Source organism: Peromyscus eremicus, chromosome 4, assembly GCF_949786415.1.
Source record: "Peromyscus eremicus chromosome 4, PerEre_H2_v1, whole genome shotgun sequence".
Lineage (NCBI taxonomy): Eukaryota > Metazoa > Chordata > Mammalia > Rodentia > Cricetidae > Peromyscus > Peromyscus eremicus.
This window is the reverse complement of record NC_081419.1, coordinates 93,226,519-93,340,999: the sequence shown is the minus strand read 5'-3', so window position 1 is coordinate 93,340,999 and position 114,481 is coordinate 93,226,519. Positions and strand designations below refer to the sequence as shown.

At 42.8% G+C, this 114,481-nt stretch overlaps 2 protein-coding genes and 1 long non-coding RNA gene across 6 annotated transcripts; 1 reads left to right on the top strand and 2 right to left on the bottom strand.

The window, feature by feature from the left end:
- Positions 1-2,527: 2,527 nt before the first annotated feature.
- Positions 2,528-15,388, bottom strand: LOC131909506 (uncharacterized). The gene is made up of 3 exons (XR_009378868.1): positions 15,248-15,388; positions 13,029-13,112; positions 2,528-10,181 (listed from the first exon to the last, which is right to left on the bottom strand). It is a non-coding gene; the product is annotated as an uncharacterized LOC131909506 (long non-coding RNA).
- Positions 15,389-24,234: 8,846 nt separating this feature from the next.
- On the bottom strand, positions 24,235-58,340 carry Chp1 (calcineurin like EF-hand protein 1). The gene is made up of 7 exons (XM_059261164.1): positions 57,568-58,340; positions 47,074-47,146; positions 41,602-41,682; positions 35,915-36,042; positions 29,308-29,369; positions 24,856-24,978; positions 24,235-24,470 (listed from the first exon to the last, which is right to left on the bottom strand). Exons 1-7 carry the CDS (start codon positions 57,632-57,634, stop codon positions 24,417-24,419), a joined length of 588 nt encoding a protein of 195 aa, XP_059117147.1. The 5' UTR covers positions 57,635-58,340; the 3' UTR covers positions 24,235-24,416.
- On the top strand, positions 57,834-106,991 carry Exd1 (exonuclease 3'-5' domain containing 1). Of its 4 annotated transcripts, XM_059261159.1 has the most exons (12): positions 57,834-58,096; positions 64,270-64,455; positions 66,103-66,171; positions 66,407-66,464; positions 66,741-66,868; positions 68,388-68,446; positions 74,934-75,020; positions 91,788-91,892; positions 91,970-92,050; positions 98,520-98,663; positions 103,082-103,273; positions 105,532-106,991. In XM_059261159.1, the coding sequence occupies exons 2-12, from the start codon at positions 64,323-64,325 to the stop codon at positions 106,189-106,191; spliced, it is 1,716 nt and encodes a 571-aa protein (XP_059117142.1). In that variant the 5' UTR covers positions 57,834-58,096; positions 64,270-64,322; the 3' UTR covers positions 106,192-106,991. The 4 variants fall into 4 exon arrangements, with proteins under 4 accessions (XP_059117142.1, XP_059117143.1, XP_059117144.1 ...); XM_059261160.1 differs by lacking the exon at positions 66,103-66,171; XM_059261161.1 differs by lacking the exon at positions 57,834-58,096 and having other exon boundaries at positions 64,344-64,455; positions 66,086-66,171.
- The last annotated feature ends 7,490 nt before the right edge of the window (positions 106,992-114,481 follow it).

Here is a 114,481-nt window from a genome sequence, read left to right as displayed (position 1 = left end):
GAGGCAGAGGCAGGATCTCTGTTTGATCTACAAAGGGAGTTCCAGGACTACACAGAGAAACCCTGTCCTACCCCACCCCCCAAAGATTAAAAAATGAGTGCTTGGATACGTTTTTATAATTCCACTTGACTCTTTAAAGAAAGACCCACCCCGCCGGGCGGTGGTGGCGCACGCCTTTAGTCCCAGCACTCGGGAGGCAAAGGCAGGCAGATCTCTGTGAGTTCGAGGCCAGCCTGGTCTCCAAAGCGAGTTCCAGGAAAGGCACAAAGCTACACAGAGAAACCCTGTCTTGAAAAAAACCAAAAAAAAAAAAAAAAAAAAAAAAAGAAAGAAAGACCCACCCCTTCACACACACACCATTAATAGGCTGATGTTCTTACAAGGTTTGACGGAGGCCCATGTCATACAAAGCTGTGAAAACGCAATTATAGGAAATCAAAAATATAATAGCCTTATCAAGGTTTGAGGAAGGCCCATGTCACAGGTGTGGATGCCAATATCTGTAACATAGATATTGTGTGGAATTTACCAGTAAATGCTGCTCATCACAATGCTAAAAATTCTCGTCCTTGAGCAGTCAGGTAATAAAAGCCAGTAGCTTGCTTGTTTCTCTTTATTTGACAACAGCCTATCTTGAAGTTTGTAACATCTTCCTTTACTGTATTCCAGGCTGGCTTCAGACCAGTTCCATAGTAAGAATCTGAACTGATCCTTCTGCCTCTACCTCCCAAGTGCCAGCATTACAGACACACACCACTACATCCAGTTTGGAATCTGTTTTTACATTTGTTCTGTGTGCATGTCTGGAGACATGTTAACTTATGGGAGTCATTTCTTTCCTACAGCTAGGGTCCTGAATATCAAATGAAGGTCAGGCTTAGGAGCAAATGTCTCTATCTGCTGAGCTCTTACAGCCCAATAATCTTTCTTTAAAAAAAGCTAGTGTTGCCGGGCGGTGGTGGCGCACGCCTTTAATCCCAGCACTCGGGAGGCAGAGCCAGGCGGATCTCTGTGAGTTCGAGGCCAGCCTGGTCTCCAAAGCGAGTTCCAGGAAAGGCGCAAAGCTACACAGAGAAACCCTGTCTCGAAAAACCAAAAAAAAAAAAAAAAAAAAAGCTAGTGCTGGGCATTGGTGGCGCACACCTTTAATCCCAGCACTTGGGAAGCATAGGTGGGCGGGATCTCAGTGAGTTCATGGCCAGGCTGGTCTACAGAGCAAGTTCCAGGACAGCTGGAACCACAGAGAAACCCTGTCTCAAAAAAACCACACACACACACACCTTGTTAAATAACAAAATCAGTGCATCTTATAAATGACTTTCACTCTGGGCCTTAGCATCATCCTCCCTGTACAAATTCATGTAACAGGAACATGGAGTAAATGGAGAAGCAGCAAATGCACAGCCTGAGCAGAAAGAGGTATAAGCAAAGGAGCACCTGTAGGGCTGCAGGAGCAGAAATAAGGATGCTGGAGGACAGTGGTACAGTGAGTGCTTGGTATACTGCTGTCATTAATTTGTCTCAGGATCTGGAACTTTACCATCTGACAGCAAAGATCAACCCTAAGAGACAGTCTTACTTCAAACCACAGTCCCTGGTAGCCCTCTGCCCTATACCTGTGGAATCTTGGTCCGGCACTGTTCTTACAGCCAAGTTTAACGTGTAAGTTGCCTCTTTTGCTGTCTTAGCTGAAGAATAAAACCAACTTCAACATTTCTCATGGGAAGAACTTAGTGGAATGAATAGTTTTATCCTTCTGTTTAGAATCTTAACAGAAACTTAAGGATTATAACAGGTCTTTCTTTGGACCTCCAGTTCCTAAATAATGACACAGAGACTTATTAACTATGAAAACTTGGCCTTAGCTTAGGCTTGTTCCCAACTAACTCTTGTAACTTAACTTAACCCTTTTAATCTATTTCCTGCCACGTGCCTCAGTTACGTCTGACTTCTTCTAATTCTGGCTGGCGAATCTCGGCCTGGTTCTTCCCTGGAATTCCGTCCCCTCCCCACCCCGAAATCCTACCTATCCTGTCCTGCCTAGCTATTGGCCATTCAGATCTTTATTAAACCAATCAGAAGGTGCCTTGGCAGAGACACATCGTCACAGTGTACAAAAAGATTATCCCACAACAAAGGATTTATCGAGATGAAACATAAGGTGGTCCCTAAAAGGGAAATTTAAAATTAAAGTGTGATGGTCCTTCTCTTCAGATGGTTATGTTACCACTGGGCAACACAGACCAGAAACCACCACAACTAAGGTATTAAGAAACCCAGAAAAAAATAAAAATAAAAACTAAGGTGGTGATATACACCTTTAATCCTGCACTCAAAAAGGCAGAGGCAGAGATCTCTGAGTTCAAGGCCAGCCAAGGTGACCTTGTCTCAATCCTATCCCTTAAATGATAACAGAAAGACACCTAAAGCCCACTTCAACAAGGGCCCATGGAAAGGCCTCTTTTCCCATTGTAACTTACAACACTATCTGAAATTACCCATTTCAAAGTAAGAGCACACAATGAAATTTCAGTGCATTCTCAGCTCATGCTTTATTGCTAAAAACATACACATACAGGTGCAGTTTCAAACTCTCAAAACAGTTCCTTTTCCAAGGAGTCAAATGTCTTCAAAACTCCCAAAGATGCATAGATTAAGAAGCTGCCTTTTGTAGTGCTTCAAACATTCAGTGAAGCTCTTTTACATCACCTTGTATACATCAATGGCGCAATGGAAGATAACACGGAAGAGCAAGCAAACAGCAACACCTGTGCTTGAAGGGCAGACGTCACTCCACTGTCAGGGAGATTCCTTGAATGTTCGTAATCCTTTTCCTTACAAGAATGGGTGGGTTAAGGTTAATGCCCAGACTAGTAATGTTTAAAGACTGATAACATGCTGGCAGAAAGAATATCTGTTTGATCCTTGGGATGGGGTGTCAGTGCTGAGGACTGGCCCCAGGGCCTAAGTGTTCTCCAAGAGCTATATCCCAAGCCAAACAAACAAACAAACAAAAAAAAGCACATTTAAATTAAGGACATAGCACACCATTACCAAAGGTGTCAGAATGTTTAGAAAATATCAGTAATCGTAAGTATATTCTGACTTTGAAGGTGTTTATAAGTCTGAGCTCTACCAAATATACATTTAATTTTCCTGTGTGATCTGTTTTAATTGACTTTAGTGGACTATTAGGAAGCGAGTGTTAGAAGAAAGAACTCTGACCTTACATCTTTCTTGGTTAGCAGATATATCAGTAAGAGGCAAAGAACATTTTTATTTGGGATACATCACACACCTCCATTCCTGTATTTCAGTCAGAAGCAAACACCACACTGACAACTCTAATTCAGTTCTGAACGATGGAAGTACCATTCTAGGTGACGTCCATAGCAAAGCTCCACAGAAAAGGTTAAAATCAATCTCAAACTAGTTTTCCATCATGTAACAGGTAAATTGGATTAAACCCAGTGAAACAGTTTTATCTGAATTCTATTTAGGTCTTTCACACATTATAAATACTTTTCATTATTTGTCAAAACTATTTGTTGCTTGGATCATTTCCAAGTCAAGAAGTCTAAGCGGTTCTTAGCTTCCACCATGGGTTTTGGCAGTGCTGGCAACTGAACCCTTTTCTCAGCTAAACGCTCTGCCATTAGATGACACTTCTGCTCCTTTCACCATCTTTGTTCACCTAAATACACATCTTTTTTGGAAGAAGAGAAACTTTTCCTGTCCATCAGGAATCAAAAGTTTTAGGCAAGATCCACACTTTGACCATCTCATCTAGAGTGAAACTGTAGCTCAATGGCTGTAAATGCAGCAACAAGTGCAATCAAAACAGCAACGGCAGTACTTCCGTAACTCTGCAGAGACCCTCTGAGTGCTGGGTCCCTTACAGATGGTCCGTATCAGTACCTTCCAGATCAGATGCCTCATTACTGAAAAACCGAAGTATGTGCACACTGATGCTATACACCTCCAAGATACTAATTTGCCTCCTGCAAAGGAGTCTAGCTATGGCACTAAGGCTGGCTTCTGCCTATTCAGGGACCGCAGAGCATGCATCTGGCTTAATCTATAGTTTTAAGAAATCCCAAACTTAGTCTACATAAACCTAATCGAGCAAGTCCCATAGCTGGTTGTTTTGCAAACTGAACACTTATTTCTGAAGTAAGATGACCCTACTTAGTCTATGTCCCGACTCTTCTGGAACCCTGCACCATTCTGTTATAGCAGCTTATTCAACATGCTTAGTTTATCTTGTATTTGCAAACATGCTTGGGAATAAATATAGCTAGGAAACAGAGCAAGCATTGCTTGCTGTATTCCTAATAGTTTGAATGTCTTGTGGTTGCCCCTTATTTATCTTGTACTTCCCATTTTTCAATGGAAGCAAGACAATCTTTAATTAGAAAACAAAAATAATTCAAACAATAAAACCAAGCTATTGGTTCAAGTATCTATTGCTTCATTATTGATAAATGCATATAGAAAATTACTAGTAACTACCTAATAATGAAAATTCAACCATGCATTAAAATGTTAGCATTCTAGAATCAGTTATGGGCCTGCTACTATTGCTTACACTTTCAACCAGGCCTGGTTTTAATAAACATGCAAACCCTTTGATTCAGAACTGGGGGAAAAGCAATGATACATGCAAATTCAACTGAATATTGTCAGTCAAATTCTTTAGAGATGCAGTCAGGTACATTTATCTACTACAATGCTGCTTCAAAACAGAAATAAGTCATATACAAAAAGGCTAAACTGAAGACTTCTGTTTAGTTCTAAAAGGCTTAGCTAGAAATCCTGGCCCTTTGAGGATAAAGAATAAGTTGAAAGCCCTGGGAAAAAGGAACTGAGGTGACTGTCTTCAGGGAGCAGTAAGTTTTCTGGGCCACTTACTGAGAGCTGTAGGGGTGGTAGGATACTTAGGCAGAATGGTTTCTTTTCTGATTCACATTAATGAACAGCTCCCTGGGGAAAGGTAAGGAGCAGAGCTACAACAATGTAAACTCAAGCAGTAATGCCCTGAAATTTAGCATAGCCCTCTGCATTTTAAAACTCTTGGTCAAGGGGTTCTTCCAAAATGGTATAATTAATAGCCAAGCAATGTTCTAAATAAACTAGAGACAGTTTGCTTGCATCTACAGCACCATGAGAATGTAAACTCCTGAAGGCTAGGGGGTCTCTTCATATTTTGCATATCACAGGTACATAAAGAGTGAACAAGAGACTACAGAAAGACCGAATACTAATTACCTACATACTTTTGAGACCACAAAATCTTGTAGCATAGTTTTACACTTAGAACCATAAACATGGCTGTTAAGGGTAATTTCTGATGTAATTGAATTAGCCATGTCTCCATGATCATGCAGGTGTCTGAATATTGCTTGGTTGTCCCAAAACCTAACATGGACAGGACAGGACATTTAAAGAGAAACTATACTCAGTATAGCCTTTCCCCTCCCCTTAGGCTTGTAATAAAATAATTCAAGAGAGTCTGAGATCTACAAAACTACTCTTTAACTTTTTTCCCCTGGGAAAACCAAGGAACACAGACCCAGATCTTTTCACTGTTCAAGTAGCTACGATGGACATGAGGTAAAGGAAGTGAGGAATCACCCCAGTTCCACTCTTGTATCTTGATGTGAGCTGTGTGATTCCTCAGATCGAGAAGAGAATGAGTTTGCTGGGTTCTCCTTGTTAAAAACTATGCAGTCACACACAGGCCATAAGCTTCATTACATACATGTATCAGACATACAGACAACCCCCAGCCTGGGTACTGCCCAGTCATTTTGTTTACCTTTAACTCCTAACTTTCTTCATCCTAAGTACAAGGAAAAACCAGCAAGTTCTTGAGGCTCCCCCGCTTCCTCCAACACACCAATCACACAACCTTTTCCTTTTGGAAAAGTAGCCAGGAAGCCCATGAACAAAGGTTACAAAGCATACATCATTCTACACAGTAAATAACTATTAATAGAAACAATTTAAGCAAGATCCCTACATGTTGGCTTCACTGGGATTGTAGAAGTACATTTGTTTCCAGATTAAGCACTAGAAAGATTTCAACAGCTGTAAACTCTAGGGAAACAAAATAGGGTCTTTAACACATATATGAAAGTTGGTATTTTTCACGCAGATATATTCATATACATTCATAGTTTTAAATGCTTTTTAACTTAGGATGTATTTTCCTTTTGTGGACTCTGTGAGACTGCAGAGGTCCACAAATTCAAATAGTAAGTACTCAACCATACACCTCTGTGAACACAAATTACTATACATGAGAAACTGTTATTGCTACTAAATTCCACCTCCTCAACATTTTTAGTTCATTTATGGCTTTTATTTTTTGCAATAGGAAATATCCTTTCCTATATACTGTGCTACTTTATATGCATTACTTTTTCAAGTTTTTTTAATTTTTCCTTTGTTTCTTAAATTGAAATGCTTTTCAGAAGCAGATTCTCCCAGGCGCTGGCCACCTACTTGATATTCTACGGGGATCTATTCCTGGGTCCCTTACTAGACTCATACCTAGTCTGTGGGGGAAAAAAAAGTCACATTAAAAACAGTTTTACATTTTCTATCATACTAATGTAATGCATGTTAATAAGTCCTAGACTCTCTTTTCTTTTGGTTTTCTGAGACAGGATCTCATGTAGCTCAGGTTAACCTCCAATTCACTATACAGCAAAGGATAACCTTGAACCCCTGATCCTCCTGCCTCAGCTTCCCAAATGCTGGGACTGCAGGAATGCACCACCACATCTGGCAGGCTCTAATTCTAAAATTAGAACAAAACAAAACACAACAACCTACAACACTCCAGAAAACTGTTACTTCCAAGTTTCCTAGGCAGCTTTTAGAGGTAGGAATTCCATTTTACTGAAAACTTTCTTTTTTAAAACAAAGCAACTACTTTATTTCCATAAGGAAAGTAGAAAAAAGCCTAGAGTACAGGATACTCCAAACTGCTGACAAGGTTCTGCAATTAACACACATGCTGCAAACAGGAAAGGAAATGGCCACAGATTAAACATTCCAAAGCAATTAGCATAGCATCTCAGACATGCAAAATAGAAAATAATTCTCTGGACACAAATAGGGAAAATGAACCCAAGACATATAAAACAGACAATGTAAGAACAAGCTAGCTTCAAACTAAGAGAGCAAGACTTAACCATGAAATGAGGCCTTGCCTTGAGGACTGAAAAGCTGCAAAGGCAGTGCTACTTTGTGAAAGGCTAACATTTCCCTAAGCACAATGTTTCTCAATGTGAACCCACATTTCTGTTCAGACATTAGTTGTTTTGGCCTTTATCTCCTATCCCCAGGGAGAATATCACAGATTCATACACGAAAAAAGTAAAGGTCAAGGATTTTCCACTCTTTTTACACTACTAGTTATTATCAATATTTCATCCTGAAGTTTAAAATTATACTAAATTCATGCACTAACCCCTAACATGGCACTACAATATGCTACCAAGCACTACTGCTTACAAAACTATACACATCTCAAAATGGAAGACATTGGTGATTTTGTTGTTCTTAAACAACTTGTAACACTTGTCCACAAGTATTAAAATATACATATATATATATTTATATTGCACATATCCCGTTTTTGTTTAATAACTCCAAAAGAAAAACTGCCAGCTTACATGGAGAAGGGAGGAGGCCCGGCTACAGTTGGAAGCACAGCTCTAAAATGGTAGTTTTTGCTGCTAGTAAGAAAACCCAAGCAAGACTATGAAATGGAAATGTACCGCACACCAGGCAACCACAACTGGCATGTCCCCAGGTGTGAAATGCCATCTGGTGCTAACAATGCAGGGCACAGGAGCATCTTTGATAAAGCACACTCAACACCTGAAGGTTTAAGCTACAAACCCGAAGAATCTGGAGCAAAAGATGGCACCTCCTTGGTGTTGACAGCCCTGCCCAAGGGCCATATCCCACAAAGTTGCCCAAAGGCATCTATGAGATGCTGGGTCACCAGCTAGTTTCCATTGTCTTCTAAATGAAAATATAAGTGGCTGGGGTACTTAAAGAGAGAAAAATTGGGTTATATTTTTGTTTCATTTTGAGACAGGGTCTGTCATTCAGGCTGGCCTTGATCTTGTGGCCAATCATCCTGTCTCAGCCTCCAAACTGCTGTGGTTACAGGTGTGGGCTACCAAGCCTAGCAATTTAGGTTACCTTTCACTCTGTATTTCTCTAGTGTTTAATCATTATTTGCTCTCATTAAAAGGTTATTTATAATAAGTATTTTATAAAAAAAGCTTTTGTATAAATTCAAATTTGTTGCCCAATCTGAATAACCATTAGAATGTTCAACATTTCCTAATTTTGATCATTTCTATGACTCAAATTCACAGCACTGGGAAATGGTTCCAGAAATCAGCTCCAACAGCACCTGTTCCTAACTCTAGCAACCTTAAAATTCCTTCTCTATTGGCAACCATTGAAAACAACAGTTCACTCCCTTGTAAAAGCCTGGCATCCCATAAAATAGACTTCTGTTGATTTGGAAGCAAAGAGAGGTTTTCATGATGGTTCCTCATAACTGTTAAAGGAAAAATGAACACACATCATTTCTTATTGGAACTAGTTTTCTCAAGGTCTTCCCAACCCTGAACCTGAATTTCCTCTAAATCTACAGTCACTTGGAACAAGGTCCACACTTCTTATTTGACCCGCTTTTCTTATTTGAAGTTTTGTTCAGATCCTGAATTTCTTCCAAGAGTATAGTGAACCGACCACAGGACTGGGAACATTGCTTCTGAGATCCATTCTCTGGTAAGAAAGTTCAATTCAAACTGGGAAAATTTACCTGAGTCCCAGAATTTCAGCCTTACATTACATTATCACCTAGAAAAATAAATGTCCAAGTACCCATCTTGGGATGAAGGTTATTTATGCTTTTATAACAAATGCAACTACATAATGTAAAAATCTAAAAAGTCAGATGCTGCTACATTAGACATCGCGGCTTCTTTTTCTCAGAAGAGGATTTACACGCCCCCTTTGAGTTATTTTTTCCTTCACTCCTGTATATTCAAAGTGGAAGGCGAGTTATACCATAGGGTCCATCACATATCACACATGTCACTTTCCTTCAGCCACAGCCACATGGAAAACCGAAGTCTCATGTGCTACATGGGATTCCACAAAAAAAGAATATAATCTCGGAAAACAAAAGTGGTGTTACTGGGCTCATTTTTCTTTTCTTTTCTGCTGTTTTTGAGACAGTCTCACCATGTGGCCAAAGCTGGACCCGAACTTCTGATCTTCCTGCCTCAGCCTCCCAAGCACTGGCCGTATGAGGCAAGCATCACCCCAGCCTGTTCTCTTCCCACTCCCAACTAGCCACAGGCCTAGCTGGTCCTTCCTGAGAAGGATGAAAAAAACAAAGCAAAACAGACAAAGCTCAAACACTTAAGACCATCAAACTGTCTGAAGCCTTCTCATAAATGACAGCTTTCTTCTCCAAGAGAAAAATCCTGTTAGAAAATGTGGATTTATACACATAAAAATGTGACTCTGCACACACACACTGCAATGGTTTCACCCCCGTAAGAAAGCAACCTTGGTATCCTGCCTTTTGCTTTTATCATAACAGAGACTTGTTTTTGTCCAGGAAATTCTGTCAAAGGGTGAGCTAGGAGTTAGTTGATGTTTCTTTCACCTCCAATTATAATGAATATTTGGAATTTACCACTGCAGTCTCAACTGTGCTTATAATAGTGTTAAAACTGGCAGACTTAAAAACAAATCAAAATGAAACCTGAAGTCACCCACACTTGGCATTTGTTTAGTTTTGTTGTTTGGAGCTTTTAAAAGGAAGAATTCACGATGCACAACCTAAGCACCTGTTTCCAATTAAACACCTTCCTTCCACTTGCAAATGGTGTCTTTCTAATGAAGGAACTGCAGCAGAAGCCTCAGGCTAGTTGGTTTCTCCTGAACTCAGCAGGACAGCTGCATCCCAGACTCCTTTCTGCTGAGTGAGATGGCGTTAAGGAAAGGCAGGCAGGCGAGCAGTCTCTCCATTCCAAACCATGGAAGTGTGTGTAGAAAGACACCCACATTTCACCAAGGGAAGCAGCTGGATCAAAGAACCAGGACGCCCCACTGAGAAGACAACACAGACATTCCTGGAAAAAAACATCAAATTTCAAATAGGAAGATTAGGACAGGGACTCCTATGTAAACTTACGTTTAAAATCAGTATTTAAAACATACACACACATGCACACATGAATATTTTAGTTAGGTGTGCTGTGTTCACTTGTAGCTTGCAGTACTGAGGCTCAGGCACAGGGATTACAGAGTTCAAAGCCAGGCTGAGACATAGGTAATGAGACCGTGCCATAAACTAATGACATCTTTTCTATCCCTCAAAATGAAACCTCATGAGGCTGGAGATGGCTCAGCAGTTAAGAACACTTGTGCTTGCAGAGGACCCTAGTTCAGTTCCCAACATCCAGTGGTGGATTATAACAGGGCACACACATGTGGGGAAAACATTCATACACATAAGGTAAATCCAAAAAGAAAAAAATGTTTAATTAAAACAAACAAAAAAACTCTTGGGCAGCACAAGTCATAACTTAATGATAAAGTGTTTGGTTTTGTTGTTTTGTTTTTGGTTTTTCGAGACAGGGTTTCTCTGGGTAGCCTTGGCTGTCCTGGAACTAGCTCTGCAGACCAGGCTAGCCTCAAACTCACAGAGATCCACCTGTCTCTACCTCTTAAGTGCTAGGATTAAAGGTGTGCATCACCAGTACCAAACTGATAGAGTGCTTTTGTAGCATAAGGTAAGCCCTGGGTTCAAACCATAGGATAGTTTAAAATAATAATAAAAGTAAAAGTAAAATCCTGCGTCCATTAAACACCATTTCAGCAGATTATAGTGGCATAAGCCTATAATCCTAGCGCCTGAGAGGCAGAAGCAAGAGGATCACCACATATTTAAGTCAACTTGGTCTACATGGCAAATTCCTGGAGAGCCAGGGCTACAAAGAGAAAAACTGTCTTGAAAAAACCAAAAACCAAAACAAACAAACAAACAACAAAAACCACCGAAAAAACAAAAACCTAGGACCTTGCATCCTAAGCAAGCCATCAACTCCAGTCTTCAGTTCTCTGTTTATTTGATTAATAATATTTATTTATGTATGAGTGTTTTCCTGCATGTATTTACACTACATACATGCCTGATGCCCATCATGTCAGAAGAAGGTGTTGGGTGTCATTGGGTGCTAGGAGTAGAATCTGGAGGTCCCTGAAAGAACAGCCAATGCTTTTAACCATTGAGGCAACTCTCTAGGCCCTACAATGGTCTTTGTTGGCTAGCTGACTGGTTGTATTATGATAGGGTCTGTCTGTGTCAGCCAGCCTGGCCTTGAATTCCCAATTCTCCCGCTTCAGCCTTTTAATTACTGAATTTTTTTCCTTTTTTTGTTTTTTTTTTTTTTGAGACAGGGTTTCTCTGTGTAGTTTTGGTGCCTGTCCTGGATCTCACTCTGTAGACCAGGCTGACCTCGAACTCAGAGAGATCTGCCTGGCTCTGGGATTACAGGCGTGCGTCACCACCGCCCAGCTACTGAACTGTTTTTACGAAGTTGTTTTGGTTTTGGAGACAGTGTCTCACTGTATAGCCTTCTCTAACTCTATGTAGAGCAGAGGCCTTGAACCCAAGAGAATTGCCTGCCTCTGCTTACCCAGTGCTGGGACCAAAGGCATGTGCCACTAAGGTCCTGGTTTTGATCCTTATTACCTCAAAATAAAAATAATAGAATTGAAGTGGGTGCTGAGAACATGGCTTATTTGGTAAAGTGCCTGTTGTTCAAATGAGTTTGGATCCCAGCTTCACGGAACAGCACATGAGCATAATCCCAGTGCTGGGAAGGAGATGGGAAGATCTCTGGGGCTAACTAACCAGCTGGTCTAACCAAAACTGGTCAGCTCCAGGTTTAGTGAGAAAACTACCTAAAAAATAAGGTGGAGAGAATACGATGAAGACACTTGACATCAACTCCTAAACTCCACAGCACACTCTAACATATATACACGCACACACACAAATGACATTTATTTTTTAATCAGTTTATATTTTTCAATTTAATTAAATATGAACGTTTTCTGTACGAAATGAAATTATTGGTTGGGTAAGTGATTTATCATCTTACTGTATCTGCTTTGGTTAAAATATAAAATAGAGGGGTTGGGGATTTAGCTCAGTGGTAGAGCGCTTGCCTAGCAAGCGCAAGGCCCTGGGTTCGGTCCTCAGCTCTGGGGAAAAAATAAATAAATAAAATATATGTGTGGTCACATGAGCCTATGTGCAAGTTTGCACAAACACACACACATGATAGATAATAATTACCAATGACTCGGTCTTTTGGTTTTTTTTTTTTAAAGCCTTTTTTTTAAAAGATTGATTGATTGATTATGTATACAGTGTTCTGCCTGCATATATGCCTGCAGGTCAGAAGAAGGCATCAGATCTCATTACAGATGGTTGTAAGCCACCATGTGGTTGTTGGGAATTGAACTCGGGACCTCTGGAAGAGCAGTCACTGCTCTTAACCTCTGAGCCACCTCTCTAGCCCTCTTTTTTTTTTTTTTTTTTTGAGACAGGGTTTCTCTGTGTAGCCCTGGCTGCTCTGGAATTCATTCTGTAGACCAGGCTGGTCTCGAACTCAGAGATTGCCAGCCTCTGCCTCTGCTTCCCAAGTGCTGGGATTAAAGGTGCGTCACCACTGCCCAATGGTCTTTGGGTTTTATTTATTAAAACAAATGTCTTACTATGTAGCCCAGATTAGTTTCAAACTCAATCTTCACCTCAATTTCCCAAATCCCAAGCGCTGAGAATAAACATGTGCCATAGTGTCTGGCTTGTAGTCATTTTTATATTTATCTGCTGCTGAAGTTAACAGTTTAGTGTTTTAATTCTATTGCTATAACAGTATTTGAATGATTATCCCATTACTACTTACTTGCCAAGTCCTGAGTTCAGAATTCTGAGCTGAATATAAAAGCACCTAAGGTCACGAAAATATTCATCCTGTGTGCTAAGGTTCCTGAAAATAAAAAGAACAGAAAGGTAAGTGTTGTAGCTTCTTTTCTATTGCTGTGATAAGACACCATCATTTAAGTGAGCTTATAGTTTCAGAGGGTCAGAGTCCATGATGGCAGAGCAAAAGCATGGTGGTAGCAACAGTGAGCTCACATCTCTCACAGCAAATAGGAGGGAGAGAGAGACTCAACAGGAATGACTCTGGGTCTTTTGGCCCCTCAAAGCCTGACCCTAGTGATACACACCTCTAAGACCTAATCCTTCCCAAACAGTTCCACCAACTTGGGACCAAGTATTCAACCATGAGTCAATGGGGGGGAGGGGGGTATTCTTATTCAAACCACCTAAGCAAGGATATACACAGCCATTACTAATACTACAAGTATTCCTATACAACCATTCTAAGAAAAATACACTCTCATAAGTATTCTAAGCAGGGCGGTGGTGGCGCACGCCTTTAATCCCAGCACTCGGGAGGCAGAGCCAGGAGGATCTCTGTGAGTTCGAGGCCAGCCTGGGCTACCAAGTGAGTTCCAGGAAAAGGCGCAAAGCTACACAGAGAAACCCTGTCTCGAAAAACCAAAAAATTAAAAAAAAATAAATAAATAAATAAAAATAAGTATTCTAAAAGAATAACCAGCCGGGAGGTGATGGTGCAAGCCTTTCTTCCCAGCATTCGGGAGGCAGAGCCAAGAGGATCTCTGTGAGTTTGAAGCCAGCCTGGTCTACAGAGTCAGATCCAGGACAGGCACCAAAACTACACAGAGAAACCCTGTCTCGAAAGAAAAGAAAAAAAGAATAACCATAAAGTCACTTTCTGTCTACCTACAGTGGAACTAATGTTTAAAAACATCAACATTTTTGGAGAAGTAGTTCTGAAGCTTTTATCCAACACTTAGAATTTATGATACTAGGGGGCTGGAGAGTTGGCTCAGCGGTTAAGAGGACTGACTGCTCTTCCAGAGGACCAGAGTTCAATGCCCAGCACTCACATGGCAGCTCACAACTGTCTGTAATTCCAGTTCCAGGGGATCTGGCACCTTCACAGACATACATGCAGGCAAAACACCAATGTACATAAAATAAAAATAAATAGAAAAAATAATAATAATTTATGATACCGTGGAGTATTTCTGGAGGGGAAAAAAAGTGTAACTGTGCATACACATACACACACACACACACACACACACACACACACACACACCACACATATTCCAGGCCTCTGCACCAACACACCCAGCATATGCCTCACCAATCCAGAAATCAGAAGCACAGACCTATGAAGAATTTAACTGAGAGCCAACAAAGGGGCCCCAAATTACAGAGCTGCCCCATAAAATGAAATAAGAACCGAATACAAATATCTTAGAATACTAATACTTTGTAGTCACTCCAGCTACACAAATAATATTCTAACAGTATTTCCAAAACTATAGTTCTTAAAAATTTATAATTTTTAAAAAAAAAAAAGCATCGTAAACCGTTCCCCTTAATTCTGGGTAAGATTTCAACAACGGTGACTTTCACTGTCAGCCGAAATTAATGCGCCATAAGGACATTATCAGGGCGTACAAGGACAACGCTGCTTACTACGGTCATAAAAGTTTGCAGGTGCGAGCAGAGGTAAAGGCTGAAGGGCCTATCTGTAATACACACCCAGAGGGTGATACCAGAGGGAGCCTGTTACCTCACATCTCAAGGTCAACGCGCTGGGGACACCAAACACCCAGAGCTGCAACAGGCCTCATTGTTACCTTAACTGAGGACGCCTTCGGTAACAGGTCACCGCAGATGTCAAAAACAATACGGAGATAGGTATTCCTAGAGAAATAAGTGGGCGATGAACCCCGCGCCTTCCAGACACAGCCCGCGCGAGTGCGATCGTGGAGGGCTGGGTTAAAGCACACAGCGGCCAAAGCGAAGGGCACAGGGAAGGGCGTGGAGCGCGGGAACGGAAGGACGCCGCGGCCACATCCCAGGAGGCGGCGCGGGCCGACCCGACGCGGCGGCAAGGGAAAGCCCTGTACCGCCCAGGCCCCGCCGGCTCCCGCATTAGGCTCGTCGCCATCCCGCCCCGTACCACGCCGCCCCACCGGCTGCTCGTCACCCGGTGAACGGACGGCCTTCTCGGCTCACCTCACACGGTCCCGCACAAGTACTCGGCCTCTCGCGGGAGGCCCGCCCGGGCCCGGAGGCCAGCCGCCCGGGTAACGCCTCACTCCGCCATCTTTCCTCCTTCTCCGAGCCGCCAACCCCGGGGCGGAGACGCGAAAGGTCCCGCCCCGCCTCTGAGTGCTGATTGGATAGCACCTTGCTCGCGCGCTCTCCTTCCGTCGCAGATTGGCTGGAAGGTACATCAATCAGCACGCTTTCCCTCTCTGGTTCTATTTTTTTGTTGTTGGAGCTGTATGCTCAGGTTGAAGTTAAAGAGGAAAGTGGTTACTGTAATTCACTTGAGGAAAAAAAAAAAAGTCCGCACGGAGGCAGTCTCATTTTCCAGTAAGATAGTGTGGCAAGGCCGAATAACTATTTTAAACTACCGTTAAAATAAATAGTTACTAGTAATTTCTGTCTTGGTCTAAAGGATTTTTATCCCCGGGCTAATATTACACCCAGAAGAACAGTTTCATGGTTTCAGTTCTTCAAATTTTGACCCACTTAGAATCTTAAAAGCCTCAACGTAGCCTGCTGTTTAAAGGTCAACACGGGAGCGCAGTTTTCCTCACCTTTGAGGGCCTGTCCGCTGAGTGAGAAAAGGTTTAATGGCAATTTTGTTTCTTCCAACTGTAGGATTTAAAGATCCTTTAGCGATGGTTCCAGGAGAGGTAGGGAAGGCACATAGCATTATGTTACTCTTCCATGCTATGACGAGAGTTCTCCTGGGTAAGCAGTGCTTGCTAAACAACAGGTTTATCATCTGGCCCATTTATTAAATCCAGATTCCTAGGCTGAACTTTCTGTGGGTTCAGACAAAACATGGTTGTGTATTTCCACAATGTCAGAATCTATTGAGTAATAATAAATTCACAAGCTACATTGCTTCATTGGCTGCAACTTTACAAGCAGCCTTGATTTCCCTTTGTAGCTGGCAGATGGCAAAGACCTTGTACAGGCTGGCCTCATTCACTAGGTAGCAGGTCATCCACCATACTGGCTATGTCCTCAGCCCAAACACATGTTCTTTTTCCAGTGTTAACTGTGTATCAGATCATTATGCTTCACACAGTATTGTGTCTATGTATATATGTAGGCTACAGACCACCGACAAAGGATTACATAAACCTCTATGTTCAAAGATGTTTGTTTAACTGCATCCAGACAGAGTTGGTACAAATGGGAAAGAGTCGTTGTAGTTACCTAGATATTACTGAACCCAGTTAGAAAGCCATAGCAAACTGAAGTCAGCTGAACGGTGAGCTGCAAAGGAGGGCTATGGTGAGGTACAGGACTGAGTAGGAACACAGGGATGTACAGACAACAGTAATTCAAATGAGCAGTTTCAAGCAATGGGGCCTGTGCTAAGCTAAAGCCCAGAGAACAGGCAGAAATAGTCTTGTCCATCCTTAACTCACTTAACCAGGGGGTCAGATGACCACTGTAGAACAGTGCTGTTTGCTTCCTATTTACATGGGGTGAGGAATGATGTTCAGTAACGTTCAGTAACTCCTGCCTGATTTTTGTGTGCAGTGACCTTCATGCACATAAGGCAAGCACTCACCTGGGCTCTAGCCTCAGCCCTCTATTTAATATACCCATATCCATGTTTCTTATCTACTTTTATTTTAAATATATTTGTAAATATTTACTTTATGTAAATGTTTATATATGCATATATATATATATGCATGTACATGTACCACTTGCTTGCTTGGTGCCTGAGGAAGTTAGAAAAGGGTGTCAAAGCCTATGATCTGGAGTCACAGAGTCTTGTGAATCACCATGTCAAGTGCTGAGAATCACACCTGGGGCCCTGCATGAGCAAGAACTCTTTAACTGCTGAGCCATCTCTCCAACATGTACATTAAACCTTCAGCAACCCTCCCACCTCTGCCGTCTGAATCCCAACTTACTTGGTTAAGTTTGTATTTTTTACGTCTCAAAATTGGGCTGAAGAATACCTGGTCTTTTTTTTTTTTTTTTTTTTTTAATGCATTGGTGTTTTGCCTGTGTATGCCTGCGCAAGGCTGTTGGGAACTGTAGTTATAGACAGTTGCGAGCCACCATGTGGGTCCTGGGAATTGAACCCTAGTCCTCTGGAAGAGCAGTCAGTACTCTTAACCACTGAGCCACATCTCCAGCTTAATAACTGTAGCGCTGTACTAAGTAATTCTTAAAATTGATTTCTCCAATATTATTAACTCTAGTCTTCTACATTTTTACTATATGGTATTTAATTATCATCCACTAACTTTCTTCTAATTTAACCATGTGAATACTATTATTAATATCAATAATACTGTGCCTATGCCATTGAATACTCTTATTTATTCACTTTTTTTTGGAGACTGGATCTCATGTAGCAAAACTGACCTTGAGGGGCTGGAGAGATGGCTCAGAGGTTTAGTGTACTGTCTTTCTGTTCTTTCAGAGGGCAGTTCAATTCCCAGCAGCCACATTGTGGCTCACAACTATCTGCAACACCCTCTTCTGGCTACCATGGTGCACAGATGTGTATACAGGCACCCATACACATAAATACATTTTAAAAGAAAGATGATCTTGAAGTTCTGATTCTCCTCTCTGCCCTTCCCATGCTGGAATTACAGATGTGTGCCACCATGCCTGGTTTTATACAGTGCTAAGAATGGAACCCAGAACTTTGTGCATGCTAAGCAAGCACTCTCCCAACCAAGCTACATCCTCAGTCCTATTTATTTAAGTTTTAAATTAATTTTAGATGTGATGGTTATTTTGTCAACTTGACATAAGCTAGAGTCACCTGGGAAGAGGGAACATTCTCAATTGAAGAACTGTCTCCATCAGATTGGCCAGTGGACATATCTGTGGGGACATTCCCTTGATTAATGATTGATGTGGGAGGGCCCAGCTCACTGTATGGTGCCAGACCTGGACAGGTAGACCTGTGCTGTATAAGAAAGCAAGATTACCCAGGTGGTGGTGGCACACACCTTTAATCCCAGCACTCGGGAGGCAGAGGCAGGTGGATCTCTGAGTTCGAGGCCAGCCTGGGCTACAGAGTGAGTTCCAGCTGGTACTGTTACACTGAGAAACTGTGTCTCAAAAAGAACAAAAGAAAGAAAGAAAGAAGAAAGAAAGAAAAGAGGATCAAGTCATGGGATGAGAACCCCAAGCAGTGCTCCTCTGGGATCTCTACTTCAGTTCCTGCCCCGACATCTCTTGATGGATTGAAAGCTGTTAAGTTGAAATAAACCATTTCCTCCCACAAACTAGGTGTGGCCAGTGTTTATTGACATGAGGTTAACATCCCAAAGTTTTATTGTGGCAACTTTGTCTGACAAACAGTTAAAAAAGCTTTGCAGGGTTGAAGCGATGGCTCAGAGGTTAGGGGCATTTGCTGCTCTTGGAGAGGACCTGGGTTCTGGTCTCAACCTCCATATAGTTGTTCAAGCTGTTCATAACTCAAGTCCCAGGGAATGCAATTCCCTCCTCTGACATCCACAGGCATCAAACACACACAGTAAATATACATACATGTAGAAAAATACTCATACATATAAAATAACGTATGAAATAAATTGAAAAGAGACAGACAGGCCTTGCAATATGTGAAGTGATGTGACATATTTACTTCTTTGCCAAAACATCAGCTTATCGGTGCTCATCAGATTGTTTCCACAGCTTCACAAACCACATGGTTTCTTGTGAAATCCTTTGGAAAACATTCCAAATAAAAGGAGGACCGTCTCTGGAGTCTACTCTCGGCTCTTTGGCACAGTTTGTATCTGAGCTTCCCCTTCCGTAGGGAAGGAAGGGAGGGAGGTCTGAGTGAGTGAAGTCCTGAGTGAATGTGTAGTTTGACATGGCTCCATAGAACATGTTTTCTTTCTTTCTTTTTATTTTTTTATGTTTTATTTTTGGTTTTTCGAGACAGGGTTTCTCTGTGTAACTTTGTGCCTTTCCTGGATCTCCCTCTGGCTGGCCTCAAACTCACAAAGATCCGCCTGCCTCTGCCTCCCGAGTGCTGGGATTAAAGGCGTGCGCCGCCGCCATCTGGCTTTTCTTTTTAAAAAAGATTTAATTTTATTATGTATACAGTGTTCTGTCTGCATGTATGCCTGAAGACCAGAAGAGGGTTCCAGATCCCATTACAGATGGTTGTGAGCCACCATGTGGTTGCTGGGAATTGAACTCAGGACCTCTGGAAGAGCAGCCAGATGTTCTTAACCGCTGAGCCATCTCTCCAGCCCTTCATAGAACAATTTCACAAAGCTGTTACCCATATGGAAATGGCATAACATTCCTGGGGAATCTGAGAACATGTGTTCATGGAAACTGAGCCTGCTCCTGAAGAGATGGCTTAGACACTAGCTAACTCCTCCCCCTGTGCTGGACCTCATACACCCAGATTCCTGGTTGCAAGGGTAGCCTGAGCAGAATCCTGCCTTGTCCTAGCTTCATTGTATGTGTGCATGTCTGTTTGTCCTTTCTTTGTTCCCTAGACGCAGGACCCAAGCCAGGACAGCTTCCTTTTCCACTTCTGACTTTTTGGTGATTACAGTAACAGAAATGCCCTTGGTGTTAGGTACAAATGATTTCACAGAACAGTTATCTTTGCAAACACAAATTATAGGCTGTTTCAGCTCCCTATCCACCAAAAGATGCAGCACATAACACACTTAAAATAGCACACTCATTCTTTGAAACTGATTCAATTTTGAGAAAATGACAAAATTCTCCATGGCTATTCTCCTGAATGACATCCTACAGGACATATTTTAATGGCAGGTAGAAATTTGTTCTTGTACTGTAGGCTGAGAAGAGACAACTCCTCCACTCAGAAACTGAGCACCACAGCCAGGAATGGTGGCACACACCTTTACTCTACTAGAAGAGGCAGAGGCGGTGAATTTTTAAGTTCATGGCTAGTTTGATCTACACCTTGAGTTCCATGCCAACCAGGGCTACCCAGTAAGACTCCGCCTCTTAAGTAAGTACGTAAGTAGGTAAATAAATAAATAAGGAATCCAGCATCATGACAGAAGAGGCTTTTTTTCACAGTGCTGTTCTCAGATTACAAGCTTCCAAGTCTTATCAACAAAAATTTGATTTCAAGGTCATAGAAAAAAAAGCCAGACAAGAAATCGATGGGCTCAATCCTCCAAATATTCAGGTATGATCTTATCTGAATAATATACAATCATATTAAAAATAACATTAAATTTCCTTTTCAATATTGGCAGGAATCTTTTATTTAAGTAGATTTCCATTGGTGCTTAAGCCTATAAGCACAGAACACATTTTATTTATTTATTTATTTTTTTATTTTTTTTTGGTTTTTCGAGACAGGGTTTCTCTGTGTAGCTTTGCGCCTCTCCTGGAACTCACTTGGTAGCCCAGGCTGGCCTCGAACTCACAGAGATCCGCCTGGCTCTGCCTCCCGAGTGCTGGGATTAAAGGTGTGCGCCACCACCGCCCGGCAGAACACATTTTAGACTTTGAATGTTTTTTTAAAAGATTTTTTTTTTTTTTGCGGCGGCTGGGGCAGGGAGGTGGGGGGCTCACAATCTCTGTGAGTTTGAGGCCAGCCAGGGCTACACTGAGAAACCTTGTCTCAAAAAAAAACCAAAATATTTTATTTTTAACTACACGTGTTTATGTGTGTAGGGTGTGGGTGTGGGTGTTAATTTTAGTGTGGGTTCAAGCAGAAAAGGCCAGAGCATTGGATCCTCTTGAGCTGGAGTCACAAGCACTTGTGAGTTGACCAAACATGGATGCTAAGAACTGAACCTGGATCCTCTGCAAAAGTCAAAACAAATGCTGGCAGCTGAGCTGTCTCCCAGCCCCACCGGTTGTTTTTGTTTTGAGCCAGGGTCTCCTGTAGCATAAACTGCACTCAAACTCCAGTGGAGCATGGCCTTGAACTCCCCAGCCTCCTGTCTGTCTTCTGAGGGCTAGGATCACCGGGCTTTGAAGCCTGTTTTATAAATGTGTTGTGAGACCTGTAGGGGTAGGGAACTGCTAAGATTATTGATCTATACTAGAATGTCTAGTCTGGATTTTTTTGTTTTCTTTTTAAAAAATGTTTTGTAGGGGTTGGGGATTTAGCTCAGTGGTAGAGCGCTTGCCTAGCAAGCGCAAGGCCCTGGGTTCGGTCCTCAGCTCTGAAAAAAAGAAAAAAAAAAATAAAAAAAATGTTTTGTATCTGTGTAATGAATGTTTTGCCTGGTGTATGTATGTGCACGTGTGCTTGGTGCCATCAGAGGCCAGAACAGGGTACAGATCCCTGGAACTGGTGTGAAGGAACAGATGGAAGGACACTGTATAGGTGCTGGGAACCCATCCCCAGTCCTCTGCAAGAGCAGCAGGTGCTCTTAACTGCTGAGCTATCTCTCCAGCCTCATTTTTTTTTCTTTAAGACAAGGTCTCATGTAGCCCAGGTTGGCCTCAAATTTAAGATGTACCTAAGCTTGAACCCCTGATCCTTATGTCTCCATCTCCACAGTGTTTGGGTTGTAGGTATGTACCACACCCCAGCTTGCTATCTAATAATCTATCTACCTACCTACCTACCTACCTACCTATCTATAACACTCCTCCTCTGTAAGCAATGCTTCTTGGATTTAGAGACTAGATAAAAGAAACTGAGGGATGGAGACACAGCTCAGTTGTATAGCATTTGCCTAGCAAGCTTAAGGCCCTACCTGAATTACACACACACACACACACACACACACACACACACATACACACACACACTCGATTTTAGCTGGGTGTTTGGGGTAAACATTTGTAACTATAGCACTTGGGAAGCTAAGGCAGAAGGATTGTTGCAAGTTTGAGGTCAGCCTGATCTATATGGCAAATTCCAAGCCAGTCAGGGAAATAAGACTCTGCCTCAAAAAACAAAATAATAACCAAGCAAAAACGCACTCCACTCCCCATCCCTTTCCCAAAAAACAAAGAAAATATTGGATCTTACTTGGAATTAATAGGAAGGGGCCAGAGATGAAAATGCCTCTTGGCAGACTCAACCCCTAGATGAATGTCTCTGTCACAGGCCCACACAGCAGTACTGTATACATGCAAATGATACTATAAGCATAAATCTGATCAAAGGAGACACTATACTATTTCAAATTTAGGACACTTGAGTTACATAAAATTGTTATAAAACACATAGATAAAAGTCAACCAAATTCTTTTGTTTTAACGACAATTAATTTATTGATGGATTGAGGAATACAATTTTAATGGGACAATAAGGCACAACTGTGGATTAAAACAGTTTGCTATACAGCCAAGGGGGGGTAATAATCTTAGAAACTTTAAATATGTAAATCAAGAAGCCTCTGAAGTACTTCTCAAACAGATCAATATCAGACAATTCTTCCCTTTTATACAATTTGTATATTACATCATTTGATCACAAAGTCAGACAGATATTCCATAAAGAACTCCCCAATTCATGTAGACTCCAGCCATCCATCCTGGCCACTCCCCTGCTCCTCACTTTTCCTTTGCAGTGTTTTTGTTTGTTTGGATCCCCCCCCCTGCCCCCCAGCTGAAGACCAAACCCAGGGCCTTGTGCTTGCTAGGCAAGCGCTCTACCACTGAGTTAAATCCCCAACCCCAGTTTGTTTGGATTTTTAATAGCAATTTCTTTCCTAAAGAACTGTTTACACATCTTGGATAGCCTTCCAAAGCAAAGAAGCAAGCAAGCGAGCAAGCAAGCAACATCAGAGAAAGCCAGCCCAGAGCAGATTTACACAGACACAGGGTAGAAGCAGCCTGATTCAATGAGGTCTAAACCAGCTGACATTAGCCCACAAGCTGAGCCGGGTCACTCAAAGACCTCTAACATCACTTCAGTTGGTGTCACCAGGGCCAGGCCCTATGCTCCTAAGGGATCCGCAATGGTCTACACAAGGAGCTAGGAAGGTCATGTGATTAGGAAGCTCATGAGACAATACATGCAATGCTTGGACCAGGATTATAAACTGACTACATGGCTTCCAGCATTAAAATTTGCCAAGTATAAAATTCATTCGGGATTTTGTGCAAAACTTTAAGACACTGAGGACAATCTAGTTCTTTAGGACTGAGATAAGTCAGGCACTTCCATAACACTAGTCTTTCTGTTTGGAAATGTGAAGAATCTTCCAGTGTACAGAACACTGAGGCATAACCCATGCTGCAGAGTGAATGTGGGCAGCTCTCCAGCTCTTTAGCCTCTTCAGAAAACTACAAGAAGGCCCCCTACCATATTGTTAAAACAGCCACTGTATTGGTGACGATGTCCCAAAGAGAAGCAAACTGGCAAGCATACGACTATTTTCTGAATGTCAACACTGTACTCAGAAAAGAAGCCACATAAATACATTGAAAATAAAAAGCCAGAGGTAGAGAGATCTGGGGAAACCACCTAGGAGGCACGGCTCTACAAGCCTCACCATGACCACCTTAAGAACAACTTGTTCATAAGCCCTGTGATGAGAGCAGTGCAGGGGACCGAGAGAGTCCCATGCGTCCAAGAGTTGTACTGGTTGCTGGAAGGCTCCTGGATAGGCAATGTCCCAGAGACACAGCCAGGAGAAGGTAGATACAAACCACCAGACCACTCACTAGCCTGTCACATCAGAGACAGGCTTGACAGCAGAGCCCGAGGTCAAGTAGACACAGGGAATCTCAATGAAAAAGAGGGAGGCTGAAAGACCAAATGGACAGAAGGCTGGGTGGCAGGGAGGTAGGAAGTAAAGGACACAAGGACACAGGAACATGACAGAGGCTCGATGAAGGGAAGGCAGCACGGATGCAGTCTCCATCCGGTGGGAGCTTTGCTGGCTGGTTCTTGACAGGAGTCCCTATCTCATTTCCGCAGACAGGATGGATGCATGGCATTCAGCAGCAAAACAGGGGAAGATGTCACTTACAGATAGAGACCTGGTGGGTGCATACTGAACAGAAGAAGACTGAGGGTACCATTCTGTAACGCCCTGTTTATACACCAAAGGCAAGTCTGTGTGGACAAGAAAGACTTCAGGTTGTCATGCAAGAGCAGTAGTATTCTGGGAAAGGGGGATGATGGGATAGGGTGGGGCTGGAGGACAGAAGGAAGTTCCAGTTCTTAAATACTAGAAAGCAAGAATAATTTGGTCCCTGTCCTTTAGTGAAGAAACCGGATGCTCATTTTCTGTTCTACATCCACCTTCTCCAAAACCTGGAGTTGAAAAACAGAAAAAAAAAAAAACAACAATTTATCGTTAAGATTACCATCATCCTGAATACCCTTCTAAATAATGGGTGTCCTCTTTTTCTTCCTATGCATTTAACTTAAAATCAAGAGGTAAGGGGAAAAGGCTCATAAGGGCACACCCCTCCCGGAGGATCCAGAGAGCTAATGGTTGCTGGGGAGAGACATTTTCTTCAGTAGTGTAGCCCTTCATAAGTTCCCCCATGCTCCTGTAAGTAACCCCAATTAAGCTCTTATCTTCACCCCCCCAAAAGACATGAACATAAATGTTATAATAAACTCACTGTAAATAACTAATATATGCTAATAAAAAGGAATTGAAAGGAAAAAAATCAAAAAGTGGTAGACAGACCTTAACAAATTCTGTAAAGGATATGGCACTATCCCCATCCTGATCAGCCTCCTGGATGGTCCTGTCTGCAATGCTGCCCAGCTGCTCATCTGAGATATTCACTCCAACCATCATTCGTAGTACCTACAAGACCAAAAGCCTTAAAGGACACTTGAGAAAAAGCCACCTCAACTCCCCTTTCCTCAGATTCTTTCAAATTCACCAGCTAACGAAGTGAAATCCTTTGCTTCTTATCTAGGCCATTCTAAAAAAGGAGGTGAGTGGAACTCCAGGAAGTCACTAAGTGTCTTCTCCATATGGACAGGACTCTTCCTGCTTAGACTACAAGCAAGATGTCTGTTAGCACAACAGCCATACTGAGGCTGTGTTACATCATATGTGTTATGAATTCCATACAAGAATAAAGCTGGGATACTCAGGTACTGTGAAACCCAGACAACCTATCCCTGAGTGTCCTGTTGCATCGGGCAAAGCAGTTATTTACCGATGTAGGTCAGTTTGTTGGGCTATTCTGCAATTCAATCCAAAAGCAGTCCTCTATGGGGGGCGGGGGCATTAACAGGCTACAGCCCACATAAATCTCCTTGAAGACAACTTGGGAGGCTGCTGTGGGACAATTACAAGTTGAGTCCAATTTGGGTGAACTTAGTGAAGACCTTTTTAAAGATGGGGGTATCTGGGATAGTGCTCAGTGGTAGAGTGCACACCTAGCAAACACAAGGGCCCAGTACCACACACCCACAAACATGGCACCTTAAACAAGGTAAGAACTTCGCTGTCCTCTTGCCTAATGGCTCACAGGCCTTCCTGTCCCCACTCCTTTACATCCTCTGCAAATAGTAAATGGCATGAGCAGTGAGCTTCTATTTCTTTTTAAGATTTATTTATTTATTATGTATACAGCATGTATGACTGCAGGCCAGAAGAGGGCACCAGATCTCTCACAGGTGGTTGTGAGCCACATGTGGTTGCTGGGAATTGAACTCAGGACCTCTGGAAGAGCAGCCAGTGTTCTTAACCTCTGAGCCATCTCTCCAGCCCCCGAGCTTCTATTTCTTAACAACTATTTTTGTCAGGGGGTTGGTGGCAAAGGAGGACTGTTTTTTACACAGACTTGCTATGTTGCTCAGACTGACTTTAAATTGCCTAGACTCCAACAATCTTCCTTAGCTTGTCAAGTAGCTACTACTAATTATATATACTACCTTACACAGCTATAACTACCTTTATTACATCGCTATAAACCAATTCTTCTGTTTGTTTCAAGACAGGGGCTATCAACCAATTATTAAAAACCAAAAGTTGTACCAGGTGGTGGTGGCACATGCCTTTAATCTCAGCACTCAAGAGGCAGAAGCAGGTGGATCTCTTCGAGTTTCAGGCGAACCTGATCTACAGAGAAAGTTCCAGAACAGCCAAGGCTACACAGAGAAACCCTGTCTCAAACAACAAACAAAAACCCTAGAAGTTGTGGCTCAGTAATTAGAGCACTGGCTGCTCTTCCAGAGGAAGAGGAGATTTCATTCCCAGCCCTAACATGGTGGCTCACAACTGTCTGTAATTCTAGTTCTAGGGGATACAATGCCCTATTCTGGCCTCCCTGGGAACCAGTCATGGACATGGTACACAGACATAAGTGCAGGCAACACATATAAACTAAAATACTTTTTTAAAAAGGAAGTAACATTACCAAGTATATTTGGGCAAAACCATTGCTATCTCTTCCAAATGTGAGTAACCAAGCAGATAAATTGATCCTCCAATGGCAGCCTCCTCAGATCTCAATTCAGTCAGTCCCTGAGGTGTTTTGCTTGGAGAATGGTAAGCACTTAGGCTATGGAAGGGCTTGTGAGGAGCATGCTGCCTAACGTGTCACACGCACAAAAAGAATTACAGTTAGAATATATATGTGTGTGTTTGTGTTGGGAGGTGGACAAGAGTGGTGTGTGATAAACACCTTTATCTGGCCTTTTAATGAGGAGGTGCAGAAGTGGTCTGACCCAGGGCCTGTGAACCAGCTGACAGCTGCTGTGTCTCCAGGCCTCTGTTCCCAGGCCAATACTTCTTCCATTTGTCTACCTTACCACTTACTAATCCAGTTGGAAGTTTATTAGCCAGTGGAAATTTACCGTTATTTAATTTTTCTTATTATTTAGTTTCTATATGTGTGTTCCCTTTTTTGTGTGTGGTCTTCTCAATTGAACCCATGGCCTTCCACGTGGCATATGAGCATTCTGCCACTGAGTTACATCCCCAGCACTCATTTCAGAAGAGGGCACTGGATCCCTAAACTGGAGTAATAGGTGGTTGTGAGCCATCATGTGGGTGCTGGAAACGGAATCTGAGTCTTCTCCAAGAACAGCCAGGACTCTAAACCACTGAGCATCTCTCCAGCCCTGTGTTTGGAATTTTTAAAAATCTGTGTGAAAAAGAAGGGTCTGGATGGCATTTTTCTCCCACTGTCTTTATAAGGTTCTCATATCTGAGTTATGCTAACCTCATGAAATGGGACTTGAAATAGAGCAACCCTCTCTACTTAAGTGTAACTGACACATGATATAGACTATACGTATTCACCAAATGCTTTAGAAAATACAGTGCCTAGAAACTTGGTTCTCTTCTCCTACTTTGGAAAACCTCTCTTCTTGCTAGGCTAAAGTTTGTTGCCTGAATACCTCAACAGTCCAGGAGCACATGTGGAACAAAGCCATTCCTGCCCCACTGTGACTTTCCTATCCCATGTCACACAATTTTTTAGAAATCCTAGTAACAGAAAATAAACCAATTCTCCATTCCAAACTCATCTTTCTGGCAGCCAGATCTGGACCAGAGGATGAAAATATATAACTGAAGAGTGGTTGCCTCCATCTTTTAAGCCCTCAAAGGACATGGGTATAACTTTCAGTAAGACAGTATGCGTCTCACTGAAAAACCCTATTCCCATCTCAAAACAAAGGGCAAAGTCAATATCCGGTATGGATGGGGAGGGGATCACGAGACCTCCACCCATAGCTGAGGAGCTATTGGCAGGTAGCTGCTGGGGGGTGGAGTCTTCTCTTTCTTCCTTCCTTCCTTTCTTTTTTTTTTGAGACAGAGTTCCTCTGTATAACAACCCTGGCTGTCCTGGAACTCGCTTTGTAGACTAGGCTGGAGAATCTTTTTTTTTGTTATTGGGGGTGTGGCCATGCTCCAATGGATGGTCTCCATATGCACATAGTCAGCACTAACTGCACTCAGTACGTTATTTTTTCAAAAAGAACATACATTAGGAAAGAGGTGTATTAGAGAAAATAAGAAAAGTGGAGGAAGAGGGCATATATGATCAAAAATATCATATACATGTATAAAATTCTCAAAAGAATAAATAGTAAATATTATGTGTATTTTTTTAAAGCAAGGGCCAAGGTACACTACCATTTGCCTCCTGTTTCAAGTTTTCTCATTGAAATATAGGAAGACTGAGTTGGTCCTTAATCTGCTCAGAGTAGGCTTCAACTTGTAAGGTTTTTTTTTTTTTGTTTTTGTTTTTGTTTTTTTGGTTTGTTTTTTGAGACAGGGTTTCTCTGGGTAGCCCTGGCTGTCCTGGAACTTGCTCTGTAGACCAGGCTGGTCTTGAACTCAGAGAGATCTGCCTGCCTCTGCCTGTGCTGGGATTAAAGGTATATGCCACCACCTCCTGGCAACTTGTAAGTTTATTAAAGATAAAGATTTAGGCCGGTCACTTGGGGAGTTTGAGGCCAGCCTGGTGTACAGAGCAAGTTCCAGGACAGGCTCCAAATCTACACAGGGAAGCCTTTTCTCGAAAAACCAAAAAATAAAATAAAAATAAATAAATAAATAGATACTTAGTTCTGGTTTACTTTGGATCAGAAAGTACTTTCCCTTTTCGACATATCTTGAAACACAGAACTTGCCCCATGGAAATTACTCGATGTGCTAGCTACCTGGAGTCTTCCAGAGTCAACAAAAGGGACCGTTTCCTACTGTCCTAAACTTAGAAAGAGATCGTGCAGTATGTCAGTCCCAGCTGGGAAACGGGCACATCCGCTGGAGCTGCAACGACTGGGAAGGGTTAACTGGGCAGATGGTGGCCACAGCAGTCCCTTGATTCTGACACCAAGCGAGACTAAAAGCAGAACTTACTTCAGAGTCCTTGGAACTAAAGGATGGCCAACAAGCTGACCTGTCAATAAGTGAGCTCTCTGACCCAGCCGCATTACGTATTCCCCTTTGTCACTGAGCACCGCGGACAGGCAGCTTGTAAGTGGTGGAGACTGCCCATCCGTGAAGACTTCGTGACCCACTCCCAGGTCTTCTTGGCCTTTTATCTGCAACAGGACTCTTTCCAAGGCAGGGATTAAATGAATGTTCCCGAAAAGAAAGAACAAGTGCTGCCCATAAAAATGAAGTCAGGGCCCCCAATACAGACTGTTCTGAAACTGTCCCACATACCTGTAACAGCTCATCGCGGGAGATCTTGTCATCTTTATCCAAATCATAGAGTCTGAAAGCAACTGGTAGGAAAACACGACAAGTCAGTGGGCAATTTGCAGTACTTTGTCCTTTCTCAAGGAGCTGAGCACACAAAGGACAGGAGACAGAAAACTGATACCCAACATAGACCTGTCCGAGTTCCCGTCCTACTCTTCTTCAGTAAAGAACTGGGATTTCTTTCTCTTTTTGCTTTTTGAGACAATTCTCATGTGGCTGAAGCTGGCCTTAAGCCTGAAAATCAGCTACAGCTGGCCTTGAGCTCCTGCTCTTTCCATTCCACCTCCTAAGTGCTGGGATTACAGACATCACAGTGCCCGGCAAGGACTGGAGTTTTCAATAAAATCAACAAGACTCCCATGTCTATATATCCCCACCCCACTGCCTAGAGCTGGGATTATGGGCGTGGATGGTATACCTGACTTGTCATTCAAATGGGGCACCCAAACTCCAGTCCTCAAGACGGTGCAGCAAGTGCCCTGAGGCCCCACATCATCTCTCAGTCCCTGCCCTGCCTGTCTTACGTTTCTCTCTTTAGAAAGGCTATACACAAACTTTGCTTATGTCAATATAAGAGAGAGAATTCAGAAGAGTAAAACCTAGTCAGTTTTTTGCCATGTTGTTTAAGACCTACTGTGTGAGCCGGGCAGTGGTGGCGTATGCCTTTAATCCCAGCACTCAGGAGGCAGAGGCAGGCGGTTCTCTGTGAGTTCAAGGCCAGCCTGGTCTACAAAGTGAGTTCCAGGAAAGGCACAAAACTACACAAAGAAACCGTCTCGAAAAATAAAAAAATAAATAAAAAAAAATAAAACCTACTGTGTGAACAGTATTTTGAGAACACTAGGTGATTTTCTAAGAATAAGAGATGAATTTCCTGAAGTTACTGTTACATAACTGAATTCAGGTTGGTTTTAAACTACTTCAAGTAAGCCACTGTGATTTCTGGTTACTTATTATGTCTTTGGACCTAGGGTCTTGCTCTAGAGCCTACACTGGCCTGAAATTACGTGGCCCAGGCTGGCCTCAAATTCACAGCAATTTCCTGCGTCAGCCTATGGGCCTGACCTACCATGCCTGGACTGCCAAGTTAGGCAGAGTAATGCACACCTATAACCCCAGAACTTGAGAGGTAGAGACAAGAGGATCAGGAATATATAGCCAACCTCAGTTACACAGGGTGTTTTAGGCCAATCTAGGCTACATGAGACCTTGTCTCAAAAGAGAAAATAAAATAAATAAAAGAGAGCTGAACCCAGGTCCTCTAGAAGAATAGCAAGTACTCTGAACTGCTGAGCCACCTCTGTAGTTTTTTTGTTTTTTGAGGTAGGGTCTCGTGTTGCCTAGACTAGCCTTGAACTTTGAACTAACAGAGATCTTTTGCCTCTGCCTCCCAAATGTGGGATTAAAGTCATACTTGATCGTGCCCAGCTCTTAATTTCTTGACTAGGCAAATGGAATGAGTATTCTCCTACAATCCCAGTCGAATTTTTTTTTTTTTTTTTTTTTTTTTTGGAGATAGGGTCTTATGTAACCCAGGCTGGCCTTGAACTTACTGTTCTTCCAGAGAACTAAACACACACTAGGAGGCTCACAACCACTGGTTTCCTCCAGTTCCAGGGGCCCCAACACGTTCTAGTACATACATGCATGTGTAAGGACACACACAGATAAATAAAAATGATTTTTTTTTAAAGAGTAGGGGTTGGGGCGATGAGTCAGAGCAAGAATAGCCTGAAGAGCAAGCTTTCAGTTCAGTGAGAGAGCCTGTCTCAAGGTAAGAAGGCAGAGAGGAGCGGAGGAAGAGCCCCAGCATCCTGCTCTGGCTTCCTCACTTACATGCAAGCGTGACATGTCCACGCCATGAAAGAGGAGGAGGACCAGTGTGTGTGTGGGGAGCAGCAGCAGCAGCAGCAGCAGCAGCAGCAAACTCAGAGAAATAATAGTTTCATCCTTTCGAACCAAGATGAAGGGGAAAGAGTTCCCAAGTGGCCCAAACCTTACCACCACCCACATTTCTAATATTATTCCCATCCTGCCTTAGTATGGGACATTTGATAAAATCAGGACTACTGGTGCATTAGTATTAACCCAAGTCCACAGTGTACGTTCAACTTTCCTGAGTCTTGACAAATGCATACCCGGTATTACGCCATACAGAATAGTTTTATTCCCCTCCAGTTCCCATCTTTACCTCTCCGCCCTCGAAACAATCCCATCTACAGCTTCTGAAAGAGAACTCTGCAGACTGCACTCCCCAGGTCCTCTCTTAACCCAAACAATCTCCATCAGTTTGCATCGTCCTCTCCGTTTTCTTCTGTTCCCGCCCTAAAACAATGCATTGAGCTGTGGCAATAAAATACAGTATCCAGAAAGAGCATAGCTGTCACCCCACTGTATGCTAACAAGAACAATTTTGGGAACTGCAGTTCATTTTGTAACCCAGAGATACACTACAACTTGAAAGATACTGAAGCCTATCAGTCATGATAATAAATATGTTTGTTTTGTTTGACACAGTCTCACTTTGTAGCTCTGGCTGTCCTGGAATATACTAGGTAAACTAGGCTGACCTCACAGAGACTAGCTTGCTTCTGCCTCCTGAATGCTAGACTATAGGCCTGTGCCATCACGCCCAGTCAACACAAACTCTGACCCTTTTTGTTGTTGTTGTTGTCGTTTTTGAGACAGGGTCTCTTACATAGCCCTGGCAGACCAGGAACTCATCATGTAGACCAGACTGGCCTCGAATTCAGAGATCTTCCTGCTGTTACCAAAGGCAAGTTCCACCATTCCCTGTAGGTCTCTGGCCCCCTTTTTAATGATTTTTGTGTTTTTTTCAGACAAAGTCTATATATGTTGCTTATCTGGCTTTGAATTTGTGATCCTCCAAGTATTCGGAATAATAGGTACACACAACTGTAACTGACTGATTTTTTTTTCTGTGTATGTAGTAAAAAAATATAACAAAATTTGCAATCTTAGCTATTTTAAGAGTATAGTTTATTAAGTATACTCATATTGTTGTAAACCAATGGCAAGGAGATCTTTTTAAAATTTATTTTTATTTATCTATTCATTTATTTATTTGTTTTTCAAGACAATGTTTCTTTTTGTAGCCCTGGCTGTCCTGGAACTAACTCTGTAGAGCAGACTGGCCTCAAACTTACAGAGATCCTCCTGCCTCTGCCTCCCGAGTGCTGGGATTAAAGACATGCACCACTACTGCCCGGCCAAGATAATTTTTTAATAATTTATTTATTTTTACTTTATGTGCACTGGTGTTTTGCCTGCGTGTATGTCTGTGTGAAGGTGTCAGATCCCCTGGGACTGGAATTACAGACAGTTGTGAGCTGTCATGTGGGTGCCGGGAATTGAACCTGGGGACTTTGGAAGAGCAGCCTGTGCTCTTAACCGCTGAGTCGTCTCTCCAGCCCCTAGAAATATTTTTGTTTCTTAATAAAATGAAAAAAAGTTTATTTATTTAATAGGTATGTGGTTTGTTTTGTTTTGTTTTCCCTGCACCACGTGCATGTCTGGTACCCAAAGAGGCCAGAAAAGGCTCTTGGATTTCTCTGGGAATGGAGTTACAGATGGTTGTGAGCTGCCCTGTAGGTGCTGGGAATGGAACCTGGGTCCTCTGGAGGAACAGCTAGTACTTTTGTTTGTTTGTTTCTTTTTCTAGACAGGGTTTCTCTGTGTAGCCCTGGCTGTCCTCGGACTCACAGATATCCACCTGCCTCTGCCTTCTGAGTGCTGGGATCAAAGATGTATGCCACCACTGCCCTTCATAGCTAGTGCTTTTAACCTGTGAATCATGTCTCCAGTTTCTGGTAAGCATTTTTTTGTTTGTTTGTTTGTTTTGTTCAGTTTTTTAAAGAGATTCTCTATAGGGTATGGTTGTGCATGCCTTTAATCCTAACAATTCAGAGGCAGAGGTAGGTCTCTGTTGAGTTTGGAGGCCAGCCTAATTTGGAATTACAGGCCAGCCAAGGCTACATAGTGAGACCTTGCCCTATAAAAAAGAGAGGGAGGGAGGGAGGAGAGAGGGAGAGAGGAAAGAGGGAAGGATGGATGGATAGAAGGAGGGAAGGAGGCAGTGAGGGAAGACAGGGAGAGGGAGAGATATCAACGTTGATATACAGGCAAAGCTGCTTCAGGAGAAGCTACAATTCTCTGAGGTTCTTGTAGAATATCCTTTCTAGACCCTGGGTCCACAGACAAAGGAATACGTGATTGTGGAAAGAAAAAATGGATCTTCTCAAAATGTCTACTGGACAGGTACCTGTGACTCTGAATGCAACACAAATGGATGATGTTTCACATGGCACATATTGCTGGGTTCTCAGTTGACCATCTGTGCTCCGCATCAATTTAAGGTTTAAGATTTGTTCTTTGACCAAATACCACATCCTGTTATTTAATGTATAGTAAAAATAAGATACAACTTCCATCAGCAGACCCACACTCAAGAAAACAACTACTACCAAGCTGGGTGTGGTGGTGCACGCATTTAATCCCAGGGCTCGGGAGGCAGAACCAGACAGATTTCTTGTGAGTTTCCTGTCTACAGGACAGCCCGATCTATACAGAACGTTCAAGGATAGCCAGAGCTACATAGTGAGATCCTATCACGGAGAAAAAAGAAAAGAGAACAACTACTGGTGGCCGATGGTGGCGCACACCTTTAATCCCAGCACTAGGGAGGCAGAGGCAGGTGGATCTCTGAGTTCAAGGCTAGCTTGGTCTGCAGAGTAAGTTCCAGGAGAGCCAGAGCTATTCAGAGAAACTCTATCTGGGAAAAAAAAGAAAGAAAAAGTACACAACTACTGGCCCAAGGTCACGAAGAATGAGTGCTTAAGCAGCTTAAAGCAAAGGAAAATGGTAAACCATGTGTACTTTTCTAGGATTCTATGCTATAATTGATTTTCCAATTATTCATTAACTCCTGGTCTCAAGTCAGGCAAATAAATTCTTACTATATAGTATCAAGATCAGGTAGGCATACACTAGAAATCTGCTAAAACACTAATCAAAGCTGGCTGTGGTGGCACTCCTCCGAGGGGAGGAGGACTGTCCCAAGTTTGAGACTTGCCTGGATTACACACTGAGTTCCAGCCTGGACCACAACGTAAGACTGTCTAGAAAACAATTAAAAATAACATAATAAACAAAAACACTAACAACCCACAGACAGAAGGCTTTGCATGAAGCAATCAGTACTTGGTCTTGAAGGAAGAAAATGTGGCTCACTAGTGCAGTCTATAATAAACATGAGGATAATGCACAGAATTCTGTTGTCTGTATTCGGCTTTGTTTCTATTGAAATTTTCTGCCACTGGTCAAGCTCAACAGTAATTTAGTACTTTTGTTAAAAATCTCTGGCCTAAATAACAAAATTCACTTCAGTTATTCTCAAACTGGCCATAAATGCCAACAAAAGGGAACTCATACTCCTCCCAAGAAGATGAGCAGACAAAGGCCAACAGCCACAAACTAAAACTTCATGGGGTATTTGTCAAATATATGAAATGTAGCATTATGTAATCTAACTTATTTGTATCTGTTCTAATATTTAAAAACCTTCTAGGATCTTTAAATCATCATGGGCTCCATTTAATCTGTGGCTGCACAAACTCCTGGGCACCACCATGCATTCTTTCAAGGCAGAGTTGGGCTCAATCAGTTTCATACAATTTCAATATCAACTTGTGTTGAAAGGAAAGTAGAAATTCAACTTCAACTTCCTGGAAAAGTGTTGTAAAGGACTGGGCAACAGTCCATGAGCCAACAAGGGCAGAAGGAAATCTAGTAAGTATCTAAAGAAAGGAGGCAAGAGGCAACAGGCACAGGAAATGAAACATTGCCTCTGTGTTACTGGAACTTCAGTCAAACGCAGAATCCACCAATTCCTGAACAGATGGAGATTAGCATTATCTCACAGGCAGGGCCTGGGCCTTGCTCCCATGCTCCCCGTTGTCACTCTAGTACCTTCTACAGTGCCTGGCCATCGAGAGATACTCCATTATAAGAGCAGGTAACACTTAGCGTATATACAAGGTACTGTGGGAAGCACTTGACATATATTAATTCTCACAACAGGAAGAATCTCTTAGTGGGGACTACAGATGTGGCTCAGTAGTAAGAATGCTTGTCTGGTACACTTTATGCCTTGGGCTTTACCCCAAGCCCCTCAAAAATAAGGTGTGGTGGTATATGCCAGTAATCTCAGTACATGGGAGGTGGAGACAATGGAATTAGGAATTCAAGCCAGCCTTGGCTTGCCTAGGAAACATGTGACCCTGTCTCTAGCAGCAGCCAAAATCTCTGAATGAGCTATGGAAATGAGGTATAAAAGCCCTTAATATCTCATTTCACACAAGAGAAAACTGCAGCCCAAAGACCTCAGGTAACCTGTCCAAAGTCTCATAGGTTAAAAAAAGGTAAATCGGGAATTCCAACTCAGCTTGGCTCCATGGACTGCTTTTATAAATGTTGAAAGAGTAAATGAGCACACAAATGATGGGGGAGAGGAGGAAATATGCTAAGCCACACAACGGATGCTCCTTACAGTGCAGTTTGTTGCTTCGGCTGTTGAGTGGTTCAGGTCCATTCACATCTTTGCTCTTTTCGTTATCCTCAATGGGTCGGAAATGAGCCAAAGTTCTCATGAATCCTCGGAAGTTTACCTGGTCCTCTCTGATTAGGAAATAGAACAGAACACTATGTCAATCGGGGCGGGATCTTCTGTTTGTATGATTTGTCTTTTCACAGTGTTTAGGACTTCCCACTAAACTATATTGATTCATGGTGACTGTTTATGATGGACACAAGAAATGGCCAACACCTCGGGCCTGAGTAGCCTGAAAGTCCATATAACAAGCTTTCTTTCCATGTGCATGCATTGCACCTCAGGGCTTACACAGTGTCTTCATCCTAGAAGCCTCACCCCAATCCTGCAAAGTGGTATATTGTTCTTATTTATTAAATGATTAACTAGGCTGAAACAAGGAAAGTACTTAGCTATAGTCAGAGTTATCAACTCAATTTACTTATCTCTTCCAAAAATTAGATGTAGAGTAGGGCCAGCACCACACAGGATAAAACTCTCTCTGCTTTGAATTCTGGAACAGCCACCATGTTAATACAATAAAGTATGCCTAAAGATATTCTAAAAAATCTTGCTTGTTTGTTTACTTGTTCTGAGACAGAGTCTGACACTGTAGCCAGCCTGGCTTTGAATTCCCAGCAGTCCTGTTTCCCGCTTCCCACCAGTAGGTTAACAGGTATAAGCCTATCACCATGCCCAGTAACTTCGCTATGCTTTTCTCCCTCTCTTCCTCCTACAGTGCTGGGAATCAAACACAGGGCTTCAGCTACACTAGGCAAGCACTTTACCACTAGCTATAGACCCAGCCCTATGGTTTTCTTAAAGTTTTTTTTATGCGTATGGGTGTTTTGCCCGCATGTATGTCTGTGCACCACTTGCATGCCTGGTGCCTGTGAAGGTCAGAAGAGAGCAACCCATTCCCTGAATAGGAGTGAGCTTCCATGTGTGGGCTGGGAATTGAACCTGGGTCCTTCTGAAGAGCAACCAGGGTTTTTAACTTATTATCCATCATTCCGGCCCCCAGCCCTATACTTTGTTTCGTTGAAACAGGATCTCACCATGTAATCATGGTTGGCCTGAAATTTACTGTGAATACCAAGATGGCCTTAATTTTTGAAAATACTCCTGCCTCTGTCTCCCAAGTGCTGAAATTACAGGCATACCCATCACTGCCTGGCTCCCTTTTAATCTTAAAAAAGAAAAAAAATCTGCAGTAAAGATAAACATCTCAGTAAGGCATGGCAACAGAACCTGTAATCCCAGCCCCAGGAGGCAGAGACAAGAGGACTGCTTTGAGTTTAATCCAGTTTAGGCCATAAGAGTACTAGGCTAGCCAGGCGGTGGTGGCACACATCTTTAATCCCAGCACTCGGGAGGCAGAGCCAGGCAGATCTCTGTGAGTTCAAGGCCAGCCTGGTTTACAGTGCAAGATCCAGAACAGGCACCAAAACAACACAGAGAAACCCTGTCTCAGAACTCCACACCCCCCAAGATTTATTTACTTATTTATTATATATACAGTGTTCTGCCTGCATATATTCCTGCATGCCAGAACAGGGCATCAGATCCCACTATAGATGATTGTGAGCCACCATGTGGTTTATGGGAATTGAACTCAGGACCTCTGGAAGAGCTGCCAGTGCTCTTAACCTCTGAGCCATCTCTCCAGCCCAGCAGTACCTTTTCTCAAAACAACAACAACAAAACCAATCTAACAAAATAACAACAACTAAAAGGGCTAGGGATACAGCTTAGTTGGTAAAGTATTTGCCTAACATGCATGAAACCCTGTGCTAAAACCCCTAGTACCATATAAAATTGAGTGTAGTGGTTCATGCCTATAATCCCAGCACTCATGAGAGGCAGGAAGATGAGAACAGGAAGTTCAAGGTCATTCTTGGCTACATAAGACCCTGTTTCAAAAAAAGGAGGATGGCAGCACTTGGGAGGCAGTTAGGCAGATCTATTCAAGTTCAAGGCCAGTCAGAGTTACATAGTGAGGAAAAAAAGTAGTTTTAGAAGATGTAGCTCAGTCAATAGAATGCTTGTCTAGCATGCACAAAGCCTTGAGTTTGAACTTTAGCACATGGTCATAGTGCCTGTACCCCTCTAATCCCCTCCACTCAGTGAGTAGAGAGAAGGATCTGAAATTCAGGGTAGCTGATGCTGAGAAGCCTCAGCAGGTAAAGGCATTTGCTGCTAAGTCTGATGACTGAGTTGAGTCCCCAGAACCCACAGTAGAAAGAGAGAACTGACTCCTGGAAGTTGTCCTTTCACCTCCATGCATGTATGCCTACAACACACACACACACACACACACACACACACACACACACACACACACACACGGGGGGGGGGGGGAGAGGAATGTAATAAATAAAATAGCAACAACAAAAAGGAAATAATTCTAAATTGAATAAATGATTTTTTTTTAACAGTTACAGGGTCACCCATGTGACTTGTTTAGTTAAGACAATCCTATCGGTCTCAGGTGACCTGCTTCCCAGAGCTACCTAAAAAATCCTGCCAGGCATAGTGGCATATACCTTTAATCCTAGCACGTGGAGACAGACAGATCTCTATAAATTCAAAGCTAGCCTGGTCTACATAGTTCCAGGCCAGCCAAATCTGCACAGTGTGAGAACCTGTATCAAAAAACAAAAACAAAACAAAACAAAATCCCAGTCTTATCTGGGTGATCCCAGCATTTAGGAGGCAGCAGTAGAAGGATTCTAAATTTGAGTTCATTTTGTACTGCAAAAGGGACCATGTTTCAAAAATAAAATAGAGTTTAAAAAAAGCCTTCAGTCTCTTCATGTAGATGTGACCGATAGTGTTTCTAAGTGTCAGGTAGACACAGTCAGAGACCTACTAACGGGAGAGATCAAGGGAAGGCTAGCTCAAAAGGGTAAGCTTTGCTTCCCTCATAAAGCTACACTCCTCATGGAGTAGGATAGTATCTGTACCAAAATGTAAGTTCTGCGTAACCAAGCAATATGGAGTACCTGGGGTGTGTGTGTGTGTGTGTGTGTGTGTGTTATTACACAATGTCTATATAACAGAGAACCAAACATCCATGTTCTACTATCAAATTTCAATCTGAAGAAAAGAAAACCCTCCCTCTTTAGGACAGAGGATACAAGGCTGGGGGCCAAGCAGCACGTCTGATAAGAACAGGAGGCACCGGCACAGGCTGCCTATGCCCAGCCGCAGAAGACCGGAGAAGATGGAGGGTAGTAAACAGAGTGGAGGAAAGACCGCTTTGCCTTTCCAAACAGACTTCCAGAGCAATTCCAGGGGCCAGGCTCTTGCCAAGCCTGACAATCTGAGTGCATTCCCCAGAATCCAACTGGTGCAAATGAGAACTGAGTCCTGAAAGTTGCCCTTTAATTTACATACACAGAAAATAAATACATGTTGAAGAAGAAGAAGAAAAGAAGAAGAAGAAGAAGAAGAAGAAGAAGAAGAAGAGGAGGAGGAGGAGGAGGAGGAGGAGAAGAAGAAGAAGGAGAATCGTCGACTCCTCCTCCTCCTCCTCCTCCTCCTCCTCCTCCTCCTCCTCCTCCTCCTCTAGGATGTTTCTCCAAGTAATTGACAGTGACTGAGGAGCTCCGAAAAAGAAATTCACGAAATGACTCTATAGTGAGTGGACTTTCTACTGTGAACGGTCTGTGTGTAAGGCACATCTGTGGATGGGGTGCAGCGCTCTGCAGGCTCTCAAAGCACTCCTGACCACAGTGGTTCAGGAGGCAGGAATGGAGGAAGGGAAGGAGAACAGAAGAGTGCTTGGGTTCAACAGGACTCTGAATGGAGTGTGTCTTGGTCTGACTGATTAGTGCCACCCTTCCTGATCTAACTGGTCTTGAGTTTTGTTATTCAATTAAAACAAAAACAAAACCTTTTATGTGTATGGGTGTTTTGCTGGCATTGTTGACTGGACCATGTGTATACTGACTAGTTTTTATATCAACTTGACATAGGCTAGAGCTGGGAAGAAAGAACCCAGACTGGCCTGTAGGCATGCCTTCCGGGTATTTTTAAAGTTAGTGATTGATGTGGGAGGGCCCAGCACAGTGTGGGTGGTGCTAGCCCTGGGCCCACGGTCCTGGATAGTATAAGAAAACAGGCTGAAGCCTTGGTGGTGGCTCACGCCTTTGGAGGCAGAGGCAGGCAGATCTCTAGTTCCAGGACAGCAGGGATACACAGAAAAACCCTGTCCTTGGGGGGGGGGGGGGGGAGGACAGGCTGAGTAAGCCATGAGAGAAAGCTAGTAAGCAGCACTCGTCCATGGTTCTACTTCAGTCCCTGCCTTCAGGTTCCAACCGTGAGTTCCTCTCCTGACCTTCGAGGATGAGATGGACTGTGATTTTGAACTGTAAGCTGGAACAGACCCTCTCCTCCCTCAGTTGCTTTTGGTCACAGTGCTTTATCACAGATAAACAGTAACTAAGACAGCCACCATCACCTCAACAGCAAATTCCTTTGTTCTCAATTCAGAATCATAACATTTCCTATCTGGGCATTTTATCTGATAGTGCTAGCAGTTCATCATCATCATCATCATCACTGTCGTCGTCATCGTCATCTTTTGTTTCTGAGACAAGGTCTTGCTCTGCAGCCCAGGCTAGCTTCAAAACTGGAAGCCATCTATTGTATCAGCCTCCCAAATGCTCATGTTATAGGCATGCACCATCATCCTGCTCTGTAAGTGATCAATATTAAATTTTAGAAGGGATAACTTCTAAGCAAACATATACGAAGCATTCAGAGGTAAATGAATGCAATTTACCCGCAAACAGTTAAAAAATAGGATTATGTGAACACACACACATTTATGTAATATATAATGTGAACAAAGAATATGTGTACATGTATTATATGTCTGTGTATATGTAATCTCATATATATGAGAGGGAGAGGACCAAGGAGGGGGGGGGGTTATGAGTATATGGGTAGGAGGCTAGGGAAATGGCTCAGTGGTAAAGCATTTGACCAGCATACATCAATACATATGCTTGTTACTCTCAGCCCCACCAAAAAAAAAAAAAAAAGCAAAGCAGGTATATGGAAGGGCATACCTTTACTACCAGAACTCAGGAGGCAGAGGTGTGCAGAACTCTGTGAGTATGAAGCCAGCCTGGTCTATGTAATGAGTTCCAGGTCACCTAGGACTATACAGTGAGAGCTCCCATCTCAAAAACAAAGGGGAAAAAACTGAAATAGCTTGGAGGGGAGGAGTTATCAAGGGAGAAGCAAATGACCACAAATGCAGACTGCACTGTCCAACACTTTAACAGCCAGTAATGTGTTATGTGCTGAAATTATGAACTAGACTTCCACAATTCCCGTTCCAGCAGATCTAACACTCTCTGACGGCACTATACAGGTGGTGTACACACAGACACAAAAGGAAGTAGAAGAAAAAAAAATCAAGGTGGGTAGAACACGAGATAATCTAGATATGAAAATTAGGGACATCCAATTTAACTCTGGACAACCACGATCTGAGATGACAACTATCTTTATTCTATTCTACATTGTTATTATTACTACTATAATTATTCTACATTAGCAATTAATGTAGGCTAGAAAAAAAGGAAGGAGCCAAGACCAAGGGCTGTCCAACAACAACAGCCATCCCAACTCACCCCTCTGAAAAGAAGGCATTGATGATCCGGTCCCCCAGGGGGTTGATGGCAAGTTCTGGAATCCTCTGGAAATCTTCCCGGCTGCCAAGAGAAACACCTTAAGCTAGAGACCACTGGCCTTTGGCATGAACTCCTTTAAATCCAATAGAATACAACCCGGTAAGAATATTGCCTCCTGAAATTACTTCTGTGGCAAATTATACAAGTCACTAGAATATCTGCCAAATGTGTTTTGTACCAACTCAGGTGTGAATGAAGCAAGATTTAATCTTGCTACATTCCAGTAAGTTCAGCAAACAGGTCATGTCAATAAACCAAACAATGAGCAAATAGTAAGCTGTTCCTTAGTAAATGATTTCTTAGACATTACCATTTTGTAGTTATTAGGTTTGGTGCTGTGAACAGCAAATAGACACAATCATCTACCACAGAACTTGAATGTAGGAGCAGGCAGTTGGGGGAGCCTGAAGATGCTTGCTTGGGAAGAGCTAAAACACCTAAGAAATTCAAGAATGAATGAATGAATCAATCTCTCTCTCTCTCTCTCTCTCTCTCTCTCTCTCTCTCTCTCTCTCTCTCTCTTCTCTCTCTCTCTCTTTTTAAAACAGGGTTTCTCTGTGTAACAGCTCTGGCTGTCCTGGAACTCACTGTGTAGACTCGGCTGGCCTTAAACTCACAGGGATCCACCTGGGAGCAAAGGTGTGCATCACCACTGCCCAGCAAAATGCAAGAAATTCTTGAGATGTTTCCATTCAAGAAAAGAACTACAGGACACAGTGGCTCACACCTATGGTCCCAGAACTTGGAGGCCAGCCTGAGCTATAAGTGAGTTCTAAAACAGTTTTGAACTAGAGTGAGACCCTCACATAGTTTCCCAAGAAACTAACCACCACTACCACCACCACCCCTCCCTGCTACCCCCCCAAAAAAAAGAGAGAGAGAGAAAAAAAAAAAGCAAAGGGAAAGAATCCTTTCATGGACGAGAACTGGAGAAGATTTAACCTTGAACATGGTAAGAGCAGTCAGCTTCACATAACATGGAGGCTGTGATACCATTCATTATACAAAATCCTGTGCTGCTCCAACTTGATACAGTATCACTCTCTTTTTTTCATGCCATGCTTTATCTGTGCCCTTGTAGAGCTGAGGAAATTGAATTAGAGAGACAAAGTAACTTGCCCTTGCCACAACTAAAGGGCAGAAATGGTTTAAATCTAAGACTTTAAGTCAAAATATGTTTTTTGTTGTTAAATTTCCCATATTGGTTTTTGTTTTTGTTTGGTTGGTTTTTTGTTTTGTTTTGTTTTTTTGAGACAGAGTTTCTCCGTGTAGCTTTGGTGCCTGTCCTGGATCTCACTCTGTAGACCAGGCTGGCCTCAAACTCATAGAGATCCGCCTGGCTCTGCCTCCCAAGTGCTGGGATTAAAGGCGTGTGCCACTGCTGCCTGGCCCCATATCTTTTTTAAATTATTATTATTATGGCATGGTAGCTGAGGATGGCCCTGAACTTAACTCTGTAGTGCAGGTCAGCCTGAACACATGATTTTCCTGCCTCAGCCTCTGAGTACTAGGATAACAGGCATGTGCTACCACATTCAGCCCACATTAAACTTTTTGAACACTACTGTCTCGGTATTTCTCTAAAACTTCTTTGCTATTCTACGTGAAGAATACAAAATTGTCCATGATTTACTCTTCCAAAGTATCAGTGTCACGGCGGACAGGGAAGAAGAGCCAGGGTTTCTGTCAGTGGTAGAGCACATGCTCAGCAAATGAAGGCCCCAGGTTCGATCCCGTGGTAGAAGTGGAAGATCCAAGTGGTAGAAGACTGTTAGAGATCAAAAGAGACTGAAGAAATTAAGACTAGAGCTGGGGATGCAGCCCAGTTGAGTGTTTGTGTATCATGAAAGAAATCATGGGTTCAATCCCAGTACCACATAAATCAGGCAAATGGCACATGCCTGAAGCTTCAACAAAAGGAAGGAGGAGGTAGGAGGATCACAAGTTCTAAGTCATCCTTGGTTATGTAATACCTCAAGGGCAGCCAGGGATACATGCAACCTGTCTCAAAAAAACAAAACAAAAGAACAGCAGGGGCTGGTTAGATGGCTCCGTCGGTAAAGTGCCTGCCTTACAAGCATAAGAACCTGGGTTCAGATCACCAGCACTCATGTAAAAAAGCCAGATGTGGCAGCGCACATCTGTAATCCCCACACTGGAGAGATGCAGACAGGCAGATCCCTGGAACTCATTGGCCAATCAGTTTAGCAGAATTGATGAATTCTAGATTCAGCAAGACCTTGTCTCAAAAATTAAGATTGGCTGGGCCAGGTAGCTCATGTCTTAATCCCACCACTAAGGATGATGAGGCAGAGGTAGGCAGATCTTGGAGTTTGAGGCCAGCCTGGTCTACATAGTGAGTTCCAGGCCAGCCAAGGCTAAGTAGTGAGAACTCTGTAAAAAAAAAAAAAAAAAAAAAAAAAAAAATTAAAAAATAAAAAGAAAGAGGGTGAAGAAGACACCCACCCAATGTGGATCTATGACCTATGAATTCTACATCTACATATACACAAGTGTATGCACATTCATACATAAATTCGTGCATACACACGGGCACATCCATACATGAGGTGGGGGAGAGCAGTAACAATGAAATATATAAGAGATGATTCATCAGATAGAGCATTTGCCATTAAGACTAGGTTTAGGGCCGGAGAGATGGCTCAGAGATTAAGAGCACTGACTGTTCTTCCAGAGGTCCTGAGTTCAATTCCCAGCACCCACATGGTGGCTCATAACCATATGTAACGAGATCTGGTGCCCTCTTCTGGCCTGCAGGCATACATGCTGTATATATAATAAATAAATCTTAAAAAGACTAGGTTTAATCTCTAGTACCAACACGGTGGCAGGGAGAGCCAACTCTTTCTAGGTTCATTTGTTTTTACTTTATAAGTGTTTTACCTATGTATATGTATGTATACCACTTGCATGCCTGGAACTTGTGGAGGTCAGAAGAGGGCATTAGGTCCCCTGGAACTGGAGTTACAAATGGTTATGACCCACCCATTAGGTGGTGGGAATTGAACCCAGGTCCTCTGCAAGAGCAACAACTGCTCTAAATTGCTGGGTTATCTCTCCAATCCTCACAGAGTCAACTTTTTCAAGTTGTCTTCTGACCTCTGAAGGGAGCAGGCAAAAGTACCTTGGCTTAAGTACTGCCATTCTGACTTCAGACTCCCTTTACCCATAGGGTGAAATAAAGTTCAGGTTCCCAAGTACTAGAGGAGCTGAGAACTTCCAATGGCTGAATAACCTCCTCCCTAAACCATAGGAATAGTTGTTATGCATCTTTACTTCTCTAGAAACATTATGGTTGTTCCTAACAAAAGAAGGAACAAATGAATCTGATTGGTTGGACTGAAAGGCTTGCATTGTTTGTGGGTTGGCAATCATGGACCACTCAAGGTAGCCCCTAATCTCTAAATCCTGATTGGTGAACACTTCAACTGTAACTCAGCAACATGTTTGTGATTTTTGTGCTTATAAACCCCACTTCTTTCCCTGCTCAGGACTGTCAGGAAAAACAAGGCTTCTGAGTCCTTGTCCGGTAACCCTGATTAGTGACCCACTTATGAGGTGATTTAATAAAATCATTGGAACCCATAAGTATTGTCTTTCTCCATTCTTGTGGCACATAATGGGATAGGTGTAACAGCTGGAGGGCCCACCAAGATGCCTCACTGAGGAACAGGATCGTGGATTACATAGTTTGTCCTACAATACAAAAGTCTATCTGCCCAACAAAATGTAGTTCCTCTTGTCTAACAAGAGGGTAAAAAATAATCCTTGGGACTGGAGAGATGGCTCAGCAGTTAAGAGCATTTGTTGGTCTTCCAGAAAACCTGGGTTCAATTCCCAGCACCCATGTGGCAGCTCATGCCTGTCTGTAACACCAGTTTCAGGGGATCTGACACCTTCACATAGACATACATGCAGGCAAAACACCATTGAACATAAAATAAAAATAAAGTATATATTTAAAAATCCACACTTTTACATGAAAACAAAGGCTTATTTTTGAATTCTATGATCACATATTTTATTTCAATAACCTAAAAACCTTAATTTTAGCTGAAAGCACATATCTATAAATAACAGACCTAGCATCAAGTAGTGGGTATACAATCTAGCCAGAATCAGTTCAGACTCTATAATGAGACCTAAGCATGGACTTCTAATGTCATATGGACCTAATCCTGCCTCTCAATACCAGCTTTTTTTTTTTTTTTTTTTTTTTTAAAGCCTGGGCCTTATTATGTAATAGCTACCTAGTGAACCCAGGCTGCCTCAACTCCCCAAGCTGGAATTACAGATGTTCCAACACCAAGCCTGACTTTTCTCTTTTCTTTTTTTTTGGTTTTTAAAGACAAGGTTTCTCTGTGTAGCTTTGCGCCTTTCCTGGAACTCGCTTTGGAGACCAGGCTGGCCTCGAACTCACAGAGATCCGCCTGCCTCTGCCTCCCGAGTGCTAGGATTAAAGGCGTGTGCCACCACTGCCCAGCTACCATCTCTTGTCTTAATACATAGGTGGCCACAGAGGTGTGGAGGGTATTGGATCCTCTGCAGCTGTAGATACAGGCAGTTGTAAGAAGACTGATGTGGGTGTCAGAACAGAACTCAGGTCCTCTGCAAAATCAGTATGTGCTCTTAACCACTGAGCCATCTCTCCAGCCCTAGTGCAGGGTGATTCTTGGTCACGGTGCTACTGAAGGATAGCTGGCTACGTCTCAGCAGCATTTCCCAATCATGACCATCAAAAATGCCTCTAGACAACTTGTCCCTGGGTGGTAAATCAGCCTTCAGATGAGAACCATCAATCTAACCAAAACACTGAACACCTAGTCTAGCATTAACGTAATGTGTTGTTCCCTAAGTTATGGGTTGGGTCATGAGAGACAGTAGAGTAAGTAACCTAGGCCATGTATGGGTCAGTTTTATAAAAACCAATGTGTCTGCAAGGGCCATGGGAAAATGCCTGTGAAGAGAGAAGGCATTAAAAAAAAAACAAACAAAAAACATAATTCAGCTGGGCAGTGGTGGCGCATGTGCTTGAGAGGCAGAGGCAGGTGGATCACTGTGAGTTCGAGGCCAGCCTGGTCTATAAAGTGAGATCCAGGACAGCCAGGGCTACACAGAGAAACCTTGTCCGGAAAAACCAAAACAAACAAAAACTTTCTAGGACTGGAAGAGCAGCCTCTAAACTAGAGAGAGTTGGAATAAAGCGGCAGAAGCCTAGCCTTGAGTTAGTACCACTGTTCTGCTTATTTAACTCCTTGGTGGACCAACAATCTGTAGACACTGGCCAAAATGATCCTTACCCTCAAAATGCAAGACACTTAGTGTGCCTACCCTTGGAATAAAGCCAGCTGCCAGGGAGTTCTTGGTTTCTGGGAGGGAAAGAGTGCTCACCTGAGAGTCCCATTCTCTCCTTTGTCCAGGCTGGTGAACCGGCTGTACAGGCGCGTGATCTGACTGTGGGAAACTAAAGAGCACAAAATTAGTCCCAGTTAAAGCAGTAGACATGTATTCACACTACACCCACAGCCCATCACATGCTCCAGTGGGAGAGATGGGAGCCAGGCAACTTTTTCCAGAATGTCAAAACAGCAAATTAAAACAACAAAAAACTAAAGAGTAGGAGGAGCTGGAAAAGAAACTAAATCAAAAGCAATGAAAGCTGGCTCTGAAAATGAAGTGTAGGTGGCCAGGTGGTAGTGGCAAAGGCTTTTAATCCCAGCACTTGGAAGCAGAAGCAGGTGGATCTCTGTGAGTTCAAGAACAGCCTGGTCTACAAAGTAGTTCCAGGACAGCCAGGGCTACACAGACAAACCCGGTCTCAAACAACAACAACAACAACAAAACCAAAACAAACAAACCCAACCAAAAGTATAGGCATATCATTTCCAGCACACACACACTCAAGAGCACACACTCATGCCATAAAAAACACAAATAAAAATCTTTTTCTAAAAAAAAGAAAACAATTGCTGAGTGGCGATGTACACCTTTAATCCCAGCACTCAGGAGGCAGAGGCAGGCTGATCTCTGTGAGTTCAAGGCCAGCCTGGTCTACAGAGTGAGTTCCAGGACAGTCAGGGCTGTTACACAGAGAAACCCTGTCTCGAAAAACCAAAAAAAAAAAAATGTTGGGGGCAAAAACTATAGGTCAGTTATGGAGTACCTGCTTAGTAGTATGATCCCTAGCAAAACACACACACACACACACACACACACAAAATCCAACTCAAACCTGTTAGCTAGTTTGGCTCTTCCGACTGGAATTTCTAAATAGATAATGCTGAACTAAATATTAGGGGCACATCAAACAATTCTGTTTTTAAAGTCTAGTTTCTTTTTTTTTTTTTCTTTTCGAGACAGGGTTTCTCTGTGTAGCTTTGCGCCTTTCCTGGAACTCGCTTTGGAGACCAGGCTGGCCTCGAACTCACAAAGATCCGCCTGCCTCTGCCTCCCGAGTGCTGGGATTAAAGGCGTGCGCCGCCGCCGCCGCCGCCGCCGCCGCCGCCGCCGCCGCCACCACCGCCCGGCCGTGGTTTTTTTTTTTTTTTTTTTTTCTAAAGTCTAGTTTCCTTCTGCACCAAGCATCCCCAACATCACTTCTTTTTCAGGACTTTATCAGGTGACAGACCACCACAACCTGGGATCAGCTTGTTTGCTGGGACAAAGTGGCCATGCTCTGACCAGATGATATCTACAAGAGAAGCTAATAGCCCCTCATTTTGGATTACCTCCGTGACCTCCAGCACAAGCTGACGGCTAAAAGCATTTTACAACTGCAGGTGTATAACACAACAGCGAAAGTGCAAAAGGCATTTCTGGGAAACAGTTTAGTCTTCTGGCAGGTTGGAGGCAAGAGGATAAAACAGTGACCACGGGAGAAAAGACTACCGCCCCAGTAGGCAACAATTTCCGACTTCGTCTCAGCTGCACCTATTAGGCATTAAGGGTTAAGTGTGGTTCAGGTGGTTGTCCTTCTGAAGTCAAGCAACAGCACTGGACTTGCTGTATTAGGAACAATGAAGTAAAGTAAACAGGCAGGAGGTGAAACAGGAAGTGAGTGATCGGGCCGAGACAAGAGGACACACCAGGGAGGGCAGCTGTGACCTCTTTGGCTCTAGCTTCATCTTTGAAGTGGAGCTCTAAGAACTCAAGTGTGCAGAGAGAGAGCAGAGAAGGAGCCATAACTGCTCCCATCAGGCAGAACAAGTAGGGTACGGCAGCTAAAGGCCTCCAGTGAGGACTCTGTTGCAAAGGGTACACACTCTGACAGCCAGGTAGACAGACTCTAATTCGTCATAGTACCACAGGGGGTAGGTGAATGGGATTGTGAGGAGTGCCTGAGAGGAAATGCCTGGCGTTTGGAAAGCACACTAAGTTAACTGTTAGCAACACCTCAGCATCCCTTCAGCAGAGCCTCAAGGGGTAGATTACACTGCTATGCTAACTTCTCTCTACTTTCTTGACCATGCCAGTCAGAGCTGCTTTCTTTAGGAATCTGATCAATTTATCCAGGCCTGGCATCTGGCCTCAAAGGCTACTCTTGTAATAAATTCCTCAGTTGAGCAAAACTAATGAGTCAATTAAAGAATAACTACATTTCCCAAAAAGTTTGGAAAAAGAAACCTGTGTTTACCATCTCAGCATTCTTTTCCATTTCTTTAATATACAGTCTAATATCATTTGTGTACTTAGATCCAATAGCTTAATTTTCTTTTTATTTTTATTTTATGTACATTAGTGTTCTGCCTGTATGTATGTCTGTGTGAGGGTGTCAGATCCCTTGGAAAAGGAGTTACAGACAGTTGTGAGCTGTCATGTGGGTGCTGAGAATTGAACTCAGGACCTCTGAAAGAGCAGCCGGTGCTCTTAACTGCTGAGCTATCTCTCCAGCCCCCTAATAGCTTAATTTTCAATTAGTAGTTGATAATCTTTCATATTGGTGCTGAGTATTTTAGAATTATGTTTTTTTTTTTTTTTATTATGTTTCTAGGTCTGTGCAAGTGAGTGCTGATGCTCTCAGAAGCTAGAGGAATTGGATACCCTGGAACCAGAGCTACAGATCGTCGTGAGCCATCCAACAATGGGTTCTAGGAACCAAACTCGGGCCTTCTGTTTGTTTGTTTTTGTTTTTCAAGACAGGGTTTCTCTGTGTAGCTTTGCGCCTTTCCTGGAACTCACTTGGTAGCTCAGGCTGGCCTCGAACTCACAGAGATCCGCCTGGCTCTGCCTCCCGAGTGCTGGGATTAAAGGTGTGCGCCACCACTGCCCAGCATATTCGGGCCTTCTGGAAGATCAGGGTGCATTCAACCACTGAGCCATCTTTTCTATCCTGGTTTTGCGTATTTTCACACTATTCTCTCTGTGTGTAGTATGTACAGTATGTGTAGTGTGTGCGAGAGTACATGTACCCGTGCACACATAGGTAAAAGCCAGAGCAGGACTTCAGGTGTCTTCCTCTATCACCCTCCAACCAGCTGCCTTAAAACTGAGTCTCTCTCTTAAATGGAAGCCCACTAATTGGCTAGACTAGCTGCTTTACCAGGGAGCTTTAGGTATCTGACTATCTCCATGTCCCAGTGCTGAAGTTACAGGCATGCCTGCCTCTCTATGAGGCTGGGGACTTGAACTGAGGTCCTGCTTACAGAGCAAGCACTCTTACCCACTGGGCTCTGCTCTGGCCCCTACAGGAGTTTTAAGTATACATAATGTTTAGTTCATTAGGTCAGTTTTTAGTGTTCAGAGTCTCACATTTCAGATTATTGGTTAAGAGGAAGAATGATCAAATTATATTTCTTTTTGTATTAACTTTAACATATCAGTTTAGAGTATTTTATATTTATATATTATTTTAACATTATATGCATGATAAAATGTAAATGGAACAAAACAATATACAATGTAATTTTCCTAACACCCAAGTTCCCAATCTCCCATGCCAAAACCATGAAATTAATAGTTTACTGTGACCCTTACTAGGAATTTCTTATGTATGTATTTGTGTGTGTATGGAGAGATTTATACAATTTTTAAATTAAAGCATATGTCACAATTTAATCCAACTCCTAAAACTAATAAATGAATTATTAGATCATTATTATAGAAGAATATAAAAGCCCTCTTGTAGTATTTATGTTTTTTAAAACTCCTTTGGTAAGGACTTGTGTTATTACACTCCATATTTTATAAAGAAAATCAGTTTATAGCTTTTGGAAGTCATAATTTGCCGATATATAAAAAAATAAGTATGCGCCGGGCGGTGGGGGCGCAAGCCTTTAATCCCAGCACTTGGGAGGCAGAGCCAGGCGGATCTCTGTTCAAGGCCAGCCTGGTCTACAGAGTGAGTTCCAGGAAAGGTGCAAAGCTACACAGAGAAACTCTGTCTCGGAAAAAAATAAATAAAATTAAATTTAAAAAAAATAATAAGTATGCACAAAAGTAGCTTTAAAAAAAGTAAGAAAATGCTACTTTCAGGGCAAACTTGCCCATATGGGAATCAAAGGCAAAACGTTCAAAAATGGCAACTATTAACATTCTCAGTATGCTCATATCTGAACCTATCACCTATATTTTGGATGTAATGTTATAATGATAAAATTAAACACAGCTTTGTAAATATTAAGGTGCTAACTCGGGAGGCAAAGGCAGGTGGATCTCTGTGGATCTCTTGAGATCAAAGCCATCCTTTCTACAGAGGGAGTTCCTGGACAGCCAGGGATACACAGAGAAATCCTGTCTCGAACAACAACAAAAACAAACAAACAAACAAAAACGGGCGCTAAGTCCACTGGGACAAAGAACATAAAACAACCTTCAGTGTGTACCAAAGTGTAGAGCTGATCGTGAACTCATTCTATCGCACAGGCTATCCTTAAACTTGCAACCCTGCCTCAGTTTCCAGAGTGTTAGTATTACACACGTGGACACCACACTGGCTTCATCTACCTTTAAAAGAGCTACACAATCCACGTGCATAAAAGTACTAGAACTGCCAGGAATAAGGGGCAGGACATGTTTCCAGTAAAACTAAACTCACTCAAGTGGCTAAACTCACCAGACAGGCATCTAAACCCTGTAACACTCCTGGAAACGCAAAGGAGATCTTAGGAGTCAACAACTTCCCTTAGAATAGACTGTGACTATGACTACGTCCTGAATGAAGGTAGCTGTGGTCTACCCTGCTGATGCAGGGTAATTATTTTATATGACGAATGAAAAGATCCCGTTAACCCTGAGTTCAGAGCTTCCTATCATTTCTGCCTCGTGTTCAGGGAAGGAAGGTATTTCACGGACTTGAAAGCACCAACGTGGACTGGCGGGGGAAGCATGAGAACTTAAAGATAGGTGACATTATTTTGCTATCATTTAGATCCTATCTTAATGAAGAGGACAACCTGGGTTAGAGCGTACAACCGCAGGCAAGAGCACCTCTGGGGAAAAACTGTAGAGCTGAGCCTGCACCTCTAGCCTTTCCTTTGAATGTTTCATACCCCGACGTTTCTCTAATATGAGGACTTTAAGATCGAACCTATTCTCTTAAGAATTAAAGGAGACTACTGGGTGGTAAGGGAGCACGCTTTTAATCCCAGCACTCTGAGAGGCAGAGGCTGGCAAATCTGAGTTTGAGGCCAGCCTGGTCTACAGAGCAAGTTCCAGGACAGCCAGGGCTACACAGAGAAACCCCATCTAGAAAAACGACAAAAAAGAGACCAAAAAGGTATTTTCTAAAACAAGCAGAGGATGGACATCAGTAGAAATACTTCAGAGCATGCTCACGGAATGGCTTCCAACCCCAGCCCAAGAAGAGAATAAAGTGAACCAACCAACCAAACAAAATGTATCTTCTCAGAACAGGGCAAACTTTACTATTACTGACCAGTAGGTGACAGAAAATCACTCTCAACTTTCTTAGGAACCGTGACAGTACTGAGGTTATCAACTGTTTCCCTCTTTCTACACAACACAGGAGAGTGAGGGTAAAGTAATGTACTGTGAGTTCCAGGTCAACCAGGGTTACAGTAAGACCCTGTCTCAAAGCAAAAACAAAATCAGGGCTCGAGGTGGAGCTCAATGGTACATCTCTTTCTACCAAGTACTCATACAAGCCAGACTCTAGGTTCAATCCCTTACACCAAAATAAATAAATAAACAGATTAATGAACAGGAAATAGACATAGAAAGCAAATATGGCAAAACTATAACAACATATGTAGTAAATAAGAACAAGTATTGGTGGTCATTTACTTCAACTTCTCTGTATGTTTGAAAGTTTACAGTACAAAATCTGAACTCTTAAGTTTTTTTGTTTGTTTGAGACAGTAAGATTTATTTCTTTTTATTTTTTTTATTTTATTTTGCCAGAATGTATGTATGTGTAGCCTGTGTGTGCTTAGTGCCAACAGAGGCTAAAAAAGGGAGTTACAGAGAATAGTGAGCTGACATGTGGGTGCAGAGAACCGACTTGGGTCCTCTGTAATAATGGCAAGCAATCTTAACTGCTGAACCACCTCTCCAGCTCCTTCCTTTTATTTTTAAAAATTATAGTTATGTGTGTGTGTGCACATATGTGTCCACATGGATTTGTGCCACAGCCCACACATGAAGGTCAGAGGACAACTTGCCAGAGTTTCCACCATGTGGGTCCTGGGAATCACACTCAGGACATCAGGTTTGGTGTCAAGCACCTTTACCAGAGAAGCCATCTGGCCAGCAAAAGGACAGTATCTTGATATACAGTTTAATCTTGCTATACAGTCTTGTCTGGTCATGAACTCATAACCCTCTGATCTTAGCCTCCCTAGTGCTGGGGTTACAGGCATAAAATAAGCTACCACATCTGGTATGAATTCTAATCTTTCGAATCTGATACATTCAGGCCTTTTCCTACATACAACCTAAGATACCTGCTCTGGCTCTTCCATAATAGTGTTTATTGCATGTAACATGTGTATTACTGTTTTGAGCGTAATGTTTTTCTGCTTAAACTCAGAAGACAGCTTCTATCTCTACAGCTGCTTCTAGGGGCAGTGAATTTCTATGTAAACTTCCAAATAGTCTATGTTCTGAACCCCCTTCCTCATTCATAAGGTTCTACTCCTTCAGAGTTCTGTTCCCTATCTTGACACACAGTTCTCCTTATCCCTTTCTAGACAGAAATTGGAACTCTGGGAGAAAACTAAAGGGTACAGAACCTTACAAATTATTCCAAACCTGCTGAAGATATCATCTGTGCATTTCCAGTTCAATAGGAGACCAGACAGGAGGGTCCTCTGCACCCACAGAATCAATGTGGTGTGACGGGGGAGGCAGGAGGGCCCAGAAGGAGGCAGGAGGGCCCAGAAGGAGGCAGGAGGGCCCAGAAGGAGGCAGGAGGGCCCAGGAGGAGGCAGGAGGGCCCAGGAGGAGGCAGGAGGGCCCAGAAGGAGGCAGGAGGGCCCAGGAGGAGGCAGGAGGGCCCAGGAGGAGGCAGGAGGGCCCAGAAGGAGGCAGGAGGACCCAGAAGCTCAATTTTAAGAAACTGTCCTCAAGCAGTTACCTTTGTCAGGGTTGTACTCTGCTGGAACTGGAGACCCACACCTTTCATAGCATCACTACACCTTTCCAAACAAACAAAACCCACTGGTCTGTACAACTAACTTCTAACCCTGTACAACATCCTGCCCATACACACACGACACACAGAGGGCAGAAACTAAAAATAAACCAATCTGTATTCACCACTATTTAGCTGGCATAAACCTTTGCTCAAAGTTAAGATTTCTCGCAATCTACAGCCAAGCTATTCCTATGGTTAAGTGAACTAAAGGTCATTACAGAAATTTCTAAGACACTGTGACCTCCCTCCAATTACATCTTTCATTCAAATGTGCTGACTTATAAAAATGTAGAAATGTGAAAGAAAGTGATAGAACAAAGGCTAAATATAGTAGGTGTTTTATAACAACAAAGTGTTTCTTTTCTTTTTGAGACAGAGTCTCACTGTGTAGCCCTGATTGGCCTGGAACTTGAGAGATCCACTTGCCTCTGCCTCCACATCTGGCTCCCTCGCCCCGCTTTGGTTTTTTCAAGCAGGGTTTCTCTGTGTAACCCTAGCTGTCCTGGAACTGACTCTGTAGACCAGGCTGGCCTTGAACTCAGAGATCCACCTGCCTCTGCCTCCGAGTACTGGGATTAAAAGTATTTTGTGGAGTTGACCCACCTGTAATTCCAGTACTTGGGAGGCTAAAGCAATAGGATCTCAAATTTGAGGTCAGTCTGGGCTACAAAAGAACCTGTCAAAGGAAAAAAAAAAAAAAAAAAAAAGAAAAGGAAACAAACCTCTGCTAAGGGTACTAAGGAGATAAACTCACAGCTCAGTCTTTAGGGTAAAGGACTGACCCTGTAGCCAACAGGACTAACAGTTGCTGGGACACTGAGACACCCTAGGTTAACTTAGCCAAAATTAATTCATTATGTGTCAAGATCCAACTCCTGTACTCCACAAGGCCATCTCACGACTCTTTCCTAAATTCTGAAGGTGGGGGCTGCAGGATTTCAGCTTCCTTATGTCCTGATGCTAATCATAACTCTCTGGCTTATCTCCCCAGCCAGGCTGTGGGTGTCTTTTGTCACCATCTGCTCTGAATATCTAGCATAATATTAGATAGACACTGCAAAATTTCAGTACTTGTTTCGTTGGGCTTTCCCAATCAACACATACACTGGTTTTAGTGGCAATCTTTCTCATACTTGAATCACTCTTGGGTAACCAGGATAATAGTTCGTCCATGATTACTTAGGTTTGTCCATGAGTCACAAGGTAAAAGAACTCAGACCTACAGCCAGGACTAATGAAAAGAAACTGGAATGATATTACTGTTCCATTCACTCTGAAGCAAAAACAGCTTTTTCCCCAGTTGGGCATAATGGCTTATACTTAGAATCCTAGCACACGGGAAGCTTAGGCAGGGGGACGAACATGAGTTTGAAACTAGCCTGGGCTATGTAAAGAAACTTTTTGTTTTTGTTTTGTTTTTTGGGCTTTTTTGTTTTGTTTTGTTTTTGGAGACAGGGTTTCTCTGTGTAGCTTTGGCTGTCCTGGAACTTGCTCTGTAGACCAGGCTGGCCTCCAACTCACAGAGATCCACCAGCCCCTCCCAAGTGCTGGGATTAAAGGCCACCATCACCTGGCTGTTTTGTTTTGTTTTGTTTTTAAAGACAGGGTTTCCCTGTGTAGTCCTAGCTATTCTGGAGCGTGTTACGTAGACCAGGCTGGCCTCGAACTCAGAGATCCACCTGCTTCTGCCAGGACTAAAAATGTGCATCACCAGGACTGGTTTATATAGTAAATTCTAAGCAAGTCTGGGCTACACAACAAGACCTTGTGTCAAAAGAACAAAATAAGAGCTTGTCCCTACTCACTACACTTCCTCATAATGTGACTCTGTGCTTGAAACAGATGCTTTAATTTGGTTGTCACCTTAGATGTAAAGAAGTCATTATGTTTGTAAGTGTGGTCAGAGGTCATGGCCACAAAATGTAGTAAAATGCTTGCTGAATCCAGTTGAATCCATTTCTACTCATGGAATCAGAATAAGTCATGAAATGTCCATAAAGTTGAGTAGCCAAACAAAAGCTATAAAAAGCTAAGTAATTTCTGTCATCCGCTCAAAATTGTGAAAAGGATCACCTTGGTTAAGGAGGTAGGTCAGCATGGTTAAAGATCTTGGCAGATCTTGGCAAAGCTTGGCAGCCATATGTGTAAGGTACTAGGTGGAGGAAGCAAACCAATGCGGGTAGGAGGTGGGGCTAGATAACATCTCTCCCAACTTGAATACTCTAGAAAGTTGAACTTGTCAGACAGCCAGGGCAACTTTTAATTTATCCAAGGACTCCATTCCTGGAGGATTCTGTAATTCGCCCAGTAATCTCTCAGTACTATTTGCCATTGTGTTACTTGGTGCTCACATTATCGTCAAACACAGGTACCATGAAGATACAGCTTACAAAACTCAACAAAGTCACAAGGATCACTAAGAAAGCATGGGAGCAACACAATTGTGTCATACATTATCAAGGGCTTTTCAAAGGTTTGGTGGTGTTCTCAGTGAGTCTGAATTCCTTAATCCCTGTTGCTCCTTCGTTCAGATTAATAAAGAAGAACCCAGAGTATATATTTTAAAAAAAAATCTGTTCCTGGTACAAACTCATAGATTTTGGAATACGTCCAGTTTCGATATCAACTGCATAAGATACAGCAACATAGCAGAAATTAATATGTATGAAAACAGGACAAGTGGCCTCATTGTATCTTTAAAAACCTGGTCACTATACCCGTGCTTTTTCTCCAACAGTTCAGAGTTAAAAGTCTCAGGTTTTCGGACTCCTGATTGCTTAGAGGTCTCCAGTCCCTGGTCACAAACAAGCCTTACTATACGATCTTCTTTCCTGAGTTTATTCTTCCTTGCCTGTGATTTTAGCAGTTCTAGGTCCTTGCCGAGAAACCTCATTGGTATGTATTACGTCTTCTCCAGGAACCATTCAGGTTTCCTGGATTTGCTTCTGCTTTACCTGCTGTTCAGGATGCCTCGGTAAGAGGCACGATAAAGAGAGAAAATTCGCGGACTTTCGTGGGCAAGAGTGGAGTGGTGGTGTCTGTGCTCCGTGGCTGGACCGAGATTCCGGGCGTCGGAGGCAAGACAGCACTAGAGGAGCCACCTCCCGGCTCCGAGAAGCTACAGATGAACGCACAGGTACCCTAGCCTTCGGCGACCCCAAACACCAGAGGCTGCACGGGACCCTCCCAACAAAGTCACCGCACCCAGATCAAGACCGCAGCGACAACCGCCCTCAGGACTGAGGCCAGCCGGAGGCGCCCGGCCGCCTTCCCACCCCCCAACCCGAACTCACAGCCAGTCTCCTTCTTGATCTCCTCGAGCTCTTCGTCCCGCAGTAACGTGGAGGCCCGAGACCCCATCACCGTGGCGGGAGCTCCTTCGGGAGCGGCAGCGCCAGAAGCTACGGCGGCAAGAGGGGAGGAGGGAGGGAAGGGCCAGGGGTCAAGAAGGGAGAGGGCACTGTTTCTCTTGCGGCCCGGGGAGGGAAACCAGGGGTGGCGCGCGGGGGAGGGCGGCCCGACACCAGCCAATCGGGAGCGAGGCCGCGCCCTGCGCAGGCGCCAACGTCAGAGCTTGGCGCTCGAGCCCGGAATGAATCAGCCCGGCGGCTGCGGGAGTCCAAAGGGAGGCAGACCCCGCCCCCGGAACCCCCGCTGCCGCCGGCCTTAAAACGGCGATGCCAGGGTGGCGCTAGCGACCGCAATTAAAAGGGCAGTGCCGCCGCCGGGCCGCCGTTTTCCGACAAACCAGAGGCAGACTCTCAGCGTAACCCACAGGTTTCTCTGAGGACTCTTCACGCCAGGAATCCCACCCTCCTCCAGGTGACAGGAATTGAGGAGAAACAAAACCGACAGGACGAGTGGGGAAAAGCCTAGGGTGGATCCCCCGCCTGGGCCTGGCGCAGTCTTTCCTGCTCTCGCTCAGTCGCTGGTCCTTTTTCCTCTCCCACTGCCACTGCCCGTCCCCTGGCCACAGAGTAGGTTGGTGGTGTTGGGGTGGGGGCCGCACGCCGATTGGCTGCGTCTTTCCGGCGCTCCCCCACCTCCGGCCGCAGGAGGGCGCTGGCAGCCGCCTCGCGGCCGCACGCCGATTGGCTGCGTCTTTCCTGCTCTCTCTGCCCTGGCCGCTGGAGGGCGCTGGCGGCCGCACGCCGATTGGCTGCGTCTTTCCTGCTCTCTCTGCCCTGGCCGCTGGAGGGCGCTGGCGGCCGCACGCCGATTGGCTGCGTCTTTCCGGCGCTCCGCCGTAAGGGGGTGCTGGGAACCGGCTCGGGGCCGCAAGCTGATGGGCTGCTCCGGAAAGCTGCAGCTCGTTCGCCCCGTGGGCGTAGTAGGCTCTGCGGTTTCGGCGGCTGGCGTTGCGAGCTTTCATCCGGTTTGTGTCAAGGCTGTGCCAAGATAACTCCCAGATTTCTTCTTTAACGGTAGTTCCTCGTCAATTGGAGGAACTCACCATCTGACTGACATTAAGGTCCGGATTTCCCAAATTTTTTTGCCCGGGGGTGAGTGGGGGTGAGTGGTAGAGGACCCTGAAGGTGAGAAGGTGAGGGAGAGTGACTACCTCGAGCAGGGACTGCCATTTACACTTTGAAATTTATCTTGTTTTAAAAGTGAGGGTTTTTTAAACCGTGAGCCAGCACTTGGTAGGTGAAAGCAGGAAAGTTGCGAGTTGAGCAAAGCCTAAGAAATACTGGGAAATCCTGTTCAAGGAGTTTTGTTTGTTTGTTTTTTGCCACTCATTGATACCATGCTTGTAATCCCAGGAGGTGGAGGCTGGAGGATTAGGAGTTCATGCTGCAGGTATCGAGTTTGAGGCCAGCCTGGGCCCATAAAACCCTTCCTAGACGCGGGGAAATACTTTTCCTTTTTCCAGAGGAGCCCTGGCTGGTCTCGGTCTCTTAAATGGCTGGAATTACACACTTGAGCCTCTATGCGGATCCTGCATTTTATCCGCCCCCCCCTCCCTCCCTCTCTCTCTCTCTCTCTCTCTCTCTCTCTCTCTCCCCTTTCTTCCCCTCCCCCCTCCCTTCCCCTCCTGTTTTTGTTTTTCGAGACAGGGTTGTGTATCCCTGGCTGTTCTGGAACTCAATATGTAGACCAGGCTGGCCTCGAACTCAGATATTTGCCTACCTCTGCCTCCCCGAATGCTGGGATTAAGCGTGCGCCACCACTGCCCAGTTTGCATTTTATTTTTATGGCATTTGTTTTTGTTTGTTTGCTAAAGAAAAGGTTAAAAGCCACATCTTAGTATACACCCTCTCAAGTGAAGCAGTGGTCTTCCCATGGCATCACCTGTCTTGCCCCTTGACCCCTTTGTTTAGAACCAGCTTGAAAAGTGGAAGAAGTTCTCATCAACTTAGTACCGAAATATCTTAGCACCTTTCTCAAATTGCCTCAGGCTCCTAGCTTCAAAGTTACTTAGGCCATTGCAGCTCAGCCTTAGTCCCCAAGGATCCTCTGCCCACTGAAGTTCTAGTCTGACTCAGGTGTTTCCTAATTGACCCCTTGTTTTACCCCATCTGAGATCAGCCTTCCTATGCTGACAGTAATGTTTTGAATATGGCAGTCTAAGAAGCCCATTAATGTGGCGTGGAATCTTGATGTCAGACACATGCATAATCCCTTTCTTGGTTGGCCTAGAAGCTCATCTCTTCATCCTGACATTTTTTTCCTCCTAATTTTTAATATAAATTTTGATAACTGTATCCAGTTAAACCCTTTGTGTGAGGTCTGGTGGCTAATGTCTATAATCACAGCACTGAGGAAGCAGAGGCAGAAGTATCTTTGCAAATTCAAGGTCACCATGGTCTAGATAGGGCATTCCGGTCCAGCTGGGGCTACTCAGGAAGATGTGTGATATTTTGTTTATCTTCTGACAAATAAGGCTTGCCTGGAGATCAGAGAAGCCGAGCAGCCAGCCACCTCTTACCTCTCTGAATCCTCAGCTCCAATAGGGGCGAGATCCTGTCTCCACGAAACCTCAGACTGAATGGGCAGGAGATCCTGTCTCTACCCACCTTATATTCCTGTCTGATTCCTGCTTCCTCCTACCAAGTACTGGGATCAAAGGTGTGTGCCACCACTGCCTGGTCTCTATGATTAACTAGTGGCTAGCTCCGCCCTCTGATCTCCAGCAAGCTTCATTTGTCAGAACACAAACCAAATATACAACAGGAAGATCCTGTCTAAAAACAAAAAGCAGTAACTAAAATTTCTTAGCTATGTGGGATTTTTTTCTGATTTATTTTAACCTTTAAAAGTGGTATTTGTGTGCTGGGCAGTGGTGGTGCACACCTCTAATCCCAGCACTTTGGAAGCAGAGGAAGGCAGATCTGAGTTTGAGGCCAGCCTGATTTTAACAGAGTAAGTTCCAGAACAGCCAAGGGTACACAGAGAAACCTGTCTTGGTGGGAGCGGGGGCGGGGGGGGGACCTTTAAAAAAAAAAGAAAGCGGTACTTGTGTGTGAGAGGGGTGTGTGTGTTCTCACCAGGGGCTGGAAGAGGGCATCCAGGGGTGTGTGTGTTCTCACCAGGGGCTGGAAGAGGGCATCCTATGCCCTGGAGCTGGAGTTAGAGGGGTTGTGAGCCACCAAATGTGGATGCTGGGAAACACCAAGCATCCTGTGGCCTGTGGAAAACAGAAAGCACTCATAACTGCTGAGCAGTCTCTCCTGCCCCGTTTGACCTGTCATGAATTTTCTTCCTTCCTAAGCATGTCATAACTTTTCAGTTTTGAACATCCTAGCCTTATTATGTGTGTGTTGTCTATGTCACAGGGCTGCAGAGATGGCTTAGCACGAGGGCTTGCTGCTCAAACATGAAAGCTGAATCCAGATCCAAGTGCCCACTTAGAAAGCTGGCACGGCCACACCCAGACCTGAAACCCTGTGCTGTGGAGGATCAAGACAAGAAGACGCCAGCGTCAGTGAGAAAGCCTATCTCGGGCCTAACAGAGAGAGTGCTGGAGGCTCTTTTCTCTTCTGTAGATTAGGTGCTGCTTGTTGAAAGTATCGGGATGTTTGAGAACCCTTCCTTAAAGGATTAAAATATAGCTGGACATGGTGGCACACACCTTTAATCCCAGCACTTGGGAGGCAGAGGCAACTGGATCTCTTATGAATTTGAGGTCAGCCTGGTCTACAAAGAGAGTTCCAGGACAGCTAAGGCTACACAGAGAAACCCTGTCTCAAAAAACCACACTCAAAAAAGAGTACTGGGCTGGAGGCTGCTCTCCTAGAGAACTGGCATTCAGGTCCCAGTGCCCTTTTGATGGCTCCCACCGTTTGTGACTCCAGCTCCTTCTGGCTCCTCAGGGCACTGGCTCCTGAGGGCACACATGTGGTTCACAGATATACATGCAGACAAAGCTCCTTCTGGCTCCTGAGGGCACTGCACACATGTGGTTCGCAGATATACATGCAGACAAAGCTCCTTCTGGCTCCTGAGGGCACTGCACACATGTGGTTCGCAGATATACATGCAAACAGCTCCTTCTGGCTCCTGAGGGCACTGCACACATGTGGTTCACAGATATACATGCAGACAAAGCTCCTTCTGGCTCCTGAGGGCACTGCACACATGTGGTTCGCAGATATACATGCAGACAAAGCTCCTTCTGGCTCCTGAGGGCACTGCACACATGTGGTTCGCAGATATACATGCAGACAAAGCTCCTTCTGGCTCCTGAGGGCACTGCACACATGTGGTTCGCAGATATACATGCAGACAAAGCACGCATACACACAAAACGATAATAATAAAGGCCCAGTGTCATGGTACATGCCTTTAATCCCAACACTCTAAAGCACTCTTTGTGAGTTCAAGGGCCACCTACCCTACAAAGAATCCCAGGCCAGCCAGGGCTACACAGTGAGACCCTATTTCAAAAGCACAATAATAATAAACTGAAATTTTTAAAATTAAAAACAAAAATGAATAAAAATTTTTAAATAAAAGAAGTAAAAGTGAAAAAAATCACAGTACTGGGGCTTGGCCTGTATCTTGGTGGTAGAGTGCTTGCTTACCTGTGTAAGGCTCTGGGTTCAGTCCCCAGTATCACAAGTATAAACAGACAAAAAAAGCACTTGGGAGCTGGGAAGTTGGCTCAGTGAGATCCAGACATAGCATATTTCTTAAATTGCAGCATCCAGGATACAGAGGCAGGTGCATCTCTATTGAGTTCTATACCAGGCTGGTCTTTATAGCAAATTCTATGCCTTCCAGGGCTATACAGTAAGACTTTATCTCAATAAAATAAGTAAGAAGCTTCTATTTAGCTATCATGAGAAAGGGGATACCATGTCCATTTTTTAAATTGAAAATATTTTTTCATGCAATATATTCTGATCATGATTTCCCCTCCCTTATCTCCTCCCAGATCTTCCCCACCTCTCTACACTTTCAACTCCATTCCTTATTTCCCTCTTTCTCTAGAAAACAAACACGCCTTTAATCCCAGCACTTGGGAGGCAGAGGCAGACAGATCTCAGTGAGATCGAGGCTAGCCTGGTCTACATAGTGAATTCCAGGACAGCCAGAGCTACGTAGAGACACTGTCTCAAAAATACAAAAACAAAACAAAACAAAACAAAACACAACAGGCAAATAAACAAATTAGAATAAAACAAAAAGAACAAGAAACACACCAAGTCCATAAAAACACAAAATTGGAAACCATAGTATACAAGCAAAAGTCCAATATTTCCAAAAATACCATTGAGTTCATTTTTCATAGGCCATGTACTACTAGACACAGAGTCTGCCTACCCTTAAATGTGGTTTGTATACCCAGTGAGCCTTCATCAGAGAAGCTAACTTTTCCTTTGTGAGCAGTTGTCAACTGGAGATAGATCCTTAGAGATGGGAGCTGGTGTCCACCTCCTCTCTCAATGCTGATCTATGCAGTCCCTGTGCATGCTGCCATAGTCTGTGAGTTCCTGTGTTCCTCAGTCCCCTTGTGTCTAGAGTCATCTCTCCCTTCTGGCTCTTAAAAACCTTTCGGTTTCCTCTCTTCCACATCCTTCACTGATCATGCCCATTTTATAAACAAAAAAGCTAATCTGGCCTTGCCCAGAGCCCTACAGTTTTGAGTTTCCTACATAAGAATTAAAATTGTGGGGCTGGAGAGATCAGTGCTTAAGATCTCTTTCAGAGGACACAGCTTTAGTTCCCAGCAACCATCAGCAACTCCAGTTTCAGGGGATCTGGCGCCCTCTTCTGGCTTCCTCGGGCACTAAACTAATGTGCAGAGACACACATGGAGGCAAAACAACTGTACACAAAATATAAATAAATAAAATTGTACTTGCTGTGGTTCTTCTTAGTATTCTAAAATAAGGAACAAAACCAAACTACTCTTCTTATCCCTTAGAGCAGTGGTTCTCAACCTTCCTAATACCATGACCCTTTAATACAGTTCCTCATGTTGTGGTGACCCCCAACCATAATTTTATTTTGTTGCTACTTCATAACTAATTTTGTTACTGTTATGAATCGTAATGTAAATATATGATATGTAAAATATCTGATTTTCAGCCCCTGTAAAAGGGTCTTTTAATACCCCCCCCACACACACAAAGGGGCCACAACTCACAGGTTGAGAACCACTGCCTTAGAAATTTGGAGAAATGCACTACCAGGTGGTGGTGGTGGTGCACACCTTTAATCTCGACACTTGGGAGGCAGAGGCAGGAGGATCTCTGAGTTTGAGGCCAGCCTGGTCTACAAAGGGAATTACAGGACAGCCAGGGCTGTTATACAGAGAAACCCTGCCCCCCCCCAAAAAAAGAAAAAGAAATTTGGAGAAATGGTAAATAACCAAACTTTTGAAACTTTTGAGACAGGATCTTCCTGGCTTGCCTGAAACTTACTATGTAGACCAAGCTGTTGCAGTCAGAAATCACCCTTACCTCGGTCTTCAGGATGAAAGATGTGCACCACCATACCCAGATCAAAATAGTCTTTTCAAAATAATCATCTCTTTGTTAATTTTTAAGTGTTTGGATGCTTGACGAAGATTCTTTGAAGTCTGCTTTTGGAATCACAGAGCATGGATCCTAGCAGTGACTACCATTTCCTCAACCACATTTTGTGGAGAAGAGTGAAACTCACCTTGGTTTCTGGCATCTTCGAGGGCGTGCTCCAGCATGTGGATCCGAACAAGATTGTTGTCCTAAAAAATGGTTGGGTTCTATTTGTCATTTTCTTCTGCCTCCTTAAGAGATTAGCAGCTGCGTGTGGGTGATGATTGTGGGCAGCATTAGTGGCTGGGAAAGTAGTGTTGTTCCTATTTTAAGAGAGGTATGAGAAATATATTAGAATACTATTCCCTAGCAGAGCAACATGGCTACCTGTATTGGGTGTTCCTCACTTGTGTACTCTCACTGACAGTATAGTGGAAATTTTCTTTTTTATTAATTATTTGCTTAATGAATGTAAGTGTTTTGTCTGCATGTATGTCTGTGTGCCACATGCATGCCTGGTGCCCTCAAAGGCCAGAAGAAGACATAGGACCCCCTGGAGTTACAGATGGTTGTGAATTGTTACATTGGTGCTGGGAATCAAACCCAGGTCCTCTGGAAGAGCATTCAGTGCTCTGAACTGCTGAGCCATCTCTCAGCCCTGAGGGTGGTAGTTCTCAATATATAGTTCTAAAATTTGGGAACTTCTGTTAATTATTGTTTACATGAATATTGAAATTAATCTTGTTATTGAAATCGCTTTTGGCTTCAACAGAGGGGGAAAAAATCACAGATGTAAAGAATTAATTTGTCCCAGAGAAAAATAAGTCCAGAAGTCAGGAGTTCAGGGCCAGCCAATCTCAACTACATAATGAGTTTGAAGCCAGCCTGGAATATATGAGAACCTGTGTCAAAAGCCCAAACCAGGGCTGGGGATGTAGCTCAGTTGGTAGAGTTCTTGGCTAACACACAGAAAGCCTGAGGTTCAAACCCTAACCCCACACAGGACAGGTGTAGTGGCACATGTCTTTTTTTGTTGTTGTTTTGCAGCAGGGTTTTTATGTGTAGCTCTAGCCTGTCTTTAGACCAGGCCAGCCTCAAACTCACAGAGATCTGCTGACTTTGCCTCCTGACTCCTGAGATTAAAGACATGGGCCACCACTGCTGGGCTGGCACATGTCTTTAATCCCAGCAACTGGGATTTTTTTTCTTTTTAGTTTCTTTTTTTTTTCTTTCTTTTTTTTTTTTTTTCCTTTTGGCAGGGTCTCATTATATAGCCTTGGCTGATCTGGAACTTGCTATATAGACCAGGCTGGCCTCAAGCTCACAGAGATCTGTCTCCCGAGTGCTGGGATTAAAGGTGTGCCCACCACCACCCTGCAGGATTTTTTTTAAAATGTTTTAAAAATTAGCCGGGCGGTGGTGGCGCACACCTTTAATCCCAGCACTCGGGAGGCAGAGGCAGGCAGATCTCTGTGAGCTCGAGGCCAGCCTGGGCTACCAAGTGAGTCCCAGGAAAGGCACAAAGCTACACAGAGAAACTCTGTCTCGAAAAAAAAAAAAAAAGTTAAATATACAGTGTTTTGTCTGCATGTATGCCTGTAGGCAAGAAGAGGGCACCAGATCTCATTACAGATGGTTGTGAGCCACCATGTGGGTGCTGGGAATTGAACTTAGGTCCTCTGGAAGAACAGCCAGTGCTCTTAACTGCTGAGCCATCTCCACAGCCTAGGAAGAAGGAATTTTTATATAAAACTCGTATTTCAGTAATTTTAAGAGAGTTCAGAGTTTCTTGCGGTTTTGGGGGAAATAGTATGTGTTATTAACTAGACACAGTTTTCTATCTGTGAAGATTCTTTTCTATCACAGTGAAGAACGTAGAGACAGGCCGGAGTGTCCCAGGAGTGAAAATGTTTTTTGGGCATGAGATTTTGAATGGTAAGTTTTATGTTCCCTAATCGCTAATTGGAATCTGCCATAGAAAACTTACTTCTCTGCCTCATTCAGGCATCTGAAAGAAAATAGGACTTGTCTTGTCTTTAGTACTGTGTACATGAACTTGTTTTTTCTGCTTTCCACCCGTTTATAGTCTGCAGTTGAGCACGGGGTGTGGGGTGGAGTGGCTGGTGGCTTTCTGCTGGAAACTGTTGAAAATCTTCTGGTTGTTTTTCAGTGGAACTAATGGATGAAGCAGAACAAGGTGCATCAGGAGAAAGGGCATCTTCTGTTAGGTATTACGAGACAATTTCTTCACTGGGAGGTTTTCCAAGGGAGCACAGTAGAGGAGTCAGATTTAACCCTAGTCCACTAGCTGCTTACTTCTCAAATGGTCTAAGGAACTACAAACAAGCAGGTCAGTGTGTCTGTCTCTAGGTGGCACCTCAAGCAGTGGATGTGAGCAGTGTAGAAATGGGCTGCAGTCTTTGCTGTTAACGAGTAGGGAGATCTGTACATGGCATCAGTAACAAAGGACAAGTTCATCTGAATATGATTTTTTGTAAGGATAGCATAAATACAGAAAGAGCTGGAATGGAGAAAATGAAAGACGAAGACCTAACTGTATGTGAGCCTGCTTCACCTGCACCAGAGGCACCAACCAGCTCTCTACTCAGTGACCTCAAATACTGCCCATTGGGTGAGTGCTGGACCTCTGAATTTGCTAGGCTCTTTTTATTGTGCCTCACAAAATTGTGAATTAAGGTAAGTATTATAAATTATGTGTTTAGTTGACATGGGAATGCATACTGTTTGCCAGGATTGGGGATGCTGCCCTCACTGAGCTCTGATAAATAAGATGAATGAGTAGGAAATATGTGCCATACTGCACCTGTAAACCCACCACTAAGAGGTAGAAGAGGAGCCGGGCGGTGGTGGCACACGCCTTTAATCCCAGCACTCGGGAGGCAGAGCCAGGCGGATCTCTGTGAGTTCGAGGCCAGCCTGGACTACCAAGTGGGTTCCAGGAAAGGCACAAAGCTACACAGAGAAACCCTGCCTCGAAAAAAACCAAAAAAAAAAAAAAAAAAAAAAAAGAGGTAGAAGAGGATCAAGAGTTCAAGGATGGAATTGGCTACATAGCAAGTTTAGGACAGCCTAGGGTATAGGAGACCCTGTCTCAAAAAAGAAAAAATGAGTAAAATATATAGAATGCTAGTACTTTATTACCACATGCTGAGAATAGTGGGACAGTCAGCTTGTGGATCATGTACTTTCTAAGTTTTCTCGTGTCCAGGGCAGGACTTGCTGATGTAACGTTAGCATGAAGGCCTAAAGGAGGGAGGCATCCAGCTGTTTTGATGTCTTGAGAAATGCCTCCCTTTGTTCTTTGCTTTGAGCCGCAGTCGAGTCATAGATAGTCCTGGCTGCTGTGGTACTCCTTATGTACCCAGGTTGACATCAGTTTCCCAAGTGGTAGGGTTAAAAACAAGCGCCGCCACTCCAGGCTCTTGGTTTTGTTTTGGTTTTTTTTTTTTTTTTTTTTTTTTGTTTTTCGAGACAGGGTTTCTTTGTGTAGCTTTGCGCCTTTCCTGGAACTCGCTCTGTAGACCAGGCTGCCCTCGAACTCACAAAGATCCACCTGGCTCTGCCTCCCGAGTGCTGGGATTAAAGGCGTGTGCCACCACCGCCCGGCAACTCATTTATTTTAAACTGTTACTTTTTGTTATGAAATATCTTTTTAAAGGGCTTGACTTGGGCAGGCAGGATGTGTCAGTGGGTAAAGGTGCTTGCTGGATGGTTTGCGTTCAATCCCCAGAAACCACATAAAGGTAGAAGGAGAGAACCTAATCTACAGAGTTGTTTTATGACCTCCACATTCATGTGAGCGTGTGTACACACACCCAACACACCATACACATGCATACATAATAATAGATTAATCCCTACAGAAAGGCCTTAGTGTATACTCAGTATGTAAACTTAGGAAGAGAGAATCAGTACTGGATTATGACAGGAATGATAGACTATTCAGTTTGTAAAATTATCCTTGGTGGGACTCTGGTTTACTCTCAGTTGACAAAACAGGGTAGTAACGAGTACTCACCATGTTTGATGTGTGAGGACTGAACAGGTGATAAGGAGTATGTCTAAAATGAGCAAGAGGGCCATTCTTGTCAAGGGAGAGAGATACATTCAGTGCCATCCTTCTCTTGTAGAGGAAGAGGAGGTGACATACACAGTCATTGGTCAGTTCCAGCAGAAGTTTGGTGCTGCGGTAAGTACAATCAATCATTTACAGTGTGGTCTCCTCCATAGATAGCGTGTCTGTGTCTTACACATGGATTTTAAGACCTTTGATGGGGGCTGGAGAGATGGCTCAGAGGTTAAGAGCACTGACTGCTCTTCCAGAGGTCCTGAGTTCAATTCCCAGCAACCACATGGTGGCTCACAACCATCTGTAATGAGATCTGGTGCCATCTTCTGGCCTGCAGGAATATATGCTGTATACCTAATAAATAAATAAATCTTTAAAAAAAAAAAAAAAGACCTTTGATGTTTTCCCTATTAACAGTATTTTGGTAGTTTTATTATTATTATTATTATTATTATTATTATTATTAATTTTTATTTTTTGGTTTTTCAAGACAAGGTTTCTCCATGTTGTTTTTGGAGCCTTTCCTGGATCTCCCTCTGTAGATTAGGCTGGCCTCGAACTCACAGAGATCTGCCTGTCTCTGCTTCCTGAGTGCTGGGACAAAAGGCGTGCGCCACCACTCCCGGGCTTAAACAGGTTTTAAAATATTCTTTTTATGTGTATGAGTGTTTCATTTACATGTATGTCTGTGCATCCCATTCACACAATGCCTATGGAGTCCAGAAGAGGTCATCAGGTCCTCTGGGACTGGAGTTACAAATGGTTGTGAGCTGCCATGTGGGTGCTAGAAATCAAACCCAGATCCTGTGCAAGAAAGCCAGCACTCAACCACTGAACTCTCTCTCCAGCCCCTTAGGTGGCTTTAAAATTTAAAATTTACTTTGTGTGTGTGTGTGTGTGTGTGTGTGTGTGTGTGTGTGTGTGTGTATGTATGTATGTATGTATGTGCAGGCATGAGTGCCATGGTGAGTGTGTAGAGGTCAGCAGACATCTTTCAGGAGTCAGTTCTCCCTTTGCACACTGTTTGAGGCAGGTTATCTCTTGATTCTGCTACTGTGCTGTGTCTAGAACAGCTGACCCAGAGCTTCTCGTCAGTTCTCCTGTCTCTGTCGCCCATCACGGGAAGAATGCTGAGGTTACAGATGTGCACTACTGCATCAACCTTGTTATATGAAACTCAGGTCTTTAGGTCTGCTCAGTTAGTGATAGCCCAGGGTAGCCCAGAACTAGCTCAGGTCACCAGGTTTGTATGGCAGGCACTTTTACCCACTGAGCCATCTCACCGGCCTTGTTTACTTATTTTTGAGAAAGGCTCTAGCAAATAGTCCGTTTCAGCCTTGAACTCAGATATATCTCCTACCTCAGCCCCTTCAGAGTAAGATTATAGGGATGTACGAAATTTACATTACATTGTTAGATGAGCTGTATAGGTACAATACTTTGAACAAGAGTAGAAATGCATGTACAGTATGTTCTAAGCAAAATAATCTTAAATTTGTGTCAATATACAAAAATCCATATCACTGTAAAATATTTAAAACTAGTAGTTGCATTTTTAAAAGTAGATTCAATAATCTACCTTTTTTTGTTTTTTTCGAGACAAGATTTCTCTGTGTAATAATCTACCTTTTTATCCTATCATTTCTATGACATATATACAGTATAACAAAAAATTACCTCAAATTTGTATCAATATACAAAAATCCAAGCCAATGTAAAATATTTAAAACTAGTTGTTGCTTTTTAGAAGTAGATTCAGTAATCTACCTTTTTATCCTATTTCTATATTCCACTTTTTCTTTTTAGAATGAGATCCCTGAATCTAATCTCCTTTGTTCAGCTTTTTCCTGACCTTTACCAGTAACAACTTGTAACCAACTCCCCTAAACGATGACAAATATCCATAACCCACTGAATGACCAAAAAAACCTGCCCACCCCTCCTCTTGGGAATGTGGGCTTCATGTTCTTTAAAATACTTCCTGCTGTTTGGGGGAGACAGAATCTTTAGGGGACCCTGAAAAAAAATTAGGATAATTGTCAAGTCTTGGGAGAGCTAGCTATACCATTTGTTGTCCAGTCTCTGTGTAATGGGAAAGTGCAGGTCTTGTCTCAAGTGCTGGCTAGAGTAGTCTGTGATGCTGGATCGTCTCAGCCAGCCACCTTTAAATTGTCCTGAGCAGTTTGTAGTCCAAAGCTGATCTTCAGGTGGTGTTTGTCAGCTTAGTGGCGTCACCATAGTCCAGGTGGAATCATCGTTATGGGGCCCCATCCTCCTTTTGGAGACTTCAGAGGTTGCTGTTAGGCATGGTCATGGTTCACTACAGAGAACTTAAACATTTTAAATGTCATATGCAGCAGATCTCAAAGAGGTTAAAGGACCATAATTTGTTATAAACATCCAGTGTACAAAAACTTAATTCCTAGTTACTTGATAGAGATTCAAACATGAAATCATGTTCAGGAAGCTAGATGAAGCCCTTTTTCTAGAATTAGTACTCTATATAACCTTTAGGATCATGACAAAAAGTTTAAAAAAATCTTACAAATTTTGATATACTATTCATACCTTAAGAAAAGTTTTAATAAAATGAAACCAAAGGATCATGAGATTAGTAGCAATAGAATAGTCCCTGAATTTTGTTTTTTTTTCCGGTCCCTATCAGGTGGCTCTTCTGACATAAGACAGAGATTTTGAATTTTCCTTTTAACAAGCGTGCTTGGGTTTAGAGGAGAGAACCACTAATGTTGTATGGTATTTTGTTTGTGTTCTGACAAATAAAGCCTGCCTGTAGATCAGAGGGCAGAACTAGCCACTAGTTAACCATAGGGGCCAGGCAGGGGTGGCACATACCTTTAATCCCAACACTTGGGAGGAAGAAGCAGGAAGATCAGGAGTTCAAGGCCACCCTGGGCTATACAAGATTGAACCAGTCTAAAAGAGAAACAGAGCCAGGAGGTGGTGGAGGCTCATGCCTTTAATCTCAGCACTAGAAAGGTGGAGACAGGAATATAAGGCAGGTAGAGATAGGATCTCACCCATTCAGTCTAAGGATTCATAGAGACAGGACGCCCTGTTCAGTCCGAGATTTCTTAGAGATAAAAGTCTCTTGTGGCTGCTGCTCTGCTTCTCTGATCTTTCACCCTGATATCTGACTCCTGGTTTTTATTGATAAGACTGATTAGGATCGAGCTTCATTCAGTGTACCACCATGCCAGGCTGGCCAACCTTTTAGGGATAGCAACTAGACTTTTTTTGTTTTGTTTTTTGAGACAAGGTTTCTCTGTGTAGCCCTGTTTTTCCTGGAACTCACTCTGTAGACCAGGCTGGCCTCAAACTCAGGCCTGCCTCAGCCTCCCCAGTGCACCACCATGCTTGGCTAGCAATTTGATTTTTTCCTTTTTTTTTTTTAGTTTCTCGAGACAGAGTTTCTCTATGTACCCACCATGGCTGTCCTGGATCTTGCCTCTGTAGACCAGGCTAGCCTCGAACTCATGGAGATCTGCCTGCCTCTGCCTCCCAAGTGCTGTGATTATAAGCGTATGCCACCACTGCCTGGCAGCCATTTGATTTTTGAGACGGGCTCATGTACCCCATGCAGCCTCTAACTTCCTATGTAGCTAAGGTTGATCTTGAACTCCTGATCCTCCTCTCTCCACCTGGATTACAAGAGGACATCAACACACCCAGCTCCTGGCTCCCATTTTCTTTTCTTTCTTTCTTTCTTTTTTTTTTTTTTTTTTTGTGGTACCAAGAAATGTTTTATTTTTCTTTTTTCTTGCAGTAGCTTTGTTAATTGCACAAAATCATGTTTTGTTTTTGCCATTTAAACATTATCACACAGTCCTATTCTGAAGGACAAATGCTCATTAACAACAAAGCGAAAATAAAAATTCACAACCTTAATCACCTAGATTTGTCATTAAAAGGAAAAGGGGAAGAGGGGCTTTTCTACAGGCATTTTCACAATGTCACATTTTCTCCTTAAAAGGGAAGGATTTCAAAATGAAAGGTGAAATAGCTTAAACAGAAATAGTCATAAAAGAGGAACTTTACAGAATTGTCAACAATATTAAGACAACATTGACTAACCGGTTTCCTTACAGCATCTTCCCAAACCCCCGAACCCAGGACCAAGACAGAATATCTGACTCCCATTTTCTAAGGACTACTCAGGATGGTGTTTAGGTATAATCTCAGTGATTTTAAAAAAAGGAAGTAGCCGGGCGGTGGTGGCGCATGCCTTTAATCCCAGCACTCGGGAGGCAGAGCCAGGCAGATCTCTGTGAGTTTGAGGCCAGCCTGGGCTACCAAGTGAGTTCCAGGAAAGGCGCAAAGCTACACAGAGAAACCCTGTCTCGAAAAACCAAAAAAAAAAAAAAAAAAAAAAAAAAAAAGGAAGTAACTATCCTCATGTTCACAAACGGACTTCAGGAGAGTCACTGACATTTCTGTTGTATATAAACTTATAATTGGGGCTGTGTGAGTCATTTTAATTTGTTACTGATTCAGAGACAAAGTCTCCATAATTTTCTCAGCCTGTCCTCCAACGTAGTCCTGCCCTATCTTCCAAAGTAGCTGGGAAGACAGATGGACACCACCATGCCTGTCATATATATGTCTTTAAAGGGAGAGCTGACTTTCAGCAGGTTTTTTTTTTCCATTAGCATTTGAGGTCTGAGTGATTTATCTTCCAGTTATGTGTTTACACTTCTGCTAAAACTGAACTGAGGAGCAAATGTGTTCAGTGGTAATTTATATGTATAAGTGAAAACTCTGGTTTGTGTTAGTCAAAGTTGTAAATTTAGAAAGATGAAAAAAAAAATACCCAGAGGTGGGGACGCACGCCTTCCCAGCACTTGGGAGGCAGAGGCAGGTGGACTCTGAGTTTGAGGTCAACTTGATCTACAGAGTGAGATCTAGGACACCGATTTACTTCAGAGAGGAGGATGGGCATCGAAGACACTCCATACGGAGTTTATCTTCACCTTGACAAAAATAGCCATTTGGGCAAGAAACTGTTCTTGCCTGGACTGCTTGATCAACTGGACATGCAGGACCCATAGAAAGGTGACCACTGAACTTTGCTTGACAAAACGGTCCTTCAGGTTCCTGCTTTGCAGAGAAAACTGCCAGACATTCTACAAGACACAGAAAAAAGTGAATAAGAGACTCTAGGCCTGTGGGCTGAAGACAGATGCCCCAACTTTACAAGAAAACTTTGCATGACTGTCCAGGCTCAGCTGTCTCTGTCTACCCTACAAGACTCCTAAAAGTTGCTTATATCCTTCTCCATTTCTCAGGTAGTAGTATATCCTTCTGAGGTCTTTGATGTGGTTAAAGACTAGATACTTACAATTTTCCTTAGTTATAATAAAAGATAAGTTAGATATAAAACCTTAAACTTACAAATATAAGATAGATAGGATCTCTTCTTTAATATTGTAACTGTAATGCTTGCTTGATAATTGTTTTGTTATATGTAATTTTACTATGTTAAAGTTAAAACCTTCCTTTTTAAGAAAAGAAAAGGGGAAGTGCTGTGGGATGGTCTGTATGTCAAGTGTGTTGCTGATTGGTCAGTAAATAAATCACTGATTGGCCATTGGCTAGGCAGGAAGTATAGGCGGGACAAGGAAAAGAATTCTGGGAAGTGGAAGGCTGAGGGAGAGACACTGCCATCCGCCATCAGGACAAGGAAGATGTAAGGTACCAGTAAGCCATGAGCCATGTGGCAAAGTAAAGATTAATAGAAATGGGCTAAATATAAGAGTAAGAGCTAGACAATAACAGGCCTGAGCTAATGGCCAAGCAGTTTAAATAATGTAAGAGTCTGTGTGTTTATTTTATAAGTGGGCTCTGGGAATGGCGTGATTTGGTGGAGGGAGCTGGAGAGAAATTCTCCAGCTACAGCCAGGGCTGTTACACAGAGAAACCCTGACTTGGGGGAAGGAAAAACAACAAAAACATGACCCAGGAGCTGGGAAGATGCCTTAGTCAGCAAAATGGTTGCTATGCAAGCATGAAGGCCTGAGTGTGGATCCCCAGCACCGAGGTAAAGGCAGGGAGCATGCACGTCTGTACCCTCACTGCTGAGGAGGCAGAGACGGGCAGATTCCTGGAGCTACTGGCCAGCTAGTCCAACCAAATCAGTGAGCTCCATGTTTAATGAGAACCTGTCTCAAATGTAAGATGGGAAGTGACTGAGGAAGACACCAAACATGGGTCTCTGTCCTCCAGATGAATGTGTGCACACATACTCACAAGTGAACATGTACACACACACACACACACACACACACACACACACACACACACTCACACAGATGACCCAAGCTGGGTGTTTGACACATTCTTATGATGCCCGTACTTGGGGAGTAGAAACAGAACAACCAGGAGGATAAGACTAGCGTGGGCTAAGTGACTTAGTTGGAGACCAGCCTGAAGGTATATGAAACCCTCTTGTTTATCTGTCTGTCTGTCTATCTGTCTGTCTGTCTATCTATCTATCTATCTATCTATCTATCTATCTATCTATTACTTTGAGTCAGGGTTTCTCTGTGTAGCCCCAGTGCTGGGATTAAAGGTGTGTTCCTTTTCTTAACAGATGCTCCACATCAAGAAGCAGAGTGTCTTGAGTGTGGCTGCAGAAGGAGCTAATGTGTGTCGCCATGGGAAACTCTGTTGGCTTCAGGTGAAAGATCTTTTCTAAACTGAAGTGTTTTCTTTGTTTTTGTTTCTGGTCTTATGGAGCCTAGACTGGCCTTGAACTCACTTGTGTGTTTGCTAGCCTTTGAACCCTGTTCCTCCTATATCCACTTCCCAAATGCTCAGTGTCTGTATATGTATGTGTGATTATGCGATAAATCCACGGGAGTCTGGTTAAGGAGAATTAGAGAAATGTATTAGGGTAAACTGAGGAAATACACTCAGGAATTCAGAACAGAATAGACAGCTGAGGTCATCTGTAGACAAATTTCTGAGCGGTCTTATTAAATAAAAAACACAGAGCCAAAAATAGGGGTGAAAGCCTTAGAGATCAGTGGAATAGGAATAGCCACCAGCTAACCTTACCTCACCACGCCACAGATTCCAAAGTGCCATGACTTCTTGTCTACCCAGACTTTTATTGCCTTGCTGTTCTGCCCTCTCATTGGCTCTTAGCCCAGCTACCTCACTTCTTTGTCACTGCCTGTCTGTACAGACCTCCAGGTCTCTATGGTTGGTACTGGGATTAAAGGCCTGTGTCACCATGCTTGGCTGTGTTCCCTAGTGTGGCCTTAAACACACAGAGACCTTGCCTGCTAAGTGATAGGATTAAGGGTGTGTGCTACCACTGCCTGACTTTGTGTTTACTTAAATGGCAAAACCTCGTCCTCAACATAACACATATCCTGGTTTCCATTCTAAGGTCCGCACATCTTTAAAGTATATAGGCTGATTTAATTCTGTAGGTTTTTTTTTCTGCTATCCAATGTCTCTCTACAGCTGTTGTTCCTTTTTCAGTAGCATTGAGAAAATTCAAAGTTAATAAAGCATTATGTAATCTATTTCTGGGGAGTTTTGTTACCCCTTTCTGATTATTTAGCATATCCTTTAGAGTTTAATTTGATCTGTCTATGATTGCTTGGCCTGTAGGATTGTATGGTATACCTGTAATATGCTTTATATTGTGATAAGCAAAAAACTGTTTCATTTTACCAGAGACATATGCTGGAGCATTGTCAGTTTTAATTTGTGCATGTATACCCATGATGGCCATAACTTCTAGCAAATGCATGATTACAGAATCAACTTTTAAAGAACCCAAAGCAGCTGCCCATTGAAATCCTGAATAAGTATCAATAGTGTGGTGTACATATTTCAGTTTTCCAAATTCTGCAAAGTGAAACACATCCATCTGCCAGATTTCACTCCTCTGAGTACCCTTTGGGTTACATCCTGCTGGTAGCGGAGTCTGATTATAAAAAGAACAAGTAGGACATTTCTTTACAATTTCCTGGCTTGTTGCCTTTTTAAAACCTTTACTCTTGACATGATATTTTTTATGAAATTCTGAGGCCTCCAGCACATTTTTTATCAATAATTTATCAATCTCATCATTAACTTGTACTAGAGGGCCTGGCAGACCCATATAAGGTTGGATGTGAATTATATATAAAGGATGCTTCCAATTCCTGATTATATCTTGTAACTGAATAAATAGTGAAGTTAATTCTGACTCATCAGGGATAAATTCTGCAGTCTCAATATGTAAGACCACTCTTTCAGCATACTGAGAGTCAGTAACTATGTTGAGAGGTTCCAAAAAATCCATTAATACCAACAGAATAGCATACAATTCCAATTTTTGAACAGAATTATAAGGACTTTGAACCACTTTACTTAAATTTTCTGATTTTTAACCTGCCTTTTCTTGTTTGTTTGCATCTGTATAAAATGTATGAGCTCCAGATATGGGTTTTTCCTGTACAATTTGAGGCCAAATACAATCAGCTCTATAAGTTCAATTCTATCGCTTTTGGGATATTTGCTGCTAATCTCTCCCAATAAATTACTGCAAGCTCTTTGCCAAGGTTCACTTTCTGCCCATAATTTTTCAATGTCCTCCTTAGTTAAAGGTATGACAATTTCTGCTGGGTATATTTCTGCTAATTGACGAAGTATCGATTTCCTTTAAAAGCAAGTCAGAGCTTTTCCACATAAGTTTTTAATTTTTTACTCTGTTTACTTGATAGAAATATCCATTCCAATATAATATCTTCCTTCTGCATTAAAATTCCTGTAGAAGAATGCCTAGAGGGTAAAATAACCAAAATGCAATCCAGCTTTGGATCCACATGATCCACATGTTCTTCCTGTACTTTCTTTTACACCAAAGCCAATTCTTTCTCAGCTTCAGGTGATAATTCTTTTGGACTATTTAAGTCCTTATCACCTTCTAAGGTTTTGAAAAAATTACTCAATTCATCATTTTTTACCCCAGCAATAGTTCGTAGATGGGAAATGTCTACAAAGAATCATTGAAAGTCTTTTTTTTTGTTCCTTTTTTTGTTTTTCAAGACAGGGTTTCTCTGTGTAGCTTTGGAGCCTGTCCTGGAACTCACTCTAGCCCAAGCTGGCCTCGAACTCACAGAGATCCACCTGCCTCTGCCTCCCGAGTGCTGAGATTAAAGGCATGCGCCACCACCACCCGACACTCATTGAAAGTCATTAAGAGTCCGTAATTGATCTCTCCTAATTTGCACCTTTTGGGGTCTAATTTTTTTGTAGACCTATTTTATATCCTAAATAATTAATAGAATCTCCTCTGTATCTTTTCAGGAGCAATTTGTAATCCCAAACAAGGCAAAATTTTCTTTACTTCTTCAAACATTTTTTCTAAAGTATCTGCATTTGAACCAGCTAGTAAAATATCATCCATGTAGTGATAAATTATAGATTTAGGAAATTGTTTACGTATTACTTCCAATGGCTGTTGTAGAAAATATTGGCACAGGGTTGGGCTATTCAACATTCCCTGTGGGAGAACCCTCCATTGATATCTCTTAACCGGTTGAGAATTATTATAAGTAGGCACCATGAAGGCAAATCTTTCTCTTTCTCTCATGAGGGTATTGAAAATAAACAGTCTTTTAAATTGATAACTATAAGAGGCCATCCTTTAGGTAACAAGAGTAGGCAAAGGAATTCCAGATTGTAGAGAGCCTATTGGCTGAATTACTTTGTTAATTGCTCTTAGGTCTCTTACCATTTTCCATTTACCAGATTTCTTTTTTTTTTTAAAGGTTTATTTCTTTATTATGTACACAGTGTTCTGTCTGCACGCCAGAAGAGGGCACCAGATCACATTACAGATGGTTGTGAGCCACCATGTGGTGACCTCTAGAAGAGCAGCCAGGGCTCTTAATCTCAGCCATCTCTCCAGCCCCTTACCAGATTTCTTAAAAAGAAATAACAAATATAGGAGAATTCCAAGGGCTGGTTGATTCTTCAATATGCTGAGCATTTAACTGCTCTTGTACCAGCTCTTCTAAAGCCTGTAGTTTCTCTGTTGTCAAAGGCCATTGTTGAACCTTTACAGGCTTATCTGTTAACCATATTAAAGGTAGAGCTGTTGGTGTCTTTGAACGATCAGCAGTTGTTGTGCTCTCTTTTTGTACAATTTGGATGGCTGTATAATAATATTTTCTGATATTTCTCTCAGAAACATGTGTTAGTTTATGGTTTGTTTCTGATGTTGGAGGAATGTTAATCTGAGTATTCCATTGTTGTAATAGATTACGGCTCCATAAATTCATTGTTATATTAGTTATATATGGCTTTAATTTTATTCCTCTCTGTCCTTCTGGCCCTATAAAGTCAAGCCATCTTGTGCTCTTTTTCACTTGAGATAATGTTCCAATCCCTAACAGCTGAACATTTACCTCCTGAATTTGGATGCCAAAATTCTGGTGCAATTATTGTCACATCCACACCTGTGTCTACTAAACCTTTCAAGAAAACGTCATTTATTTATATTTTTAATTTTGGTCTTTGTTCATTTATAGAAGTTTGCCAAAAAATTGCTTTATGGTTTCTCCTGAATTTGCTGTTCTCTCTGCTACAGCTGTTCTATCACCTTGAGCAGCCTGGTTTATTCCAAAAGGCATTTGGTTATTTAATTGCTCTGAGAAGGGGTTTCTTCTAGAGGACAGGAAAGATCTGAACTGAATTTGCTGTGGGGGCCTATGTGAGGTCCCTCTGGGAGTTTCCCGAAGGCAGAGGCAAAGGATTACCTTGTCTGTCCCTTGTTGATCTATATTTGTTGGGCCAATGTTTACCCTTACCACACCTTCTTCATAATCCAGAAGTAAGGGGCATTCTGTTGTCATTGTTTCTTGAATAAACATTCTTTTTAGGAACACCCTGTTTACACTTCCTTTTCAAATGATCTTGTTTACCACAACTAAAACATCTGGCATTATTTTCCCTCAAAGCTCTTGAAATTACTTCTCCTATCTACATCTCACCATGGTCATGAGACTCAATATTAATTGTGTCCCTGATCCAATCCTCCATGGGTGCTGGTCTTGCCTTTAATGGCCTGATTATTCTTTTGCATGCTGTATTCACTTCTCAAAAGCCAGAGATTCAATTATTATCTGTATAGCTTCTGAATTTGGTATCATTCTATTTACTGCTGAAGACAGCCTTTGTAAGAAATCCATGAAGGATTCTCTGGGGCCCTGTATAACTTTTGTGAATGATTCAATTTTTTTTCCTGCTTCCTCAATTCTGTCCCATGTATTCACAGTTGCCCTGCAGCAGAATTAAGGTTTGGTTATCATATAAACATTGTCTTTGTATATCAGTGTATTTGCCTTCTCTAAGAAGCTGATCCTGGGAAATTTCTACACCTCTAGTTCTACATTGGTGTTCTATTCTTTTCGCCTTCTCCTTAAACCATGTTCGCTCCTGTAATTGTGCTCCAGACTCCAGGACAGCTGTTACCAATTCTTTCTAGTCCTGAGGAATAATCCTATTACAAGTTGACCACAAGATTAACATTTGCTTTACAATGGATTATGCATGCCATATGATACTCCTTAAACCTAACATTTCCACTGGAATCCAATTAGCTTGTACACGCCCTTGAGCAGGTAGTTCCTGTAAGGTTACCGGATAGATTAAGTTCAGTTGTTTGATAACAGGCTGTCTCTCTGTAACTGTATAATTCAACCCTGAAATAATTTCACCTTTAAATTCTTCTGTCTGGGTCTGAATTTCTCTGTGATTCATTTTAACAGGTTTTTCTAAAGCTTTTATCTTGGCACTTAAATTGACCAACCTTTTTATTACTAAAATAAGGATAATTAAACAAATAATATTCATAATTGATGTTGCATACATCTCATCAACATTAATTATCCTCTCATTTAATTGTTCCATTTTTAGATTGCCTAATGTGTTATCAAACAAAGACCAATTTCCTTCCATTGTAAAACTGTTTCCAATTTTTTAATGTGGGGAAAAAATTCTCTTTTAAGCCGGGCGGTGGTAGTGCATGCCTTTAATCCCAGCACTCAGGAGGCAGAGCCAGGCGGATCTCTGTGAGTTCAAGGCCAGCCTGGACTACCAAGTGAGTTCCAGGAAAGGCACAAAGCTACACAGAGAAACCATGTCTCGAAAAACCAAAAAAAAAAAAAATAAAAAAAAATAAAAAAATAAAATAAAAAAAACCAAAACTCTTTTAACTAGTTTCTCCCTTTAAGATATCTTAATTGACTTACCAAGTCTGGGTAGAACAGTAGACATTTGAGGGAATTTCAAAGCAGCCACCTAGCGTGGTGGCAGTCCAAGATGGAAATCCAGAGAGAGAGTGAGAGTCTACCATGCACCAGGTACTAAAGAAAGCCAAAAAGACTCCGGCAATGTGAGTTGGAGATCTGACCGCACACAGCTCCAGCTGCATGTAGCCAGATTGCTTGTAGCTCTGGCTGAGCCAGGGGGCCTGTAAACCTCGACCTGTAAGGCCACCAATGGTTTTATAATGAATTCTTCCCATGTGGGTGCCAATTATAGATGAATTTCTAAGTGGTCTTATTAAATAAAAAACACAGAGCCAAAAATAGGGGTGAAAGCCTTAGAGATCAGTGGAATAGGAATAGCCACCAGCTAACCTTACCTCACCACGCCACAGATTCCAAAGTGCCATGACTTCTTGTCTACCCAGACTTTTATTGCCTTGCTGTTCTGCCCTCTCATTGGCTCTTAGCCCAGCTACCTCACTTCTTTGTCACTGCCTGTCTGTACAGACCTCCAGCTCTCTATGGTTGGTACTGGGATTAAAGGCCTGTGTCACCATGCTTGGCTGTGTTCCCTAGTGTGGCCTTAAACACACAGAGACCTTGCCTGCTAAGTGATAGGATTAAGGGTGTGTGCTACCACTGCCTGACTTTGTGTTTACTTAAAATGGCTTGCTATTTCCTCTGATCTCCAGGTAAAGTTAATTTATTAACATACAAATAAAATATCACCACAGTCGTCCTCTGATCTGACTGTGAGCGAATCCACCTGGCACTTTGATCACACCAGGAAGCAAGAATCAGGGAGAAGGGGCTCATGACCCTTCTTCCTTTCCTTTTAAGTGGTCACCTACAATGGCAAGAAGCACTTCCTCTTTCAGGCCCTATAGCCCAAGGTCATGGGTGGAGCAAATACTACTACATTTCCACTTTTTGTCTTAATAAGACTGTTCTAAACTTAGTGCAAACTATATACTAAAAGAATGATTATCAAGTATTGTCCAGGAAAAACAAAGGGTAATAACATAAACCAAAATGGAACCACAACCAACAAGAACAACAGCAAACTAGAAAGACATGCTAAATGTCCAGAAATGTCTAAATCATAGGTAAATGGCAAATTACCAAGATTACTCCAATAGCTATCTTATCCTGAAGATTCTAACTCTACTACTTAATATGTTCTAGGTAAGATACGAGAAGATTGTAACTGTAACTATCTGGTCTTCAACTCTATCAAAGACCTGAGAAGGAACATAATAATACCTGAGAAAAATGGAAAATGCAAGCAAGCAATTTCTGAAAATTTTGCAAGAATAGACAGAGACAGCTGGCAGCCTGGACAGTCACCCAAAGTTTCTCAGTATCACTGGGGCATCCAGTTTGGCTACAGGCTTAGAATATCTGACAGACCATTTTCAGAAGCAGAAATTTTGAAAGACCATCTTACCCTGTCTTGGCAGAGTTTAGTAGTCACTTTTCCTTGTGTCCTGTTTGTCCAGAAAGGGCAGTGTTTATACTGTCAGCAGTCTAGGCAAGGGCAGTTCTTTGCCCAGCAGGCCAATTTGTGCCAAGAAGTCAAACTTCAAATGGAAATGTCTTAGAAGCCCAACATTTTCTCAGGATCAGATCTGTGCTGCCAGGAGCAATTGTGTTTCATGTCAACAGAATTCTAAGTTATCAAAACATTTAAATGCCATATTCTCTAGATCTATGAAGTGTTTGAAGATTACCTATCCATCTGACATATATTTCTGTAAATCTGGAGAACCTAACTAACATAAGTATAGAAATGACAAGTATGGATGACTATAGTTCTGTAAGTCTTATCTACCTAAATAACCTAAGGACTAAGGCTTCACATTAACAAGATAAACAGTCTGTAAACAGATGTACCATATAAGGACAATGACCTCAAAATGATGACAATATACAAAGTATCTTAAATGGAGGTAGAAATGTATAATGCAATATGATAACAATATCCTAAATCTGTATCAATATACAAAATATCCTAAACACAGGTAGAGCATACATACAGCATGACAAATATAATTTTACATTTGTATCAATATATAAAATATTTCAAACAGGAATAGAAATATATGTATAATACAACAAATATAATTTTGTATTTGTATCAATATACAAATTATCTTAAATAGGAATATAAGAATAGTTTACATTTGTATCAAATATACAAGAATCCATATTAGTGCAAATTATCCAAGGCTGATAATTTGCTAAATAAGTTTACTAGTAGATATAATGATCTACCTTAATATACTATACCTATCCATTCCCCTTTTCTTTTCTAAAGGAGAATACTGAATCTAAATTTTATTGTTTCACCCCCAATCCTATAACCATTCATCCATAACACTGAGAGGGGTTTGGGAGAGGGGTGTCATTTTCTTAGGATTGCTTCCTGCTATTTAGGGGGCAACAATATCTCTATGGGGTCCTGTGAGAAAGCTCAGATAGTTAGGTCTCAATAGGACTAACTGTAGAGTCTGCAGCCAGTCTCAGAGTAATGGGTAAGATTGTCTTGAGATTCTGGCTAGAAGTGTAGTATGATAGACCATCTTATCTTGGAACTGTCCTGAAGAACTATCAGTTCAAGGCTGATCATTAAGTATGTTCTTAGGTACGATGGCATCTTTCTGGACTGAGTAGAGTCCTTGTTGTGGGGCCCCATCTTTCTTCTGGAGACTTCAGAGATTGCTATTGGGAAGACTTATTTTCACTGTGGAAAACTTGAACATTATTAATATCAAAATGGACAGTTTGGATTTAGGGTGATTTGAGGAAGGATTCCCAGAAATCAAGGATAAGCATGGAGAGAAATAGAAACTTGACAACAATGGTCCGTAGATTATTGGTTTTCTTCTGTCTCACACCAGTCGACTCTTCTGATATGAGAGAGAATCTCCTGATTTTTCTTTTAGTAATATTCTTGGGTTTAGAGGAGAGAGCCACATTTCAGCTCCAAAGCTAGCTTGATTAATTTTTTTGTTTTTGTTTTTTGTTTGTTTTTGTTTTGTTTTGTTTTTTTCCAAGACAGGGTTTCTCTGTGTTTTGTTTTGTTTTTTCCAAGACAAAGTTTCTCTGTGTATCCTTGGCTATCCTGGAACTCTCTGTAGATCAGGCTGACCTCAAACTTACAGAGATCTGCCAGCCTCTGCTGGGATTAAAGGTGTGCACCACTACCACCTGGCCAGCTTGATTTATAATTGAATCGGGACCACAACTTTTCTAGGGTTAAAGAGATATAGATGTTAGGCAGTGAGATATTACCCTGTGGAGTATATTGGTACCAATATGTCCTTCCTTTATGCAGTAGACATCTAGGTGTCCAAGGCCTTATGATTTCTTGAAGATGGGTATTCCTATTATCCTGTAAAGACAAAAAACAGAACCCTGCCTGACGCTTGTTTGTTGAGTTTTTCCTTACAACTTGTAGAATTGTCACATTGGTGGATGAGCTATTCCTTCTCCTCATCAAGGGGTTTCTCCTGTTCGAAGCAAATTTTAATTAATTTTCTTGGTATCCATAGCTTTTCTTCTCCTACAGAAACAAAAGCAAAACCCCTTCCCCAACATAGGATGTATCCTGGGTTCCATTCCAAGGTCAACACATCTTTGAAGTAAACTGGTTAGTTTACTTCAGGGTTTTTTTGTTGTCCAATGTCTCTCCATAGCTGTTGTCCCTTTCTCATCAGCATTGAGAAAATTCAAGGTTAATAAAGCATTATGTAATCTATTTCTAGGGGTCATTGTTACCTCTTTCTGTTTATTTAGCATATCCTTTAAAGTTTGATTGGATCTTTCTATGACTGCTTGGCTTGTGGGATTGTGTTGTATACCTGTAACATGCTTCATATTGTAATAAGCAAAAAATGATCTCATTTTATTTGAGACATATGCTGGAGCATTGTCAGTCTTTTTTTTTTAAGATTTATTTATTTATTATGTATAGTGTTCTGCCTGCATGTTTGACTACAGGCCAAAAGAGGGCACCAGATCTTATTACAGGTGGTTGTGAGCCACCATGTGGTTCCTGGGAATTGAACTCAGGACCTCTGGAAGAGCAATCATTGCCCTTAACTGCTGAACCATCTCTCCAGCCCACATTGTCAGTCTTAAATCTTCCAAATTCTGCAAAATGAAACACATCCATTTGCCAAATTTTATTTCTTTGTATAACTTTAGGATTGCTTCCTGCAGGTAATAGAGTTTGGTTATAGAAGGAACAAGTAAGACATTTTTTTACAATTTCCTTGGCTTACTGCCAAGTGGTGGAACAGTCCCTTTTCACACCTTTGCTATTTACATGGTGTTTCTTATGAAATTCTGAGGCTTCTAGCACATTACCTATTAATAATTGATCAATCTCATCATTACCTTGTACAGACCCATATGGGATCTGATGTGTGTTTTATGTATATAGGATGTTCCCTGTTTCTGATTATTTCCTGTAATTGTATAAATAGTGAAGTTAATTCTGACTCACCAGGAATAAATTCAAGCAGTTTCAATATGTAAAACAACTCTGTCTGCATATTGAGAGTCAGTACCTATATCGAGAATGTCTATGAAGTCCATTAGTACCATAAAAATGGCATACAGTTCTTCTTTATGTTCAGAATTGTAGGTGCTTTGAGCCACTTTACTTAAGTCTCCTGATTTATATCCCGCCTTTCTTGATTCATTTGCGTCCGTATAGAATGTGGGGACTCTAGAGATTAGTTTTTGCTGTACAATGTGAGGAAGGACCCATTCAATTCTTTTTATGAATTGTGTTCTCTTGCTTTTGGGATAACAATTGTTAATCTCTCCCAAAAATTTAAAGCAGGCTCTTTGCCAATATTCATTATCTTTCGATAGTGAGGAAATTTCCTCATTAAAGGTACTACAATTTCTGCTGGGTCCATTCCTGTCAACTGATAAGGTCTCAATTTTCCTTTTAGAACTAAATCAGAAATTTTTTTCTACATAAGTCTTTAAGTTCTTACTTGGTTTACATGTTAGAAATGTACATTCCAATATACTATTTTCCCTCTGCATCAAAATCCCTGTAAGGGAGTGTCTAGAGGAGAGTATGACCAGAATACAGTTAAGTTCTGGATTCACACAATCCACATGTGCCTCTTGTATTTTCTTTTCTACTAGAACCAATTTCTTCTCAGCTTCAGCTGATAATTCTCTTGGACTATTTAAGTCCTTGTCCCCTTTTAGGGTATTGGCCAAATTTACTAGTCCATTTTTGGGTATTCCAATGATAGTCTGTAAGTTGGAAATGCTTCTTGACAATTTTTGAAAATCATTAGGAGTCCACAATTGATGTCTCCTGAGTTGTACCTTTTGGGGTCTAATTTTTTGTAGATCTATCTTATATCCTAGGTAATTAATAGAATTTCCTCTTTGTATTTTTTCAGAAGCAATTTGTAGTCCCCAGCGAGGCAAAACTTTCTTTACTTCTTTAAACATGCTTTCTAAGGTATCTAACTTTGGATCAGCTAATAAGATACCATCCATATAATGGTAGATTATAGATTGTGGAAATTTTGCATAAATTATTTCCAACAGTTTTTCACAAAATATTGGCACAAGGAAGGGCTATTTAACATTCCCTGTGGGAGGACCTTCCATTGATATGTCTTGACTGTCTGGGAATCATTATAAGTAGATACTGTGAAGGCAAATTTTTCTCTATCCTTTTCTTGTAAAGGTGTGGTAAAGGAACAGTCCTTTAAGTCAATAACTATAATAGGCCATTCTTTAGGTAACAGAGAGGGCAAGGGCATCCCATTCTGTAAGGAGCCCATAGGCTGAATTACTTTATTTATGGCTGTCAGATCTGTCAGCATTCTCCATTTACCAGATTTTTTTTCTAAGACAGGATTTCTCTGTGTAGTTTTGGTGCCTGTCCTTGATCTCACTCTGTAGACCATGCTAGCCTTGAACTCACAGAGACCCACCTGGCTCTGCTCCCCAAGTGCTGGGATTAAAGGCATACACCACTGCCCCCCAGCCAGATTTCTTTTTAATAACAAATACAGGACAATTCCAAAGGCTAGTAGATTCTTCAATATGTTGAGCATTTAACTTCTCCTGAACCAGCTCTTCTAAAGCTTGTAGTTTCTCTTGTGTCATAGGCCATTGTCCAACCCAGATAGGTTTATCAGTTAGACATTTTAAAGGTAGGGCCATTGGTACTTCTGAGAGTTCAATGGCAGTTGTGCTCTGTTTGTATACAGCCTAAATGGTTGGCGGCTGTTTATTATAGTATCTTATAATATTATTTCCAGAAACATGAATTGGTCTATATTCCACTTCTGAGATTGGAGAAATTTTAATCTGGGTATTCCATTCTGTAACAAATCTCGGCCCCAAAGATTCACTGCTACATTTGCCACATATAGCTTCAGACTTTCTCTTTGTCCTTCTGGCCCTATCTATTCAACCCATCTAGAACTTTGTTTTACCTGAAATAGGGTTCCAATCCCTAGAAATTGGACATCTACGTCTTGAAGAGGCCAATTCAGATGCCATGATTTTGGTGTAATTATATTAACATCCACACCTGTGTCTACCAGTCCTTTCAGGACAATGTTATTAATTTGCACTCTAAGCTTTGGTCTTTGTTAATTTATGGGAGTCTGCCAAAATATTCATTTTATGGTGTTTTTTGGAATTTTTGATCCATCTATCAAAGTTGTTCTATCATCCAGTGCAGTATCGTTCTTTACATTAGCCACTGGGTCATTTAATTGTCCTGGGAAAGAATTTCCTACACAGTGGCTGGAAATGTTTGGACCATGTTTGATTTGAGAGCCTGAGAAAGGCCCTCCCAAGGCATTTCCCACTGGTAAAGGGTTACCTCATATGTCCCTTGTTGATCTGCATTCATTGGTCCAATGTCAGCCTTTGCCACCTCTGCATAATCCAGTAGATTGGGGTCTCCTGTTTGGGTTATTTCTAGAAGAAGCATTACTTCTAGGAGCACCTGTGTACAATTTCTTCTTATATGACCTGGTGTACCACAGTTAAAACATTTGTTACCTTGATGCCTCCTTCCACCTTTGGAAATCGCCTCTCCTATCCAAGCCTCATTACCATAGTTAAGAGACTCAGCACCGTTTGTATGTTGAATCCATTCCTCCAAAGGTGCTGACCTGACCTTTAAAGGTGTAAGTATTCTTTTGTATTCTGTATTAGCATTATCAAAAGCCAAAGATTGAGTTAATTATCTTAATTCTTGTTGTAATACTGTCTTGTTTATAGTCTTGGTCAGTCTTTGTAAAAAAAAAAATCAGTAAATGGTTCTTTTGACCCCTGGAAGACCTTCATATATAGCTCAGTTGGTTTCCCTGTTTCTGAAATTTTTTCACAAGCATTTAAAGCTGCTATACAGCATAGAGATAATGTATGCTCATGAAAGGTACCTTGTACATTTATATCAGCAAAATGGCCCTCACCAAGAATTTGATCTTCGGAGATCTCAAAACCTCCAATTTTGCTGCTCAAGGGCCTTTGCTTCTTCTCTTGACCAGCTTTTCCATTGTAACTACTGGCTATATTCTAACACAGTTGAAATTAACTGATTCCAGTCATCTGGTATAGTTCTATTTCTAGAAGACCATGTATTTTACAACTGTTTTACATATGTTGAATGTATGCCATAGGTAATTACAGCCTCCCCAATGTGTTTTAAATCCCTCATATGAATAGGTTGCCAGATATATTCTATATAACCTTCAGGATGTGTATCATCTGCTGGCTTCTCATGGATGGTAACAGGATAAGCCATTTTATAAGAGCCACTTGGCGATGTTATTTCTTTTTTTTTTTTCTTTGTTTTTTTGTTTTTCGAGACAGGGTTTCTCTGTGTAGCTTTGCTCCTTTCCTGGAACTCACTTGGTAGCCCAGGCTGGCCTCGAACTCACAGAGATCCGCCTGGCTCTGCCTCCTGAGTGCTGGGATTAAAAGTGTGTGCCACCACCGCCCAGCCGCGATGTTATTTCTTGTATGTGTTTGAACCTCCTCTGTTGTAAAGGATTCTAGAGATTTCGTGGAATCATACAATTTTTTATGTTCATCTGAAACATATGATTTCCACAACTTTATTCTATCAGTTAGAGATAATCTTTCCTCCTTAGAAATAATCTGAATGGCATTAAGATTGCTCTGAAGGGTTATTGTTTTATACATTAAGTATTCATATTTATTATCACCACCTCCTTCGGGCCCTTTAGCCCAAGGTCATGGGTGGAGCAAATACCACTACATACTAATACATACATACATATATACACATATGCATGATATTGGCTCTCCTGTAACTTAACTCTGTAGACCAGGCTGGCCTTGAACTGAGAGATCTACCTGTCTATGCCTCTCAAGTACTAGGATAAAAGGCATGTGCCGCCGCCACATGGCACTGTGTATATGCATTTTAATAGTCTTTTGTCACTCAAGAACTCACTTAGATTGTCCATTATTGTTTTCCTTTTTTTCCCCTGGAACTACTGGGGTTGAACCTAGAGCCTCCTATATCCTAGATAAGCACTCTTTCACCGAGATATCCCCTGAGTCTTTAGAATAGCCATTCTCCTATTACTCATTTATTTAAAAAAAAAAAAAAAAGGCCAGTGGGTATTGGAGAGATGGACCAAGGGTTAAGAGTTCTTACTGTTCTTGCAGAGGAACCTGTTAATTTTCAACATCCCCATGGCAGCTCACAGCTGCTTGTAACTTTAATTCCATGGGGTCCAGCGCCCACTTCTGACCTTGGAAGACACCAGGCATGCATGTGGTGCACAGACATACATGAAGCAGAACATCCTTACACATAATATTTTAAAAATTAAAATTAAAAAATAGCTGGGCAGTGGTGTCACCTTTAATCTCAGCACTCTGGAGGCAAAGGCAGGTGAATCTCTGAGTTCAAGGCCAGCCTGATCTATGCAGTGAGTTCCAGGATAGCCAGGACTACACAGAGAAACCCTGTCTCCAAAAAACAACAAACAAAAAACATGTTTTTAATTTATATGTATCTATTGAGGGGCGGGACAGAGCAGTATGTGAATGTGCCACAGCATGTATAGAGGTCATCGGACAACTTGCAGGTGTCAGTCTCTCCTTTTATCTTGTGTGTCCCACGGATTGAGCTCAGGTTCTCAGGGTTGGCAGTAACTCTAGCAACTCAGCCATCTTACCTCTCTTCAGTAATGTTTTTCTAAAGTCTCAATTTCTATATTCCTATCTTCAGTATGGATGGCCCCCCCACGAAGAGAAGTTCTCAAGAGAGTCAGGGAGTGATAAAGATGTATCTAGTTTTTTATGTCAATATCATATTAAGGGCTGGGCTGACTGTTCAGTTGTTAGGACCTGAATTTTACACTTAGAACTCACAACTTTGAAAAGCCAAATATAGTAGCATGTGCTTATAATCCCAGAACTAGAGAAGCAGAAACAGGCAGGTCCTGGGACCCATTGGCTAGCTAGTCTACCCTAATGGCCAGTAAGAGACCCTGTCTTAAAAAAAAATCCAGGCAGTAGTGGTGCACACCTTAATCCTAGCACTTGGGAGGCAGAGGCAGGTGGATCTCTGAATTTGAGGCCAGCCTGGGCTACAGAGTGAGTTCCAGGACAGCCAGAACACAGAAAAACCTTGTCTCAAACAAACAAACAAACAAAACAAAAAAGAATCTAGGCCAGCAAGATTGCTTGCTACCAAGACTGCCAAACTGAGTTTGATCCCCAGCTCCACATGGTAGAAGAAGAAAACCAACCCTGACAAGTCACCCCAACCACGTGTCCTGTGTCACATGTGCCCACTTACCCATTCCAAGAATAACTAAAAATAAATGTAAATAAGGTGCTGATGCCTGAAGTTGTCCTCCGGCCTTCATGCACACACACACACACACACACACACACACACACACACACACACACACAATATTTGGTGTTCAGGGAAGGGGTTCCCAAGGCCTGCCCCTGTTTATTGGCAGTTGATAGCTTCTGGGAGGGAGAGGGACTTTTTTTTTTTTTTTTTTTTTTTTTTCGAGACAGGGTTTCTCTGTGTAGTTTTGCACCTTTCCTGGAACTCGCTTTGGAGACCAGGCTGGCCTCGAACTCACAGAGTTCCGCCTGGCTCTGCCTCCCAAGTGCTGGGATTAAAGGTGTGCGCCACCACCGCCTGGCTGACTTTTTTTTAATATAATTTTATTAGTATTATTTTATTTATGTGCATTGGTGTTTTGTCTGCTTGAAGATGTTGGGTACCCTGGAAATGGAGTTACAAACAGCTGTGAGCTGCCATGTAGTTGCTGGGAACTGAACCCGAGTCCTCTAGGAAGAGCAGCCAGTGCTCTTAACCGCTGAGCCATCTCTCCAGCACCAAAAGTGCACGGTGTTTTTGTTTTTGTTTTTGTTTTTGTTTTTGTTTTTTTAATTTTCTGGAGCAGAGGATCGAACCCAGGGGCTTGTGCTTGCTAGGCAAGCGCTCTACCATTGAGCTAAATCTCTAACCCCAACTTTTCTTTAAGAGTGGGGCCACTGAAAGGTTGTCCCTTCCCCAGTGGATGACTCCATGCTCTAGTGTAGATGTGCAGTGCTAATTTGATTCAATGGATTAAAAAAATTAAAAAACAAGGACATAAAGTTGTGAAGCAGATGTGATGGGTTTTGGGAGGAGTTGGAGGTAAGGAGTAAGGGGTAAATATGATCAGTATATATTGCATACATGTATGAATTTTGAAAGAATAAAGAGTAAATATCATAAGTGATAGAAATGAATACATATATTTATCATGCTTACTGTCTATTAAAAGAAAAAACCCATCAAGCTTTCCTGGTTGACATAGCAAGTTTACCTGCTTACTCTTTTCTTTCCTTCTGAAAATCCTAGTAATTGTATCTTTCATCATATTTATTGCAGTATCAGTATCAAAGATATCAATATCAAATCAGAGATATCCAGAATTTTACCCATATTAAGCAAGCACCCTGCCACAGAACCACAACTCTAAGTCCTGTTGTATCATTTAAATGACCGCTGCCAGCTTAACAGTGAGGATGCTCCCCATTTTCATCTGTGTTCTGTGCTTTTGGTCCTCAGATCCCTACTGTGGTCTTTCCTCATTTCGTGGTATTATCTGTTGTAGGTGGCCACAAACAGCCGAGTTTACTTGTTTGATATTTTCCTTCTGGGAATTCGTGCTTTCAACAATGGACTTCAGATGATTTTGGAAGACAAGAGAATCTTGAAGGTGGGCATTAGAAGCTGATTCCTGTAGTGATGAGGTTCGGGTAGGTCCTAATGACTCTCCATCTTCTGACTCCGCAGGTTATCCATGATTGTCGATGGCTTTCAGATTGCCTGTCTCATCAGTATGGCATCATGCTGAACAATGTCTTTGACACACAGGTATGAAGGGGATGCTGGAGAAAAGCCGGCACACATGGATCCTAGTTAAGATTCCCTGTCTAAAAATGATTGTGCCAAGTGTAGTGGCACATGTCTCTACTCCCAGTATTTGAGAAGCAGAGGCAGGTGGCTCTTTGTGAGTTGAAGGCCAGCTTGGTCTACATAAAGAGCTCCACATCATCCAGTGCTACACAGGGAGAACCTTAAAAAATAAAAGATTGAGCCTGTTTTTCCTGGTGGCCATTCCTGCCCATTTCTCGCATGAATTATGTCTATAACTTGTGAGAACTATAAAAATTGTATAGAATTTTTAGACTTAGAATTAGACTTTAGACTTAGAATCACTTAGGAGGAAGTCTTCTCTTTTTACTCTAGAATTGTAAAAGTAAGAAGGAAGCTGGGTATGCCATGACATTCAGAAACTTCAGAAATTTGAAGGTCATTCAGAAGTCTGATGTGGAGACTTAATATGAAGTGAAAAAGAGCATCTCACCTTTATTATGTGTTTACCTCAGGGGTGTGGGTTGTTGAGACTATTACACCCCTTTTAAAAAACCCTGCTTATGGGGCTATCAGGATGGCTTAGTAGTTAAGAGCACTTGTTGCTATTGCAGAGGACCCTAGTTTTGTTCCAGTACCAACATTTCCATCACTAACTCTGGTTCCAGGGGAACTGATGCCCTCTTCTGACCTCCACAGACACCGAGTGTACATATGGTACACACACATGCAAGCAGGCAAACACACATATAAAACAAAGTAAATAAATTATTTCTTAAAAATGAAAAAAACCTAACTGGCTCAAAATAATAACTTGATAAGATTTGAATGGACTCTTGCAAGGGACGGGAAGGAAATGAGAAATGCCTTGCCTAGCCCATTCTTAAAACTCATTTGGTTTCGATTTGACCCTGAAAGCAGTAAAACCACTGGTCCCAGTGTGGTTTCTCTCTTTCCCTCCTATTCTTGCGTCTTTCTTTCCCTCCCTTCCCTTGGTCTTTCTTTTTGTTCCTTTGGTGCTGGGGATTGATTATTATTTTTGAGGATCAACTCCTAAGTTCAATTTCTTGTTTAAATATGTGGCTCATTTTACTCTGTATGTATCTACTCAGGAAGTGTGTACCATTTCTTATGTTTGCAGTTCCTTTGGGCCTTCTGTTAGACTCTTTCAGTGTACAGTATTGACGCTGCCCTTGCGCCATGCTTACTCCCAAAGTCTCAGAGGAGTCTCCATTGTTCCCCTGAAGCCATTGGCATAAATATTGTTTTCCTTGCTCTCGAATGAACTCAAGGCCTTGCATAGAAGGCAAGCATTGTTGCTATAACTGATCACAGATTTGGCCTGGCTCCCTCAGTTCATTCTCTTATAGTTCTGAAGATGAGAAGGCTTACATCACTTTTCCTGGGTAAGAATCAGGGCGACAGCAAGATTGTTTTAGAGGTTATTGGGAGTGACTGCTCCCTTGCTTAAGAACAAAACCTTTGGACAGGGTTTCTCTGTGTAGGTCTGCTTATACTTGCTATGCAGCCTAGTCTGCCCTCGAACTTGCAGCTATCCACCATCTTCTGCATCGCCAGTGCTGGCATCATGGGCAGTGCTGGCATCATGGGCTTGCTCTACCAAACCCAGCACATTTAGCGGGGCTTTGATTGTTTTTGAGACGGGACTCATGTAGCCCTGACCTCAAGCTCTGTAGCCAAGGATGACCCTGAACTACTGAGTTTTCTCCTCCGGGCTCCACTGCGTTTCTCAGTAGCTAGAGGCCACGCACGTTCATTGCTTTGTGACTCCTTTCTCCCTCTTCAGAGTATGTCATTCTGTTGATAGGAAGCAGGAAGATTCGGGATTTCAAGGCCAGTCTCAGCTACCTAGTGTTCAAGGCCAGCCTGAACCACATAAGGCCCTGTCTCAAAAATTTTAAAAAAAAGAAGGGGGGGATGTGTATGTATGTGTGCAATACTGGATAAATGGTTCATCAGTTAAAAATACTTGCTGTGTAATGGTGAGGGTCATATTAGGGTCCCAGTACCCACATAACAAGCTGAGTGTCCCCGTGAACACCTGTAACGCCAGCTCTGAGGGAGGCAGAGATAGCAAGCTCACTGCAGCTTGCCGACTCCCAGCCTAGCTGAGAAACCACAAGCCCCAGGTTGAAAAGAGACCCTGCCTCAGAAGACTAGTCAGAGAGTGATGGAGGACACTCCCACTGTCCTCTTCTGGCCTTCACTTGCACACACAGTTGCAAACATCTGTACACACATGTGCATGCAGTAACATAGACATGTACATATACATAAAGAGTATGAGAGGTGACTCGGGTTAAGAGCACGTGCTTCTCTTGCAGAGGACATGAGTTTGATTCCTAGCAACTGCATAGTGGCTTACAGCACCCCATAATTCCAGATCCAGAGGATCTGGTGCCCTCTTCTGGCCTCCTCAGGCAACAGGCATACACTTAGTGCTCATACATACATATATGCAGGAAAAATGCTCATACACATGAAATAAAAAGATTCATCTTTTAAAAATTAAAAATAAGGCCGGGCGGTGGTGGCGCATGCCTTTAATCCCAGCACTCGGGAGGCAGAGCCAGGCGGATCTCTGTGAGTTCGAGGCCAGCCTGGGCTACCAAGTGAGTTCCAGGAAAGGCGCAAAGCTACACAGAGAAACCCTGTCTCAAAAAACCAAAAAAAAAAAAAAAAAAATTAAAAATAAGCCTCAGGCTGTGAGTGGTGATTGCCTTTAACCCACTTCTTAGGAAGCCTGTGAGTTTGAGGCCAGTCTGGTCTATAGAGTGAGTTCCAGGATAGTCAGGGTTACTAAGTAAGATCCTATCTCTAAATAAATAATTCTTAGAAAACAAAGGTAAAAAAAAAAATAGGAGCCGGGCATAGTGGCGCATGCCTTTAATGCCAGCACTTGAGAGGCAGAGGAAGGCAGATCTCTGTGAGGTCGAGGCCAGCCTGGTCTACAGAGTGAGTTCCAGGATAGCCGGGTCTACACAGAAAACCCTGTCTCAAAAAACCAAAAACGTTGTATAGTTTTGGCAAAGAAGCCAAAACTATACAATGGAAAAAAGAAAGTATCTTCAACATCTGGTGCTGGCAAAACTGGATGTCAACATGTAAAATATTACAAATAGATCCATATCTGTCACCATGCACAGAACTCAAGTCCAAGTGGATCAAAGACCTTAACATAAATCCAGTTACACTGAACTTGATAGAAGAGAAAGTAGGAAGTACTCTTGAACGCATTGGCACAGGAGATCACTTCCTAAATATAATACCAGTAGCACAGACACTGAGTACAACAATTAATAAATGGGCCCTCTTGAAACTGAGAAGCTTTTGTAGGGCAAAAGACACAGTCAATAAGACAAAAAGACAGCCTACAGAATGGGAAAAGACCTTGACCAACCCCACATCTGACAGAGGGCTGATATCCAGAATATATAAAAAACTCAAGAAACTAGACATCAAAATACTGAACAATCCAAATAAAAAATGGGCTAAAGAGCTAAACAGAAGTCTCAAAAGAAGAATCTCAAATGGCTGAAAGACATTTAAGGAAATGCTCAACATCCTTAGTCATCAGAGAAATGCAAATCAAAATGACTCTGAGATACCACCTTACACCTGTCAGAATGGCTATGATCAAAAACACCAATGACAGTCTATGTTGGAGAGGATGCGGAGCAAAGGGAACACTCCTCCACTGTTGGTGGGAGTGCAAACTTGTACAACCACTGTGGAAATCAGTATGGCGGGTTTTCAGAAAATTGGGAATCGATCTACCTCAAGACCTAGCCATACCACTCTTGGCCATATACCCAAGGAATGCTCAATCATACCACAGAGATATATGCTCAGCTATGTTCATAGCAGCATTATTTGTAATAGCCAGAACCTGGAAACAACCTAGATGCCCATCAACTGAAGAATGGATAAATAAAATGTGGCACATATACACAATGGAGTACTACTCAGCAGAGAAAAACAATGACAGCATGAAATTTGCAGGCAAATGGATGGAACTAGAAAATATCATCCTGAGTGAGGTAACCCAAACCCAGAAAGACAAACATGGTATGTACTCACTCATAAGTGAATTCTAGATATAAAGCAAAGGATAACCAGACTGCAACCCACAGATCCAGGGAGGCTACATAGCAGGGGGGACCCTAGGATGACTGTGGCTTATAATAAGGTTTGGTTTTACACAATCACTGGGCAAGCTTCAGTGAAACATTTCACTATTAGGATAAGAATTTGTACTGGCCAGGTGGTGGTGGCGGCGGCGGCGGCGGCGGCGGCGGCGGCGGCGGCGGCGGCGGCGCACGCCTTTAATCTCAGCACTCGGGAGGCAGAGCCAGGCGGATCTCTGTGAGTTCGAGGCCAGCCTGGTCTCCAAAGCGAGTTCCAGGAAAGGCGCAAAGCTACACAGAGAAACCCTGTCTCGAAAAACCAAAAAAAAAAAAAAAAAAGAATTTGTACTGTATCAAGCTGATAATAAAAAATAAAATAAAAAAAAGAAGGAAGGAGAAAATAAAGAAAAAGTAGGGCTGACGAGCTGTCTCACCAGATGACGGCATTTGCTGCCAATCCTGAGCACAGTTCCTACAACTCATATGACAAAAGGAGAGAAGCAACTCCCACAAGTTGTCTTGTGGCCTTCACAAGTGCAAGACAGCATGCATGTGCCCTACCCAGATGGAAAGTAAAAGTACCCTGTCATCTGTTCCTGTCACCTTCCCCTCTGCTCCACTCTGGTTCACTCTCCATCTGTGACTTTAAAAGAGCCCATGTGAAGCCGGGCGGTGGTGGCGGCGCACGCCTTTAATCCCAGCACTCGGGAGGCAGAGCGAGGTGGATCTCTGTGAGTTCGAGGCCAGCCTGGGCTACAGAGTGAGTTCCAGGAAAGGTGCAAAACTACACAGAGAAACCCTGTCTCGGGGGAAAAAAAAAAAAAGCCCATGTGAGCTGGGTATAACAACATACGCTCACGCCCACAGTTCCAACACTGGGGGAGCCGAAGTGAGGGGGCCACCCTGCCAAGCCAGCCTCAGTTTAGTTCTAAGCCAGCTTGGGCTACATTTTAAGACCCTGTCTCAGAACAAAACATTTGATTTTATTTAGGACCTACTCAAATGATTTAGGATAATTCATTTTAGGAACCTTAATCAGAGTCTAGGGATTAAGAAATAGATTTTTTGTGTGTGTCTGTTTAAAGACAGGGTCTCATGTCACCCAGACTGGCCTCAAACTGAGGATGACCTTGAAGTCCCCGATTCTCTGCCTCTGCCTCCCAAACACTGGGATTACTGGCAAGCTCCACCATACCCAGCATAGGCATAGATAGATAGAGTCGTTGTCCAACCTGTGGCGTCTAGAAAAATTATTCTTGCCGTTTTTAAATCTCTGTATTTGTGATACGTGTGCATGTACGTGTGGGTGCAGGCACAAAGGGCCGTGTGCACATGTGGAGGTCAGGAGACAACCTTGGGCGTGGGTCCTTGCTTTCTCTCTTGCTGTTCACGGCTGCATACACCAGGCTAGATGGCCTGTGAGCTTGTGGGAACCCTCCTGTCTCTGCCTCCTCTCTTGTCCTAGGAGTGAGCACTGGGATTCAGATAGGAATCCGATCTGCCAAGTCTTGCTTTGTGTGGATTCTAGAGATCTGATTCAGATTCTCACACATGCATGGCACATGTTTTGCTCACTGAGCTGTTTCCCCAGCCCAGTATAGCAATTCTTAATTTTATTGGTGTTTCTTACCAAGATGTTGCCAGAGTGGCTGTTAAGTAAGAAACTCAGTTCTTGAGCAGCTAGCTCTGCTGCCTTTGTCCTGCCTACTGCATCCCTGCTGTATGTTATATAAACTTGTTTCTTCTATTCTGAAGAAAAAAATCTTAAATTCTTTTTTTCCCCATTCTCCAAAGGCACCAAAGTGTAATAACAAAAAGAGAGAAGAAAATAGACAATGCGGAGCTGTGTTATCTCCTAGCTTGATTGTTTTCTTTTCAAAATAAGTTGACTGACCTGCTTTAAATTTACCTATGGCATCTGTGGCATGACCTCAGGGCAAATGGAATTTAAACATCTCTCTCTCTCTCTCTCTCTCTCTCTCTCTCTCTCTCTCTCTCTCTCTCTCTCTGTATGTTTCTGTCTCTTTCTCATCTCATGTAGTCCAGGCTGGCCTCCAATTCCCCATGTCCTAGATAATGATCCTCTTGCCTCTGCCTCCCAAGTACTGGGGTTACAGGCTTGTACCCGAAAGTCTAGTTTTTGCTGGGGTGGAGCCCAGGGCCTGGGGCATGCTAGGCAAGTATGGTACCAGCAGAGCTACATCCCAGCCCTTACAGATAAGTTTCTCAGAGTATTTCTGACATGAGATAGTATTCTGTGTGTTGCTTAATTTTCATTTGTTGTTGTTGTGGGGTTAATTGTTTTCTGTTTCATACATTAGGTAGCAGATGTCCTTCAGTTTTCCATGGAAACGGGTGGTTTTCTTCCAAACTGTATCAGTACTTTGCAGGAGAGTTTAATCAGACACCTTAAAGTTGCCCCTAAGCATCTCTCCTTTTTAGAAGAGAGACGAAAACGTGTTCAGGTAAGTGTTAAAAGATGTGTCATTTGAACTCCCGGCGTGCTCTGCACAGGACTGTCAGCCTCTGTGATGGGGAAGTGACAGCTGCCATGCAAGCCTAGGCACTGCCAGAGCCTTAGCTGTGCCAGGGAGGAGCAGTTCGCGGTTCCAAGTGGATAGAAACCAGAATCCAGATTTTTTTAATTATAAATTAAAAAGTACTCTGAGTGCTGGAGAGATGGCTCAGAGGTTAAGAGCATTGGAGCTCTTCTAGAGGTCCTGAGTTCAATTCCCAGCAACCACATGGCAGCTCACAACCATCTATAATGAGATCTGGTGCCCTCTTCTGGCCTGCAGGGACACATGCAGACTGAACATTGTATATAATAAATAAATAAATTTAAAAAGAAAAGAAAGGCCGGGTGGTGGTGGCACACACCTTTAATCCCAGCACTAGGGAGGCAGAGCCAGGTGGATCTGTGTGAGTTCAAGGCTAGCCTGGTCTATAGATCGAGATCCAGGTCAAGCACCAAAACTACGCAGAGAAACCCTGTCTTGAAAAACCAAAAAGAAAAGAAAAAGTACTCTGAAATAAATTTTCAAGTTGGGATGGGGAAGCTTTTATAGAAATTTGAATTAAGACATTGGAACCAAAATCATCGTAGTTGCTTTTCCCAAAGCTATATAAATTTTCTTTAGTGCATGTCTTATTCAGGGTACTATTGCTGTGAAGAGACACCATGGCCACATGACCACAGCAGCTCTTATAAAGGAAAACATGTAATGGGGTGGCTTGCATTTCAGAGGTTTAGTCCATTATCATCATGGCGGGACATGGCAGCATGCACACAGACATGGTGCTGCAGAAGTAGCTGAGAGTCCTACATCTTGCAGGCTACAGGAAGTGAACTGAGACACTGGGCATGGCTTGAGCATATATAAGACCTCAAAGCCAGCCTCCACACAGTGACACACTTCCTCCAACAAGATCACATCTACTCCAACAAGGCCACACCTCCTAATGGTGCCACTCCCTTTGGGGGACCATTTTCTTTCAAACCACATTCCACTTGTGGCCCCCAAAGGCTTGTAGCCATATCATAATGCAAAAATGCATTTAGTCCAACTTCAAAAGTCCCCATAGTCTTAAGTTCAAAGTCTCTTCTGAGATTCGTGCAGTCTCTTAACTATAATCTCCTATAAAATCAAAATAAAAAAGCAGATCACATACTTTCAACATAAAATGGCACAGGATATACATTACCATTCCAAAATGCAGAGAAGGGAGCATAGTGAGGAAATACTGGACCAGACCAAGACCAAAAACCAGCTGAGCAAACTCCAAACTCTGCATCTCCATGTCTGATGCCAAAATGCTCTTCAGATCTCCAACTCCAGCTTTGTGAACTGCAATGCACTTCTTCCTCTTGGGCTGGTTCCACTCCCTGTTAGCAGTTCTTCTCTACAGGTATCCCATGGCTCTGGCATCTCCAACATCTTGGGGTCTCCAAGGCAATCCAGGCTCCACCTTCACAGCTTTGTGCAATGGCTCCTCTAGGCCTCCATTCAGGGACACCCCATACATGCCTGGCCTCAGCAGCATTCCTTAGTCGCAGAGGGAGATTCCATAATGCCTTTCTTCTATCCTTGAAGCTAGAACCACGTGGCCAAAGCTGCCAAGTTCTGCTTCTTCACCAGCTTTCTGTTTTCCGATAGTTTCCTTCACTGCCTAAGCTTGGCTGTTCTGGAACTTGCTTTATAGACCACCTCAAACTCAGAGATCTGCCAGCCTCTGCCTTTCAAGTGCTGGGATTAAAGGCATGTACCATCACACCTGGCTCCAATTTTTTCTTTAATTTCTTTTCACAAATTGGAAATTTACCTAGGTGAAATCTTGCCCTGAGGTCACCACTTCCTTTATTCCATTTCTTAATCCGGTTATTTCCTTGAACACAGGATTTAGTTCCATTCCACTTTCTGATGCTCTTTTTCTCCTCAAATATTTCCCCGTGCTCAGCTTGCTCCTTTTCATTATAAATCTTCATTGGACTTAACACTAGTAACCACAAAAATAGAGTCTATACTAGGCTGTTTTGAGATTACCTCTGCCAAGGGAATTAATCTAAAACTCTTCACTTTAACCTCAGGCAAACTTTTCGGACAAAGGCAAAAAGCAGCCACATTTTTTATCAGAATAGCCTGAGAATAGTTTCTAGGCAACATACTAAAATTCTTCTCCTCTGAAACCTCTTGAGCCAGCCTCCCACAGTTCAGATCACTCTCAGCACCACCATCTTCCATGCTCCTACTAGCATGGCCCATTAAGCAGCACATAAAGCATCCCACTGCTTCCCTAACCCAAACTCCCAGAGTCTAAATTCCTCTAAACAAAAGCATGGTCAGGCCTTTGGTAGCAATACCCCAGTTCGTGGTACCAACATCTGTCTTAGGGTGTCTCTATTGGTATGAAGAGACACCATGACCACATGACCACCGCAATTCTTAAAAAAGGAAAACATGGCCGGGTGGTGGTGGCGCACGCCTTTAATCCCAGCACTCGGGAGGCAGAGCCAGGCGGATCTCTGTGAGTTCGAGGCCAGCCTGGACTACCAAGTGAGTCTCAGGAAAGGCACAAAGCTACACAGAGAAACCCTGTCTCGAAAAACCAAAAAAAAAAAAAAAAAAGGAAAACATGTAATGGGATGGCTTACATTTTCAGAGAATTAATCCATTATCAGCATGCAGGCAGCCATGGTGCTGGAGAAGTAGCTGAAAGTCCTACATCTTGCAGGCAACAGGAAGTGAACTGAGACACTGGGCATGGCTTGAGCATATGAGACCCTCAAAGCCAGCCTCCACAGTGACACACTTCCTCAAACAAGACCACAAGGCCATAGTGCTGCTTACATTGGGGGCTATTTTCTTTCAAACCACCACAGTGTATAATATCCTTACATGCAAACCTGGTTTGTGAGTGTATTACCTACAAAGTTGGTCATTGCTAAAATCTAGCATTTTTCCCTTCAGTGGTGCCAGGGATTGACTCAGGACTTTGTATATGATAGGCAAGTGCTCTGTCATTGAGCTATACTATACTCCAAGCCCTCCCTCCAACTTTGTGAGCTTTTGTGGTACTGGCAATGAAACCTAGGGTCCTAGACATGGTAGGCAAGCTGTATGGCTGGCCTGCATCCTCAAACTTTGAGCAAGAAATCCTGATGTACCAGCCTCCCTCCCAACCCTACTTTTCTCTGACTCACTTTAGGGTATCCAGGGGTCCCGGGGTTTATCCATGTCTGGCGTGATATCTAAGGGAAAAAAAATCTACATAAACTATGTTGTTATGTCTGTTAACTTTATTCCTCTAAGACAAAATTCTATCAATACAGCTATAGCTCCACCAGGCACTAAAGGCAGGAATAACTCTAGACATACCAAGCTCTTTATCTGTCTACTTTATTTCTCTGGGATGAAAGAAATCCTGTTTCCCTAGCTTCAGTTCTGTCCAGCTCATAGTCCTGTTAACGACTAAATGCCTCTGCTTCCAGCCTCATCTTCATCCCCTGTATCCTCTTTCTCCATCTCTGCTACTCTCTACTCCTGGCACTCAGAAAACTCTACCCGAGATCTGCTTATTCTCTATGGGACCTGTCTTCCTCTCTTCTCTCTAGCCATGCCTTTCTGTGCATTTCTACAGAAAATGCCTGCCCTTTCTTTCCCTGGGCATGCGGTTCTCTGCCTCCTCAGGAATGTTATTCTACCTCTCACCTTGATAGGTAAAAACCTCTTTTGTTCTCAGTCAGTTGCTCTGGAGAGCCACTAGGCCTCAGTTTAGGAGGATGGCCTGAGCTTCATTTGCACAAGAAACAAAGCTATGCATCTCCTGCCAGCTTTTCTTTGCTTATGTGACCTTATCCAGGCACTGGCTCAGCAGGGAAGTTACCTAGAAGTTTAGCCAGGTCTGAAAATATTTGGCCACGCAAGAAATTCAAAGTAGAAGACCTCTGGAATATTAAAGGCTGGATAGCACCCAATATTCATAATAAATGGCTTGTCTCTTGACAGTACCCTTGGTCGGTCAAGGTATAGCTTTAATACACAGCTGAATCTCTATAGTATATTCTTGTGGCCCGCAAGAACTCACAGACACTGTATATATGGGGTGCATGTACCTGCTCAGAGGCCACCGACAATGAGAAAGTAGAGACTAGTAGATGACATTGGCAGTGTTTTAAATTGTTTGGTCTTTGGTTTTTTGTTTTTTTTTTTTTCAAGGCAGGGTCTCACTGTGTAGCCCTGGCTACACTGTGTACCACCTGGCTTAATTTTACTTACTATTAATTAAAACTGGTCAGTGGTGGTGTACACCTTTAATCCCAGCCAGAGCTGTTACACAAAGAAACCTTGTCTTGGGGGCAAAAAAATGGTTTTACTTTCTCTAGGAAAATCCAGAAGTATGGTTGACAAGACCTCTTCCACCCCCTTTATTGAAAATCTTGGCCCTGGAAACATCCTACTTGCTTCCACTCCGCTTGGTACTCTTGGATGAGATGATGTCGGACTTAACCACACTGGTGGATGGATACCTAAACACCTATCGAGAAGGTTCTGCAGACCGGCTTGCAGGCACAGAGGTAAGCGCAGCTTTCTGCGGGTGTGTTGTGTATTCTCTGTCTCGTCCTCTCTCCACTGTTGGTTTGGGGAGTCCCTTGTGTGTTTGTGCATTTGCTGTGTTGGGGATCAAACAGAAGACCTCATACATACTCAGCAAACCCCCGACTAATGAACTACATGCACAGCCCTTTCTAAATTTTTTGTTTTAAGAAAAGGTCTGACCAAGTTGTCTAAAATGGCCTTGATCTCTGTCCTGCTTCCTTCTGGAGCAGCTGGGATTACAATCTTGGGACGCCAGATTTGACTGTGACACCTACTCTTCACAAATACAGCAACTTTCATGGGATAGCCTTGTGCTCAATCTTCTTTTTCTCCAACAAGGACTGATGTGTTCCCGGCTTTCCTCAAACTTGCTATGTAACCAAGGAAGACCTTGAGTTCCTGATCCTTCTGCCTTCACCTGGGCAGTGCTGGGCTGCAGGCATGTGCCACTATGCCCTGTTTTTGTAAACTCAGGGCTTCACTCATGCTAGACAAGTATCCTGCCAACTGAGCTACAACCTAGATCCCCTTTTTTGCCTTTAAAAATATATATAGTGTGTGTGTGTGTGTGTGTGTGTGCGCGCGCGCGCGCGCGTGCGCATGCATGTATATATGCGTGTGTGAGAGGGAGTATGGATGGAGGCCAGCAGGGACACCAGATCTCCAGAAACGAGTTACAGATAGTTGTGAGCCATCATGTGGGTGCTGGGAACCAAACCTGGGTCCTCCAGAAGAGCAACAGTTTCTCTTAACCAATGAGTCTTCTCTACCTCCTTGTTTTGTTTTTTCAACAGTATTATATATTCAGGATTGACCTTGAACTTACTATATATCTAAGGATGATCTTGAACTCTTGATTCTCCTGCCTCCACCTCTCAAGAGCTAGGATTACAAGCATGTGCCACCATGTTGAGATTGATACATTGTGTATGTGTGTGTCTGTGTCATGTGCATGCATGTCTGTGTGGTGTATACATGTTTGTACCCATATGTGGAATGCTAGCCTGTGCTTGAGTTTATGGAGAAGAGAGATCAACGTGTATTTTTTTCTGCTGTTTTTTTACTTTTTCCGCCCCTGCCCCCTTTAGTTTTTCAAGACAGGGTTTCTCTGTGTAGCCCTGGCTGTCCTGGAACTCGCTCTGTAGACCAGGCTGGCCTCAGACTCACAGAGATCCGCCTGCTTCTGCCTCCAGAGTGCTGGGATTAAAGGCATGCTCCACTACTGCCAGGCTTAGACAGATTTTTTTAATTAAACATAAGAGGATCGTAGAGCTGGGTGTGTAGCTCATTTGGTAGAGTGCTTGCCTAGTACGCATGAAGTCCTGAGTTTGATCTCTACAACCACATAAACTGGGCATGGTGGCTCACACCTGTAATCCCAGCACACGGGAAGATCAGAATTTCAAGGTCATCTGGAACTACATAGTGAATTCAGCCAGCCTGAGCTACATGAGACCCTGTCTTAAAACAAACAGCAGCAAATTCCCCCCAAATATGTGAATACACCATAGCAGTAGTACACACTTGTAATTCTAGTCCTTAGGAGAATAAGGTCAGATTATAGTGAGTTCCAGGCAACTATGGGTTACATAGGAAGTTTAAGATTATTTTGAGCTACATGGTGAGACCCTGCCCCACAAAAGGTACTGAAAAAAATATGTAAAACTATGTTACCATATGGGTAGAATAATTTTAGAAAGTTATAAAAATTCATACTTGAGGGGGTTGACATGTAATCTAGGACTTGGGATGTTGGTCACTGGTAGAATACTAGTCTACCTTATTATAAAGCCTGAGTGGGATCCCAGTTACCACACACATGAGAAGTCATCCAGTGCAGACAAACATTTACTAAGTCAGGTGCACACACACATACACACACACACCCCTGAGATCATATGTACACTGACTGTACCTGGGTGTTAAAGCTTTTCAGAGGGTGCACCTTCTAAGCCAACTTAAGCCAAGCTGGGAAACATATTTCCTGTATTTACATACACACACACACACACACACACACACACACACACACACACACACTTAAATATTTAATTTTCTTAAATACTTAAATTACTCAAAACAATACAATCAAAATTTTAAAGTAGTATTATATTGGAAACACTAGAGGGCACTACAGGAACACATTTGGATAAACTCACTTGCCTGTTCTCCTCAGGGGTGACAGGGACCATGTTTGGTTCAGTCTTGGCAAACCTGTGCTTGTTTGCTTTCCCAGCCTGAGTGTATGGAGCTGCCAGAGGAGCTTCTTCAACTCAAGGACTTCCAGAAGCAGCGCCGAGAGCGAGCTGCGAAGGAGTACAGAATGAATGTGCAGGGCCTCCTCATAAGGACAGTGCTGCATCCAAAGACACCAGCCAGTCGCACACCAGGGAAAGAGGGCCCAGTCAGAGGCTTTTTAGTTTGTAAAACTTCGGACGTAGACAAAGCTCCACACTTTCTATGTCACAGATCTTATAAGGATGAGAATTTTTTGGATAGAGAATCTAAAGAAACCACAGCAAATTCTCAAATTCTGCCTCCCATGAAGGAAGGCAAAGCCAGTGAGGATTCTGAGAACAAACCAATGTGTCAGGAGTCAAGGGGGCCAGAAGACCTGAGAACCCAGAAGGCTTGCTCACTGACTCCCACGCATGCGTTTCAGTCACATTTTTCTTTGAAGGAGGAGATAGAACAGTTGCTGATGGTGGAAAATAAGGGAGCTTTGAGAAGCCCAAATCAAGACACTTCGGTGTCTCCTTCTCTTCCCCCAGAAAGCTGGGGGGCACCAAGTGACACTTTCCCTCTTCCTGAGAACGCTCTGATTTCTACACTTCCACCCTGCCCAGCGCTGGAGAAGACAGATTCATGGATAAGTCCATCTCCAAATCTGTTTTAGGATTTACGGTTGGCTGCTGAGTCCATGAAGGGGACTCATCTACCCTGCCAACAGGGTCCATGTGTTTCTCCTGGGGTAGGTAGGGTGGTTAGGTCTCAGCCACAGGCTTCTGGGAAAATGATGGCCTTCAGTTAGTGCTTCTTCCCGGTGTCTGGATTAGGATGGAAGGAATAAGTAAAATAATGGACCAAGTCAAACTTCTGATATGCAGAAATATTCCCAGTAGCCTGAGTAATCACTTCTCATAATTTAGGTTTCAAGCATTTGAAGAATTGAAAAATGCTTGTGCTCAGTATCTGGAAGAATCTAGTTTAGGAATATTGTGGGCAGCTCCTGTGGATGGTAGAGCTGGTGCAGCCTGCACAGGCCATGGGTTCAGTCTGCAGCATCACCAGAAAACAAGTTGTATTTTTATGTTTGTTTGGGTTTGGGTTATTTTTTGGCCTTTAGAGTGAAGTAAATCTAAAAACCTTTATTTATAGGTTAAAAAATGTTTCTCATCCAACTTCACCAGTACTTTTCTCCTTAAAATACTACTTGAATTGTGAATTTTTGTCTATTGTATTCTAGCCTGAGAATAAGTAATGTCATTATGGGGTTCAGTCTCAATCTTCTTTATATCTCATTAACCTTAAGGTTTTGTCCACTTTCCTAACAAAGCAGAGGTGCTGGCTTCTTTGTTATCCCCTTGGTGGAAATGTAGAGTTTGAGTCCAGTGTATCTGCCTAGAGCTGTTACATTTTCTGAGTGAAAGAAAGACAGCTCGAAAAAGGGCACTTTGTGTAAAACAACCAATAAACCTGCTTTGGCATCAGATCATCTCTCTCTTTCCCTTTTTGTGTGAGATTGTGGAAATTTTAGAGTAATATCTAAATTCCTAGGTCTGGAGTCTTGTTTAGAAATCCGTATTCTAGCTAGACACGGTGGTGCACACCTCTGATCCCAGCCTTTGGGAAGTTAGGCAGGAGGGTAGCCATTGGAGGCCAGCCTAGGTTTCATGGGAAGACCATGCTTCACTAATTTTTAAAATCTGCCTACTGCTGTGGGATGTTCTGTATGGCAAATGTGTTGCTGATTGGTCAATAAATAAAACACTGATTGGCCATTGGCTAGGCAGGAAGTATAGGCCGGACAAGAAGGAGAATAAAGCTGGGAAGTGGAAGGCTGAGTCAGAGAGACACTGCCAGCCGCCATGATGACAAACAGCATGTGAAGATGCCGGTAAGCCACGAGCCATGTGGCAAGGTATAGATTAATGGAAATGGATTTGTAAGAACAGTTAGCAAGAAGCCTGCCAAGGCCATACGGTTTGTAACCAATATAAGTCTCTGTGTTTACTTGGTCGGGTCTGAGCGGCTGTGGGACTGGCAGGTGAGAGAGATTTGTCCTGACTGTGGGCCAGGCAGGAAAACTCTAGCTACAGCCTGCCACCTGTTACAGGACTGTTACTGCACCTTGAAGATGCAGGGATCGTCCAGGGACAGCAGTGAAAACCAGTTGTTTTATCAGTGTCACTGAAGGAATTAGTGTTCCCTCTCAGATTCCAGACCCAAAGCAGGGTGTAGTGGCCCACCTCTGTAATCCTAGCACTTAGGAGGAAGAAGCAGGGGGATCCAAAATTCAAGGTCATTCTCAGCTCTGTAGTGAGTTCAAAGCCTGCCTGGGCAAAGGAAACCCGTCTCAGCAACAAAACAAACTAAATGAAATGCTCTTAAATGAAAAAGAACTTTTAGGGCTGGAGAGATGGCTCAGTGGTTAAGAGCACTGGCAGCTCTTCCAGAGATCCTGAGTTAATTCCCAGCAACCACATGGTGGCTCACAACCATTTATAATACAATCTGACATGTAATTATACATGCAGTGCACTCATACATAAAATATAAATGAGGCCGGGCGGTGGTGGCGGCGCACGCCTTTAATCCCAGCACTCGGGAGGCAGAGCCAGGCGAATCTCTGTGAGTTCGAGGTCAGCCTGGGCTACCAAGTGAGTTCCAGGAGAGGCGCAAAGCTACACAGAGAAACCCTGTCTCTAAAAACAAAACAAACAAAAAATATATATATAAATGAATAAAATTTTAAAAAAGGAAAAGAACTTTTAAATTAAAGTTTTAAAATTTTTATTTATTTTTCTTTTATGTGCATGAGTGTTTTGCCTGTATGTATGTCTGTGCACCACGTATGCTCAGAAGCCAGAGGAGGGCATTGGATCCCAGCCCTAAACAAGACATTTCTACCATTTCCTCTAAGGCTCAGGGAACATTGCAGAACAGGAGGTGGAAAAAGATCAAGAGCCAGAGAGAGGCCAGGTGGTGGTGGCAGCAGTGGCACATGCCTTTAATCCCAGCACTCGGGAGGCAGAGCGAGGCGGATCTCTGCGAGTTCGAGGCCAGCCTGGTCTACAGAGTAAGTTCCAGGACAGATGTTACACAGAGAAACCCCTGTCTCAAAAATTAAAACAACAACAACAAAAGAGCCAGAGACAGAAGGGCTACAGATCTCATCTGGACAAGACAGCCATCGCAAGCCCAGCTCCCAAGATGACTGGACCTGTCAGTCAAGCTTGGCTGGAAGACTGCTGAACTATTCCCTGCTGATAGATTGATGAAGCAGGAAATCTTGTCTTTAGTTGTATACCTACTTGTGCCCCCACCAGGCTCTGATGGGTAGTTCCAATTCAATGGTCATACAGTTGGCCCTGGTTAAACTAAATGAATGGGTCTCCCCAAAAGAAGACCAAAAGTCACCAGGTGGCGTATGCCTTTAATACCAGCACTCGGGAGGCAGAGCCAGGTGGATCTCTGTGAGTTCGAGGCCAACTTGGTCTACAGAGTGAGATCCAGGACAGGCACCAAAACTACACAGAGCAACTCTGTCTCGAAAAACCAAAACCAAACCAAAACAAAACAAAAAACCCAAAAGTCATGAATCTGTGAAAGAACTGGTAGAGAGGAGGGGGCACTTGATGAGGGGAGGGAGATGATTGTCTCTGGAGGGAGATTAATCAGAATATATATACATGTATGAAATTGTCAAAGAACAAAATTAATAAAGTAATGTATGGATGGCATCCCAACAAGTTGCACAAAAAGATAACCCTCTCCTTCCTTCCTCTTCCTGGAACTTGTTCTAATGACTGTTTGCCTGGTTTGTTTTTATGACAGAGTTCTTATTACAGCACTTAGCATTTAGTTGTCAGGCGGCTTCCAAGTTGTAAACAGTAATGCACTGGGGGAACTTGAGGCCTCCAGAATGCAGAAGTAGTCACTGAGGCTACAGATGCAATGTGGAGGCATCAAAGCCCTAGACCTCACTTCCTGGCCTCTGGTTTACATTGTAGTCGATGATTCTCATCAGCTGTTTACATCTAACAGCTGTCACTAGTTCATAAGAAAAGGAAGGGGGGGGTAAAAATTAAAGGTGTTTGGCACCAAAAGAGAGAAGTGGGCTGCAGGTGGGACTCTCGTTGCTGCTTAGCCTGCTGCTCTCTCTCTAAAATGTGCATTTATTTTATGTGCAGGGGTGTTTTGCCTGCATGTATGTCTGTGCACCAATGCATGCAGTGCCCATGGAGGCCAGAGAAGAGCACTGGATCTCCTAGGCCTGGAGTTACAGATGGTTGTGAGCCACCGTGTGGGTTCTGGAAGAGCAGCCAGTGCTCTTAACCACTGCTCCATCTCTCCAGCCCGCACCCACTGTGTTCTTGCTGTATGCAAAATTAAAAAAAAAAAAGAGGGAAGGGTATAGATGGCTCAGCAGGTAAAGGTGCTTCCCACCAAGTCTGAGGACCTGAGTTCAACCCATCAGTGATAGATGCTGCAAGCTCCCCCTCGAAAACAAACAAAAACCCTTAGGATCTTGTGGGAGACATGAATGCACATGTTTAACTAAAAAACAGTTAACGTTCAGTGCGCACCAGTCCGTGATGGTGGTGAGAGGCCCAGGAGCTGGAGAGAGGAGAGGACACTTGTTCTGGAGCTGAAGTGTGTGGGCATGCTTCTTGAGAGGTAGGAGGGGGTGCACCGTAGCAGGAGAAGAAGGATTTCACTGTGGAGAGAGGAGAAAACATACAGGGTATGGTCCTGTGAGGCAGGGAGGTAGATGCATCTGTGTGTGTGTACTCTGGGGGTTGGGGTTCTTTTTTTTTTTTTTTTTTTTTTTTTTTTTTTTTTTTTTTGGCTCCAAGCCAAAGAACTGACTCAGCTAATGTAAGCAAAAAGAGAATTTATTGGAAAGATGAGTGACTCTCAGAAATGATGGGAAATTTAGAGAATTAAATTTGGAACTAGAATCAAGGGTGCTGCAGAACTGGAGGTAGCAGGGACTACTCAGCTGTTGGAGTGAGTGCCAATATGAATGTTTCTGTCACTGAATAATCTGACTTGGGATTCAAAACCTTGAGGCAGGGAGCAGGGATGGGAACTGGGATCAATAGCTGGTCCTAGTTAGAAGTGTGTTATTATTACACGGGGGTGACTGGATGACATAATTTAGTGTCCATTACAAAAGGCTATAGGCACATCCTAGGATCCTTAAAAAGGATGATGTGTGTGATGCTGTGTGGAATTCCAGCACTTGGGGGATGGAGGCAGGAGGAGTGGGAATACTAAAAGTCTAGGGGCTGAAGAGATGGCTGGGGGTTAGGAGCACTTGCTGTTCTCTCAGAGGACTCAGATTCAATTCCCAGCACCCACATGGGGCTCAGAACCATCAGTAACTCCAATTCCAGGGCATCTGGCACCCTCCTCTGGCCTGTCCGAGCACCAGGCACATGTCCTACATAGACAGATATGTGGGAAAATTCCTCAGAGGAAGAGTACAAAGGTCTGGACTACATGGGGTAGACACAGTTGCCAGGAAAAACAGCAACAACAACAAAAACCAAATGCCCGGAGCCGAGGACATGGCTCAGCGGGGAAAGTGCTTGTCATACAAACATGAAGACCTGAGCATGGAACCCCAGGACCCATGTAAAGAGCTGGACATGGGCATTCCCTGGGGCTCACTGGTCAGCCTGTCTAATCAACTGGTGAGCTCAAGTTTCATCAAAGAATCGTTGCATTAAAATACATACATAGAGCTGGACAGTGGTGGCACACGCCTTTAATCCCAGCACTCAGGAGGCAGAGACAGGCGATCTCTGAGTTTGAAGCCAGCCTGGTCTACAAAGCGAGTTCCAAGACAGGCACCAAAACTACACAGAGAAACCCTGTCTTGGAAAACCAAAAAACAAAACCCCACAGACACATGCATACACACAGTAGAAAGTGTCAGTCTCAATACAAGTGTAGGTGCACACACAAGTGTACCTGCATGCACATACACTCAAAAAGAAAGGAAGGAAGGAGGGAAGGAAGAAAAGAAGGAAGGAAGGAAGAAGGAAAGGAAGGAAGGAAGGAGGGAAGAAAGGAAGGAGACCAATAAAATGAAAATTAGATAGGAAGAAAATCAGAGTAGTATCCCTGTGGTGGGTTAAGAGAAAATGGGCCCCAAAGGGAGAGACACTATTAGGAAGTGTGGCCTTGTTGGAGGAAGTGTGTCACTGTAGAGGAGGGCTTTGAGGCCTCATATATGCTCAAGCCACACCCAGTGAGACAGTTTACTTCTTGTTGACTGTGGGTCAAGATGTAGGACTCTCAGCTCCCTCTCTAGCACCATGTCTGCCTGCAGCCACCATGTTGTACCATGATGATAATAGACTAAACCTCTGAAACTGTAAGCCCCGCCCCCTGCCCCCCACCCCATGGTCCAAACAGAACTCTCTCACCTGCTGTCCTGCAGCTGCTCAGACCCAAGTAAACACACAGAGGCTTATATTATTTACAAACTGTATATGGCCTATGGCTTTAGCAGCTTGCCAGCTAGCTCTTTCATCTTAAGTCAACCCATTTCTATAAATCTATGTTTTGCCATGTGGCCATGGTGTTACCTGTCTGCTGGCATCTTGCTTCTCCTTCAGTGGTGACTGGAGTCTCTCTTGACTCTGCCTTTCTTTTTCCTATCTGTCTCTTGGATTTCTTGCCTGGCTATAACCTGACTCGCCATAGGCCAGAGCAGCTTATTTATTAACCAATGGGAACAACATACATTCACAGTGTACAGAAAGACATCCCCCAGCACCATGGTCATGCTGTCTCCTCACAGCAATAGAAACCCTAAGGCAATCCTGTAAACCAGATGTGGCAGCATAGACCTATAATCTCAGAACTTGAGAAGTGAAGGTTGGAGAATCAGGAGCTCAAGATCATGCTGATAGCAAGTTCAAGGCCAGCCTTGGCTGCGTGAGATCCTAGCTCAAAAATAAGAGAAAATTCATATAGAATCAGAAAGACCTTTAATTGGGAGGTAGTGGCAGGAAGGTGGCCCATGAGTTTCAGACCGTCTTGGTCTATATAGTGCATTCCAGGCCAGCCAAGGATACATAGCAAAACCTCATCTCATAAAAAACAAAACCAAGGCTGGAGAAGTGTCTCATCAGTTAAGACTATATACTGCTCTTGCAAAGGACCTGCGTTCCTTTCCCCACCCACTTCCAGTGGTTCACAAGTTCCTGTAACTCTAGCTCAGTGCCTCTGGCCTTCCTGTTCATGGTCTCACACAATTAAAAATGAAAATAAATCTTGAAAAAAAGATAAAATTTTGTATATCATGTCCTCATCCCCCCTATGGTGGTTTGAATATAATTGATCCCCATAAACCCATAGGGAGTGGCACTTTTAGGAGATATGACTTATTGTAGGAAGTGTGTCACTGTGGGGGCGGGCTTTGAGTTCTCCTGTGCTCAAGCTACTCCCAGCATCCCAGTCCACTTCCTGTTGCCTTCTGATCAAAATGTAGCCAGCACCATGTCTACCTGCACAACGCCATGCTCCTCGCCATGGTTATAATGGACTGAACCTCTGAACTGTAAGCAAGCCACCCCAATGAAATGTTTTCCTTTATAAGTGTTGCCATTGTCATAGTGTCTCTTCACAGCAATAGAAACCCTAACTAAAACATCTCCTCTTTTTTGTTTGTTTTTTTGAGGCAGAGTTTCTCTGTAACTACTGTAACCCTGGCTGTCCTGGAACTCACTTTGTAGACCAGGCTGGCCTCAAACTCACAAAGATTTCCTGCCTCTGCCTTCCTAGTGCTGGGATTAAAGGCATGAGTGACCATGCCCAGCCCCCTCCCCTTTTATTTTTCTTTTGAAACTGGGTCTCACTGTGTATCCTGTCTAGTCTGGAACTCACTGTGTAGACCAGACTGTCCTGGAACAGTGATGGAATTAAAGAAAGATATATACCGTCATGCCCAGAAATGCTCCCAACACTTTCAGTCGGGGGAAAAGGTCTCATGTAGCTCAGGTTAGCCTTGAGCTCACTGTATAGCAAAGTCTGGCCGTGAACTGTCAATTTCCCAAGTGCTCCAATTACAGACCTGTGCCACTGTACCTGTTTTCACATTTCTTAATAATTATCATATTTAAATTGTTGATTATATAGCTGTCTCATACTATGATCTCTCCTTTACCAATAATGCATAGATAATGCATAACAAATACTCCTAAGAACTGAAAATCCTGCCTGCTTTGTGGATAAGGTTGCCCTCAGTGATATTTTTCTAGTATTTTATTTATCAAATGATTTTACAGTGAATATCCACATAGTCACTACCCTGATTTTGCCTTTAGTTACTTCCTCTGGCTTTTAGGGATGTATTTATTTATTTATTTATTTGTTTATTTATTTATTTATTTATTTTTGGAGCTGAGGATCAAACCCAGGGCCCTGCGCTTGCTAGGCAAGCGCTCTACCACTGAGCTAAATCCCTAACCCCGTAATAATTTATTTTAAAAAAATCAGTGCAATTGCAGTATTTCAACAATACTTAAACCAACTATAGGCTTTGCCTTTGTTGTTACATTCTTTTTTTAATGTGTATGGGTATTTTACCTGTGTATCATATGTGCTCACAGGAGGCCAGGAGAAGGCACTGGATCCCTGGGATTGGAGTCACAGTTGTGAGCTACCATGTAGGTGATGGGAATCAAATCCAGGTCCTCTGGAAAAGATGCTCTTAATCACTGAGCCACCTCTCCCTCCCCAGTTACTGTTTTTAAAAAAAGTAATGTCTTGCCGTCTACTCTGGAATTTATTTTCTAGTCCAGGCTGTCCTCATACTCTGATCCTTTGCCTCAGCCTCCGGAAAGCTGGGACTAGAAGTATGAGCCAGCAGGTCCAACTAAGTCCCCTTTTAGACAGGTCTTAAATGTTCTTCCAAATTTGAGTTGGATTTTGTTTATCTGAATGTT

Excerpts from the sequence above, each read along its gene's own strand:
- Exd1 (XM_059261159.1), top strand. The coding sequence starts at position 64,323 with ATGGATCCTAGCAGTGACTACCATTTCCTCAACCACATTTTGTGGAGA. Across the intron at positions 75,021-91,787 it reads GGAAACTCTGTTGGCTTCAG|GTGGCCACAAACAGCCGAGT; the intron begins GTGAAAGATCTT and ends TATCTGTTGTAG. Across the intron at positions 92,051-98,519 it reads ACAATGTCTTTGACACACAG|GTAGCAGATGTCCTTCAGTT; the intron begins GTATGAAGGGGA and ends TTCATACATTAG.
- Chp1 (XM_059261164.1), bottom strand. The coding sequence starts at position 57,634 with ATGGGGTCTCGGGCCTCCACGTTACTGCGGGACGAAGAGCTCGAGGAG. Across the intron at positions 47,147-57,567 it reads GATCAAGAAGGAGACTGGCT|TTTCCCACAGTCAGATCACG; the intron begins GTGAGTTCGGGT and ends TGTGCTCTTTAG. Across the intron at positions 24,471-24,855 it reads CCTTTACAGAATTTGTTAAG|GTTTTGGAGAAGGTGGATGT; the intron begins GTCTGTCTACCA and ends TTTCAACTCCAG.